The 111,146-nt window shown below is 40.2% G+C and overlaps 4 protein-coding genes across 8 annotated transcripts; 1 reads left to right on the top strand and 3 right to left on the bottom strand.

Moving 5' to 3' along the window:
- Window positions 1-1,082: 1,082 nt before the first annotated feature.
- On the bottom strand, window positions 1,083-2,950 carry ARL14EPL (ADP ribosylation factor like GTPase 14 effector protein like). The gene is made up of 3 exons (XM_052701316.1): window positions 2,843-2,950; window positions 1,649-1,788; window positions 1,083-1,305 (listed from the first exon to the last, which is right to left on the bottom strand). Exons 1-3 carry the CDS (start codon window positions 2,948-2,950, stop codon window positions 1,083-1,085), a joined length of 471 nt encoding a protein of 156 aa, XP_052557276.1.
- A 9,315-nt stretch (window positions 2,951-12,265) lies between these two features.
- LVRN (laeverin) lies at window positions 12,266-47,848 on the bottom strand. Its single transcript, XM_052701362.1, has 20 exons — window positions 47,259-47,848; window positions 43,050-43,192; window positions 42,086-42,225; window positions 40,800-40,926; window positions 38,633-38,787; window positions 36,731-36,844; window positions 34,798-34,941; window positions 34,430-34,495; window positions 34,230-34,295; window positions 33,064-33,233; window positions 31,569-31,645; window positions 28,673-28,812; window positions 27,271-27,326; window positions 25,880-26,033; window positions 24,981-25,075; window positions 24,194-24,301; window positions 19,718-19,888; window positions 17,680-17,820; window positions 15,548-15,623; window positions 12,266-14,092 (listed from the first exon to the last, which is right to left on the bottom strand). The coding sequence occupies exons 1-20, from the start codon at window positions 47,846-47,848 to the stop codon at window positions 13,946-13,948; spliced, it is 2,880 nt and encodes a 959-aa protein (XP_052557322.1). The 3' UTR covers window positions 12,266-13,945.
- A 9,039-nt stretch (window positions 47,849-56,887) lies between these two features.
- Window positions 56,888-108,116, bottom strand: AP3S1 (adaptor related protein complex 3 subunit sigma 1). 5 transcript variants are annotated; one of them, XR_008210651.1, is made up of 8 exons: window positions 107,961-108,114; window positions 105,570-105,661; window positions 103,392-103,503; window positions 94,504-94,575; window positions 86,857-86,964; window positions 78,348-78,490; window positions 67,862-67,920; window positions 65,785-66,604 (listed from the first exon to the last, which is right to left on the bottom strand). XR_008210651.1 is itself a non-coding variant. In XM_052701369.1 (7 exons), exons 1-6 carry the CDS (start codon window positions 108,027-108,029, stop codon window positions 78,362-78,364), a joined length of 582 nt encoding a protein of 193 aa, XP_052557329.1. In that variant the 5' UTR covers window positions 108,030-108,114; the 3' UTR covers window positions 56,888-59,048; window positions 78,348-78,361. The 5 variants fall into 5 exon arrangements, 4 of the variants coding, with proteins under 4 accessions (XP_052557329.1, XP_052557328.1, XP_052557327.1 ...); XM_052701369.1 differs by lacking the exons at window positions 65,785-66,604; window positions 67,862-67,920 and adding an exon at window positions 56,888-59,048; XM_052701368.1 differs by lacking the exon at window positions 67,862-67,920 and having other exon boundaries at window positions 65,785-66,608.
- A 27-nt stretch (window positions 108,117-108,143) lies between these two features.
- Window positions 108,144-110,911, top strand: ATG12 (autophagy related 12). Its single transcript, XM_052701372.1, has 4 exons — window positions 108,144-108,393; window positions 108,544-108,680; window positions 109,360-109,422; window positions 109,763-110,911. The coding sequence occupies exons 1-4, from the start codon at window positions 108,213-108,215 to the stop codon at window positions 109,820-109,822; spliced, it is 441 nt and encodes a 146-aa protein (XP_052557332.1). The 5' UTR covers window positions 108,144-108,212; the 3' UTR covers window positions 109,823-110,911.
- Window positions 110,912-111,146: the final 235 nt, after the last annotated feature.

Below are 111,146 nucleotides of genomic sequence, written 5' to 3'. Positions count from 1 at the left end.
TTTTCTCAGTACAGAAACAGGCTCACGTGGGACCAGTCGTCTAGGTGGTCACCTGCACAGCCCAAACATCCAGGTGTCCCAGCATGCTGTGGTGATTTTGACATTTGATTTCAGATAGACTTGGTCTGCCTTCTTCAAAACTCCCTTCTCCTGACTCATTTGGTAAAGCCTTAGACGTTCTTTCACGTCACTGTCATATCCTAAAAGTCTCAGCATTGAATGGCTTGGCTTTTGGGGGGCCAGTTTGAGCTGTATAGATGCAAGGAGACCTGCTGATTTTAGGGGGATTATTTATTTTGTATTTTTTAAATCCTTTTTTAGCAGTGAAAACTTCTTCACTTAAACTATAGACAAATTGTTCAGTAGTGCTTCAGCATCTGACTGACTAGCTTAAAGTCTGGTAGAGTGAAATGAAGACAAATAACAAGGTTTTGCACTTAGCTATCTAATTATCTGAGTTTTCAAGTTTGTACCTAGCAGAACATACTCAGTAGAGTCTTTGGAATCGAAAGGATATCAAATCAAAAGGACCCCCAACCATATAGGAAGTTAGTGGAGGAAAAAACATCTTTACCTTCACGAAAACTTTAGGCAAAAACACCAGGCAGGAGGAAAAAAAACAGGAAGATAAATTTAATCAGTTTTTAGGCAAGAGGCTAACAGATGATATCTTCACTAGGCTGGGCCCCAGTGAGGGAGTGGACTTCCTTGTGTGCGAGGTTTGGCCGTCAAATTGGGCCCTCAGTTGCCCACAGAGGGGAGTCACCTATGACATCAACACTTCTACAGGCACTTGGGCAGCGGAGGTAGACAGGGAGGGGATTTGCTCTTTGCTCTACCCTGCTTCAGGAAGCCTCCTGTGCAGTGACATCACCCCTCCACTGCAAAATGTGCCTGAGTCAGAGCTGAGAGCCCCGGTACAATTTTACTTAATATGAAATGTTTAAGCGTGCTGACGAGACGTCAATAAAGAAGTGCAAGCAACATTGACAGACATTTCATAATTTGTAAAGCTGAGATCCATTATGATAAAAAATGAAGAAGGGAGAGCTTCACTGAGGTACAAACCTATCGGAACAAAATCAGGGATCGGTAGGAAATGGGAAAGCATTGATCACATTCCCATCTTCAAGCTCAATTGTATCATAAACCCACTTCCTATTGCAGCGACATTCTGGCCCACACTTATTTGAGTTGCATTTGGGGCAAGGGTAGAAGCAACCCAGGCAGTTCTCGTCCAGGCAGTCACACAAATCAGCGTTACTCCCAAGCAGCCGGCCGTGACTGTCATACTTACTCAGAGTTCTACAAAAGCAAAGAAACAGTGATTCTTGGAAAGTGCTTTGACATTTTTAAAGCCTAAACCCAGCAAATGTGGAGACCATCTGTCCAAGAACAAATATTTCCTTTTCAACACTTGCAGCTCAGTCAAAATAAGTGTTAGATCCTAATTGAAACAGGCATTGTGTGTGCTGAAAAAGTTAAAATCTGAGTCGCACAGAAAAAGTTTATTTTCCCTATGTATCTTTCATATGTAATAAGAAATCTCTGAAAAATATTAATGCTCTTATTCCCTCCATTTATACTCAGTAAACAGCATGAAAACCATTTTTAAAAGCAAAATTTGTAATAAATTAATACATCTTACTTGGGTTTATTAAAACAGTCTTGTTTCGTCTGTGAGTTGTGTGCTTTTTTTCTCTGCTTTCTAGTTTCAGGATTGAAGTTAGCTACCTGAGGTCCTGGATTTTGAAAAATTAAGTGTTTTAGTTCCTTCTTAACTTTTTGCTAAAAACAAACAAACAAAAAAGAAAAAAAAAAAGAAAAACAAAAAAAGAAAGAAGAGCAAGGTTATAATTTTTGTAACTAGAGAGAGCACTTATTAGCCACCAAATGCCTTCACTGGCTTCCAAATGGCATTAAAATTAGTATCTTTGCTAACTTAACACAGGTAGGAAGATAAGGCAAAGCTCTACATAAAACTAAGATCATGGTTTTAGAACTATTTGTTTGTGTAGCTGTTAACTGACTATTGCCTTGATAGAATGTGGAACCTAATAGGATTCTGGGTATAGATTCTTATTCTCATACAGTGGCATGGTTTGAAAGTTGTCTTGGGGAGACAGAAATCTTGTACTTTTTTCTTCAGTTTATCCATAATATTAAAAAATATGTATAATTATAAACATATTGACTAGATTAGCCCTTATCTTCACTCTTCCCTGAGGTTCATATAGGCATGCTTTGTCTTAGCAGGCTGAGGGCAAGGGAAATATTTGGAGGACCAGCTAGTGCAGGAAGGGAGCACTAGGCAAGTGAGGTCTAAGAGAAAAGCATGGATAAAATTGAAGAAGCTAAACTAAACATCTTTAATAGAGACACACAGCTTCTGAGAAGCAAGAGAAAGGTGTCACTGATGCTGTGTATTTTCTGTTGAATTCTCATAAAAATGTATTGGGCTGTCTCCTATAATATTCAACCATTTCTCCTTTGGAGTTGGGGTAGACTTTTGGTGCAGAAAATATACGTCAGCATCATTGCTGTCTGTGATCATAAGTAATGCAATTTCAAGTTGGAAATATAAAACACTGTGGAGATAGCCTCTAAGACTAGATAGACTCTATGAAGATAGATCTAAGAATACTTCTTTATTTCCTCTCAATTTCATTAGAGCTTGCAAGTGCTTAGCGCTCTAAATTACTGCCTTGCAAACTCAACTATTTTACAGTTGTTTTAATGGTATTTTCCTATTGACTCTAGCTTTTAGCTTTTATAATTATTGAACAAATTGAAGGCATATGGTAAGGAATTTGGCAATGAAACAGTACTGGAGAAGTCGTACCAGTTGTTCTGCTGTCATTCTGTCTGCAGCAGGACAGACAGATTCTTCTGCAGATGTTTTCTGGGCAGTGCTGCTTTTCTCTTCATTTTCTTCCACATGGTCATTCATGTCACCTGTGTGAAATACACGTGTGTTAGATGCACAGAAGTGTGAGATTGACTGGCCTGTAAGTGAAGTTTTTGAGGGCAATGATACCCACAGTAGACTTTCGTGTGTTCTTCGCCAATATCAAATGCATAACAAAAGCCTCATACAAAAAAACAAAGGCTGAAGCACCCAAGCTGCTTTGTTTTTAATCATTCACGTAACCGTGAAGAGCATTAATCTCACGTGAAGCAAATGAGCAGTCTGTGGCGTTCAGGGAAGACAGCAGACGCATGAGTTGCCACTTCGCTTGCCAGCAGGTGACACTGTTGTGCTAGCAGCAGTTCCTCCTGTTAGGCTCCCAAAGTGAGCAGGCCGGCAGGTTACAGCGCAGGAAAACAGGTGGTTTTCAGCTTACAGCAAATTTCTAGAAGAAAACTTCTTGGCCTTTATTCTCAGCCCTTAGCTTTGTGGGAGATGTTGCTCAGAAATACAATGTGCAGTTTGTAGATGAAATAAAGTGCCTCGCTCTGCTATCAAAGCACTCATGAGGACTGTGGGTTCTGTGAATCTTTTTTCCAAGCACCAGCCAGCTCCTCTCTCTTGCAAAGAAATAGTGGTGGCAGCTGTTCAGGATAGATGATAACTACTTCTTTTTACTCCATTTGTGAAGACTCTCACTTAAAATGTAATACAACATAAGCAGCTCCAGTGCCTTTAACATTAATGCCAAACGGCATCAGCTTCGTTTTTGTGTTCTTGAAAGCCTTCCTTAGATGTTAACCAGTCACTCCCACTGTCTCTGAAAAGTACTGCAGTAATCTCTGCCTGGTTACCTTTTGCATTAAGATTGTTGCCCAAGCTCTGTCTCAGAGAAGAGCTTTATCTCACCATTGCTGAAGGGCCAGTCCATCTCTGAGAGAAGCAAGAGAAGAGTTTAGGCATTTAGTTCCTCTCTGCAACTAAAGCAAGGTTAGCACTGAGAAGGAAGTGACACTGTAGTTGCAGGAGGGAAGTTTTTTTAATTTTTTTTAATAAGCAAAGCACCAGCCCTTAGTTCCAGGGAGGGTTTCCCTTTCTCTTCTTCAGTGATGGGAAGAATGACACTTCACAAGAGGATGCTCTGGAACAAGGCTTAGCCCTGTGACTGAGACATCTTTTTAGGATTAGACAAGTGAAGCCATTAATGGGGGGTCATCATTTTCTATCTGGGGGAACCTGCTTCTCTGTTATTTTTTGCTAGAGATCCACGAATAAAACAAAAAAGAATATTCACTGGAGGTTAATACTGCTTTCCAAATGCACTCAGCTTGGACTCCCGATACAGATTTGCTTCCTACATCTCCTCTTATGTCCAGTCATCCATCAACGCCTTATCAGTATGTATGAACATCATCTTTGCCTGTTAAATTACAGTGTGCAGGGATCAGGAGAAGTATAGCCATCAGCACATACCAATGTAAGCACACAGAATTCACAGTGTCCTTTTGTGTCATAAATATTTGACCTCTTTGGAAGCAGTCCTGGCAGTTATCTGCAGCCAAACATCCAGTATCAGAAGCATATGTAAAATCTTGACAGAAAAGGAAAAAGCCAAACAACATATTTCAAATACTCTTGTATCTCCTCAGTGAAAATGTTCTGCGTAGAAAGTGTAGTACATTTCTGTCACTGTATATGTTATAAATGAGAAGTTTTAAAATTTAACCTCCAGGAAAGATATTAAAAGATGAAGTAGAGTGGGACTAGGAAACTCTGTAAGATTCATATACTTGTAGACTGATTTTTCTTCCAGATCATGTCCAGAAGGGGATGAGGAGAAGAGGGAAACCATGAGACATCCACTTTAAAGTCTGCACAGTTTAATTATCAAAAGGAAAGGATGGTTTTACCTGATACAGTGTTTATCCATCTAATATAAGTGAGCTTTTGATCTGCTGCGTCTAGCTGTAAAGATAATCCAGGGGCAATGCATTAAAAACTAGTAATTACCATTAATATTTCATATTAATATGTCTTTAGAGGACAGACATCAGCTGCACTCTTCCTCCCACAGAATCTCTACTCCTCTACACCTTTTAAATGTAGCTAAATCTTCCTGAAAGTGACCATCCATATTTCAAAGCACTGCTGTGACTGAAGCATATGGCTAAGGCACAGCAATTGTAGCATAGACCCTTGGCACAGCTAAAAGCAAAGCTTTTAAAAGCAAATTAGGGGAAGAGGAAAATCAGAGTCTGCATTATATTAAAAGAGACTTGGTCTTATCCAAGTGACAGATGTTTTTATTCAGGGAATAGTTTCAGAAGATGTTGGGATTTGGAAGGAACTGGGTCTGTTTAGGATTTTCATAAGAGAAATATTTTCCTGTATTGCTCTTTCAAGAATTCAATATTCCTATTTATGATCCTCACACTGTCCAAATATTTCAGCTAGTAAAATGTGGTGACCGTCGTTCAGACACTCCAGGCTGCTTGATCTCAACAGCTTAAGCTTGTACATACCCCTGCAGAGTTTGCCAGAGTGATTGCACATTGTTTTCAAGCTACATATGTTCACTCCTGGATTAGACCAAAACATTTCAGTTGTCACATCTTTCTCACAATGTAGTTCTGCACAGATGTTGTACATTCACACATGCATGTTGAAACCTCTGTAGAAAATCTGGTGACAGCTTAATTAAGAATGTGAATAGATTCATATTCCTCAGAATTAATTATGGACTGTTCTATCAAGATGTGGAAATGCCACTTATTAACTGGTGCCTGCCTTCTCTTATAGCCCCGTATGTGTTCAGAAGATGTTCTATGCTCAGAAGATGGCCTTTGGTTGAGCAAGAAAACACAGACAAGATAAAGAAATAGGCCTCATCTCTTCCAGATCAGCAAGCTTCCTGAAAAGCTCATAAGTGTGGTGAGAGAGTAATGGTCCATCCTGTGAGCAGAGTCCAGAGCACATCTCACCCTTTCCCAATAAAATAAGTCAAATCCTCGTGAGTTTTCCCTTTCAATCCAAGAGTCTTTCTGCCTCCCTTGAAGTGAGGAATCCTGTAGCTGAACTCTAAGAGACGATCATCTGATTGTCCTGCATAGGCAGGATAGATCTGCTGGAATCACCTTCCAAACATCTAGAGTTCTGAAGGGGATACGTTCAGATCAGAGCAGAGAGTGAAAGAGAAATGGGGATACTAAGAATTTTATGTTGTACTTACCAGAGAAAGAGGCTGGCACAGCGTGGGTTTCTTAATGTACAGTTCCTCTGATTGTGAGAGTATGACGTTAGTCCCACAGTGACTGAAACAGAAGACAAATAATCAAAATAACTCTCCCCAGAGAAGCAGGTTGAAGACCGTGCCAGGTAACTATCTTTGAAACAGTACTTGTCAAAAAAAGTGGAAATGGACAACCTATAAGCCAATCAGGACAAGAGTCCTCTTGCATTACCTTCCATTAGTAGTTATATGTGAGTAAAAGAATAAGCTTTTTTTTTTTTTTTTTTTAAAAAAAAGGATAAGTAAATGACAAAGATTGTAGCTACTATGGCATTTTACAAAAATTAAGATTTTTCTAGAGCAAAGAAGAAGTGAAGTGTTATTTTGTACCACTTACCATTTAGACAAAATATTTGGGCTTTTGATTGTCATCTCCAACAGGCAAAAGTCAGCAAATAAATATGTTGCCTAATAGCTACACTGACATCACAGCCTCCCAGTTCAGCTTGCTATCTTTCAGTATTGTTTGTTTCACCAGGGGAGACAATTGAGGCTCCACCTGTTCCCTCCAGATGCCAACTCTCAGCGTGGTACATGCTTTGCTGATTACCATTACTCTTCCTATAACACAGTGAAACCCTGAAGAGCATACAAGCTGTCAAGTCCCATAAACTCTCCTGTTCTGCTTAGGCAAATAGTTCAGAACGTCTTTTTAACTACATCAGCTATATCCATCCTTTCTCTGATCATTTCACAAACCAGTCTAAGGGCAAGTGAAGTTATTATTTATTTACTGTTTTATTTTCTTTCACTCCAAATACTGTTAAAACCAAAATTTTGTGTAACATTCTAGCAACAGATCTTAGCTAGGTGATTTAAAGTCTGCTAACATAAATTTGTTTTGTTTACACGCTGTTTTCCTTATCATGAAAAATAAAATAGAAATCCCTCAGGGAGAAAAGATAAACTCTCCAAGGTATTCCTATAACAGCAAGAAACAAACAAAGAACTCTAACTTGTTTTATTTTCCTACACATTTTCCAGTATTCAGATTTTTCTATACCTTATATAATGCAGGAAAAAGGTATTAATGACCCCCAACCAAAAAAAAAAAAACAACAACCAACAACAAAAAAACACACACAAAAAAACAAAACCATTATTAAATGACCTGATGGTTAATATCTCTTTTTCTTCAATTTGGCCTCTTTGCCTTTATTAATACTTATGTACCAATTCCTGAACTTTTGCTGAACTTTATGAATTAAATATGATTCCTGTTTTAACTATTAACTATCAGCCTGAAATCTAGTCAGAATAGTTTATACTGTGTGTCAGGCCAAGATGTTATGTACATAAATTCAAACTGTTGGTGATATTTTAAAAGATTAATGCTGGTGGAAAATCTCCCAATGGTGAGAGAAAGAGAGAAAGAAGGAAAGGAAGAAGGAGAGAAAGAGAAAGGGAGAAAAACAAAGATAGGAAGAAGATAGAAATTGGAGGAAAGGAATATTAGGAGAGAAAGTTAGAGAAGAAAAGTAGACAATGTTAGAAACATCAGGATATATGCATCTTCTGATAAGCTTCCTGGCCATTATCCAGTACCCAGTTGTTTGCTTTGCAACATATTTGTTCTTTGTATCTCAGAATCACAAGGTTGGAAACGACCTGCAAGATCATCCAGTCCAACCCCCCTCCCATTCCTATCAGTAGCACAAGCACTAACCCACATCTCGTAGCTCCTCATCCAGGCACTTCTTGAACACTGCCAGGGATGGTGACTCCACCACCTCCCTGGGCAGCCATTGCAGTGCCTGACCACCCTCTGAGAGAAAAAGTTTCTCCTAATATCCAACCTAAACCTCCTCTGGTACAACTTCTGGCCATTTCCTCGGGTCCTACTATTTGCCTGGGAGAAGTGACCAGACCCTTTTACACCACAGCCTCCCTTCATGCAGTTGTACAGTGCAGTGAAGTGTCCCCTGCGCCTCCTCTTCTCCACACTGAACATTCCCAGCTCCCTCAGCCACTCCTCATAAGACTTGTGCTCCAGACCCCTCACCATTTTGTTGCCCTCCTTTGAACACGTTCCAGGGCCTCAATGTCTTTCTTGCAGTGAGGATCCCAAAACTGGACACAGCACTCGAGGTGCGGCCTCACCAGTGCTGAGAACAGGGGATGATCACCTCCCTGCTCCTGCTCACCACACCATTCCTAATGCAGGCCAGGATGCCATTGGCTTTCTTGGCCACCTGGGCACACTGCTGGCTCATGTTCAGCCGAGCATCAACCAACACCCCCAGATCCATTTCCTCTTTACAGTCGTCCAACCACTCATCCCCAAGCCTGTAACACTGCATGGGGTTGTTGTAGCCAAAGTGCAGAACCCGACACTTGGCCTTGTTAAACCTCATCCCATTCATCTCAGCCCAGCGATCCAGCTTATCAGATCCATCTGCAGGGCCTCCCTGCCCTCAGGCAGATCCACACCACCTCCCAGCTTGGTGTCATCTGCAAACTTACTCAGGGTGCACTCAATCCCTTCATCTAAGTCGTCAATGAAGATATTAAACAGTTTGGACCCCAGTACCGACCTCTGGGGGACACCACTTGAAACAGGTCTCCAGCTAGACTTCACTCCATTGACCACCACCTGCTGAGCATGGCCCTCCAGCCGTTTCCTGCACCTAGTGGATGACACTAATCTTATGTGTTACAAGATCTTCTCTAAATGCTGTCACTTGCTCAGCTCATTTCACTGAGGACCCGTGACCAGTGCAAGATGGTCAGGGCTATATCAGCGACAGCATACACAGGCATCTACTTCAAAGCTTACTGTTTTGTTTTAGCTGTGGCTGGCAGCTCAGCACCATACAGCCACTCACTCACTCTGTTCATAGTAGGATGGGGACAGAATCTGTAAGGCAAAAGTGAGAAAAGTCATGAGTTGAGATAAAAACAGGTTACTAGGCAAACCAAAAGCCATGCGTGCAAGCAAAGTAAAACAAGGAATTTATTCACTTTTTCCCATCAGAAGGCAAATGTCCAGGTACTTCCAGGAAAACAGGGCTCATTACATGGTATCGCTCTGAACAACCGATTTCCTCCTTTGCCCCAAGGCTTTTATTGCTGAGCACAACCTATATGGTAGGGGACATATCTTTGGTTATCCAGGGCCAATTGTGTTCCTTCCCAGCCTCTGGTGCTCTACCAGCCTCCTTGCTGGTATGGAAGCATGATAAACAGAGAAGTTTGTGACTGTGAGCTAGAACTGCTTAGCAGCAAATGAAGCATCATCATATTGCCAGCACTGTTTTGGCCACAAATCTAAAAAAAAAAAAAAAAAAAAAAAAAGTCTCTATTTCTTTTAAAACCTGTGCAGCTTCTTTCTATGCTTCAGTGAGATCTGCAGTATAAACTTCATGCCTGACATAAGTCCACATTTCTGTTTCATCTCTCAAAATACAGGAGCATTATTCAAGCATCTCCAGACTGATGTTCATTCTGCAGGCATATTGAACTAATAATTTCAGTGAGCTTCCCCTAGCGCAAATTTCCTCCGCCACTGAATTCCAGTAAGTACATAAAAGAGTTGCAACCAATTGGAAACACATATCTGCTGGCAATTTTTTTGGAGAGCAGCGGCAGATTAGGCTGGATCCTTCTTGGGGCAGTACTCCTCATGCACCGGCTCACATCTGCATCCTGCAGCTAACACAAAAGGGGCAGCTGAGAAGAAGAAATCAAATTTCTCTGTCTTAAAAATGAGCCTGTGAGGACCTAATCCATTGATAAATAGTTTCCTTGGCGCTTCGTGGTTCTGTTGTTAAAATGTAAGGCAGGTGATGGTGTTCGGTGGAAAAGGGGGGGGAAGATCACCGCGGGCTCATTTTTATGACTGGAAAACGTTGTTTCTTCTCTCCAGCTGTACCACCCACACCCCTCGGCAGGGATTTCTGTCTCTTTTCTCTTTTCTGAAGGCCCGAATTAGCAACAGTCACTGAGGAGGTAGAACACATGACAGAAAGGATGCGTATAAAGGCCCAGGAGACAATTAAGTGTCATCAAGAAGAGGTTGTGAAAGGCTGGTGTGACGCACCAAGGGAGCGTGAGGAAGGTGCAGTGGAAGGAAACCTGCACAGACTGACCTCAGCCTCTGTTCCCCAAGGCCCCGTCCTGTCTGAGGAGGAGTTCAGCCTGGGAGGGGACAGGGGGTTGCTTCAGTTATAGTTTATGGTATAGGTTCTCTGCCTTTTCCTCCGGTTTTAGTTGGCAGTGAATTATACTCATCTTCCTGTTTTGCTCGTGACTGTAACTATCTGTTGTATCCCTGCCTTTGTCACAACCTGTGAGATCTGTCACTTCGTTTTCTTCCCCAGTCCCGTTGAGCAGAGGCAGTGAGACTGTATCAAGGTAGGCATATGACAGCTATACAAGTTCAGCCCACTGTATTCTCTCAGGTCTTTCCCCCAGAGAACTTCATGACGAGAGGAGAGCTGACAGAAGAAGAGCAGACGAAAAAGAGCCCATGAGGTGACCTTGCCAGGAGTTCTATCCCCTCTCTGTGGCCACAGAGTCCCCTGGGGAATGTAGTTCTTCTTTTCTGGACAGGTACCCATAACTTTAACAGCATTAACAGTTAGACTCCCAGTGCCCCACATGATGTTATGATGTGGAATACTGAAAACCAACAATGACAAAACCATGACAATACTGAATCCTGTTGTCAGTGTCATTGATGAAGATTCTGAGGAGCACTGGTCCCAGTACTGACCTCTGGAAGACACCACTTGTCAGTGATGTCCAGCCATTGACCACTCTTTGTGTATAATTATTTAAAATTATTTAATCCTTCTTTACACATCAGCTTTTTAAATTTATATTTCTGTTCAGTAGAAAGAAGAAAAAGACCCAAGAAGAATATTAAGGCAATGGAAGAATGGTTAGAAAGGATGAGTTTACTCCTGGTTGAAAAGAAAAGCTTTGAGCATAAAAGCTTTACAGGATAACATTTTTTTTTAATAGAAGCTTTAGTCCATTAATCCTGCAGCAACAACTTTCTCATGTTTTGTGTAGCCCCTTTGCTGACTAATCATGCAAAGCTGTTGATCGACTAGAGGGAAACACAGGTAAAACTCCTCTAGCTCATTGTAGCCTCGCTCTGCTGTCTGAATCAGCTTGACAAAAACCCTCAAGACTGCACTCAGCTTGTTTAAGAGGGAAAAAGGTTTCAGCACAAACCTGGCTGTACCAGTTAATTCTCCCAGGGATCCTCAAGTATCCTTACAGTACCTACAGGTTGTGGGGTTTTTTTGCACCAGTGGAGAGAACAGATGATTCACTGGAGCTAATATGGCAGTGTTTACCTTGCATGTAGTTAGCCTGTAAACAGAGGAAATCTCTTTGTGGTAGCAAGGCTGTTTTTTCATTCCTTTCTCCTCAGTATGGTATTGAAATACTGGGTCTCTTACATTCCCACACAACCCTGTTTTCTATGTTAACCAGAGCAGCTAGCAGCAGTACAGAGAGCTTTGTCATGATATTATTACCATACAAATAAATAAATTGCATGAACTGAGGACCCCATATTAAACCAAAAAAAAAAAAAACAAAAAAAAAAGCAAATATATTTTGCTGATCCTGATTCTCTGGAGGCCTAAATTTTGTCTGTCCATCCCCTCCCAAAGCACTGTGTAAGCAAGATGATTAAACGTGTCTATATTAGCTGGCAGATTTTTGCAGTAAGAATGGAAATGCTTGGTGATGTTTCTGAGTTTAGTTAGGCTAGTTGCACTTTAGTGGCATGGGCAAAATGACCACCAGATTATCGAGTCTATTAGCAGAATCCCAAGAGCTCATAATCTCCTGGTTTAATTCCTTTAAAAATAATCCAGTTCACAGATCCTCCAAGACTGTCCTGGGGATTAATGCATGGTAATAGAGACAGCCAAGAGGGTCTCTTCAAAAGCACATTCCTAATAAAACATAAATGTAAATCTAGACCTACTAAGTACAAGCCTTTACAGAAGGAAAAATAAAGTTTGAATAATGAAGCATTTTTTATTGTAATTAAAATTTGATATTTCTTTAGTTCATCCCTCTCCACAGATCTGAATTCATTCACAAGCTTATGTTTCACTGTATTTATTATCCCCTATCCACTTTACAATTGTAGAAATGGAGTTACAGATTACATGACCTGCCCAAGGCCGCAGTGTAGATCATAAGCAAAACAATATAAAACTTTTCCCACTTTATCATGGCTTTTGCCAAAAACTTGAACCACACCCTTTCTTCAGAGATTCAGGGAAAAACACAAAAAAGAATTTAGGACTGACTGCATCTGTGCATTAGGTTATTATTAGCAACATATCCCTGTGGACCACTTATTCAGTAGGAAGTAAATTTAGATGTAATATGAAAATGCATGAGGACTGCTCTGAAAATAACACCTCTTGTTTTATTATGTTGGCCCACAATGTCAGAGATGTTGGTGGCATGGCAGTAGAGGCTGACCCTTTGCTTCATTATCCCATTCCATGCTGCTCCCGGTGACAGATGGCAGCAGAGGGGCAGCCTGACAGAATGGCGTCTGACAGGAGAGTGTACATGAAGGGTGTGTCAATGAATACACAGGAAAATGTGAGGAAAAAATTGCACCCACTGACATTCACTGATGCTGAACACTTACAGAGATCAAACAGTGTATGTCAGCACAGAGAGGTGCTGCATGGCACATGCCAGCAGTGTTGACAGTGATGTGAAAGACAAGCCATGTTCCACATGGGCCATGCAGAACTGTCACACCACAAAAAATGAAGAGCATTTCAGCCAGCTCATCCACGCAATGAGCAGATTGTGACCAGGGAACTGTGAACAAGGCTTAACATTGGCTCCAATGCTTTGGAAATCATGGTGGTAATGTTGGAACGCCTCAAAATGAAGCTGAAGGTGACAGTTTTCTGAATCGCATCATTACCATTTACAAGATGTACTGTGACTGCTACAAGCTGGAGTCAAAACAGCAGTCCATGGAGTGGGGAAGTGTGAATTTGCAATCTAAGAGAAAGTTCAATATGCAGTCCTCAGTAGGCAAAGTGATGTGAACTGTCTAGTGGGGTAGGAAAACGTGATCCTTCTGAATTTCCTGGAACCCACACAAACCATCAAACTTTGACCTCTACACTGCAGTGCCAACTAAGCTGAAGGCTTGAACTTACAGAGGGAAGCCAGGGAAGAAGACAATACAATAATGCCAACCCCATACCAGTTTGAAGATCACAGAGCACATTGCCAGTCTTGGCTGGATTGTCCTACTGCACCCACTTCTGACTTCATCCATTTGGGCTGATGAAAGACAGACTGTGTGGGCAACTTTTTCCTAGCAATGACACCATAATAGCAGCTGTGAAATAGCTTGGTCTTCTCTGCCAGTACAGATTTTTATGAATGCTTGCTTTTCTTTGTCACTGGGAAGAATGCACAGCTAATGTAGTGACAAGGTTGAAAGATAATGTTTGGTAGCTGAGAATTTGCTCTATCAAATGGTGTTAAGGTTCTCTTTGTATTTACTGTAGTTTCCATTGTACTAAATATGAGGAATTACTTTTGGCACAACCTACATATATCTTATTTCTGATATGAAATCAGAATTTTTAATTTTCTTTTTGAATTGGTTTAGCCTGAATTTCCAGTTGGGAAGATAATCTCAGACACCATAAAGATTTGTTCTATCTTTAATTACGTCTTAAAATATCAGTGTGCTACTGAATCAAACTCTAAAATATACTGGAAATTATTTTCCCCAGTCAGTCGTCTATATTTTTATCTAGCCAATCAGCAACTCTACTTAGAAGTTCTTTCCTTTCCACGTTTTCAGCTTTTGCAGTCTCCAGTAGTAGAGTAGCAGTTTCTCTCTCATCCTCTTCTAGTGTATTATTATAGAAAACCTGCAACTGAATAAATAAATGCATGAGGTTAGTCAGTGCATTTTCACTTTGAGGAAACAGCTGTATATCTGACAGGTGTTTTACACAGAATTACATAAAAAGAGTGGATGGGAGCAAGCATATTGATTTATGCTGGACAGGAAAGATCCTTACACACCAGGAATGTGCCCGTTTGCCATCATCTCTGTAAAAATGCTTCAAATTGCAGCCAGCTTCATTAGTACTAGTGGTACCACACAGTGTCTAGGACTAGTTGGGTAGCAGAATCCTCTTGGGTGCTGCCTCCTCTACAGTTACAGAGCAAGAAGTTTTCTCCCATCAATCTAAAGAGCAGAAGACAAGAGAGGACAGCAAAGAAACGTACGTAGATGGTGTGGAGGAATGTACATGAGAAAAGAGACAGATGTCCAGCAACCTTTTATTAACTTTCCTGTGGGCATCATGAGGTAGGTCATCTCTACAGATGATAGATTTCAAAGAGGAAAATGAAACAGAAATGATAATATTGGGACTCTGTTACAATCTGAAAGCCAACTGGAAGGCTGACTACTGCTTTTGCCATCACAGGAAGCAAAAATTTTTTCCTGAAGAATAAAAGATGAAAAGCTTCTACTTTCTAACCAAGAGATTTATTTATTTTATTTTAGGAGCTAGATCTCTGAATAGCTTTCTTCATTAACCATCCATTCTCTGTTATTTGCTGATGCATCTGTCAATGACTGAAAAAGGGGAACAATTTCTTTCTTACAATGACAGATACTGGGCAGATACTACTTAGAGATTTATGTGATATAGGAACAGCACAAAAGCTGAGCAGCAGCTCAGAGAGAAGATAAGGAATATTTTTTGAAATAATCTAGGGAGACTTGAACTGGAAGAAACAAGAAAACAGTGGAACAAGCAGTGATAGTTATGCATTTGTCACAGGCACTAACATTTGGAAGTCTTACTGTGGTGAATAAACTAAAGAGAGGTTATATCCATCTGCCACAGACTTCCACCCTTCAGCAGGAATCCCCAGACCAATCCACTCAGTTTTTCCAGACGAGCAGGAGCCCACATAGAATCTATTGTCCATAGATTATCTGGGCTGCCATGAGGCCAAAGAGAAAGGAGAGCACCCCACATGTGCAGGCCTTCTGTTCAGCATGTAGGCAGGCAACCACCCTCCTATGCTGCAACCACACAGAGCAGGACAACATCCATCCTGCACAAAGCAGCACTTTAATGCCATGCTTAATAACTGCACCCACAGACTGAAGAGCTGTGGGTGCCCACTTGTACACTTATTTCTCAGATGAGGAGGTATCTTTTTTTTTTTGAGTTTAAGTTTAATAATACTATGCAATACATTACCTGAACTTCTTTAAGTGGAAAAAAAAAGAAAAAAAAAAAAAAGATTTTAAAAGCTGTATTTACAAACTGGTAGTAAAACTGGGACTAATCTCTTCTCTCATTTACCTCTTGGATCTGTATATCTGTACTGACAAATCTTCCCATGATTCTTAATACGGCATGTAATAATTCCTTCCCATACCTGTAAAATTGAGATAAGGGTCCTTCCATCAGCATGCTAGAAAAATACTAGATTCCATCTCATTTAATAATACTCCAGCTATTTATTAATCATGTATCACATTGGAAGTACCAATTAAGTGGAAGTTTTCAATTGTATACTCCCTGCCCCTTAAAAGGGGAGTACCATTAAAGTTCAGTTTAGACATTTGAGCAGAATTAAACAGACCAATTGCCCCTCATTTTCATTCCTGATATGATCTGCACTTTTTTCTCAGCTATAATGAATAACTGACTTAAAAAGATAACTTTTATGAAGTTAAAATCCATATAGAAATGATAAGTACCATCAATTCTAAAATCTTGGCGTTTCTGTTAGTGTCCTGAGGACAATGTATAAAGCTAACATCCAAACTGGATGGATTAGGACTTTAAATAGAGATGAATAGTATCAGTGGTCTCCAAAATCTGTATGTGTCAATCCACCATCTCTATGAAGAGAGTATGAGCTCACTTTGGAAAAGAGGTTAGGACCTTATTTTGCATTTTACACCTGTGCTTATGAAACACTACAAGACTATATGGGTTTTCCATTTTCAGGGGGTTTCCAAGCCATGTGTTTTTCTCTTGTTTGTGGAACTGTCTGGCTGAACATCAAACAAGAACTAAAAAGATTCACCAGTTGCCCACAGGAAGCGTATGCTACTTCACACTGTATTACAGGCAACCTGGACGAAAAACATGGAAGAAACTCAAGTCAGTGATGGCTTCATCTGTGAAGATCAATGATATGCTCACGGTATGGAGGTAATGGTTCTGTTCTAGCACTTTCTTTCAAGTCTGTTCACTTTTAAAACTCTTGGTCGCCCTTCTGACTTCCAGTTTTCCCACATCACTTTGCTGTTCTTACTATTCCTGAAAGTATTTGTCTACAGCGCCAGTGCACAGGGCAAGATGCTGCTGACCACAGAACAGCATGGGCCAATGGGAGCACTTGCATAATGTGTTCACATGCCTATCTTATATAAAGGAATATGTAAATGAATACACAATAGTCTAAACAATGTTCTCCTCAAGGACACTGAAAGGCTATAGTGATTACAGATCCTCAGCTAGCCCAACTATTCTACCTTTTTTCCTAGGCTCTCATGTTGAAGACTTATCTTCTATCATCCGTTTAATCACACAATTGGCATGGAGTCTCAATCCCATAAGCAGAATGCCCCAACACCATCTAGTGATAGTTGTCACTTGCTAGTCCTGACGCTCAGTGTTGAGACAGAGAAAAAGAAATTGTTGCTTATGTGCAGGTAAGAGTAATTGCTAATATTATTGTACTTTGCCTACACAGCAAGTGGCTTTTCCCTTTTCCTTTTGCTTATGCTTAGATTGCTCATGTTCTGCTCAAGCTTAATTATATTGATTGCAAGTGTATATAATTACACTAACATCTACTGAATGCAGTCTATGGACTGCTGCCATTCTATCATTCAATATCAAAAGAACACTTGTGCTGTGACAGCCACCATCACAGCCATGCACTCTTCTCCTTTTCCAGATCAGTAAAAGGACAAGTTTATTTCTATTCCAAAGTTTGTTCTGATGTTTGTTTTGTCTGATGTGAAATGCTGCCTGGACAGCAAAAAGTGGGAAACTATATATTATATGGCAGTTGTCATAGAGGTACTTCAGTAATGCCTTCTCTTATATCATGATTAGTAGTCTCCCACACCACTTGTCACAAAGCACATCTTAAAGTGTACTCCAGGAGCCAGATTTTTATCTTTCTTTCTCACAACTGGGATTTTTGGGAAAGTTCCCCATTTAAATAGGTAAATAAGGGCCAGACTTTCCAGAAAGTTTAACACAGGGACAGTCATGAGCAGACTAATTTCAAAGCATTCTGTAATTGACATGAGCTCTTCTTTGACATTAGGCTCTGATGATAACTGTGGTCTCTGTACTTAAGAAAACTGCATCAATCATCACAAACTATGTTGTGTCTGGAAGGAAAATTTGCAGTTGGAGCAAAAGAAACACAGAAGTAAAGAGAAATCATAACAGGTTGGTTACCATACCTTTCATTTAAAAGTGACCAATTTTCTGTAACAAATTCCCAGGCTATACGATGCCCATTGTCCTTAGACACTACATATTCAAGGATGTTGGCTGTACAGTTGGAAGAAAATTGTGTATCACTGAGCCAATACCGCAAGGATCTGTTGGAAAAAAAAGTTAATATTACTTTCTGTTTAAGAGTCATAATCTGGAATTACATATTAGTTCAGGAGGATTTCTGTCCACCCAAATTCTGGAATGTTGACAGTTACACCAAAGTTGGGGTCATTCAGAGTTGTATTCTGCTATTATGGTTGTATTCTGGTTGCATTTTGTTCTTATGTCGGTGAAATTCCCTGTTCTTGCACACTTGCTTTCCACTTCTCAGTAAAATAAGTGTGTAGCACAACAGGAGATATTTGATTTTTTGTATATCTTACAGAAAGACTAAGAATAACCCCTCTAATCAGATAATCTCATGGTAAGGGAAACTGCTCCCAAGATTCTGGAGAAAACTCCAAACAGATCCTGGAGAATGAGCTAGAAGTAAGACACGCTGTTACACAGAGGGATTCTGTTTCAATAATAAGGTATACAAGGTGCTCTCAAGTAGGCTAAGTCATGATTTGATAAACATTTAACTACCTGACACTAACATCAATGAGAGTGGGTGCCTGGATATCCTGAAAAAGTAAATAAATAATTCTCTTTTTGTTGTGTAACTTTACAGTCTCCTGCTTTCTACAGCACCGCTGAAAAAAATATTTGTCAGAGTATTACAAGCAGCCACTTTGTTGGTAGAGCAGATGAGCTGGGTTTCTCCCATTTGCATGCCACAAATATGCTTAACCAAATGGACAAACTATACTGAGGACAACACAGATTTAAGATTCCTCAGCCTAAAAGACTTTCAGGTTGAAGTTTAGAAAAAGAGATTGTTTATCAACAACTGCTGCATACAGAGGAAGGAGAGTCACAACTTCCTGAGCTGCTGTCTTCTTCTGATATAACTTACAGCTTTACAAGGACCAGTTCTAGCCTGTGTCTATAACAAAATCACCAAAGGACCACAGGTTAGGTGGAAAATCAGCATAGCTCTGCTCAGACATGTCTTCTCAATCCAACTGGCTGTATTTTGAGCCATATCTGTTCTTCCTGCTCAACCTCACAAGGTGGCTGGCAGGAGAAAAAACTCAACTACTTTCAGAGCATTGGACTCATCGTATTTATGCCAGTGGTTGGATCATCATTCTTTAGAACTATCACTGGCAAACTTCTGTCCTCAGAGATACTCTTCGGGTAATGTGGGCATGACAAAATATAAAACTCATCTTCAATATCTTTCTGCTGATAAAGTGAAAAGATCTTGTGAAGATGTCAGTGAAGGATAATGAATATGATATCCCAAACTGGAAATTTAAATATGATTTCTCCTTGTCTATACTTCAAAATGAACAGCTTGCTAGTTAGTCTATTTTCATTTTTGTCCTTCACCTATGGGTGATCTGACTTCTACAGAGGGCTAAATAGGCTATGAGATTTTAGCCTAGGAAGGCAATCAGAGATATGGGAAGACAGTATAAAATCGTAAGTGGTGGGGAAAACTATCAGGGAGAATTATGATAAGTGCTGTTTCTTACGATGCAGAGCGTACGGGCAGCCAGTGGATTCAAAGTTGAAAAAAAAACAGGAAACAAACCTAAAGGGAACGAGGTTCCATACAACATGCAGTTATGGGATTAGTTTCCAGTCTGCTATAACACCTGAAGGTACACTTTCACTTCAGAAAGGGAATCATATTGACAGGTCCACTGGTGGTGTTAGACATGACATGCTAGTTACCAGCTCAAGAATTCCCTTCCTCAGTCAACAAGGGCATGTAAGTTGTGATGTCAGCAAAAGGATCGCGTATGTTTCTACTGGTTATCATATTTTCCCCATAAGAAAATTCGTAAGGTTCTATCACTGGAATATCAGATGTGTGGTTCTGTGGCAGGCACACTTCTGACAGGTTTGTATGGTGCAGTACCCCCAGAGACATGCTTCAATCAAGGGCACCTGTGAAGTAACCACGATTCTTTGGCACAGCTCATGGCAGAGAGGAGGATGTCTTTATCTTCCGTTGTGGAGTCATTCTGTTTATACATTTTCCATGCAAAATCCCATTCTTTATCACTTCCCACTGCAACGCCATAGCAACAGACGGTTCTTCTAATTAAAAATGGAATTCTGTGAAGCAAAATAAAGTTAGAAGGTGCTGCATTGCTATGAAGTGATAACAAGAAAATTTTTATTTTCAGCTGAAGGATGCGTAGTAAGAAAAATACAAAATAGCAACCCAAATAAAACTGCTAATTTTGATTACAGTTTAAACTTTAACAAAACATGCAGCTTTCAGGCAAAAAAACCACTTTTTGTAAAAACAGTGAGGTCAAGCCAGTTTGTGTACAGGCAATCAATGCCACTCTTGTACATCGCAGCACGGTATAGCAATCACACCATTAAAGAGGGTGCAACTGCATACAGACATCATCCCAGACAAGATTTTCTTCAGTGAATACATCCAGTAAGAAAGACATGGGAAACAGAAACAAAAGCTGAAGTGACATTTTTCCATGCAACAAGCACCTTCTGTTACTTTCCCTAACACAGCAGTGCATTTTGTAACAGAAAATAAATGCAATCACTGTCCATGTAATACAACACTTCATGTGCAAAGGCTGAACAGAAAGCTTCTCCTGTGGCAATGACATGCCACTAACATTAAAACAGCTCAGCAATTTCTAGTATTAGCAATTTACCTACCAGTCTGTACTGCAAGCTATCTGAAAATAGTTCAAGTTAATGGTATGTTGGACAAATTCCCCCTGGCAGTGGGATGGATCTGAATGCAACAAAAAAAGCACTTTACTTCTCCACAGCATGCTGTTAATCTGCATAGAATTACTTAAGTAAGAATGAGATGGTAAGGGTGTAAAAGTTATCTCACACCAGAGGACAGAAAAGCAGTCAACTTTCTGGTCATAGAAATCTTTCTTCAAATTTAAAAATAATCTGAGAAAAATTCCTAGTTTCACTAGGCCATTCTAGAAAGAATGAGGTCAATACCTGCAGAAATGGGATCAATATCGAAGTAAATATACTAGTCAGATGAAAGACTAGAGGACAGAAACATCCAAAGGGGAAGGGACTACAATATTCTAGGAGGAATTTTGGATAAAAGATGGAAAGGGAACTCTTATGTCACAGCTTGAACTGGTGAAGCTGTGGCTAGCAAAGGAAGCACAGGTGCAGGCAATTCACTGGGCCCACATCTCCATGGGCTCATATAAGGGCAAGCCTCTGGTAGGAGAGTGCTTCTTGGATGAGGGCTGCTTCCTGGTGATGACTGTTTTGTAGCTAAAGGCTCTATTGCCAATTGGGTGAGTTAACTTTTTCCTATCTATGATTACTGCTGTTTGCAATGATGCTTTGTCTGGTATTCAAAGAATTTATCAGAAGCAATTTCACTCCTTCTGAAGACTGATGCAGACATCGCATTTAAGAACTGTAAAAGTAAGCAGCAGGTGCTTTAGCTGTCCTGGTGAGTGTTGAAGATTTCACAGACTCACAGGATGGCTTGGGTTGCAAGGAACCTCGAAGATCATGTAGTTCCAACCCCTTTGCTATGGGCAGCCTGATTGCTCCCCCCTAAATCAGGCTGCCCAGAGGCTCATCCAACCTGGCCATGAACTCTTTCAGGTATGGGGCATTCACAATTTCTCCAGGCAGCGGTGCTGTGCCTCACCACCTCTCAGTGAACATTTCCCCAACATTTAATCTGAAATTCCTTTCTTCTTGGTCAAAACCATTCCCCCTTATCCTATTAATATCTATCCATGTAAAAAGTCCATTTCCGTCCTGATTTCACTGCCATAATAGAAAGCATTAGAATGCTTGGTATAGGTATAAAATTTACAAATATCAAATTACAAAGAAATAATTTGGATTTATTTATTTGGGTATGTTCTGAAGTATAAGGAGTTTCCCACCAACAATGATGTTGGCTGAAACTGAGTGTTTACATCGAGGTGAGGGATATTTCTGCAAGGAAATCTTCTAGGACAGATCTTATTTGAGTTACAGAGGCAAGCAGATTTTTTAAGAACTATTTCATAATCTTGAAGGAAGAAGTCTCAGTAGGCACATGTGTGATATGTAGGGTATGCAGTTAGAATAACTCATCTTTTCAAGATGCCTTATGAAAACAGCCTTGCCTAAAAAATGTGGCTTTTTTATACAGTCTTAATAGTTTCAAGAAGACATTGGTTACTGAGTGTAGAAGTCTACATGTCTTTTGGCTGCAGCTCTGATGCTGAGCAGTGAAGGCAGGCTGTACAGGCAGCATACTATGGGATACTGGTCTACTGGCTGGTGACAACTATGGTGGACCTGAAGTGGTCTGTGTTGTACTGTTCAGAGAGAAAGTCCATACAGAGCTTGGGGTTTTGTTAATTGAAATACTGAGCTTATTAATTTCATGTTTTTTTTTTTTACTTGGAAGTACTCATGTGGTTTGAGCATTCTACCAGGATTCTGTTATGTGAACCTTTAGGAAGATGCAAAAAAAAAAAAAAAAAATCCTCCTGAAAAGAATGATGCATTAGCCTATACTATTTTCCTGGAGTCAGTGCAGATGTGTCATAATGATTTTGTAACCTTTGATGGCAACAGGATTTAGCTTTAGGATGTAACTGAAATGTACAGAAACACTATCCCTTCCTCCAGACTCATTTCTTTCTTTCAAAGAGAAAGATGAGCCAGTAACCCCAAACCACTTAGACAGCTCCATTTCACTTCTATAGGCAAAGAGAGAGCTAAACTGAGAGACTGGATGACTGGATGGCTCTTGAGACACAATTTTCACAAAAGTGAAAATAATGCAGCACAGCAACTCCAGTGAGTTCTGGGAAGTCAGAAACTGGCTGGAAACGCTCAGATGAAAGATGGTCACCTTATCTGAAAGGAAGAAGCACCACTGCCTTCTACATAATTGAGAGTCCTAGTGGGTATGGTAACACATTTGGTGCTCACTTGTGATGAAGCAACTATCATATGCTGTTAGGAGTTCTGATTTCAAAATGGAGAACATAAGACCAGCTGAAGCGATCTTTCTGTCTGTGTCCTTTTCCTACCTGCTGTACGTAAAAACCTCCTCCTTAACTGAAAAGGAACTGGGTTTTTTTTATTTGAAACATAATAAGTTGTCTACTTCATGCGTTTGTTTTTTCCATTAAAATGTGGTTTGTTTCTTTCACTTCATAAAACTACTGCTGTTTTTTTCCTCCATACTTACAAACATGTAGAGTTCAATACTGTGAAGCATCTTCAAATTTATCTCAGTGTCATGAGGGATGGCAAAATTAATCTTCTCCATTTAATTTAAAAGTAGATGAGCTAATATTTCACAGACTCTTCAGCTCCTGAACTCAGATAAGGTGCATAGAATTCCACAAGGAAAAAGTTTTTGAATACTCTTAATGAAGGAAGTATTTTGCATTGGTCTCATATTTCCACATAGCATTGCTTCCTTTATTGTGGGATAGGAGGAAAATCCTCTCTGAAACACACCAGGATGTGTTTAGTCTAACTAGATTTTTTGCTTTATCACCAAAGCACAGCACTTTAAATCTTCTTTAAAATGAGATGATTACTAAATCACTACTACCAGAATACAAACACAAGCACTTAGGCAATCACATAGCAGCAAACATAGGAGTAAGACAAAATATTAGCCTCTTTGCAACTATAATAAAGAAAAATAATGAATAAACTTTAAATATTCACTCACCAGGGCCAATATTATATGACTATTGCACAGGGGGGGAAAAAAAAAAAAAAAAGAACATCAGAAGAGAGAGGGAGGAAAGGAATAAGAATTTCAATACAGTGTAAGATTCCTTTAACAATGCAATACACTAACACAGAATATCTGATTCTAGTAAAGCTCAACTTCATTCTTACAGACCAGAAACCTAGCCACTGTGCTCCAGGATCAGCGTGAGAACTGACAGCCCTTCCCAGCCCCTGTTCATGCAAATGCAGAACGTGGATGACATTCACCATGGGCAGATGTTCATGTCATTGCCATACTGGCATTGCTTCACTCTATTCTCTTTAGGGAAGCCTAGAACTTGAGTCAGCATGTGTGATGCCCCCAAGGCTGAGGTATGGCAAAGGGATCAGACAACATGGTGTATCAGTCTTAACTTAGTTTCATCTGCTGTATGGTTAAGCAGATCTTGGTCTTCATGGAAAAATCCTTCAGCAGTAATTATGGAATCAACACAAAGCTGAAATTTGCAGAGGATGTGGAACTTCTCGTTTATTATTTTCCTTTTGAGATCTTGTTTTTGCTCTGCTTAAATTCTGTAGATCTGGAGAGAATGAGCAGTGTGTAGAGCCCTTTCTTATCCTGCCTGCCCCTGTAAATTCCCCTCAACCACCCACATCCCCTGCACATGCACATCTCTCAGAGCACATTAGAGTTCTTACTTGTACTCAGGGTTGTCCATCCAATTAGTATACAGTTCAGATGACAGATCCAAACAGTCTCGGAGACCCAGCCAGCATGCTGTTGCAAAAAATTTTTCCAAATACACTCTTGAAGAAAAGCCAAAATAGCAAGTGTAAAAGATGTGTATTCCACATTTGAAGTGCTCAAACTGTGCTTGACCCCAGTTTCTGCACATCATGCTGTTAACTGGGGAGAACCTTTACAAGAAGCACTTGAGTTTTAATAAAAGTTAAAAAATTAAGTTGCCAAAAAATGGGCTCCTGACATCAATATTCCTGGATGTCAGCAAGGCTACCTACACACCTTAATTTTTATTAGGTTTCTGCATTTTTTATAGTGCTGTTGCTTTGGATGCACCTAGTAACAATCATTGTAACAGGCTGTGGTTTTACAAAATGAATCATTTTAAAGCTCTAGTGATTGATGCATAAAGCTCATCTGAACCATTGCTATAGGTCTTCCCCCAAAGAGCAGCAACTTGTTAAACCTACTCTCCAAAACACAAGAGCTACCACCCCTGTTATTAAAGGATCACCTCTTACCCTCACTAAATATGCTGACAATATCCCAAACGATCCCAACGTACTGCATTTTCATTGCAGGTATCATCACAAATAAGTAACACGTTCATAGATCAGTGAGAACAACAGTTCTTTCACACCCAAATTAAGTACACCATTTTCCTGTATCTTGCATTTGAATTTGCAAAGACAAACTACTACAGTGTGTCAGTTATCAAAGTTCTGAGAAGAGCAGAATACTTACTGAGCAAAATAGTCATCTTCCAAAGCATCAACATTTCGACGAATAAAACCTGCATAATAATGGTATATTGGCAACATTCTCTTTAAAAGGTATTTCTTTTAAAAGAAGGGAAAGAAAAATTATTTTCATTCAAATGCATGCTTTTATTATGCTGTGTTTTTCTTTACTTACTCACTTATCCTAAAAATTCACCTCTATTGCTTTCTTGACAATAAAGAACATTAAAATGAAGCACATAAAATAAATAACATGGGATTTGATGCACTTGTGCTATTCAAATGGGGAAATTACTTATTTCACATTGCTAACACATCTGAGCTTGCAAAAGATAATAAATGTTCCTTCTCAGAGAAAAGACAGAAAAAAACAAGTTTCCAAAAGAAAAAATATGTTTCCCACATATTTTGAACATACTTATGCTGAGAACATAAGAGAATTACTACTTTGAGATTGCTTCTATAAAAAAAAGTAGCATGAAATAGAAGTTATATATATATATATAATCTCAAGTATCTTAAATATGGAATAAAATAATCTCATACATATATCTCATACAATAATCTCTTAGACAGTGTCTAAGACAGCTCCTTCTTTCTCTTCATACAGCTTTTTCTGAACTTCTTTTACAAAAAGAACCAAAACAAAGGTTAATACTAAGATTAATACTAAGAATGCAAACAAATTTCTGCTTTACAGTAAGAACTCACAAAGCAATGATATTTATCATTGACTAGCACATGTGAACAAGTACCTCCTATTTAAAGATGATGGCAAATCATGCAAATGCATTCATACAATATTACCCATCACATTCGTTCTTTCGTGAGAATCTAGAAAGCTTTTAGTCACTTCATTTAAATGGACTAGTATCTTTCCTAACTAATAAAAGAAGTTGATACCTTCAAAAGTGGGTATACTTCATAGTTTTTCAGAGTACTTTCCACATTGTCAGGCACTAGATTTACCAATACCACATTCCATACAAAGAGTTTATCTTCTCCGCCAAGGTACTTTGTTAGTTCAAGTGCAGCTTCAATCTCAATATATCCAGACCTATTTGAAGACAAAAACCACTCGTATTTGAACATGCTTATTCACATTAACTATCTACCATGGATTTATTTATGATGATAAAACATACAGATACATGGTGGGAAATCACCTTGAAAAGGCAATGTTATGTTGAAATAAATGTCAAACTATGGTGTGTCATTGAAAAGCTGAACTTTTTAATGCATGCATTGAAGAGCATAGTGCCTAGTAATGGGGTAATCATGGCAGTACGTATTCTGGCAGTGTCTGCAGCATGCATCAGCCTCACTCCAAGAGTGTTTTCATTTATAATACACTTGTCTTTTTATTGGCAAAGAAGAGATTTTCAATATTTATGGAATAAACATTACTATAAAATGAAACGGTTTAAACCACATGCACGCTACCCTAGAGATCAGCAATTTCAGCATGGCACTTCCATGCCTCACCATGGAGCTAGCATGGAATGCATTGCTTCCCCAGAAAAGCCAGTTCACTCCTCTCTCCTCCAGAACAGAAAACTCCAGAATAGAAACACTGCTAGCATTTTGACCCCCTGCTCTCAGAACCACCTCTGCAGGCTTTGGAGTGCGCTTCAGCCACCTACTGCCTGAGCTCCCACATCCCAGCTGCCTGATGCTTTGGACATCTCTGTTGTGACTATGACACAGATCTATTTATTTCATCTCTAGCAACCCACAGCACTGCTGAGCTCACCAGCAGCACAGTCCCACAGCTTCTACACATGAACCTCTTCTGAGAACTGCCTTGCTTTCAGAAGGAAGGGAGCGTGACAGGAAAACTAACAGAACACTGGGTTATTTTTAACCAAGTCATTTTCTACTGAACTGCAAAAGTGTCTTGCGGTCTTCTTCTGCCAAGAGGTGAATGACCAACCAATCCATCCACAGGGGAGATGAAAGAGGTGTTATGAGCCATGCAGGAGAGCATAGCTGAGGCTCTCCAGAGTAAACGTTGGAGAATTATCTTCATTTAGAAGTTCCCTTACAACAAATTTCGGTTAGTCTTCATAGCGTTCATGACAGTTCCACTACTTAAAGTATTTGCTAAGAGAAGGTACAAACTAAAAGTAATTTCAAAAGAAATCACCCAACACTGGTAGTCCTCCACCATTTTGTTGAACGCCTGTTGTTTATAAGAGGTACAAATGGTTAGGAGTGAATGAAGCAGAAGTACAAATGTTGAATTAGATCATGTAGTTTAATCATTTTCCATGACATGTGCAAAACATACTTACCTTGTAAGTGCAAAAATGTCATCTAGCAGCTGGAACCTGCTGACAGCAGGAATAGCCTGCAGAAGGCATCAATGTGGTGTTAATAGACCTACACACATCATTAAGAGCAATAAAAAGGTGTATGACAAAGTAATAAAAAGTGTAAGGCAAAGTCACTAACATCTTTTATAAGCCAAAATCTTCTGCAAAACATGCTAAAATTGATCTCGTATTTTAAGCTGAGATTGTTTATGTGCTTTTAGGAGCACTTACATATAAAAAGTGCAGAACACGAGGATCCCTCTTATTACATATTAGAATTAAAAGTAGAGTCTGGAAGTTGTACATTTCCTAATATACACTTTGTTATTTCATTCTGGTATGTTTTTTTCCTTTTGAAGTTTCAGGTTAGTCCACAGCAGAGTATCTGAATCACAGATTACATGACCAAGAAAGGACTGTGGGTGAGCCTCTGCCTGCAGCTCTTCCTGGTCACTTCTCCCTTCCTCCCTGTTTCCATTCTGGTGTGGCTCAGCTTTTGCTCTAGCCAACCTTCCCACCAGCCATTAAGCATGGCCCCGAGCTGGCACAGTGTAAGTCTGTCCTGATTAGATTTGCTGTGAAGAAAAACTCAGATGAAACAAAGCTGATGGACCTTATAGAGGTCTGGTCACCCCTTTGTGCTCTCATCAGCCTTGGGTTTAGACCTTCCAGAGAAGTCATCTGATCACGTGTGTTCTCAGAGGCACAGACCGTGCTTAAATTCGCACAGCTTTGTTGTCAGATCCAGTGAATCAGTGTGATTACCAGAACCCCTTCTCAGGCTTGGGCTAGGAAACATTAAATGCTATGCAGCACCACAGAAGGCCATTTGAGCAGGCTGCTCCATGTGTCATTTACTGCAAGCCTACACGGTGACATAAAATCTTCTCTGTGTTATAGAACTGGCTGGAACATTAGAAGAATCACAAAATGCACAGAAACCTCAAATCGATGCTTTTGTTAACATTTCATTCACAGAAATATTGTCCTTTGGTGGAAGTAAAAACTTTCTTCTGTTCTTCCTCCCCATGGTTACCTCGTAGCAGATAAATCTGGGTCGCGCATCCATCCTGACAATTCTTTGAGTGAAATTTAAGAGATTTATTAAGATGATTTGGCAGACAGAATGCCATCTTTTGTATGTTATTTTTCAACTTAATGCCTGTGTGAAACTATTTTGGCCTGTTCCTATTCCACTATGGAAGACTGCCATTAACTGTAGTTGTGCAATACTAGATCATTTATTCTTACATGACAAATACGAGTTCTTGTTGTTCCAGGTTTTCATCAGTGTGATTACTGGTAAAAAATGCAGGGAGATATACACAGAAAGAAGTCTGTTTACAAGCTTGAAAAAAAAAAATTATATACATGATCTTACCTTTGGATCATTTTCAAGCAAGTGTACTAATCTTTTCAAGTTTAACTGATCGTAGTTCACTCTGTAGTATCCACTTAAATTTACATTTAGTAGGATCCAGTCATATTCTGAGTCTGACACTTGCATTTCAGGAAACACTTCTGTAAAGTGACATGAGAAAGCATTTCATTTTCTGCACGCTGCTAAATTCTCTTGCATTTATGCTCCCCCAGGATGCAAGTTTGAGGTTGTACCCAGACTCCCACAGAATCTGTGCAGCAGAATGACTTCCACAAGCACCTGATCCCTGAGGAGCTGAGCACCCTGAAGTTGGCATAGGGGTGGCTGAAGACATGTGCAGCTCCAACCTTTTGACTAGCAGGCAGCTGGGAGAGCTCAGAAAGGCTATATAGAAACCACCAGTCTGGATGGGGAACAGAACCCCTGAGTGCCTAGGCATCCACGCTCAGCATGCCTTGCCATTTCCAATGTTGCTCCAAAACACAGCGCTCGGCTCCCAGCAGGAGAACTGACTGTCTACCAGCGTTAGTATAAGGAAAGCAAAACAGCTAAATTCATGCAACAGGCAAACAACTGAAAATAAATACTATAAATGAAAGTCCTACAGCCCTCTTGAGTTACGTTACTTACTAGAGGCTCCTTCTCACATTCCTATTTCATCTCACTACTGCCTACATTAGGTGCTTGTTTGATTATTTGCCCCTGGAAGATCACAGGACGTTGCAGGGGACCAGAGGCTCTAAGCTCCAATAAGGGCCTCCTGAAGGCTCTAAGCTGCCTGAAGAGGACTAACGTGCTGCTTTAACTGGGCACCGGCCTGGTTTAAGAAGACAGCAAACTCTCTTAAGACAGTGCATCAATACTGGTGAGTAGTCCAGACAACTCTCTGAACAGAAGGTTCAAACTCCAATATGTTTTGACCGAGCTGGATTCATATTTTGTCATTTTGACACATTCAACAAGAGGAAAACACAACAAATGTCAGAGACTAGTTAACACATTTAAAAAGACTGAGTAGCTAGGATATGGTGCCAGTAGTATTTTCCATATCACAGAATCACAGAATCACAGAATCGTAGGGGTTGGAAGGGACCTCCAGAGATCATCGAGTCCAACCCCCGACTAGTTCAATGTTCTGCTAATCATTACTATCATTTTCAGATGCATCTAAAATAGCAAAACCATGCTCTGAGAGATCCAGCTCATTCCTAGCCTCCACCACCAGGCCAAATGAAAATACGTTCTACCACAGTAGCACAGTTTTGCCATCATTTGGTATCTTTTCTACACTGACATGCATCACTTAGGGATCATGTCTTTTCCTGCCGGTGACCAACACACTAACATGAGCATAAGGTAAGCATTTAGAGATTGCCAGAGAAGTCCTAAACCAACAGAACAGGCTTTTAGCACTGCATAGCAGAGACGTGCAAGAGCATGCTTGGCTACCATTAGCAGCCCTGCTTGGGGCTTGCTGCTTAATTTCACTTGCTCAGAAGTAAGAAGTATAACTCCCACAGAGCTCTTTTCAGCAAAAATACACATACATAACAGCACTTTTTAGATGCTTCATTGTGATGTATTTCCATGCCAATGCAGAAGCTATTCCAAGATTTGAGGCAAAAAGGTAAGTGAAATGAAAAATACCCTGAACACCCCTACGCATATAAGAAACCATTTGGTTTATCTTTACATCAAAAAGTCAAGACTGAAATCAAAATTGCTGTTATTTTTTCATCTTTACTTGGAAGCAAGCTACTAGTCTAGGCTCAGGGAAGTTTCACGTGTGGCTTTCAAATACAAGTACAATGTGTTTTAATGACTGAATTTTCACTTTTTTTTAGTTCTTTCAGGCAGATGCAACATGATATTTATTTAATTAATGCAGGTGACGTGTGAGGAAATGGAATTGCTATTATTTCAATGATAGAAGCCTACCATGTAACACTAGTCCTTCCAAGCAAGCACTGCTTAATACTTCTTTCCTGCAAATTTTCTGATTTTTCACCTCACTGGAACATCCACTAATTGCTCTTTAATTTGTCCACATACTGTGAAATAGTCATTCAAGTTATCTTTTGCTGGAAAGATAAGGCAAGTAGCTCTTGACAATTGCAAACAAAGGGCAGAGAGATTAAAAAATGCACACAATGTATTGTAGTTTTTTAAGCATTTAACAAACACATCACTACGCATCTACGTCTAAATGATTCAAGATCTGATGCAGTTCAAGGCTGACTTACCAAAGAAAAATTATTAACTTATTCTAATGATTACCTCTATTTTCCATCAAAAAATACAGCTGCCTATTGGAAAGCAATATGGGGAAGAATTGTGAGAAATAACTGAATTTTTTATTTGATTGGAGACGCCTATAAGCTCACTTCTTTATTATAAGCCTTTAAAACCTTTTGGGGTTCTACTCTGTTAGTAAGACTATGTTTGCACTTGATTTGCATCAACAAGTAAAATTACACAGAAAATACTTTTTAGAGATATCCACGTTCAATAAATATGGGCCATTTCACATAACTCATTCTAATCTTTTTCAGTCCTCATATCTACCAGTTGAGCTTGATCATACTCTGAGGTATCACAGCCAAACCCAGAGATCCCACCCATACTCATGGACTCTCACTAACATCAGTGGAATCTACTGAAGCAAAAGTAATACAGAAGCATGAGCAGCTTGGAGTTTGGATTTGTGTACAAAACGAAATATCTACTCATGACAGGCATTTGTACACAGAGAAAAATAATTATTAACGTTAATTAAATTAAACGTTAATATTAACCCATTATAACGTAAAATTAACACAGTGTTTTGTTCATAGATGTATTCGGTGGCTTTTTATCATCTTGGTTTTAGCACGTTTAAAAAAAACACATTACTTACTGCTGCTGTTGTCAAGCCACATTAAGGGCTGTGATGATCCATTTCTCATCCAAGAAATAGGAACAATCCAAGTATTGCTTAAGCAAAAAACAACAACAAAAAAAGCAATATCATTAATTCTTACTCTTACAGAAACCCTCACTGCTGACACTAAATTCGATTGCAAATCAGTTTCTTACTCATCTTCCCTCTCTCCTCTCTGATTCACAAAACGTCTTCGGATGGTTGTACTTACACTGGATCAGCACATAGGTTCATTGACTGGAATGGAGTTTTAGCTTGGATTTAAATAAGCACTCAAACTTAGACAGTTCTAGATCTAGCTAGATTTTGCTAGATCTGCTGAAGTACCACTTTATCTCTGCGCTCTTGCTTTGTTTCTCTGGGAGATAATTCAATTTTCCCCAGTTATTTTTTAATTTCCTCACTTCATCTGATTTCTGGAGACTATAAAGCTCCTTTTTAAAAGTGCATTTGGTAAAAATGGCTCCAGGCAAACAAAACAACTGTAATACTAATAACTTTCATTTCATGTCGCAGGTAATCAAAATCTCCCATAGAAAGGAGATGAAAGTTTTGACAGCCTGAAGTTGTTCAAGAAAATGAAAAATTCTGAAATGTTTGTCCTGGATTTGCTTAACTTCATGTGGCATTAAGTACTGCTGTAACTAGAGTAATGGATGCAACATTTCTAACTCGGAACTCCTTATCTGTGTTATCTGGCTTTATCTAGAAACTAATTTAATCTAAGTTTTCTTCCTTCCCTGGTGCTTGGAAGCAAATGAAGCTATCGAAATCCCCATCCTTTCATTGTCTGCAAGAACAGAACCACAGGTAGGAAAAATTACCTTGAGTTACTTTTCTCTTATATCTCCCTGGGTAAGAACACACCCTGCAAGCTTTGTCCATACATCCCAGTGCTTACAGAAAGAGCTGAATTTTACTGAAGTTCAGACTCTGGCCATGAGGCTCCCAAGCGGGTGACCAGAATCAGCTCCTTCCACCATGTTTTTAGGCATCTAAATATGCAGCACGGCTGCAGGCACTCTGTGATTCTCACTGACAGTTTCATGGCAAGTACTCAAGGCTTTCTGAGAAAGGAGTAATCTAGGTCAGACCTTCATGCAACCCCGTTGTCTTTGCCATGACAATGAGACTGAAAATGTTGACAGGAAAGAAGTTGCTGCATGGTTCAGCCCGGTCCTCAGCCTGAATGATTGAAAGATGAAGAATGAAGAAATGCCAGGCAAAACTTCTGCCTTGCAATCCATTCATGGCCCATGCCTGTCCTTACAAAGCTGTTTTGTGGCTGGAAAAGTCACTACTGCACAGGAAAGCAACCCTCAGAGAAACTACAGCAAACTCCAATCTTAAACAGAATTTATTTCATGCCACAAAGCAAAAAATTTAGAAAACAGTCAAAACATTGTGAAGAGTTTCCTGCAAATAGAAAAACAAAACATGGGTATCTGATAAGAATACAAATGAAACATACTTGTAAAAGTCTGTACTGTTTTCATGGTTTTTATTATGAAATTTTTCCTGACTGATTGTGCCGGTGCTTATATTGAATGTTAAAACTGGAAATCCATTTTGACATGTCCAGGAATCCATTATTTTTTTTACAGATGCTGGCAACTGAACTTCATCTTGCGCATCTACTACCTTCAACAGAAAGGGAAATTAGAAAGATTTATAACAAGCAGTCACACTGATTCTGTTTCAGCAACACTCTAGGAATTAATCTAGTGTGTTACAGAAAGTAATTGCTCAGCGGTTTGCTGATATTTGAGTCATGCACAAAATCAATGTAAAAAAGTGTAAAGAACATTATTGACACTATTATCATGACAGCACACAGGAACTGGTGCTTGATAACTTGATAAGATAACTTGACTGCCAACATTTCTCTTTTTATCATGAATATGCTTACAAGCCTACATGACTATGACAGACTTAATTTGTTTGTTTTACTCAAATGAACATACCAGCAAACAACACAATTTTAAATAACAGTGTGATGAGCAAATTGAACATCAAAGACTCACTGAAAAAGATACCAAGCTGGAATCCCAGCCAGTGTGAATTAATAGTCTTTGTTGGCTTAGAACATGTGACAGTCTTGCATACCTAAAGTTGTTAAACTCTTGTTCTTAACCTAAGGCTTTTTTTTGGTAACACAGCGGAAGACTTCCTTAGATGAGCAGGGAAATGAGCATTTTTTTTTTGTTAGAACCTGTCTTCTTATTCAGATTTTTGACAAAACCAGCAAAGGGAGAAATGCTGATCTACCGCCCTACAGACCTTGCAGGATCTGTGATGCATCAACACTGCTGATCACCAAGTCTAGAGCATCACACATCGATCTGGCAGAACTTAAGCTCCGGAAAAACACAGGCTATGCAATTTCATTTAAACAAAGGTGATCCATGCACCCAGAAACCCACTTTGCACCTCATTTCTCTGTTCCTTGTACTCGGCTGCACTGACCGCAAGTACAGTTAAATACCCAAATAAACACTTGTGAAGACATAAGGCAAGAAAGCTGGCAAAGTAAATTTTATGCAAAGGAAACACTGTGAAAGGGATAGCCAAATTCCACTGCAGCACTCTACAAATACTTAGTGACATAGATTTAAACACTAGAAATAAATTGAGTACCAACTGTATGTGGATCCACAGATCATCCTGGTTGGCGTTTGAAAAGGCAAATTCTCTCAGATACGACTGCAGGAAACAAACAGATGCCTCAGAATTCACAAAGGTTCAATGAAAAACATCAGCAAGGCAGACAGTGATTCGTACTCTCATCATTTTCAAGCTTATAAATCAAGATGAAGACGTCCTTTTTCCAAACTTACGTTTAAAGCTCTGGTAAACAACTTCTCAGTCAGAAAACCAGAAAGCATCCATGTAATAGAAGCCCCCTAAAGTACAAAGAAAGCTATGAGAAAACATGAGTTATTGTTGCAATTATTCATGCAATATTTCTTCAAATTACATTTCAGAAAAGTCAGTTTATTCCTATGAGGTAAAAAACATTCACAGTTTCTTTCATAGAGAAATTTGCAACATCCAATAAATTTGTGTGTGCGGCAGAAATAAATTTTGCATGACAAAACAATGAAGCATTGCAGTTCAGCAGGATATTCTCTGTCTTTCTCAAATATAATGTGTATCACATTAGTTCAGAATAAGATGGAACAGGAATTATTCCATATGTTTTCACCTTGTTGTATGTGATGCTGTCAAACAGAGAAAGTAATGAAAATGATCCGTTGACCTTGTCTTCACTTTCTGACAGTGATCGAACTTCTAAGTCATTTTCTTGACTTAAGACAGGTTGTACGATGTGATCATAAAAGATTTCATGCTGCAAGAAGAAAAAACGCAGCTGAACTGAAAATCATCAGTTAGAGAAGATGCATTATGTAGATAGCACTAACAGGAATAGCCTGTCAACAAACAAGGAATTGTCCTTTTCCCCCTCCCTGCCACTCCCTTGAGGTAAAAGGGTCTCACAACAAATCCTAACATCTTCTACATGCATCACTACCTACTTCTGGCAATGAAAATTGTCAATCTGAGCTGACAGCGGGCTTGGACCTGACAAAGACAACTGCACTGTAAACTCCAGGGAAAAAGTCAATTACATTAAACACCAAATGAACAAACACTGAAAACTGAAAACATGTATGTCATGTGCACTTCTACATCATTAGCAATCCACGTTTCCCTCCTAAATTCTATATTTCTCCTGCTGCACCACTAAACAATAAACTAAAAACTGGATGAGTATAGAGAAGCTTAACTGCACAGCATTTTGGCTCTCACCCATAAGAAATATGGGCAAGAAAAATCACTCCTCTTCATAAAGCAGTGAAGCTCTCCTTTCATCAAAAGCTGATTTAGTTTCTCCCAGCTGTCCTATGACTGGATGTCATTTGACGTATGGGACAGGTGAAGAAAATCAATACATTTTTAAGATACTGCAGGTCACTTCTGGCATATCCACTCATCAAGAAGAAGGACAAAAAGCTTTTAATTAATGGGACTGAATTTGTTGACAATCCTTCCCCTCTGCTCAGCACTGTTGAGGCACACATAGAGAGCATGGGGCCCACATCTGGGTTACCCAGTACCAGAGAGAAATGGAGCTGCTGGAGGGAGTGATGAAGGGCCATGGAGATGACAAAGGGTCTGGATAACCTCTCTTAAGAGGGATGCTTAGAGTTCCTCTTCAGCCTGGAGATGAACAGGCTCAATAATGTATTTACCTGAAGGGAGGATGCAGAGAGGACAGAGCTGTCTGCTTAGCACCAGGACAAGAGGAAACGGGCAAGACCTGGAGCACAGGAGGCTCCATCTGAACACCAGGCAGTACTTCTTTACTTTGAGGGTGATGGAGAGCTTACACAGGCTGCTCAGATAGTCTCAGTGGAGTTTCCTTCTTGGACATCTTCAAAAACTGCAGTTTTGAAGTCTCAGGCCTCACCAGCCCAAGGGCTTTTCCTTCCTTCAGAATCTGAGGGCCTCATGCAGATACATCTCTGATTATGCCTCCAAGTGCACCTCAGATGATGGCTACTGTCAGCAGCATTTATCCCCCAGCTGCACAGATTAACAATGGATGGAGTTTTGCAGTAAACTGTGGGATTTGCCCGTATTTCCATTTGGTCACAATAGGAAGGAGCTTTCATCATATTGTCAACTTAGTGCACTATGTGTACCACATGGGCCTTATCCACAACCAAACATCCATGGACCCCGTGGAGTAAAATGTCCCAGCTTAGCCACTGCCCATTAGACATGTCCAGCTTCACACAAAGAGCCTGGAAACATAGGAAGGGAAACTATCCAGGAAGAAACAGATGGGTTTATTAAATGAAAGAACCTGGGGCAAAAAAATCAATCCAGTTCTTCAGCTCATTCTCAATGCAGAATCACAGCTGCTCAGCTGTAAAAGAATGGCATGATACAGCCTTCAACAGAGGAGAACCCTCAAGGCAAGAACTGAGACCTGGGCATTTCCAGGAGAATGAAGTTGCTAACACCACGATTAAATTAAATCATATCTCCTGCATCTTCCTTTTCCTCCTCCAATACTGGAACTTCGGTGCCTTATCTTACTGAGTCCTTACTGAGTAGCCACTGCTACTTACCAGTGAAAGCTTGGGTTCGACAAAAGTAGCTCCCAGGTTCTCAAGGTAAGATGCCAGGCCCTCCTTAAGCCACAGATCGTTCCACCAGGTCATGGTAACCAGATTTCCAAACCACTTAAATAGATAGAAAAAAAAGTCTCAACATGGCCTTATTCCATTCTTGTAGGTTAAACACACGTATCCCCACTGAAGGACTTTGATGTGTGTTTGTCAGCTGAATAAAACGACGGATATTCCTGCAAATATTGAGAATTTAGTGGAAAAGAAGGTGCCTCTTGGTGAAAGTCAGAAGTCAGTTATTTTTAAAATGCTTAATCTACAGTTTCATACCATGTGCGCATGGTGCCAGTTTCTTGTTCTATTTAGATACTTCCTAGTAAAAAAGTAAAGATAATATCAGGCTACAATTAGAAGTGGGATGTTTCTAAAAAAAAAAATCTAAAAAAAAAAATCACATTTTTCCAAAGAATCACTGATAAATAAGACGATAAATTTTGTTTTTCTATGTTCTTACCAAAAGGAAATTGTCAAGGGGATGATAAACAGAACCAGGGAAATGATCTTTTCCAAAATCAGCAAATCCCTATCATCGTGAGCAATAAAACTTGCACAAAAGATATGTACTCAGCTGCAATTTAATAAAAAACAAACAAACAAACAAAAAAAAACCTGATCATTTGAGGATGTGCACTTCATCTGTTCAATCTTAAAAATTTGGACTGCAGCTTTTTTAAAACATAAAGCTTCATTAGCTGCTGACATTTACGTAGGTCACTCTGAAAGTAATGCCTACCATTTATCTCCATGGAAACTGCAGCAGATACAGAGAGCACAGTAACACTACTTGACAGAGCACATTGCACTTTTGTTGCCACCATGGGTGAAACACTCCACCCGCCACCTCACTGTGCTCACATCCACTGTTTGGTCTCCAGCAACATTCAGTAAGCATCGATGAAAGGGTGCAACCTTTACTGCATAGAGGAATTCCATGGCACACATTTGCTCCATAGGCACTTGCTTGTCAATGCCATTCTGTCAGACTGCCCCCCTGTTGCCATCTGTCACACAGCAACAGGTACTGGTGAGAAGGTTCAACCTCTACTGCCATTCACCAACATGTGCCTCTGATGTCAAGGGCCAACACAGTAAAACAGGAAGCATTACTTTCAAGCAGTCCTTGTAATTTATTGGCCTGCAATAAGGACAATATACTCATCTGAAGACCTGAAAAGTTATAGACCATGCCAGAAGGACGTCCAAGTACTTTCATAACGTTAAAATCCTCTGCTAACTTTGTTGACTAGGTGTCTTCTTCTTTACAAGCAGCAGTAAATTAGATGTAGTCAAAAAAATTGTGAAGTTGCATGGTAATTCCAAACCAAACACCAAAAACTCTGTAAATCTGCATGAAAGTACAAAATGTATTAACACTGTATTTGTTCCATGATATCACAAGGTTTCTTAGAGAAAAACACCCCTTTTGCAACCTGTATGTGCACTCCCACTGTGAACACAAAGTCCAATAACTCTCCCACTGCAGTACTAAGTACACAGCATATAGACAGTACTGCCATCCCCACATCCCTACAGTATTTTCTAGTGTAGCATTCAGTTATTGCATTAAAAAAACAACAGAACAGAAGTAGTCCATTAGAAGTTTTATATCAACTCATATGCAGATGGTATGCAGTCTGTCATGTGATAGAATAAGACAAAATCTGCTTTCAGTGTTAATTATCAATTAGCATATGATCATATGAACACTCTTTCAACTCTCTAGTGCTCACATCCCATACAGTTATTCACTATTTCTCTTCAGAAATCAGTGACTGCATCATCACCAACTGGAAGGAAATAACATTACAGGCAAACAGATGTACAGAATTTTTTACCACGTGCCTGGTGTGCAAGTTCATGTGACACAATTAAGGCAATAATCATCCTTCTGCCTGTGAATTTATCACTCGGGAGGTACAGCAATGCTGCTTCTTCAAAAGTCATTAGTCCCCAGTTTTCCATAGCGCCTGCTCCAAAATCAGGCAGTGCAACCAAATCTAAATTGATTCAAACAGGAAAAAAAAAAAAAAGTATTTAAAATTTTTTGGAAGTAAAAATGCCTACATGGTATTATGCTGGATTAGCATTCAGTGTGCAATTAAAAGGCTTTACATGTGCTCCTGCCCCTCCTTATTTGTTGATTTATTTATTTCGCTAGGTTGTGGCAACACTCTTAGTGAAATCTCTTCTTGTCATCAGTTTCATCTATGATTACCAGTCTTCCAGGAAGCCATACGACAAATTCCCACAGAGCCAAATCTATACTGCATCTTGTACACATAAATGTCCTGAACAAAAATGAGGGCTGTATTCTACCCATGCTAGGACAGAACATAATCATTTCTGGCTCTCAGAGATCTTCCTCTTGCCTTTCTGTGAAAGATGATACTCACCTTTGCCTTTAGCCAAATAATTATTTTCAGGGGGAAAAAAAGCTTACTTTCAGCTCTGTTACCTCCATCCTCTCCTGTGTTATGCACGGAGCTCTCCATCTCAAATGTGGGAGTTGGAGGAAAGGAGTCACATGGATGGGCATCAAGGATCTCAGAGGAAGATACACTGCTTAAACTCAGTAGCAGAGAACAAATTCTGCAAAAGGTATGGGACCACTTTGGAAGCAGGAGCAGGCTTGTATTGCCAGCCAGTGGACCCCAGGCCAGACCCAGTCCAAGAACTGTGCAGATAGCATACACGTGGTGCTGCACCCAAGCAGAGAAGGATGCATCTTAGCCAAGCAAATAGCTGCAGGCTTACAGCCAAGCCAACTTGGGGTGAGGGATGTCTCTTACAACTGCATTAAAAGCAGCCCAAAGCAAATTCATAAACATCCCTAGATTTGAATGTGTTTGTTTTTCATTTTGTGTTCACAGCAGAAATCTTTAGCACTTACAATAGGCTATTCTTGGATGATATAATCCTAATTGTAAGTAAGACTTCAGGGAAAGTGGGAAACACAGCTGGTATTGCATTACATTATGCAGGGATTGTAACAGTATTACAGAATTCTGTGAAGCTGAAGTTCTGTTTGTCAGGAAGCCTGTGATACTATTTTTCTATGTCAGTAATATTCTATAATAATGAATCGACTTATCAACAGTGCTGGTAAACAGAAGAATGCACAAGTGAAAAACAACTGCCTACAATCTGTGCTTACCTTGCATGATTACTAAGACAACAACATCTAAAAGGAGCACCAACTGCCTATGATACTTTCCATAAGAAGCGTAAGAGTAGTTCTGAGTGCTATTCTAACTACACTGGGAGATAATACATTTAGACAGATTTTCTTTCAAATGCCAACAACACAGTCCTCCAAATGAAGAATATGCTCAAGTCAAGAAAGGAGGAAACTTATTCTCTTCAAGTTCTGCAATCTGCCAAGACTATGGGCAGGTCAATTTCAATATGCCCCACCTTCTGTGCTTTCAACATCCAACCAATCTGTATAAGAAAGCACATTCCCCATTGCATCAATGCTGATGGTATCAAACCATACATGATGGCTCCCTGCTTTCTTGACTGGAGCTTGGCTTAACTAACTTAACCTGGCATTGATTTTAGGCAGAAATTACCTTTCTCTGCAGGAATCCTTCACCAAGGAGAAATATACATGAACAGTCAGCCAATTCAACAACCAGATGAGGCCATACTGAAGAAAGCAAGGCATGTTTTCTGGAAACATGGGCTACAATGAGCAAAGATTTACAAGGCATACCTGGGGACTTCAGCATCCTCAACTGATGTGTCCCAGAAATAGCCACATTCTGAATAACTCTCTTCACTTTGTAGCCCTACCTGCCACTCTATTAAGAAACACTACTTTAAAGGATTGTTTTTGATACGACTGAGATTTCAATGAGTTCAAGTTTAGGGTTTGTTTCTTTTTTTTTTTTTTACCATAAATATAGTAAGTTATAAAAAAAAATACTGCAAGAGAACCCATTGTTTCTGTGAATGTTATACCATCAGCAGCCATTTGTGGCCCATTAAAGAAAATAAATAATCTCACCTGTCTTTGGCAGAGGGTAGCTGATGTTAAATAAGTCTTCCAGAAATGAAAATATGGGCCCTGTGATATTTAAAGCATAGTCAACATACCCGTTCTTAACTGCCTCTTTCCGAGCCCAAATACGTATCTGCAACAAAATGAGGAAGCATTATTTCCCACAAGCCTCATATTTTCTTTCTCCTTGCCTCTCGTCTGTGAATCATTGTTTGAAAATGCTGCCTGTAGACACAGATCCTGCAGTGAGTTTTGTGCAAAAAATATCCCAACAGAGATTACTGGGCCTAACAAAATATGGCCTAGAATCTAAAGCTCCAGCACATCAGGAGGGCCAAGACTTGAATGTTACAACAGATGTTGAATTATTCTTTTATTAATTAGGAGATGCTGTCAAACTAGTCAAATCCACATTGCTTAAGCCAATGTATCCTAGCCAGGGAACCCAAGTGGTGAAGTTTACTGGAAGGGAAACACACTCAGAGAGTTTTTCCCATCTGAAAATAGAAAACTTCTTCAACTTTTTCACATCCTAAACCTGATAACTGGCCTCCCTTTGCTGCTAGGAAGAGAGAAGCGCTGAGCAGAACACCTCTACACCTCTAAGCAGGACCCGCATTCCTTCTCTGTGCCATTTGCTTTGACACAGTACTAAAGAGGCAACTGCCTTCTTCCTCTGAAAAGTGCTCATCTGAATGCTTAGCTGTCTGCTGTCAGCACCCATCAGTCCAAGAGAAAGGTACAAACCAGAACCACAAGCAATCAAAGTAGAAATACCCAGTGGTGAAGAAGCTTCAAACACAAAACTATCATTTTTGAAGTCAGAAAAAATGTGCCCACTGTATTAAAAACAAGTATACAGAAAGCTTGGGGCACACTGTTTCTCATACTGAAGTCATGACAGGGCCCTGAAGAACAAGACACAGGTTCACTGGTTTGTCACAGCAGTGGAAATGGATATTTTTTTTTCCAACTAAGAAAAATAACGAGATAAGATCCTGATTTTGAACAGCATCTTCTGAAGTTTTAACAGACAAAACTCACACCTTCTTGTGGAACTGTGCCCGTGTACCTCTATGTAATAATAGGGGCAGGACAACATGCCAACTGTTGAAAAGGAGAGCTTTCTGCAGAACTATCTGCAGGATAAAGGCTAGTAGTTTTGCCACTTACGCTAACACTTCTGGAGTGGGACACACAGTGAACGTCTGTGATACCTTCTGAAGCAATGATGCATGGCAGAGCCAAGTTGTGCACCAAACTCTATGGCCTGTTGTGCACCCCATATTTACCTCCTTTCCTCGCTCTGTAGTGTTGACATAGTCAAAATCGCAGACCACAAAAGCAGTTAAGTAAGTTGGCATTTTCAGTGAGGTGTTAAAAGTGGTAACACTCCACAGGCTTCCATTTTCATCCTTCATTTCAGACACATCTAGAAAAAATATTGGAGAAAATATTGAAAGAAAGTATTAAAGAGATATTCAAGAAATTAATTTTCTGTGACAAACCAGGAATTGATATTTCCTGCAGGCTGTTTTTTTGCTTGTTGTTTTCACACCTCTCTTGATACGCTTTATTTCTGCATTAACATCATATCCCTCTGCTAGAAGGCAAGCAGCCGAACTCCTTGCTACCACCACATATCAGCCAGGACCCTTTCATGCAAGCACCCAAAAACCACTCGATCTTTTTCACTGAAGTCCTGGAAGCATAAGAAGCTGTATCAGTTTTATAATGTGGACAAACTGCGGGACAGGAAGAGCATCTCTGGAGTCTTATAGTCATGTTATCCTTGGTTTTAACATAGACAGAGGGCTGTAGTCTCTCTGCAAGGTAAAACATCTTTACATATGATGAAAATACATCTTAAAAGCTAGCTAGAATGAAATGCAATCCTTTAATGCCACGACCTCTGGATTTGGATATTGGAGCTGCTGTTTTGCTTTAAGCAGATGTCATACAGGAAGACAGACACACTGACACCACAGTAAATGCTAAGAATCAAACCCTCTGCAGCCTCCACCAACCAGAGTAAAATGCATCACAGCTGGTAAGGATGGCTATTGTCATCAAATACATCAATTATGAATAACTGAATATTCAAGTTAACAAGCATAGATCTTTTGCACATTTTCAAGGCAACAGAATGTTATTGTGCCAAATGGTAGAATTATCATCTGCACATACAAATCACACAATTTTTAAGGTAAATTAAGGAGCAAACAAACAAACATAAGACATTTACTCTTTACCTACCAATAACAGGCATATTGGAAAGAGCCACGTAGCTTGGGTCATGGACAATCCTGATATTAAATGTGGCCTTCATGTCAGGCTCATCAAAACATGGATAAACTGTCCTGGCATACGCTGGTTCCAGTTGGGATGCAACCAGCATACTATATGGAAAATACAGATAAGATTAATCCAGCATGCCACAGCTAATCAAAACCAAGACACGGCACATAAATATGCCAGAAGCAAAGCAAAAGAGTTAACTACAGAGATGAAGCAGGTTTGCAAAATGTCTGGTTATCATTTCAAGTCCCATTTAAACTCCCCACCCAGAAGACAGCTCACTTTGGAAAAAAACAGTCTTTTTCAGTCAAGTCATGGTTGTTTATTTTTTAACTCACTGAACTTTTCCAGATATCATATTTTAAATATTTAAAATATTTTTGAAGCATTTGCCTAGCTTGGTTATTCAGAGAGCATCGATTAAAGTTTTGCACACAGCTCAAAAGTGACACAGGGCTCAACTGTGGTAATTACAACCTCTCTGCACCCATGCTCACCTCTCCAATGCATGTTCTCTTATTTCAGTGGCACATTTTAACTATTGTACATTTAATGGCTGTTAAGTACCTGTGCTTACATGCACTTGCACACTTTCATCACACCGAATGGAGAACACCAATGTCAGCAGCACAGTGCTGTCCCATTGCACTGGCAAACCCAGGTAAACACGAGGAGGTTATTTTCTACCTTATACTGTTCAATTATGCCTCATCTGCACAGATTGCACACAGATTGCACTTGCATTTGGGGCAGATCTTCGTGACACAGTGGTTGTAATCAGGATGCCCAGCGAAAATGATGATGGAACGAGCATGCCCAGTGGTCCAGGTTTCAAACCAGAGCTATAGATCTGGACTGCTCCTATCAAGGCATCTTCACCAACCACTGGAAAAAAAAGTGTCTGTAACAGTTCTCAGAGCTCCACACCTGTCAGCCCAAGGGCAACAACAAAAACTCCATAGGAAACACCTCTACATATGTGAACAAACAAGCAGCAATGCACCTGCTAACCTTGGGAAGAACAGGCAAGCAACCACAGTCTTCACACCACCAAGTCTTCAAAGCGAAGCAGTGCCAGCAGCTGGACATGAAGGAATGGCAAGACCTAGTGCTCCAATGACCCCAGTGCTGTCACAGGGCTGGCATTTCCCGCTTGTAGTGATTCACACACACAAAAGCTTACGCTTACAAAGTCATCCCAAACGAGTCAGAGATCACCTGAGCAGCATCCACAAGCAAGAAGCAACACACAAATCTGTGCTCTATAACACCATGTATTTTGATAGGTGTTTGGCTACTGCCATCCCATCAGGTCTCGTCAACCCAGTTCTGAGTGTGAGCAGCCAGCATCTACACTTGTGCCTCCCTGAGAGCTGATGCGGAGGGACCAGACAGGTATCAAGAGGACGACCATGTAAAAGTGTTTATCTCTCAAAATTGGTATGCTTTGCATTAGATGGATATATCCTAGCACTGTTTTCTCACTAAAATGAAGTCATTTGTAATACTGATCATGCATTTTTGTGTGTTGATGTATTTTATATCTGATTTGTTCCACTTTAAAAAAATGTAGCAACTAAACCATTTAGCAAAATCTTAAGAGGCTCAAAGTAAGGGGGTTCTACAGTGAGCAGCATTTTATTACATGCACTGGTCATCCCCAGTAGTCCTCAGGGAAATGGTGCTCAGACTAACACTGAACCCAAGAAAACACCAAACCTGATATTTAATCTGATTTCTGTCATGTCACTTGGATACTCTCACTCACCGATTCATAAGAGGCAAGAATTTCAGGCACCCCACTGTGAGGCACGATTAACTGTGCCAGCACTGTTCCAGTTCCCCTTTCCACCACTTGGTGCGTAAGCAAGTGGTTAAAAATCAGCACAAATAGTGTGATCACATTTTGCAATGCTTATTAACATCAGCCATACGGAATCAGGTGTTCGTATAGAAGCTGCATGGGTCTTTTTTTGCAGAGATGGCCACAGCTGGCTGCCAGGCACCCCCATGCTGTGCGTGGGGACTGCTCTGCACGGTGCCCATGAGCTGCACAGGACAGCCTGCTCCTGCATGAGCCTGTCCTGGGCTGCAGGGCTGCTCCGTGCCTGCAGCACCTCCTGCCCTCCTGCTCTGCCCTTGGTGCCTGCAGGGCTTCTCCCTCTCACGTTCCTCGCTGCACTTTCCCAGCTGCTGTAGTGCAGAGGTTTTCCCTTCCCTCAGTTTGCTCTCCCAGCATCCAGCATCACTCACAGCTCAGTGCTGATGGTGGTGGGTCCCTTTTGGAGCCTCTGGACCTGGTCTGTCCTGAGACAGGGCAGTGCTGGGCTCTGCTCACAGAGTCCCCTCCTACCATACACACACTGTGCTCTGCAGTGATCTCACTAAACCTGGAACAGTCTACGTGAGCTTGTTCACTGCACTGCAAGGTCTGCATGCAGAATGATGCTCAACAAACCTGCTTCTGTCTGAGCCAGTGCCGCTCAAGAAGGGCACAGGTGGTTTCTACAGATTTCTGCCTGCTCTCATCCTGCCACGGGATCTCCTGGCTATATGCAGAGTAAAGATGCCTTCTTCAGAAGGAAAGCCTTCCACACACTCAGTGCTAGTGATGTACTCATCCTCCTTTTTTACTTCCTTTGATGCTGCATTCACCATGGGTAGCGTGGTATTCATGGAGAGCACTTCCGTCTTTCAGAGCTCTCTTTTGTGTGGCAGAAATGATCAGTTGGATGGTACAAATTGTCAGTAACAGAAAAAACACACACAGTCTTCAGTGTGTGTGAACTGCTCTGACTGTGAGCAGTTTCTAAACTGGGAAGTAGGTGAAGTTTGAGTTTGGGTTATTCTGTCCTGCTCAGAAGTGAGGTTTGCACTTATGGACAGAGCAGAGAGTTCTCATTGCAAGCTGCCTCCCCACACCTCCTTGGCTGCACACTTCTGCTCTGAGCTGGAGCAGGGGCAAGGCACTCTGCCTGGCATCAACCAGGTAGGGTTGCTCACCCAACAGGAGCAGCGTGGGTGTCTGATTGAGCAGCAAGGTACCAGAGCTGAGGTGCAGCCCTGTGCCTCAACTCTGAAACAAGAGGTTCCTTGTGGCTCCGCAAGCACAAATTACAAAACCACTAAAACTTCCAGCACATGCAAAGAAATACAAGAATCTGTTTGACTGCAGATAAACGGTACATTGTCTGCTGCAACTGATGGTTTCAGTTACAAACTGAAGTCTCCAGCCAGTGCGAGAATCAGACAGCAAAGGTTTGCCAGAGCCAGGTGCAAGTCCCTGCATAAAGTTACTGTGCTGCCTACAGGAGGTGATGATTTCCTGACAGAGCAGCCATGGGCTTTGTACTGGCAGCCTAGAGCTGAAAGATAGTGAATACTTTTAAATCATTCCTGAACTATATAATCCATTGGAATCCAACTTCTTCCATCGTTAACTTGCTATAATGCTTACAGAACGTATTCCTCACAATCACCTCCTCCAAATATAGGATGAATTGAAAAATACTACAGTCAAATTCAGCATGTTCTAGATGGAACTTGTCTGAGTTAATATGGCATCGTAAAGCACGCTGATGCAGAATTAAACAACTAAAAGATTGCTTGATTTCTATTTAGGTTACTTTAATTATGTAAATTAGGCAACACAATCAAGGCACTTAAATCAAAAATTGCACAAACATATCTGTGAATGAGAGAGAAAGCCAACTCACGGTAGGAACTGTTACAGAAAGTCACACGATTCTGTTTCAAGAGGAACTCTCCTCATTTTGGGTTTGGTGCTGCTGGTTTCACACAGTGACACACGCACGGATCCTGCAGGTACCCGGGCACAACCTGCTTGGGACGCGGCTCTGCGAACTGCTCAATTACTTTACTTTTAGTGAATTCATGAGCAGGCTGGGAGATAAGAACACCTCAACCGTAACTCTGCATCCTCCGCAGCAATTTCCGCATCTTTAACATCATAAAGAATGATTCCCTCGTTAAGAACCTTTCCTACCCCTACGCTAAGTGCCTTCTTTCAAACCCCCTGCAGCCGGGACGCCCGAAACCGCAATCTTAGGCTTCTGTTGTCTGAAACGAACTCCTCGTTTGCCTGCAACGCACGCACTCCCGGCGGACGGACCCGCGCACGATGCCTGGTCAGGTGCAGCGCCCTACCTGCTGCAGCCCAGGTCGGTGTAGCGGGTGAGGAATAGCCCCTCGCGGTCCTCCCGCAGGCGGCCGTGGAAGCTCAGCTGCAGCACGTACCGCCGCCCGGCCAGCAGCGGCTCGCGCAGCTCCAGCACCGCCAGCTCGCTCTCCTCCTCCAGCCGCAGCCCTTCCACCTCCACGGCTGCTCCCGCCTGGGGCAGCGGCCCGCGGACGGCGGCACGGTGGGACTTCAGACCGGCGCTGTGCAGCACAGCGCTCCGCGTGTCCCGGCGGCAGCGCACCGTGATGTTCACCTGCCCGCTGAAGCCGAAGGGCTCCTCCTGTCCCGGCCGCACTCGCGGCCACAGTTCCAGCTCGTAGTGCAGCGGCAGCAGGTGCCGCGGCAGCCTTCGCAACGAGACCCCCGTCGGGGCTCCGGGCACGCCGGGGTCGGGACCGGGCGCTGCCGCCGGGCGGGCGGGGGGCGGCGGGTGCCGGCAGCGCCCGTACAGAGCGGCGAGAGCCAACAGCGCGGCCAGCAGCGACAGCAGCAGCGCGGCCAGCAGAGCGGCGGTGCCGCGTCCCACGTACAGCCCCGAACCGCCGCGGGCACCCATCGCCGCCGCGCCCCGCCTGCGGCAGCGCGGGTCTTAGACGGGTCGGCGGCGCGGAGGCGGGGTGCGGGACCGAGGGCCGGGCTGCACCTGAGGCGGGGTGGGCGGGCGGTGCGATGGGGATGGGGATGGGGATGGGGATGGGGATGGGATGGATGCCCGGCAGCCCCTGGGTATGGGGAGGCGGAAAAGGAAAAGGAAAAGGAAAAGGAAAAGGAAAAGGAAAAGGAAAAGGAAAAGGAAAAGGAAAAGGAAAAGGAAAAGGAAAAGGAAAAGGAAAAGGAAAAGGAAAAGGAAAACGAAAAGGAAAAGGAAAAGAAAAGGAAAAGGAAAAGGAAAAGGAAAAGGAAAAGGAAAAGGAAAAGGAAAAGGAAAAGGAAAAGGAAAAGGAAAAGGAAAAGGAAAAGGAAAAGGAAAAGGAAAACGAAAAGGAAAAGGAAAAGAAAAGGAAAAGGAAAAGGAAAAGGAAAAGGAAAAGGAAAAGGAAAAGGAAAAGGAAAAGGAAAAGGAAAAGGAAAAGGAAAAGGAAAAGGAAAAGGAAAAGGAAAAGGAAAAGGAAAAGGAAAAGGAAAAGGAAAAGGAAAAGGAAAAGGAAAAGGAAAAGGAAAAGGAAAAGGAAAAGGAAAGAAGGGGAAGGCAAGAGGAAGGGAAAGGGAAAAGAAAGGGGAAGGGGAAAAATCACACAATCACAAAATGGCCAGGGCTGGAAAGGACCTCAAGGATCATGAAGCTCCAACCCCCTGCCACATGCAGGGCCATCAACCTCCACATTGAATACCAGACCAGGCTGCCCAGGGCCCCGTCCAACCTGGCCTTGAATACCTCCAAGGATCTGGGCAGCTGTTCCAGCACCTCACCACTCTCTCCGAAAATAACTCCCCCCCTGACATCCAGCCTAAATCTTCCCTCCCTCAACTTCAAACCATTTCCCCTTGTCCTGCTGTTATCAACCCTTTCAAAGAGGTGATAAAGGGGAAGGAGGAGGTAAAAAGTGGAAAAGAGATAAAGGGAAAAAAGGGAAGGTGCAGCCAAAGTGGGTTTCTGAGTACTTGCCTCCCAAAAGCCTCATTCCTTGCATCTTTCACACATCATCTCCTCAGTCCCACAGCAATCAGGGACCCATCGCACACCCCTTGTACCTATGGGGCCTGCCAAGCTACAGCTGGGTGCAAGTAACTGCAAAACAAAACTTGTGTCACCTCATGAAGCCCTCTCAATTGTTTTGTTCAGTGGCAGCTTCTCTCTTAATGCACAATGAGCTCTGCATCAGCTAGAGCAGAAGCCAGGAATGCTTGTCCTTGTGTGCCATAACCACTGGCACTTTGTAATCTGAATTAGAAGCAGGTTTTCCTTCTCCTCTCTCTCTCTCTCTCTCTCTCTCTCTCTTTTTTCTTTCTCTCTTTCTTTTTAGATTTCTCCCTGCTAATGTTCTGAACTCAAATCAATCTCATTGGGCTTGCAGTTTGCACGACAGCCACCACTGATACCAAACTGATCTGTGCACAAAACTGAGGCTGTTGAGTTGGGTCTTGAGGTCTGTCCTGCTACCACTGTTGGAGCTGAGATGACTGGAATGAATTCCCCTCAGAGACCCAACCAAAAGCTAATCTCCCTGTTAATGCACTTGTCCATCGAGAAGACCTTTTCCCATTGTAATGTACAGGAGGCAGAAATTGCCTTCTTTATGCTGGCCACTACAGGCCTGTGGAACAACTCTGAGCCTCCAAGAAAAGTCCCTGGTCCCAGCAGAAATATCTGACACTGATGTCCTGCCTTTCATCATTGGGCCGGGGGTCCCTCTGCCAGCTGGCTATGGGATCTGCCATCCTTCTCCTCCTCTCCACGCCCTTGCTGCTGTTACCCATTAGCTTCCCAGCAGGATGGCTTGTCACACTGGCCCATCTTCTGTTTTCTCTCACACAACTGCATTGCTTGTTTCTGTTCCTGTGCTCCCCTCCCCATATCTTTCTCATTTACCATCTGTTTACCCCAGCCATCCACACCCACACCCTTGGGCCTGTTTCTCTTTTTCCATTCCCGGCCACTGTGCTCTTTCCAATCAGTCCATCTCATACTTCTCCCCTTCACATCTTCACATCTCTCTGTTCTTCATCTGGTTCGTCAACAGTTTCTCCCTTTTCTCCCAGCACTTTTGGCAGCATCCATTATTTTGCTGTTGATGTAAGGCTTGAGGACCAGCTCCAACAGACCACTCCATCCATTGTGCTGCAGACCAGGGGACCCTGGGCCCATAGCCACAACATGGTCCTGGACTAACTCAAGTGTCACCCACTGCACATCACTGAAAGGATTTCACAGAAAATGTTCTCGAGTGCTTAGGAAGGGTCCTTCTTCCTCTTCCACCATGTAGATTTGCTAGTGAATCTTTTCTGCACTGTAGGAAGCCAAAAAAGGTCCAGACACAGCTTCAACACTGATCAGTAAAAATGTGCTCATACACCTACCCTCTAAAACAGTGTGCAGGTGAAATAAAAATCATGAGCTGTTTCATTCCATGTCTGCAATCACAAGCAGAACCACTCAGCAATAAAGCAGCACAGACCCCAGAGGATGTTGGCCCTTCTGAGTGCTGCAGGATTTGCTTTAATGTTTCCATAGAACTTTATTTTCTGTTGTTTGCAGTTGAGAATTCAAACCTACTTTATCCTAAATTAACACATAATAAAAGCAATGCAGTTGTGACCCACAGCACGTATTTTAAGATGTGTTGTTTAACACCTTCTTCCCAAATAATTTAGAAATTATGCAGTGAAGCAATTGATGGGTTAGGGCTGTTATCAACCCAGAACTGTGGGTTCCCCTCCTGGTTGTAACACATGCACTCACTTGCTTGAAATAGGAGAACAGCTGCTATGTAGTGCAGTGTGTGCGAGCGGCCTCTATCACAGTGTCACAGTTTGCTGTCCAGCTGAGCCTGCCAGCAGAGTTCAGATGTCTGAGCAGCACCTTTCTGAAGCCAACGCTGTTGTTGGCTATGATCAGGAGATGGGCACTCCATTGTCAGGACAGCCTCTTGTTTGGGCAGTAGCTCTCCAAACAGGAGACTTGTGTTTAAGTCTGTAGAAGCCTCCAGTACACACCTACAGGTTGAAACAAATCACCCACCATGAAACGACGCAGACAGCTCTGCCCCTCTGAAGGACACCAGCTTAGGAACATGGAGCAACACTTCTGCTTGGCATCTTGGATCCATGTGAACCACTTGCACTTCAGTCCATAAAATCTCCACTTGTTATTTAACTTGTGCTGCTTGTTTTCCTGATTGTATTTTTGGTTATTTTCCTTCTTCAGCTGATCCAGTAATTTGACAATGATGATATACTGTAATGCCTGGTAAAATCTAACCTATTCCTTAGGAGATGCTGAAGCTGTAGGCTTCTACTGTTTTGCTCATTGACAAAGTGCAATGATCCAAGTATGACCATAACTTCTGACACCTTGGAGAAGTCCTCAGCTTTCTCATGGGCTTGGGATAAATTCCTTATGTCCTCCTACAAGATCATGGAATCACAGAATCATAGAATGGTTTGGGTTGGAAGGGACCTTTAAGATCATCTTTTTCCAACCTCCTGCTGACTGTCTTTGATTTCAAAGGTGACATGGGTGTTACTAGTTATCAAGAAATCAGAATTAGACTTGAAAGGTGGAGGAAAAAAATGAAAACAACATCAAGATGAGATTGTCCCTGTTCTGAAAAAAAGAGTTAGTATGCTCTATAATTTGATGGTGGATTTCAAGTTACAAGGCAGCACAGCCACAACTGAGCATAAATCCTTATTTGTATTGACAAGATTGTCTTAACTGAGCAGTCTAGGTAGAGAAAGGCAATGTGGAGCAGTCTTCCATTTTCTAACGGTTAAATCTGACCAAACATTGGAATACTATCAAAAACTCTGATATCTGAAACTCAAATTAATGAATGGTTTGAAGTGAGGTGCCATTGCATGATAGTCACTGCATGTGAAAGAAAAGTATTTTCACCATAAAGATCATACACCTGTATTCAAAACTTTTGTGTAGGCAAGGATGTTTGAAAGGCTGCCATTATTAGCAATAAAGTCTGTTACTGTCATTGAAGATTTTTTTAACTCATGCTTTGATTAAGAGATGTTCCTCGGTATTCTCAGTATTATCAGAACACTGAACATCCTTTGACTGTCACACAGAATAAAAAAACATGCTAAAAACTGTATGTAAATTTGGGTCTTGTTTCCTTGGACCAGCTATGGATCTTTTGGCAGTGCCTCCCTGACTTCAGATTTGTCATGGAATGGTTTGGATCTCTGAGAGCAAAGAGGAAGCAGCAGCAGCAATCCCAGGGAAACACTGCCTGAGAAAATTCAGCAGTGGAACAAAACCAAGAAACTGGGCCACACAGATAATCAGATGGCTTGGGCACCTCTTCTATGAACTGAGGGAGTTGGGGTTATTTTAGCTTTGAGATGTGAAGTCTCTGAAGCAAGCTCATTGCAACCATTCCAACACACAAAAGGAACCTACAGGAAAGAGGAGGAAGGACTCCTTCAGAAAGTGTAGTGACCCGACAAGAGGTAACAGTTTAAAAATTAAGAAGGGGTAGGTATAGGTATAAGGAAGGAATTCTTTACTCAAAGGGTATATGAGGGAATAGAAAACTGAGGTATTGAAGGACATGTTGTTAGCTGGGCAGCCTGATCTAGTGGATGGTGTCCCTGCTCATGGTAAGGGAGAGTAGAACTGGGTGGTATTTAATGTCCTTTCCAGCCCAAATTATTCAATGATTCTATGACAACTTCATTGGAAACTTCTGCTTGTGGAGGACAATAAATAACACCTAGATGGCGTGGATAAAATGAGATAGTGATGAGCCATAAGACAGAGCGTCAACACAGCGATCATGTCCAGTGGGAAGAGCTGCACTCTGAGCTGGAGAAGCTTCCTTCCAGCAGTCAGGATGCCCAAACATGCAAGAAGCCTGTAGCCTTGTCTGAAGGAATGAAACCAGTGAGAATTGCATCCCCTGAGGAGGGTCAGAGAAACATATGCGGAGAACGCAAGCTGCTCCACAGAACAATATGGAAAGTAAGCAAGAAGTAAACAGAGCAGATGTGAAAACCACTGCCCAGAATATGAGCAGGAGATGAAAATTACAACAGGCTGTCCGAGATGGAATTAAGAAGGCTGTATTTCTATAAGTAATTTCTTTCTGTAGTTGATAACTCTACCTATTATCTGGCTTCTAAGTTGTTATGTGCAATTAGTAGGACCAACAAAACCGAGTCTTGCAAGGGAGGATAAATGAGAAACAGGTACATCATGTTCTCACCAATTGTTTAACAAGAGGGGAAAAAAATAAATTTCATAAGAAAAGCATGAATGAATACATGAATTATTTGCAGCATGTGAAGCTCCCTTCAAATGGGAGGTTTTGTTGTTGTTTTTTTTTTTAAAGTTTAACATTTTCTGATTGTCAGTGCATTTAGAAACAACCTGAGTATGTATTCAGCTTTTCTCTAGATGTGCGAGCATTGCTGAGCTTCTGTTTGGTGAGACCAAGCAAACATTTGACCAGAAATCACTTGCAAGTGGATTTTTTTCATGGCAATAAATATCAATAGATTGATACTTCTCCATAGGATGAATGGCAGCATTTTCAAATATGTTTTTTATTAAGTGCTTTACCAGCTACCACAGGCCTGGTATTTTTGTGGCAGCTTACTGAAAAGAACCAGGAATGTGGTATATGTCCCCTGAGTGCTAGATATGGTGAGATTTATCATCTCTCTAGGAGGAATGGTGTGCTAACATTTGAGGAACCGATGTACTGAGATACCGTGGGTTACTTCTTGCTCATGGAGTTAGACCAACACTATTGGACCAAGGATGCATGTGTCCTCTCATTTCTGAAATGTTTCCAGTTCGGGTTCCTCTGATTTCTGGTTGAACAGAGTCCAGCTGCTTACTAGACAGAGTCAAGATGAGGAAACCATATTTAATAAAAAATCTACAGCATCAAATTTCCAAATCTCTACGAGGGACAGAAAGACAAATCACAGAAAGGATGATCCCAAATTCTTCATGTTTCTACAGAAGTCACAAGATGAGAAGTGACCGTAGGCTGTGACAGGTTAATTTAAAAATTAAAGCAAGTTTGTACTAAGAAAGTTTGGATGCATACAGTATCTGTTATCAGTCTGTTCTGAAGGCAGAAGTCATGATGTCAGTGAAGCACAGTAATGAGCTCTTCATTCTAAAACTAGCAAATCCAGCAGAGACAAAATAGAGAGAATCCTAACAGGCAGATAAACCTAACCCATTTTCAAGGAAAAAGCAAGTACAATCTTAAAAAGCGTTCAAAGCTCCAGGCTTTGTGGAGTGCTGTGTTGCTGTGCCAGCTCTTCAGGAGAAGGTCTGCCCTGAGATGTTCCCACCCACTGCCCAATGAGCCATTGGGGTGATCTGCTATGATGACTGAGCCACATTCCATCAGCCAGCTGCTCCACTTCTTAAAATCTGCATCCTTGGGCTCCGCATGGAGAAGTTGCTCAATGACAAACTGGATAATCACAGAATCATAGAATGTCTTGGGATGGAAGACAGGATTGCCACCTACTAGATAAGGCCCGTCCTTTTCTTATCACTTGTCTTACTAGCATTCCGTTATTGCTATTTAAAGTATCAGCCAGGTACTAATGGAAATGGTGGGCAAACCATTCACTGACCTGGAGGGAACATCCGATGCATCTTATAAGAACATCACCACCTAGTGTATTTTGACACAGATGGGATTCACTCTTATACTGGTGGACATCTTTGGTTCACCATGTTATCTGCATTGCTGTGTTCATACTGACTCGGCATCGCATCAGTCTCTAAATACCAGAAGACTGCTAGATCTCCCTGTTTTTCTATCACTTACTGTTAGCATCACAGAATGTTCTTGGCCTCTTGCCAGTCACACCTGCTTCTGAGTGGACCAGTACATGGATCTTGCATTTTTTTTTTTGGTCTGGGGAAAGGAAAGAATCACATTCTATCTAAACAGCCTCGCTGCAACACCTACGTCTACATAAGTACATGGCAGAAAGAAGAGAACAGATGGAGGCCTCTTCGGGGGAAACTTCTGTGCTGTGACAGAAGAAAGGGCTCTTACATGAGAACAACAATGGATAGAATCACATATGTGCCCATAATTAGAGTCCCTGACCCTAACATTACGAGTGGGTCTTACTTTCTTCTCTGGGGTCATTCCTTATGAGAATGAAGTGACCCTACACTCATAACCACAACTTCGACCCAAACTAAAAATATGCATCCCACAGGATTCATGTTCTACACCCTGAAGCTGGCCCTGAGGAAGAGGTAATCCTCAAAGCCCAAGCAGATGTCCAACATAACTATAACAGGATTATGGTAGGCTTACTTACAAAAAGGAATTTTCAAATAACTTTTGTTCTAAGGATCTCGTGGGATGCTATTGAATTCTTCACAAGCAAGATCATCCTTTATTACCAACCCACACCCATTTTGTGGACACTCCAAATGATTTCCGTGAAGAACAGCCTATGCTTTGTAGTGTTTCTTTTTCAGAAGCATCAAATCCTCTTGCTTTGATTATTCCTTTCAAGCACCCCATGAGTCCAGCTACTCATTTAATATTCCCTCGGTCCCTTATTCCAGGACTTTTCCCCTTATCAGGTGAAATAAAAATGTGAACTGTGACGTATTTGTTTTCTGTACTATAACAAAGTGTTCTCCTTCCCTTTAAGATGGCTCCTGTTCCATACTCTCCTTGTGCTGATGGCACCTCAGAGGTTACAAGCGGATATCTCAGAGCAAAGGCTATTTCAGTGCAGTAGGTGACACAAAGACTGAGCTTGGCACAGAGAGTGTGTGTCTTTACATCTCAGCAACACCCTGAACTTCTGTGGAAATTGAGCATGCATACCTTGAGCCTCAGTAGAGCCTTTCCATAAATCAAGACATTTCAAAATGCAGACGTATGAGTAACAAGAAAAATGAAATTACAGAAACATAGAATGATTTTGGCATGAACCACAGAAGGCATGAAAGTCATTCCAGGGCTGGTGAAAAGTGATATCAATGCTGGCCAATTTATGGCAGAATATTTTCAGAGAGCACTGAATAACACCACTCATACTTTACTGACACACTCAACATTTTCTGGACATTGGTAAAAGCAGAAAGAACATATTTCAAAGAAAAGGCAGACACTTGTATCCAAATGGCAGTAGTTCAATGGTCACCCATATGGATGTTTTTAAGATTCACAAAACTCATAGGTGGAACTGACAAATCATGTTTAACATGCAGTATCATGAGCTGGAAACCTCGTTTCTTTTCCTTGGGTTTGCTTACTGGCATCACACTCATTTGATGTGGGCTTACCATTACAGACGTTTCTTCAGATCCCAGGATGGCTGCCTTTGCAAAACATTAACAACCCCAAGTGGAGCCCTCTACCAAACATAAGTCTATTCAGTCTTGTTCTTATTCTGCTTTCCATATTTTTGTTTTTTGGGCTGTTAAGTATTTCCTTTCTTCACATATCATCACCTTTCCATTTTGGTTTGGGAAGCACACAGGGCAAAACAGAGATCTCACACCAGCTTTCTGCCAGTCTCTGCATTGCAATCCCTGGCCAGCATGTAATAAGACACAGAGTGGGTGCAACCTCTTCAAGAAATGACTATTGACAGCAGTGCCATTAATGTGGCATTATTTGGGTATACAGAATTTGGCTACTGCTTCTCTGGACCAGAAATATATTGTTAAATGGGAAAAGCAATGCAGAGCACCTTTCAAAGAAACATTTGCCCCCATCTTACCCCCTTTTTTACATCTTCAGGAGCAACCTCTCCGGTCAGTTCACTCTAATTCCCCTTTGTGATTATGTTATACTTTGATAACTGTGTTTGAATGCACACCAAGTCATCACCAAGGTGTTTTACTCCATTCTCAGTTTGTTACTTGCCTTTATTTGCACTCTTTCAATTGTGGAATCAATACTCTTGATAGAGAATTTGCTTATATAATTCTAAATTGTAATTCTAAAAACAAAATACTAGGGGAATATCCCAAACAAATTTGTTGGACCAAAAGCAGCTATGCAGAATTTTATTTCTGAATAGAGCAACTATGTATGAGCGTATGCTCACTTGGATCAATTTTACTTCTCAAACTGGGCATGATTCCAAAGATTAGTTAACACAACTGTTGCATTTAAAAAAGAAAAATAAAAGTAAATGAGCTACATTTCTGTCACCATGCGACTTTTACAACTTAATCGTCTTGTCCTTTACTCACACAATAGATGCTTCAATTACATCAACATATTTTATTGCATCATAAAATGACAATCTTGGACCCAATCAAATATCTCAGTGGTTGTTTGCCATGGGTAGAATGTAGTAAAAACAATAAAGACTGGATTATATCCCAAGGATTACCTCAAATTTCCCCAAATTCATTGTCTCATCCCTAAAATAAAGTGCTGTGATCATAATAGACGAGAAAAGAAGACTTCACCATGGGGAAACGGTGATTTCATTTCAACATTGTGTCTATCCCTGTGAAATTGGGACCAAGCTGACTGTTGTCCAACAACTGTGTTTATTGTTATTGCCATCTCCGTTGCCATGCTGGCTCCCTTACTACTACCAGTGCCCAATTCACAGCACCTGAATACATGGAATGGAAAAATGAAGTACTGTCTGCTGTAGGAGAAGATCACATTCAAAACTATCATCTAAGAAATTTGTATGTGTGCAAATCTGTGGGACTTAATGACGTACAACACAGGGTCCTAAGAGAAATGGTAGGTGGAGCTGCTGCATTCAAACCATTGGGAACAGCTCAGTATCAAGGAGGAGACTAGTGGTGCTGTTTCTTAAGGGTCATTATTGAGGCTGGTTCCTTCAATATCTTTCTCAGTGACATGTACTGTGGGACTGAGTGCAGCCTCAGCAAGTTTGAGATCAATAGCACACTGAGTGGTGAAGTCAATATATTGAAGGACAATGAAGCCATCCAATGGGGCAAGGACAGGCTTGAGAGGTGAGCCCTCTCAAAATGCACCAAATGCAAGCTCAGTAAGGTCAAATACCAGGCTCTGCACCTGGATTGCAGGGCAATCCCAAACATGAATACAGGCTGGGCAGTGAGTGGTGGAGAGCAGCCTTGAGGAGGTAGGTTTGAGGGTACTGGTGGACAAAAAACTGAACATGAGACAACAACATGAACAGTTGCAGCCCAGAAAGGCAGTTGTATCCTGAGCTGCATGAAAAGAAACCTAACTAGCAGGTCAAGGGAGTTGATTCTCTATGCCACTCTTGTGAGATCATACCTGGAGTGCTGCATTCAGCTCTAGCGTCTGCAGCATAACAAAGACATGGAGCTGTTGGAGCAGCTCCAGAGGAGAGCCGCAAAGGTCAGCAGCTTAATCACCTCTCTTATGAAGAAAGGTTGAGGCAGCTGGGCTCGTTAAGCCTGGAGAAGAGAAAGCTGCAGGGATACTTCATTGCAGCCTTCCAGTACCTAATGGGTCTACAAAAAAGAAGGAGAGGCATGTAGTGTTAAGACAAAGGTAGTGGCTTTAAACTAAAAGAAGGTTTAGACTTGATATTAGGAAGAAATTCTTTACTCAGTGTGGTGAGGCGCTGGTGCAGGTTGCCCAGAGGGGCTGTGGATGTCTTGTCCCTGGAAGCATTTGATCAAAGCCGGATTGGATGGGGCTCTGGGCAGGCTGAGATAGTGACTGTCAGAGCTGTCTCTGGCAGTGTTATGGACTGTAAGGTCGCTTCCAACTCATTCTATTAAAAACATCTTGTGTGAACATGTACAGCTGAAGTCACAGGCATTTAAAGTCGCTGTTAATCTGTATTGTAAGTGTCAGCAAGGCACTTTTGTTTCCAGCTGCAAATGAATGAGGATAACAAGCAGCAAGACAGCATTACCGGAATTTTTAACTTAAAAAGATTTCCAGGAATGGGTCCAAATAATCATAGAACTAAGACAGTAGATTTTCAACAGGAAAAGAGAGGGGGGAATTCTGAACATCTGCTTGCTTATTTACATTGCACATTTTAACATGGAATCAGAGAATGGTTGAGGTTGGCAGAGACTTTCAGAGATCATCTGGTCTGATCCGCTTGCTCATGCAGAATGGTGTTAAAGACTGTTGCTGCAGAAACAACAACAAAAAATAAACTAGTGGAAACATCATGCAAACACACTTCCTAGAATACCTAGAAAATTCTTGTTTTCTTCCAAAATTCTCTTATCTTTTCTCTTTTGCATAAAAATGATTACCACAACAAACATGACTGCAGTATCAAAAATGTGCACATTTAACCATCTAGCTATCACATCACTCACAGATGACCACCCTCTCCAGTAGCTTCAACATTCTGATCTTAACCATTCAATCAGTTGAGACCATCCAGTGAAATGAAAAGAAACTGTACTGATGGAAGGTTTGGTTGGTTCCAGCAAAGCAGAAAAATAACAAAACATCTCAGCTTAGCCTTTAGGTAGCACAATAGGACAAAGGGGGTTGCATTTGGTGTCTTGCATTGCACATTTTTCTTCTTCTTTTTTTTTTTTTTTAACTTTTCTTCTGTTGTTCTGTGCAATAAATGGCAGCAGAGGGGCATTCCATCAAAATACAGTCTGACATGGAATTGCATCTGAAGCAAAGATGTGGAACTGAATTCCTCCACGCTGAAAAACTTTGCACCCAATTGATATTAAGTGATGCTTTCTGAATGTTTATGGAGATCAAACAGTAGATGTGAACACAGAGGTGCTGGGTGGCACATTTCAGCAGTGGTGACAGCGATGTGAAAGACAAGCCATGTTCCAGATAGGTGCATAGCTGTCACATCATGAAATGAAGAATGTCTCCATCAGCTCACCTGCACAAATCAGCAGGTTATGACCAGGGAACTGTGTACAGAGCTGCACCTCAGCTTCAATATGTTGGAAACAATGGTGGTAACACTGGAATAATGCAAAGTTTGTGCCAGATAGAATGGTGAGGCAGGAACAGAAAGAACACTATGCAAGTTTGCCAGGACCTATCAACTGAGGGTGACTGTTTCCTGGACTGCTTCGTTACTGGTGAGATGGTATGGTGTCACCACTATGAGACAGAGTCAAAAGAGCAGCCCATGGAGTGTCGATATGTGAATTTCCCACTGAAACAAAAGCTCAAGATACAGCCTTTAGTGGGTAAAGTGATGTGCGCTGTCTTTCAGGATGGGAAAATGGAGATCCTTCTGGATTTCCTGGAACCCGCACAAACCATCAACTCAGAACACTACATCGTGATGCTGATTAAGCTGAAGGCTCAAACCTTTCTCTTGTGAAGCAATAATGCCAGGCCCCATGTCACTTTGAAGGCTGCTGAGCATGTTGGCAGTCTGGGCTGGACTGTCCTATCATGCCCCCTGTATAGCCAGATTTGGTACCTTCTGACTTAGACCTGTTTGAGCTGATGAAAGAAAGACTGGGCAACATTTTGTTAGCAATTATATCAGGTCTGAAATAGTGACTTACGTCTGTTGGTACAGATTTTTATGGGCATAGCATGCAAGATCTTGTTCATTGCTAGTAAAATGCACAGCTAATGGTGGTAATTTTGTTGAAAAAAAGTGTTTTGCAGCTGAGAATTCTCTCTATCAAATAGTGTTCTTGTGCTTTTCATATATGCTGCAGTTTGCACAGAAATAAATTGGAGGCATAGTTGTAAGAGCAACCTACGTAGATTCAATAGATAGTGACACAGTTATAAAGAGATCTTTGGCAGCTAACAGGAAGCATTAGTGTTGGAGAAAACATGAAAATGACACTTTGAGTTAATAAAGAAAGGTCAGTGAAGCAAAACAGAATTACCAAATTACTGCATCACGGAATCACAGGGTTTGGAAGGAACCTCCGGAGATCATGGAGTCCTACCCCCTGCTTAAGCAGGTTGCCCACAGTGGATCACACAGGAAGGCATCCAGATGGGTCCTGAAAATCTCCAAAGGAGATTCCACAACCTCTCTGGGCAACCTGATCCAGTGCTGACTGTAAAGAAGTTCTTCCATATTTGCCGTTGGCCTTCTTGGCCATAAGAGCACACTGCTGGCTCATGGCCAACCTGTTGTCTACCAGGAACCCCAGGTCCTTCTCCACAGAGGTCCTCTCCAGCAGGTCATCCCCTAAACTGTACTGTTGCTTGTGATTATTCCTCCCCAGGTGCCAGACTCTACACTTGCTTTTGTTGAACTTCATCAGATTCCCTTCCACTCAAACCTCCAGCCTGCCCAGCTCTCACCGAATGGCAGCACAGCCTTTGGCATGTCAGCCAATCCTCCCAGCTTTGCGTCATCAGCAAACTTGCTGAGGGTGGACTTCATCCACACAGTTGAAGATGCTGAACAAGATCAGACCCAGTACTGACCCCTGGGGTACTCCACTAGTACAATCCAATCAGACCCTGTGCCACTGATCTCAACTCTGAGCCAGTCAGCCAGTTCTCAACCATCCACTCATCTATCCCACACCTTCTAAGTTTCATTACGAGGATACTGTGGGAGGCTGTGTCAAAAACCTAGCTGAAGTCAAGATAAACAATATCAACTTGTCTCCATCCAGCCAGTGATGACATCACAGAAGGCCACCAGATTGGTCAAGCATGATTTCCCCTTAGTGAATCCATGTAACTATTCCCAATAAACTTCTTCTCTTCCTATTCCTTGGAGATGGCATTTCAAAAGAACTGTATTATTTCACCGTTGATTTCATTACTCTTGTTTGTTTTATTTTAATTTTATTTTAATCTTAGATGATTGTTTTGCGTTATTTATTTTAATATCAGTTATATAACACTGAACAATAACATAGCTCAGTAATTTACTAACTGCAGCAATTACCATTTAATATGCCTATTAAGATGTCTGTTATAATTCTAACAAAAAAGCACTTGGGAACAAATCTAAGATCAATTGATGAGAATATATTCTATAAAAATAAGGAATAGCAACATATCTACAAAGTTCTAAGTCACTAGTGAGGAATTTAAAAGTCATTGAAAAAAAATCCCTAAACTAAGATGAAATGAAAAAATGTGTACAAACTCCTTAACTTTTCATGAACCAGATTGGCTGCTTCAGCCAACCCTGTGCTCTCTGGAGACGTGACACACACAGGCAAGAATGTCATCACATGATTTCTGGTGCATTACCAAATCTTGACTCTGTGGTCAGTGCAATTTTATTTTACAATGTCTCCAGTGGCAGCACTGGTTTAAAAGTTTCCTGTCCTCCTTCAGTCACGATTTTTTATTCCTGCCCCCATGCAGATGTTCATCACTTACTGCACTGATCCACTGTCACAGTCTATGAGTATACTGGCAAATAACACGAGCCCCAAATTCCTTGAAAATACTTTCTGGTTATAACAGCAATAAAATAAAGAATGCATTCTTGGAGGAGAAGATGAGAGAGGAACCAATTAATACTGCTATTTCTCCTGAGTCCAGAAAATGACAAGAAAAAACACAGTCCTCCACCTATAGGCTGAGGAGTATTGTCCCATGGACAAGTACTGGGCAGTGCCTAGAAGTCTGATATTTCTGCCTCTTCAGTTTCCTTTCTGCAGCAGCATCCCAACAGGTCACTTCACATCTCCATACTTATGCTTTAGGTATTCTCACTCATTTTTCACTGCCTTAGAAGAAGTTTTCAAGCTCAGTTAGGTGCTTCCTATAAAACAGGTCTTAGTCTGGGAAGCACTGTAGAAACTCAACATAAGCTATGATCAGTTTTTAAATTATTATTTGCTGTTGCTGAGCCTGCAATGAATATTTTATGCTAAAGAGTTTTACATAGTCAGTAGATTTCCAGTGCAAAGACAATGAGATTAAAGAACATTCTGGAGAGTTTTTTTCTACTGAAGAGAACTGGTATCCTGGATGTGTGTTTATTTCTCACTTCAAGTCATTAGAAGATAAAAGAGTTTATCCCAAAATAGGTTTAAAAGAGAATGGAAAATGGTTACAAAAAGCACATCAGTGGAGAGCCACAACTCTGACTTCACCATGAACTTGCAGACACCTGGTCCCAGATGCACTCTTTTCAGCATTTTCCTATTTTAGCACTGAGAGTATTGCCCTAGTCTCAGATAACTTTAAGCCAGAAGTACTTTCAAATTATCATAAAAGTTACACAGCATGTACCACCATGGGAGCACTGGAATGTGGCTCAGCAGTTGGCTCTCTATCCATAAGCTCATTCTTGCTTAAAGCACAGGCCATGGGAGAGATGTGAGGATTCAAAAAAAAATAAATCCTAAAATTGCTCCATCAAAATAGCTGACATAATCATTAGATTCACTCATCTGTAAACCCAGGAAAGAGAAAAGGTCCCTTAGGATTCAGTGAACCTACAGTTCATTGATTTGGGTTTGACAGATGAGAATAAGGCTCTGATAGGAGGCAGAAAGAGATTCTTGCAGACAGGAAATCATGGGAAGAGAGGTCTTGGTGAGAAAGCTTAGGCTAAGATTTACATTCTTGTAAATTCTTGTTATTGTCATTTGGTAACCGAAAGAACCAAAACCCACAAAATATAACTAAGCCATACAGCACATCCTATAGCTCGCTGTATTTCACAGGCCAGTGACTCTTCTCAATGGTCTGAGGTCACGGAAAAGCAGAGCTATCATACGGGGTCTTCTGGCGTGGTTGAAATCCCATATAAAAGCTGAGAATCAGCTCAAGGTACTAGAATTACCCTTTCACAATTTCTACACATCACCTCTCTCCACATCTCCTCTCCTGAGCCTCTTTTCATTCCCATGGTTTCTTGAAGCATGCCTGCCTTATTCTTGCTCTTTTTAACAGGCTGCCAGGTCTGAATCTGCTGAAAGAAGAGGGAGGCAGGAGAAACACTGAAACTGCACAAACCCTCAGCAGAGAAGCATCCGGGCAACTTCATGCCTTTGACAGAGCAACCAGCCACCTCTCCCTGGGCACATCAGTGAAGGAAGTAATGAGCAGCGATAACAACTACTAAAGGCTGCACAAATGGCACAATGTACATGGGTGATCAGACCCTTTGCCAAAAAGAAAATATCCGGTCCAAAAGGAAAATGGGCAGAAAATTGTGTTTTTTAGGCACATAGTCTCAAATCAGTATAACAGTCTCTCTTCAGTGTAATTGCTGCGGCTACACGAACAAAGCTCTCCCTGTGTGATCAACACCAGAAGATCTCTTGGGAGTAATCAAGTTGCACCATTTGCAGTGGTGTACATTATGTAATACAAAGGAGTCAAATTTTAAATGCTAACACAGAATAGTAGAAAGAAAATATTTTCAAAAGTTGGGAAAGTAGAAAGCACTTCAAAAAAACCATCCTCTCATGTAATGATTCCAGTGACAGCAAAAATGGCATAAGGAAATGAATCAGTACAAGAAGAATCTGATTTGTTTGCATGAGGGCTAAAGCACTCAGTAAGCAAGGAGCTTTTGACAAGAGCATATGCAGTGCAGTTATGGCATCATAGCTCTTATGATCTCCATTCATTAGACTTTCTTGAATGGCTGCATACATCAGTGCTTATTTAGTACACTACAGTTGGCATGGCTGATCGGTGGGAAGTAAGTAAAACCTTCAACAGCTTAAACACAGTTATCCTACCAAATCAATAACTTACTTATAAAGTTAGAGATATCCCTTGATTCTCTATTGAAGAGGACAACTCTTTCAAGGAAAAAATACGTGGACATGAACTCTGGTCTTTATAAATTAGACAAGACCAAGGAACTACGAGTAGACAATGAACCCATTTACTAATCTGGAAATGAAACCTCCAGCTCAGAGGCACAGGAGACAGCCTCTAGGCTTTCACATCAAACTTCAAACCTATTATCCAACCAGTAGTTCACTCTTTTTTATTTATTTATCTGATCTTTTATAACACAATCATTACACACATTCAAAAAGCTTATGCTATGCCTACCAATGGCACACGGCAGATATTCTTACTACCATCCAAGAATAAAGTTTTCCAGTCACTTCACTTCCAGCCTTGTTAATCCATATCAGCTTGTGTGACAAAACCAGGTATCTCAAAGATATCTGATACCTGAGTTTTTAAATTCTGACAAGAAGTATTTACAAAAACCCCACAACTGACTGACTTACTTAGAGCAAAGCTAGAGAAACAGGCGTTCTCTTCAGCATCAGGTGGCAGGCCATTCAGCCCATGGCTACCAGCTGACTCCTGGGCACGTGGCACTACTCGTCAGCTCAGTCCTAGATCTACTTTGAGATTCATCTCAGAAACACAGGGGAAAAAAGGCAGGAACATAGAGGCAAGTGCTGAACTGGAAATACGCCAGCAGAGGAAGATCTCAAGTTACTGAGATGCAGATCTCATGAGAGACTAGGAAGGAAACTGGCTTACTGTGGGGAGAGGTATTGGGTGAAAGAGCATGCAAATTTTGAGGAAATTGGGCTTTGTTAGTTCTGTTACATAAGGAATAAATTCTCTACCCTTCTGCACTACTCACCATGTTTCAGCAAGTATATGGAATAAAAGTACTTTCACAGCATCTTCTGAATTGAATAAATGTTTAGGAATTCTGTTTGAAAATATCATTTCTTTTTCTAGTTATGCATTAGATGCAGGTGTTCTGGGATAATGCTGTTTAAAAATAATGGTTGACTAACACTATCTGGATAAGAATGGGTGAATGTTCTAAAATAAGGATGCAACCCATGCATCTAGCTGTGTGGAAAGGAGCAAGCAAATGCATTTACCTATTCCAAATAAGGCTTCAACTGGAAAAATGTTCATGTTGCAACATTTCATTGCATCTCCACCCTCAAAAAAAAAAAAAAAAAGTAAAGAAAAACAAACAACAACAAACAGTTGTAGTCATTAATTTACCTGAACTTAACAGGAAATCTGAAAATAAGAAGCAGCTCTTGTCTAAAATAAACAAGCATAATTAAATAAACAGCAAAATAATGCAGTCATGCCACCTCCAAGCAATTGAAGAGAAGAAGGTTACTGGGAGTAGTCACCATGGATTCACCAAGAGGAAATTATGCTTGACCAACATGGTAGCCTTCTATGATGTCACCAGTGACCAGGTGGATGGGGAGAGAGCCGTGGATGTTAGGTACATTGACTTCAGCAAGGTAGATACCACAGCATCCTTGCAATGAAGCTAAGTACAAGCAGATGAGTGGATGGTGAGGTGGGTTGAGAACTGGCTGACTGGCAGAGCTCAGAGTTGAGATCAGTGGCACAGAGTCCGATTGAGGCCTGTATTAGTGGTGTACCCCAGGAGTCAGTGCTGGGTCTGATCTTGTTCAACATCTTCATCAGTGACCTGGATGAAGATGCCTTCATCCTATACTTAGCTCTCAAAATCTACTGGAGTAAAAGCTGGGCATTGAAATTCAGGCAGTGGGAATATACTCCAACCATTCTTTTTTCTTGATTTAAATCTTCTTCAGTATGTTTTATGTTCATAAGCTCCAGAAGCCAACCCTGGTAAGCAGGTAGAAGATCTGCAAGTCTTTGTGTTAAGGCAAAGCCTCCAGTCTCTGCACATTTATCTGCAGCAGAGTGAACGAGTGAACTTGCCTCTCTTCCAGGCAGGGACTTTTCCTTGGTGGAGGGAAAGCTTTGACTGAGGCTAGTTCTCTAAGAATTTCACTGTTTGGAGTCAGAAGCTGCTACCTAAAGCAGAAAATACGACATCAGAATGAGAAGCACAGAGCAACCTTATGAACTGAGGCTTATGGCAACAGTTGTTGTGTGTTCAAATGCCTTTTAAACACTGCCTTTTAAACATGACATTCTTGTCTTTGCACTCACAGTCACATTTTGAATCACTTAAGAACATTACAATTTGTATTTTGATATGGCTTGTGGTTTCACAATGGTGCTGAGCTTGTTATAACAAGAAGCTCTTCAGGTAACGTCGGAGAGGTGGACAGCTTTGGAGCACTCTTTGCCACAGTCTTTGCTAATCTCTGCAGTCTCTGGAGTTTATGCAAATGGTAACAGGTAAGAAACTTTCAGAACTACAGAGATCCCAGAAAAATACAAAAGAGTACAGAAATGCACGGAGCAAAATTGACACATTTGATCATGGAGCTAAATCCCTTACCCTGCTTCCAATATTTTTAATAAAAGTTGCATTTTTACAAAGCTTACAGCTTTGTTGTTCTCCTTTCCAACATACAGCTACACTCTCTAATGGCTCCTGCTGATTCTGCACAGACCTCCAAATGGTTTGCAATGTTGAAAGTCTGTATTTTTTAAAAACAAGCCTTATTTTTTGGAACCCACATTCTCCACGGTCAGTGCTTTCATCTCCAGATTTCCTGCCACCGAAGGCAAACAAAAACAAATGTGTAGATGGTCAGTAAAGTCAATAAAGAGTCTCGCTTGCAACCTCTCCCTACAAGCAACAAATACTAAATAAAGTCAGAGGGATAAAAAGAATGATGTAAAGACATAAGTTCTTCTCTAAAAAAATAATGGCATCCATAGACACAGGCACTTTTCCACCTGTGTGATATTAACTGCCTCCTGAAACTGAGAATATTCATCTTTCAGAAGTATGAGATGTTTACGTCACATCAAGTAAAAATAATTTGTCTGGATTTGTTTGAGATGCTATGTACCGAAACAATAATATGTTACAGTAGTTACAATACAGGATAGATTAATGTGTTGGACATTTCAGCTGCAGAAAAACTATGCAAATTCAACGAAGGTCAAATTTCTTGTGGTTGAAACCATCAAGTAAATACAGAACATGTTTTGTTTGCTTGGATTTGGAGGAACAAAATGTTTTTATGGTGTTGTGGTCATATTACTCTAAAGAAAACATGTAATATATTGCATTTCAAAATCACACCATTATAAAGTAGGGAACATACTGACATTCAATATAATCAATCTCAACCATAAAAACTGGAAACTAATTTTGAAAACTGTTCCTGCTCCATAGAGGGAGAAAACCAAGATCCTTCAAGTATGCCTACAAAGAAGCAGAGAACAAGAAACTCAGAGCAAACAGTAACATCAACCATATAGGACTCTACTCTGATAGGGAGGGAATTTGGCTGCTGGCTCCCTCTTATACCAGCTGAATGTCATTATCAAAGGATATGGAGACTGTAAGCTGGTCCTGTCTGGCTGACTCTTGCTAGAGCTACCAAAACATCAGCCAGAACAAATAACTAAACTTTGACTGTTCATCTGCAGCCCACAGAACCATCCACTCCCATGGTCTCACGTGTCACGCTCACATTTTGCCAGCTATTTCAACATACTGTATAGAGAAGACAACATTGCTCATGACAGCAGCACCCTACACAGCATTTCTGAGACTTGAGAAACACAACTGAAGCCCCTCCTCAGTCTGACATAGGATAGCAGTGTGACTGCAGGGCATCAGAACCCCTACAAGGGCTCCTTCTTTGGGAGATTCCTTGGTTTTAAGCAAAAGTTGCATGCAGTAAACAGTCTCAGCAAAATACATATAAATTCTGATTCACTCATTAGGAGTTGTAGTTGCAACTGATTATCATTTTCCAATCTTGGTTTGTTTGTTTGGTTTTCTTTATTTTTTCTTTTCTTTTTTTTGTTTGAGTTTGAATTGATACCTCAGCTCTCAAGATGAACAAGCTGTTCTGCATTGATTTATAAGTCACTGCATTTGGGAATTACTGTGTGGTAGGGAAATATGCCTTTTTTATATAACCAAATGATGAGTGTGAAAATGCTAGCCTCTGTTTGTGATCCACTAAAACACAGGGTGTACCACCCTGTTCCTAAAGGAGGAGGTAGTTAAGCTCATTGGTTTTAGGAGTACAAATAAACACAATGTGCTTCTAATTATATCAGTGAGTCACAGCAGGCTGTAAATTAACATCATACTTCTGTGTTCTTGAAGCCTGTCAGCTTCTTTATTTCTAAAGAGTGCAGAATGGTCTACCAGAGCCAGCACTGAGCAGGACTACCACACTGTCTGAAAGCTCCAGAAAAACAGCAGTCTGCTTGTCCCCCTGGTCAATCTCTAAGCAGCATTTGTGATCATCTCACCCAGCGCTGCTGCAGTCAGAATCCCCTGTATCCTTCATACAGGGACAATGATACTGCAGCCATGGAAGCTCTATGCAAGAAGTCAAGCTGCCCACTGAGGGGAATGGCAGCCCCTCGCTGGCTGTGCCAGTGGTGTCAGTGCTGTGTATGGTAAAGCTTAAAAAGTATGCAGATAAGCCAGCAGAGTCAAAAGTTTCTTATTCACACCTACACAGAACACTTGAACACTACGAGTGCTTTTAAAAGTCTGCTTTTCAGGACTGTCCTCATAAAAAAGGGGGATTGGAAAGTGAATGCACCGAAATAACAACTCCAAAATTGTGATTACAGCTTTACAAATCAATCCTTCACAGGCTATTACTGTTAGCACTTCTTGATTTAGGGTGTGTAAGTTTTCAGATTAGAACTGTGTTTTAAGGACTGAACTATAACTTTTGGAGCTCTTGTTAGATTCTGTTCATTAAGAAAGTACAGGAAAGAAAACAGAAATCATTGGAATTGGAAGCTGTGTGTGGATATTTGCTATTTTCTAGACTTTTGTTTTCAAGCCACAGAACACCAGTCTAAGTGAAGTTTAATTCTCAAAGTTGTCATCATTCATCATTTGCTGTGTAATGGTCAACCATCTGTAACAGCCATCTTGGCAAAACTGCCACCAAGCAGGGCTGTGTACAGCTTGCCAAAATACCTTCTCATCACTAGAAAAAAAAGCTGAGGGAAACTGTAACACAAAAATCATTGTACTTTCATGTGCCTACTGACCTCACTCCTGCACAGCACCTAAGAGTTCTCACAAGTTAACAGACTCCAAGAAGATCCCATGTACCGCCATAGGCATCAGCAACAACCCACAGTCCATTCCCTGATTCACATTCTTCTCTCTGCTAGTCTAGACAGGTCCATAATCAGAAGGGCACATCCTTTAAATACAACATGCACCACCACTTAACTGCAAGGTTGCATTAAAGCAATACACTAATAAAAACAACAATGCTTCAATGCATTCAGTTCCAGACCAAAAAGTTTTGTAACCTTCATTTGGACCTGAATATTTTGGCAAATGCACTTCTGTAAGTCATGCAAATTCTTTAGCATGAATAAAAATCATTTTACTCTGGAGCAACTACTCTACACAAAACAAACATGTTTTCTGTATTAAAATTTCATCTATGGTGGAAGTCTGTCCACCTGGAGAAGATAATCCAATGCAGTCTGAAAATTTTGCCTGCAGTTGTCCCCGGTGGCTTGATAGGATCTATAATGTTTAGTCACACAGCCCTTTAGCTGTCTCAGCCCTTTCCAATTTGTGCTTCTTGCAGCCCTGCAGTTAACTTCACCCTGTGCAGATGAGCCACAAACCAGCACCTTGATTTTTTGCCTGCCATTGAATCACAGAATCATAGAATTGCTTCCACAGCAGTTGGAAAAGAACTTCAAGATCTTCAAGTCTAACTGCAACCTAACCATACTGTCCTAAATCTAATTGCAACTGGCTCTCACGCTTTGCTCAGAACATTCTTGTTTTGTTCCATGGCAAAGCAGAGAGATGCTACAAAGCAGGAAGAAGCTAAATGAGCAAGCCAAATGTGATGATTTGAAGACTCAGCTCTGAGTAAGAATCACAGAATCATAGAATGGCTTAGGTTAGAAGGGACATTAAAGATCATCTAGATCCAACCCTCCCGACATGAGCAGAATTGCCAGTCACTAGATCAGGCTGCCCAGCACCCCATCCAACCTGGCTTCGAACGTCTCCAGAGCTGGGACATTCACAGCTTCTCTGGCCAATCTGCTCCTGTGCCTCATCACACTGAGTAAAATTTTTCCCTTTTCCCCCCAACATCTAATTTAAATCCCACTCTTCTAGTTTAAAACTATTTCCTCTCTTCCTGTCACAACTAGATGATGTAAATAGTTGTTTTACCTCCTGCTTATAAGCTCCCTTCAAGTACTGGAAGACTGCAGAACCCCTTAGTCCTTCCTAGCAGAGTTATTCTCAAGGAGTTCTTCTCCCAGCTAGTATACATATCTGGGATTACCTCAGCCCAAGTGCAAAAGCTTGTACTTAGCTTTGCTGAATCTCATCAGGTTCATGAGGACCCACCTTTCAAGTTTATCAAGGTCCCTCTGGATGGCAGCCCGTTTTTCTGCTGTATCAATCACACTGCTCAGCTTGGGGTCATCAGCAAACTCGCTGAGGGTGTGCTCAATCCCATCATCTGTGTCACTGACAAAGATGTTAAAGAGTACTGGACCCAAGGTGGACCCCTGGGGGACACAGCTCATTACAGGCCTCCACCCGGACACGAAGCCTTTGGCCACAACGCTCTGGCTGTAACCTTCCAACCAATAATTTATCCACTGAATAGACCATTCTTCAAATCCACATCTCCAATTTAGAGATAAGGAAGTGGTGGGGGACCATGTCAAAAGCCCCGTTTAATGGACTTGCCTAAAAGTCTAAAGCTGAGAAACCTTGCTGCCTATTAGAGCACCAAGAAACTTCCCTTGAACTGCCTCCCTGAAACTCTCATCCACTAAATCTTTACAGAAAAGAGTAAGATCTCTACTCAAATGCTGAAGGAATTTTATACTGGAATCCCAAAACTCTACAGAGGGTAAGGGAGAGCCACTTTGTTAATGCAAAGGAAAGAAATGGTGTAATAATTAACGTGGAGAGAAAGTAGAATCACATTGTAATACATTTGGACTGGCTTCATGCCGAAACTGTGTGTGCTGAACAAGCCTTAAGGTTTAGTCATTAGACAGTGAAACTCTTAAACCTTTGGGACAGTGTTTAAATGTAGTGAAAACACTAAGTGGAAAACTGCTGGCAGCACAACTCCCAGCGATAGACTGTCTTTCTTTCCTTTTCTGCTCCCCTGACTTGGAACAAGCCACACTCAGCCTTCACACTGCTGTTCAGGGACAGCTCTGCTTTTGTCTTCTACAGTTGCCAGCTCTGCAGTAGCACAGCCTCAGCCCTTGTGCTGGTGCTGTGGGGATGCATGCAGTCCAGCTCCAAGCTGAAAAGGAAGGGCAATTGAATGACTGATCTGTAAGGAATATACAATATAAGGAATATAAGGCTGCTTATTTTAGGCTGCAGTTACCTTAGTTCTTCTTCTATGTTTGGGTCTAATTGGTGAATCTCCAGCTAATGGAGTAACAAACCACAGAATCCGCCTGGGAGGAGATGTGTCTTTTCACTTTGAAAACTCAGTTATAGACATTCTCCTCTATTATTATTGCCTGTTGGCACTTCGAATGGTGCAATCTTCCCAACATATCCTGCTGACTGCATATTTGGTTTTACTGTGTTTTAGACACAAGCTTGCCCATCAACAGCTCAATCCTCCTAATGCTTGTAGACACCTTCTCTAACTCTTTTGGTTCATTTGACATTTAATTACTGTCTCAATATTTTAAAAACTTCTCATCTGCAATTGAACCTGGATACCAACTCCTTTCTATCTTTTATTCAATGACAGATAATTGCTACTTTTAATTTTATTTATTTATTTGCTAAAATCTCTAGTGGAAAAAACGAAGAAAGGAATTTGAAACAGTCTCAGCATCTGAGCATGTCTCTCTAAGAACAAGTCTCACAGCCACCACAGTACACATGGAGCTGTGTCTAGGCACTACATGTAACTACAGTCAAACTTGGAGAAGAAAACATAACAGCTGAATTGCTAAATGCATTTAAGTATGAAAAAAAAAATTTTTTTACTTTTGTTTTCAACCAAGAACATTGGGTTGCTTTTCTGTTTTTGATTTTCATTTCTTTCTGATCAGATTTCTATCTGATTAATATCTCGAAGCTCAAAAATCTAGATATCAAGCAAACATCAACTTTGGATAAATTTTCCTACTTTTGGTGGAGAGCAGAGAAATTTTCTAACAAAGATTGGGAAGCTCAGACTCTTGGCACTGAAATAACACGTGGAAGTAGTACGAACCTCCTCTCTTCCTGCTTGCCCATTACTTGGCAGGTTGTCCCACTAGGAGAGGACTGGGGAGGCTATGAAACAAACCTGTTACTACCCTGCACCTGAAACATTTACCCCCACCAGCTGCTTTCAGTTACTCCCCTACCACCTTTTCCATCAATCTGCATCCTGCATCCTCATTATTATCTTAGAGATGAATACTTTAATAAATTGTAACCTAACAAACAAAAAGATAATAGGGTAGCAGTAAGCTATTTACATGTGCTATAACAGATTCCTAAGAACTAAAATTCTCAGGGACAGTAGGACTCACATAATGGGGTAATACTTGCACACTTCTGGAACTTGCTGCACCAATGCCAGGAATAAAAGGTTGAGCACTAACCATCTACTGATTTTTTGGGTGAATCTAACCTGGGAAATGCTCTGGCTATTCCTGCCTGATGGGCTTGTTCCTGAAGACTATCTCAAAAATAGCATTTCATGCTGGAGAGCTGCATTTCAGATCTTTCAGGAGAACTCGAACACCACACCACATGGGGCCAGACAACTAATCCTACAATACAGAGTCACGTTAGCCTTTGTCAACAGGCTTAGTACATAGGTCACTCCGAAAGTAATGCTTCCTATCCATTCCCCTGGAAATAAGACACTCTTTTTCAACATAGTCACCACCATTAGCTATGCATTTTTGCCACTGATATTGAAAGCCTGCATGCCATGCTCGTCACAATCTGCACCAGTGGAGGTGACCCAGTATTGCTGTCGTCACCGCTGAAATGCAGCACCCAACCCCACACTGTGCTGACATCCACTGTTTGGCCACCATAAACATTCAGCAAGTGATGAATGTCAATGGGTGTCAGTTTCTATGCATGGAGGAATTTAACTCCACATGCTTGCTTCATCTGTATTTCTATGTCAGCTGCCAGTTTGTCAGACTGCCCCTCCTGCTGCCATCTGTCATACAGCAACAAAACAGAATGGAATATTTTGGGAAGTTTGAACTTCTACTGTTATACCACCAACATCCACCTCTCACGCTGTGGGCCATCATATACTAGTCTATCTAGGCAGCTCATCATTACAGGTCGGCTTTTAGTTCCAGCTCTGGTGATATATTCATAGTTCTGCTCAGACAGAACTCAGAGGGGAACTCTCTCCATCCTTTGTCCAGTCCTGCTGGCAAGCCAAGCAGCAGAGCCAGCCCAAAAAGAGACACTAGAAGCTTGCTTGTGTGCTTGCTGCCGAGCCTCTGGGCAAGAAACTGGACAGGCAAGCAATGGGATGTGGCACAAGCGTACTTGTCACCCTGCTTCCAGGGGTCATGGACCCAAATGACACCAACACTCAGCCCAGGCATGCTCAATTGGAGCAGAGCATGGCTGTCTGTACCTCAGGCTCCTCCCCAGCTGAGCCACATGGTCAAACACTCCTATACCTCAACAAGTCCAAACTTTAGGCAGACAAGAAAACTGGGAGCCAAGCTCTGATAGCGGTGTGCCTGCCATGGGTATGTCCACCCATGGAAGGGAATGGTACCTTTAACTTAGCTGTATGAGCAGGCAGGGGAAACAATAAGTGCTGAAAATTACTCATGTATACTCAGGTATTCAGGTGCAGCACAGATCATTTCATTAAATGAAAACATCAGGAGGGATTTACAACTTTGCTACGATAATCATAAAAATAAGTAAAAAAAAATGTAGTATTTTAATGAAATTATTTGCTATTTGTTGGTTTTGATAGTACTTGGGTACTTGCCTTACTCTCAAGTAAGATTATAAAAGCCCTGTACAGAAGTTAAGGAATGTATTTTTACTCAAGAATTAAACTGTTTCTTAACAACTATAAACGGACAACAGTTCTATTTCCAACATTTTTCCTTCAGTATTCTATGCCCTGCATATGCTAAAATTCAGGATCTTTTTTAATTAGCTAACTGTTAGAACAAGGTCCAGTTCAGTTGTCAAAATGAGCGTAACAAAAACTGAGGATTAATTTTAGCATATTTTGGAATGTGTTATTAGAAAGAGATGATGAAATATGTTCACAGAAAAGCAACGCCAGCCCAAGTTTCTGGCTTGAAGCCATTTCACCCTTGTAACAAGTGAACCTCTCCTCCACCCAGTCCTGGCAAGCAGAATATAGCAGAGCAGTAACATCCACTTCAGATGAAGAATTTGTTGTGCACTTTTAACGTTGTAAAATCTTCCCTCTTAACAAAATATAATCAGAACTGTGATTTCAGTGAGAAGAGTATCATCAGTACACTGATACAGAATCTGTACAGCCTATGATGTCACTAGTGCAAACAGATTTCTGAGCTAATTCCAATGGAAGATGCTTCTCTTTAAAAATAGCCAAAAGATTTTCAGCAGTATTCAGTGTGCCTACCTCATGGCTAAAATCTGTTGCACTACTGCAAGTATACTGAGAATGCTCAATCCCTTAATGGCACTTGTACCCTCTCTGTCCTTTCTCCATTTGTTTAGAAGGATCCCTCTTGCAAGAAAGAAGAAAGTAGTATCTCTGCTCTACAAGGGCCTTAACAGAAAGTTAAGGAAAGGGAAAGGCACAAAAATGCTTAAGTATTCATTTGTATATGTGACAGTCTCTTTAAAACTACTTCTGTGCTCAACATATCAAGGAGGGCTATTTAAAAGTAGTACCAACAATACAAAGCTACAAGGGTCAATGGAACATGAAGAACTTCTTTACTTTGAGGGTGACAGAGCACTGGGCCAGGTTGCACGGAGAGGTTGTGGAGTCTCCTTCTTTGGAAACATTCTAGACCCATTTGGACACCTACTTGTGCAACCTGCTGTAGGGAATGCCTTAGCAGGGGGTTGGACTCAATGATCTCCAGAGGTACCTTCCAACCCCTACAACTCTGTGATTCTGTAAATAACTATGAACACAGAATCATGGGGCACAGAAGGGATTTCTGTAGACTACCTTGTCCAATCCCACACTAACACGTGTTCCCCAGAGTAGGTTGCAAAACAAAGTATCCAGGCAGGTCTCAAATATCTCCAAAGAGACTCCATGACCTCCCTGGGCAACCCGTTCCAGTGCTCCATCACCCTCAAAGATGTTTTTTTCTCATGTTCTCAGAGATATTTTCCGTAAGAATTTTTAAAAATGCTTGATTAAAATAAAGCCTGGAAAGACTTCACTGTAAAGCATTACTTGTTTAAGAATGTGAACCAGTCTGAAAATGAACTTGGCATGGAAGAAACAGGGCAATAAATAGGACTGTGACCCTGGGTTTCAGGAAAGTCAATTTTGACCTCTTAAATCCCATGTGAATATTGGAGGGTAAGGGGAACCCAAGAGAGCTGGTTAAATATCAAGCCTTCTTCCATGCTCAAGATCAGTGTATACCTAAGAGTAAGAAATCAGGCAAAGGTGACAGGACACCACACGGGATGAGCAAATGGAAAAACTCATCTGGAAGCAGAAAGTTTATGGAATATGGAAGGAGGGTCTGTCCACTGCAGAGGAATATAGGAACACTGTCAGGGCACACATAAATGCAGCAAGAAAGGCTGAGGCCCACTTAGAACTACCTCTGGTGAGGGAAATCAAGAACAAGAAACAAGAAATATTAATAGCAAAATGAAGGCTGCTGCTGGCTGGGTAAACGACAGAAGAACAGTGGATATAGGGTACACTGACTTCAGCTTGACACTGGTTTTGGACAATGCCTCCCACTGCATCCTCATAGGCAGAGTTCAGCTGGAGTCCTAGAGCTGGCAGTGTTCCCCAAAGGAACTGGCTTTTAATATCTTCACCGGTGACCTGGATGAAGAAATAGAGTGCACCCTCAGCAAGTTTGCTAATGGCACAAAGCAGGGAGGGATGACATGCCAGGAGGCTGTGATACCATTCAGCAAAACCTGGACAGGCTGGAGGGCTGGGCGGAACGGAATCTGATGAGGTTTAACAAAAGCACGTGTAAAATCCTACATAGAATAACTCCACACATCAGTACAGATTAGGTGCTCTGCAGAGGAGGATGTAGGTATCCTGATGGACAACGGGAAGACCATGAGCCAGCAGTGCACCCTTGTGGCCAAGAAGGCCAATGGTACCCAGGAGTGCATTAAAAAGAGCACGACCAGCAGGTAAGTGAGGTGATTCTAAAGTAACACAGGGCCTATCAGACCAGTCCTGAAATACCTTGTACTTAATGCAATATTATTGCATTTTCATATAAGCTTACAATTGCATATGTGTTTTGGAGAAGAAACTTTACAGGAACTCTTAAATATCCCAATGATATTTTTATTATTCATTTGAGCATTTTTGTACATCACACAGAGCTTAAGAGCATGACTATAAAAATCAATCACTACCTTTATTTACCTTTTCAATTCACAGAAGAGTTTAAGAGCTGAGCAACTTACACAAAAGTGATAGTACTTAAGATTTTCCAAGGTCATGACAATGGTAAATAACTCTTACATTTAATTCTTGATGTTAAGAACTATGAACTTCATCAGGCACAGAGGCCCTTTAAAGTAACTTTTTTAACATTCTTCTAGAGTCTTTTTCTTTATTACATTACTTGACACATTTACATTTTCAGTTCTGAGCTGCCCAATGATCTCAACCCATTCTGTACTTCCCACAACACACACAAGCAACTGCAGGCATCCATTTGGGTCCCCTCTTCTCTGAGAATAAAGTCAGACCATGAGGTGAAATCTATCAGATTGTGTAAGTATATTCTCAACATTTCTATGTAAACAGAAGTCAGAAAACCTTCAGTAAAGGCAGTATTTCCTTCAGATTAATAACAGATTTTGTGAGAAATGTAAAGAGCCAATGCACTCAATACAGTACTCTACTGTAATTCCCTCAAAGACTGAAATACAGCATTAACGTTTGCTATAACAGCATTTATGTATAGTGAACTGGCTTAATGAATAGGAAGTAGAAGTGATTTATTGCAAAGAGTAGATTTTAGACAAACACATATTTAGAAGACCAGTTTGCTATGATTTTATTTAAATGAGGTTGATGTTTTCATGCAATATTCGCACTTAAATAATCATGACAAACAACAGAAGTGGTAATAGAATGCACTACTTATAGACTTTAGTGAATATACAAAAAACTCAGCATTATAGGTCATACTTTCCCAAAATACTGCAGCAGCCAAAACACAGTGATATGCCTTACAAGGGCATAGGAATGTAGCTCAGAAATCACAGAGGAACTACCCATCTCCTTTAATTTCACAAACAAGACAAAAGCAATGTTCAACCCCACACATTGATTTTTCCAATAATGTTTGTACAGTACCTTGAGTTTTACTCAAATACTAAAAGTCAGACACATCATTTATTTAGTAAACAAGTATGTGGTAAACGTCTATGACATTTTGCCTTGGTTTTACCTGGAGTAGCCATGTTATTTAAAAGTGGGCAGGTTTGGCACTTTTATACTGATGTCACCAATATTAATATTTCTTGGGATCTCTGGCAGATTCATATTCTTTACAGCTGAAACAGCCCGGGCTGGAGCTCCTGCTAAACCAGCCTGTGTACAAAGTGAGGAAAAACATAAGTCAGGAAAAGCTGGATACAAGAACATTCAATAGCAATACACACAGACAACTGATGTTCTCAAGTATTTCCATGGTTTTACACAATTAGAAAGACCACATGGTAATTGTGTTTGGAATGAAATGGGTTATTTGGATATATTAATCCAGAAAGAGAAAACAGTTCACACATTTCTTCTTTTATGGTAAAACATATACTGTCAACTTGATGGAAATGTATGCAGGGAGGAACAGGAGGCTTATCCACCTGTGTGTAATGCATAGGTTATTGAAGATACAATCTTGAGACACTTAAAGCCCAGTGTACTATCTTTGTTTCTCATCTATACTAAGAGTTCACACTGATCACAGTTGACTAATGCTGGCTTCAGGCTCAGTATGTGTAACCTCAAAGTAACAAGTTACCCAGTGTCAGTTAAACCAAATTACTTATCTACAAGCATATGAATATGAGGTATTTCAATGTGGCTTGGCCTGAAATGAAAAGGATAAAATCTCTGCATTTAGGTGATACAGATTTTATTTTTATTATTACTAATAAATTTAATATATTTATTATTAGTAATAATTCTTTTTTTATATTTTTATTTTGGTCTTTACAAGCAGGCTTAAAAATATTCACAACCATAGAACCATAAAAATGATCTTCAGAACCACTACAGTTGTACACTGTAGCATCTTGCAGGCCTTGTAAAAAAAGGAGCAATCTACCAGAATCAAAGCAACATGTCAAGAACTGGTTAAGAAAGACTAAACGTAAACTGAACGTCTTTCTTTAAATTTGATTTGACTTAAGAGTGTCAAGGACTGAAGAAATCAGTGCACTTGGACACAAAGTAATTCTGAGGAATAAATATGGCACTTCAAAAGGAGAAAAACTTCTGGAACAGTTTTCTATCTCTACCTTTAATTATTAAATAATGTTTGTAGGTAACTACTGCTCAGTGTATAACCTTTCCAGATTCAAATTCTTCACTGAAATTCATTGTAATTACAAGGGTGTAATGAAACTGTGGAGTAAGTTCCAGTTCTTTGGTGCCCACCTCCACAGCTACACAAAAGGTGACAGGCACCTCATACACTCCTGAGATAACAACACTGAAGACTGTGCATAAATACTTCTTCCCTTTTACTGCTCTCTTAATAAAGAAGTGAATGTGAGGTCAAATCAACATTAGGTTTCCACTATAAACCCTACCTACAGTTCAGCTGCAGATATGTACGCTATCTCCTTGTCCCTTCAAAAATAAAACCCAGGGTTAAACTAAAATCAATTTTAAAGTTTCTGACTTTGAACTAAAACACTTATACCATGTGGAAAAGCTGGAGTCTTATAAATCCCTAGGTGTCAGTCACAGGAGGATTCTCAGTACCAGGAACACAGACCAGAAAGCCACAAGTCACCTGCTGCATACACACCCTGCCAAACCCATATCAGATGTGCCTACGTTGGGAAAAAGATGAGGAGGTAGAGGAGAAAGGTCAGGAAATCTTAAATCTCTTATAACCAAATAGTTTGCTCTCACTTGGTCCCTCATATCATCCCAATGATCAGTTTTCAGCTGTATGGCTAACCAAATCTGTAAAAGTGCAAGGAAATATTTTTAAAGCCTCTTTTTCCTCAGTTTCCGTCCATATCACCAAGTGTTCAGGTCATGAAATTCAAAGCTTTCAGTTTCAATCCCTTGATGAAGGGGCAGCTACGGACCTAACACTAGCAGTATTAGGAAATGCAAGTCTCCAAAATCTGTAACCTTTAATCTGCCATGTCTTAAAGAAACAGCACTAGAACACATCTTTGAGGAGAAACAAAAATGGGGCAATGTAAACTGTTTTCCATAGAGGAGATGAAAATAATAATAAAGTAGTAACGAAAGCAATGAATTATACAATTTGTAACTGAAACAGTGAGAAACCAGAAAAATATCATTAAGTTATGGGCATGGTCCACACAAACAGGCATGGCTGGCAATTCGAGAGAGATGTCTTCTAAGTGACTAGGATGGAAAGTCTTTACCCTTACTTAATGAAAGTTAATTGCTCTTAATGAACAAATAAAAGTTTTAGTACAACTGGTCATCGCTTTTACCTACCTGCAGCTATCCTCTTTACACAGACTTACAGTCCCTGCCTCCCGCCCCAATGGCATAGGATACAATGGAGACACAATGGAGAATTATTCAGGACACCACAATTGACATGACCATTGCCCTTTCTCCCCCTCAGACTTCCAACAGTCACATTTCTTTAGGATCATTTTGGATGGGGATCAACAGAGATCCCTAATAAAAGTACTACGAATTTCAGATCACACCTTTTTTTGGAAAGCAAGATTGTCCTTCACTGCCATATACTGCAGTGGAGATTTTCTTATAGACCTTAGTTATCCACAGTGGCAGTATTTTCTCCTGTTATTGTCTATATTAAGTCGTTCAGTGTGTATAAATATGCACAGCACAGTGCTGTTCATCAAAATTCATGTCAACTCTATGAAGGATAACACACAGTATTTCTGAGAGCAAGAATTTGTAAAAAATATCTAACAAAACTGAGTATACTGATTAGTACTTGAACGTCAGAACTGGATAACTAATAAATTATCCCAAACATGATTACATCTGCATTTATGTAGTCCTTCCATTTATTTATCCTTTACTGAAAGTGAAATATTTTAGAAACACAGAGAGATTTTCAGACCATTGTGGTTTTGAGCAGCTTTATAGAGGTGCCTGATTAAAAGGGCCACCTCTGTGACATTGCATTGGACATGTTTCAACTGCCTTTATTATGAAATAATTCAGCAGGTATCTTGGTGAGGTGCAAAGAAAAACTGTTTCACTTTGAACAAGAAATCAAAACACACAAGCTTTTATCATGCAGTGAATGATGGTTTGTCTGTCACAGCAAGCAAATGACTTGAGCAAGTGAAAATGAAACTTCTGATGACACATTAATGAAATTTCAGAAATACAGTACAAATTGCATAAAGCTGGTATTACAAATAGCCACTACACCAGATTCCTGCCATAGCTGCTCTGTATTCTCAAATTCCTTTCTTATCAAAGGTTGTACTTGAATCTTGAAATACTGTATATTATTATTTTAGTTACTGCAAAAAAAAAAATGCTTGTGAACATGGTTATACACTTTTAGAGCAAAAGAACAATGTCATAAATGCAAAATAATGCTATTTTAAAGATTGGAATAGAAACATTTAATAACAAGTCTTGTTCTAACAGTCCTAGTACATAAAGTGAGAAATATTAAATGTTGCTAGTTTGCCTAGGTCATTATTTATTATTATGGGTATTAATTTTCTTTATTGTTATCATCATTTTTTCTTATAATGCCCCACTAGTAGCACTACATGAAAGTAAACCCAGAAACACTGTTTCACTAAAATAAAAAATAAAAAACAAAAAAAAAAAAAAATAAAAAAATCAAACTGGGAAAAGCACTGAATATCACAGATTTATTTCTTATGTACATTGAAAAAAAAAAAACAATTCAGACTTCACCCCAAACAGAGCTAGCTATCACTAGAATAAGCATTTAGAAATATGCAACCTACTGGAAAACAAAATAATGCAGGCTAAAGCTTTGCAAAATAAGCCATCCTTTTCTGAGGTATGCTGCAGGTACAAGGACCTCTCTGCTGCTAGTGTTTCATACTAGTGCTTCTTTCTGGAACAAGTATGACTTCAAAGCAGCAAGATTATGAAAGAATGAAAGGATGCAATGCATAATATAAAGGAATGATTATGTCCTCTGCTTATGAGGTTAAATAAATGAACATAATTAGAGAAAAAACAAAATGAAGTCTGAAGGAATATCAAAATGAGGCCAAACAGATAAGAAGACTTAAGGACGTACTCTTAGAAATTTTAAGCACTTGAATCACAAAGAATAATGGATGGGAATGATTTTCTTTTGTTTGTTTATTTTTCATTGCCAGACCCAAAAATAAAAACAGAACATGTGTGAGCAGAACACAGAACACACAAATAAATAAATAAAATAAAACCTGAAATCAAGCTCCCTACCACTACGATGAAACATGGATTATACGTTTCAGGTGTTGATATATTAGGCAGAAGAAGCTAACCTCTTTGATTTTCATGTGCTGTAACATATTCCAAATTTAGGTTAAAAGTTTCACACAACCCAAAAATGGTTTTGGCTAACGCTTTATAATTTACTGCTACTAAAAGCAATTACAGAAGTATATTTACTAAGTCTTAAAGGCTTTTCCTGGAAAGATCATGTAAAATCCAAGAGCAAAGTTATTTATAAATTAAATAAACTTTGTCTGCATAAGCTCCAGATATTTAAACTACCTGAAGTTCAAATACATAGATACTTAAAATGAATGGAAATGAATTTTGAAATAGTGCCACTAATGTTGACTGACATTCAAACCATTGAGCTGAACTAAATGTTTTCAACAGCAAATGACAAGGGGGACAACGACCAAAACTGAACTTCAAACATACGTTTTTCTCCTCCTTTCCCTGTTGTATTCAGTGACCAGGGGTACCAAGATACCTTAAAGCAAAATCTGGCCATTCAGATGATAAGGGCAGCAAATGTACATCTGAAGTTCTGCACATGGCAACCACCTTTTTCATTTTACGTTTGACACCCTTAAGGATTCACAGAAGAATCTTGGTATTTCTTCATCATCTTTACAAATCAGACTGGTGATTTCATTTCACATGTATAAAACTGGATTGGCAAGTTTTCTTTTTAAGTTTGGTTTACCTGAAATTTACTCTAAAACTTAATTTCTCTTTGAAAGCCGGTTGTTTGCTTTCATTTGGAGGAGAATTCTTCTTTCCCAGTTTAGGTTTTCCTATCAGAAAGGTATTTTGATTGTATCGTCACACTGTGTTTTGCTATCCTTGTATTCAATTTCTATTCAGATCAGTTTTGCAGCTTTTTTTAAAAATTTGTGCAAGTTCATGTTTCCTTGTTTCTTAAACAATGATACAAAGAAAAGTTAAATTCTAAAATGCAGCAAGAGAAATAAAATAAAAAATATGATGTCAATGGAAAGCTAGTAAAATACACTATAGCCAATAAAAAAAGATGAGGGAACTACAAGAAGAAACTAGCACAAAAAGTAGGCTACATAGACTAGTATGGGTATTTTTACACGTAATTTTTGAGTCTGGCCTACATGATTTATTGCCTTTGACATCATTTTGCTTTCCCTTTTTGTTAAAAGTACATTTTTTCTCAAAGTCAGCAATACCTTTGTCTACCTGTCCTGTCTGGGAGACTGAAAGATAAAGGTCTGTAAGAGAGAAGAATGAAAGAGCTAGAAAAGATCAGGATGTTCGGGAAAAAATGAGGTCCAACTTAAAAGTCTAAATCACACATAGTTGAACACTCCAAATAGAGAAAAGGTAGCACAGATTTACCTACAGTAAGTTCAGAGGCACTGGATAAAATCCCAAAGATCCCTCTCCCAAAAATTCCCCCTCTTAATCACAATGATCAGTTGGCTTTAGAAGACTTGACCAGAAATCCATTCACAGACAAACACTAACACTTTAAGGTAAGGAAATGTAGTAAAGACAACATTTCTCAGAATAAAAAAGCAATTTCCTTCATAGCTCATCCCCGCAACGTTAGGAGCTGAATCAGAAATCAAAGCTATGGATGCCATCACAGTAATTTAAACAAATAATCTCTGCTGAAAGGATCAAGAAATCCTTTGAGCTGATAATATTTACAAATATTTGTAAATTAAATAAACATGATTTAACTCCTTTGCTAAGCTCCAATTGACAGTCTCTTTTGAAACCCAACGTAAAACTAATCAAATGTCAAATAGCTTTACTATGGAAAGTTGGGTGGGTACACTATGAAATTTAGAATATTTCTGTAAATGGAGCTCACTTACAATTGTATAGCATTCATCTCTTTGGGCTACAAACATACAGGCAATCAACCTTAACACAGCTATTTTATGGATGCAAGAACCACAACTGAGGTCGAAGAAGCTGAATAGAGTAACGTGCGAGTGCTGTGGCATAGGTGGCAGTCCTATGAACTATGGACGAAATAAACAAAAAAATCTGACTTTTAAAAAATATTTTATTCTTTTTGAAGAAATAAAACTAAAAGGATCTGCTAGTTTTGATTTCTTTGTGTCAAGCATTAAAAATATTATTAATGAGTTATTACCACTTTTTATTTACGCAAGCTGAATTTGATGCTCTGTTGGAAGGACATGTTCAGGAAAGACATGTTGAAAGATTTACAATCTTGATCAAAAAGGCAAAAGGAAAAGAAATAGCAACCAGATAATTTCTGATGAGATTCATGCAACAAATGATTAATGGAACTATTTATCGGGTATTGTGAAGTATCACAGTATTACAGTAACTGCTACATTCGAGAAGAAACAGTCACTGAGTTAAAAAAATGAATTTCTGGTGAGCAGGACTGACCCTATTCCAGTCACCAAGTGTTTCTGTTTATCACTGCTGCTTCTTTGCCTTCTATAATTCACTGCTGAGCATAAAAGAGTAAGTTGCTATTTGCCCTGCACATACTATGACTTCTAGGTTTTGTGTTTTGTTTTGTACTGTTTTTTTTTTTAATCTTCTATGGCCTAATTTTCTTCATAAGTACCTTAAAAGAAAAAATGACTTACTGGTGGGTAATGGAAAACATAAAATATTGTAAATGCATTTCAGGGCCTAGTGAGAGACTACTCTCCAGACAGTTTGGTAACAGAATAAATATAATTAAGGAAAAACACTTCAATTAAACACTTTCAGTTGAAACTTGTATGTGCATTAACACATGGTAGAACACAGCTGCTTATTAAGTTCAGCTTTTGGGATACCATGTTAGTCTTCCATCAAAAAAATAAAGATAAATGTATTCAGAGATTACTCAAACATAGCAATAATTTACTAGATTTCCATGTAATCAACAAGTCATTCTAAGTTTGCAGATGTTAAAATGAATGTATTGGACATCTTCAAAATCTGTAATGCAGTCTTTCTCAACATATGTTGCCAGGCACAATGTCATATCATGCACAGCTTTTTACAAAGCGTTGTTCTGTTCTTGGAAATAGCTTGGAAGTAAAACAGACAACTTAGTGTATCAAAAGACTCAAGATGATGCAATGTGAGATTCTAGAATTAGGAGAACAGTATACATTGTACCAAAAAAAAAAAAAAAAAAAGTCTGACAAATTAACTTCTCTTCTGGTTCGTAAATCAAAACTAGAAAGTTCTGTGTCTTCCTCTCAAATGTCATTTAGTTCATATTTATGCCACCTGTGATTCTTCAATCCATTCAGCTGACCTCAGATTTAGAAAGAGTCTCCAATTTAAGCAGAAGTTTGCTTTCAAATTTGAAAAATAAGCTCTGAAAATGAGATTATATGTTCTTTTGTAGAACTACTCTGATCAGTAAGAATCATTCATAGCCTTAGCTAAGATATACTGTTGATATTTTAGCTAACATGACAAGCCTGATAATGTTTTTAAAAAGTAGCATTTAGTCACATAGCTAAAATAATTCTGAAATCCCTTCTCATTCTAGATTTCTCTCCTAAACACAAATTCAACAGTATAAAAGGCAAGCATTTTAATATCCAGATTCACAAGCTGCAAAGTTTAACATGGAATTACAAGCACATCTTGTCATCTGCTCCACAAGTGTGCATCTTTTCTACTTGACAAGAGGAAAGGGATTCCCTCAAGTTACACAGCTGTCCCTTGCTCAGACTAGTATGTACACACAGCAAATTTCATCTTCTCTCTGGAGTCCACTCAACTAACAACAAATGTTCATATTACCAACAGGACAGAATTCATATTTAATTTAAAGTGCCTACAACTGGGTTGTAATTTCTATCAAGTCCAATTTATTATTTTACGTTGCAGTATTTTTGTGCATTAAATATACTGCCATTTATTTCAGCAGATAGAAACATACTAGTAGACAGGAATATGTTATCTACACACTTCAGATCTTCATAGAAATTTATTTGTTGTAATGATTAGTGATTTCCAACACAGTAAATACTCTGGAAATAAAATGCTTTCTGCAAGAGAAACTCACAGAACTACAGGTGTATCTCAATAGCAACAACATGTTCTGCTACTAGATACACAGAGCAAAATCTAAGCAGCAACTCCTCTAAGCACTTACTGCATATGCAGAAAAGGTACAGTATACTAACTTAATGACAGATTGTGAATTTTCACTATTTATAAGCAAGCAGCTTGAAGGATAAGCAGTTTTATATAGCATGCATTTACTACAATCATGTTTTTAGTTTAGACACTACACAGCACTGCTTCATTCTTACCTCAGATTTTTCCAGTTTATTCTGAGCATCAATCTGAGTGACAATTTCATTCATGTTGGTCTCCAGAACCATTCCACCCATAACCATTTCAGCCAATATATTATGGACCTAAAAAGAAGACCATAAGAAAATTCTAAAACGTCCTATACACAGCTGGACAGATGATGTCTAAATTCATCAATCCAAGAGCACGTACATTCCATCAGTCAATTAATCTTAGCACATTCTTTGAAACAATCTGGGCACAAAGCTTATAACATGCTGTTCACAACCTCAATATGCTTTTTGCTCATAGTTCTTTCATCACAAATCTCAACAGCTATACCATTTTGCCTATCAATGCTAGCCAGATGAACTTTGTCCTTCATCTTTCTTTTAGTATGCTTTCTACCCAAGGATATTAGAACAAGAGTTGTACTTATTGTCAGTAGTAAAGCAAAGAAGCAAGCTCTAGAATATTAACAATTTCTCAGAAACAGTTCTGTAAATCTGTGAAGGATGAGAGGCATAATGACATTCACTCACATTTACCGAGGGTAGGCTTGGAAGCAGAGGTAATACATCTGAACATAGAAAATCGCAGAATCATAGAATCACCAAAGCTGGAAAAGACCTCCAAGATCATCCAGTCCAACTGTCCACCTACCACTGGTATTTCCCACTAAGCCATGTCCCTGTTCAGAGATTCTTCCTAACATCCAACCCAAACCTCCCCGGCACAACTTCAGGTCGTTCCCTCTCATCCTATCAGTAGTTACACAGGAGAAGCTGCCCCCCACCTCACCACAACCTCCTGTCAAGGAGTTGTAGAGAGTGATAAGGTCTCCCTTGAGCCTCCTCTTCTCCAGACTAAATAATCCCTGTTCCATTGACCACAGACATGAAGACTTCAGCATCTAGGACCGGGACAGATAGTCAGGATTGAAATTGAAAAATTGAGTGAGCCAAACAATGATGTTAATGAAATCGGTCAGTTTAAAATTCTTTTTCCCTGTAACTCTGGTTTTAGAATGTGAGCTTTGGTTCACAATCCTCTGAGTCAGTGTCTGTATCTGCAGACCTGACAATTTTTTCTTTTTTTTTAAATGCATGCTTCTACACACTTTTTACCAAAACTCTTCACCAAATACATAATGTAAAATTTTGCAAGCCTACTATAATTCTGAAGACACATAGGGTACACATAATTACTTTTATGAAATAAAAAAATTGTACACTATGATACTTCAAAGCATAATTCTGCTATTACTCAAAATATTCTTGCAATTTACCTGTAGATTAAGGACAGAAGTAAATCCTTCAATCAGGCACATCCAACCTGCAACCTGTGGGCCCCATACAGCCCAGCACAGCTCCAATGCAGCTGGTCCCCAGCCCTGTGACATCAGTGCACAGCTCAGCCCCACCTGGAAGCCCAGCTCCTCCACACCAGCCCAACATCAGTGTGCAGATATTACTTGTGAATTTTCAGATATAGATTTGCAATCTAAAATGTGATCATGTCTCCTTACCAAACTTTTATAAGACCTCTCTTTCCAGAGAGAAATATCCCTCACTTCCCTATCACACCTTATTCAAATCACTGCTATTGATGCTATATACATTTGCAAACAACTATTTTGAAGGACAAAGTATAGAAAGAGCAAATTATTACCAAAACTCTACTTAACATCTTGAGAACTGACTAAGAATTGCAACCACTGCCATCAAACCAACCTGACACATTCGTTTCACAAAAAAAGGTCAAATATCCTACTATTTATCTGTTTTTTTTTGCTACTCTCTTTTTTATGTTTCAATTTAAAAAAAAATTAAAGAAAACAAATTTTGTTACTTCTATCACAGAATCACAGACTCACAGAATCACCCGGGTTGGAAGGGACCTCAAGGATCATGCAGTTCCAACCCCCCTGCCTAGCAGGGCCACCAAACACACACATTCAGATCAGGTTGCCCAGGACCCCGTCCAACCTGGCCTTGAACACGGCCAAGGACGGGGCATCCACAACCTCCCTGGGCAGCCCGTTCCAGGGCCTAACCACTCTCCTTGTAAAGAACTTCCCCCTAATATCCAACCTCAATCTTCCCTCCTTCAACTTGGATCCATTTCCCCTCGTCCTGCTGTTGTCAGCCCTTCTGAAGAGTTTACTCCCCTCCTGGGTATGCATCAACTAGATTGAATATTTAATGAGGGTTTTCTGGAAGTGACACCTCTTGTTTTATTATGTTGGCCCACGATATCAGAAGTGGATGCTGATGGTATGTTAGCAGAGACTGAACATTCCCACCAATATTCCATTCCATGTTGTTGCTACGTAAGAGATGGCAGCAGAAAGGCAGTCTGACAAAACGCTGTCTGACATGGAAGTGCGCATGAAGCAAAGGTGTGGAAATGAATCTCTCCATGCAGAAAAAAATGGCACCCATCAGCATTCAGCAATGGGTGAACAACTGCATGGTGCGTTTCAGCAGTGGTGACAGTGACAGTGGGTCACCTCCACTGGTATAGATTTTCACAAGCAGGAGAGGCATACAGGCTCTCTTTTGTCAGTGGCAAAAATGCATAGCTAATGGTGGTGACTTTGCTAAAAAACCGTTCTGTAGCTGAGAACCTGCTCTATCAAACTGTTATTGTGCTCTTTGTATCTGTTGTAGTTTCCAGTGAAATAAATATGAGGCATTACTTTTGGACATACACATTTCATATGTATGTCACATGGCCCAAGCAAGCCAAAAGGTTGGACATAATATGAAAGTGATGCAAAATAATTCTTCTGTCTCGTGATGAAGTTAATTGTAAAGCTTTCTAACATCACAGTATAAACATGGTAATCTAACATTAATACACTCCATGCTGACAATCCAAATGCACTGAAAGGTGTTACCAACATTTACTTCCTTTTACTAAAAACTTACTTTCACTCATTACAGAAGAAAAAGGCTTGCAGCCCTTAACAAACAAGAGTTAGCATCTGCAATGCATGCACACAGCCTTGTGAGTTTGCATTTGGCTAGCAACTTGCAAAGAATGATTTTATAAATTACTAATGGAAGTTACAATGTATTCGAAATAATTAATTTTAAAAGAAACTGGTCTTTCAATCAATTCCCATTTCTTCTGACACAGAACACCAACAAGTTAACAACAACCATTATCACAGACCCCATTCCGACAGCACCACATCTGTGCTCTTGGTGGCGGACATACAGACAACCCACTTGAAAGCAGTCTAACTAAAGATGTTGTAGAACAGAGTTTTAAGGCAATTAAAGTTCCTTCTTACTGTCCTCTAGCCAGCAGAGAACTTCACAGAACAAGCCATAGAGTCCTAACAGAAGAGAACAGGAGCATATAAAAGAGCAGTTCTTGGTCTTTTCAGATTGTTCATTTCTATCTCAAAATAATATTTAAAAACGAGTGATACTTTCACCTTCCCCCAAAAAAAGTCTATCAGGCAATTTCTTTCTAACATACTGATGCAACATACTGGAACTCTGATACAACAGACTGAACTGCGTTTCCAATCTACTCCAAAATGACTAAATAGAATAAGCAGTGTTATCTAGTTCACCGTAAGTAGATTAAAAGGTGCACTTAAGAATAAGTGTAATTCCCTCATGTCAGTTTTGGTGGCTACTTATAAAATACAAGGGTAAGCTATTACAGCCTTGTCAACACCACTAATAAAAAAGATCATTTTTTCCCTCTACAGCACTGACACAGTAAATAAACAAATGTACTAGACTATATTTAAAACACTGTGTACAGTTCAGGAACTAACAAATGCAAGAAAGGCGTTAATGAATTGGAGCCAATTCAGCACAGGGCTACCAAGATAGAATAGTCAAAGCGTGCAAAGATGCTGGGGGACCAGAGCTGGGAGCACCCAGCAGCACACCAGTGCTCTCGCAGGGTTTGTGAGCAGCTGGACTGAGCGCTTCTCAGTGGGACACAACAGGAGGGCAAGGGGCTGACACGGGGAAACCTTTCCCCAGGAGTGGAGGAGTCTGGGGACACAGGCTGCCCAGGGCTGTGCAGGCTCCCTCCTGCCTTAGTGGTCTGGTCTTACTCCAGGGCTGACCCTGCTGGCAGCAGGTCCGGACAGCAGCCTGCTCCTGACATCCGTATTGGAATTATCCCATGATTTTATGGCACAGGCATGCTACTACATGATGTGGAAACAGTTTCATTAGTACAAACAAATGCTGGAGAGCCAGGAACAAATTCAAATTTCTGGAAGAAGTTAGATGCAGGGAATTACAGACAATTTAAATGTTAGGCAGATGCCTAACATTTGCCTAAAATTAATTGTACCACAAGTAACCTTCAGTATTAGTTATGAGGCACTGAATTCTACAATACGAAAAGCACTTTAAAAACACTTTAAAAACTCAGATTTTATTTTCAACAGCCTGCTAGAAGATGCAGAGGTAATGCTCAAGAGAAGTCACTAAGAGGCCCAGGTAACATCAGCTTAAGGTAGCAGCTGTTCAAGGTGCCCACAGTAAGTGCACATTTCAGCTCTGTATGTATCACAATAGAAATTGAAATGACATTTTTATTCAAAAATAATAGAAATTAATAAAAAAAAAAAAGAAATGAAATTTTTTCATCATTTCCTGATACTCAAACATTCACCACAACCCAATCTCAAGAGTTTGTAAAAGGTAATATAGCACAGTATTTCAGAAAACTTTTCAAAAATCAGCTATGCATTTTTTAACACAGAATAACACAAGATACAGTGGTAACCAATTAAAAAAGATAAATTATTTGAATCTCTGAATAAAGTAGTTTCACATCAGCATCAGTCTTGCAGGACAGATCACATACCAACATTATTTCTCAACACAGTAAATACTTTCCATAACACTGGCAGATATACAAGCATCCAAACAAATTTCCAGAAGTTTTAGAAAACAATTCCATTAATGTTCACATTTTCCATCACCACTTACTTAGTCTGAAAGAGACACTAGACATCACTGAGTACCCTTGCTTAGCCCAGGAACAGCAATATACTTGTATGACTGGTGTTAACACCCAGCCTTTAGTAGATATTGCCATTAGAAGAATAATGAAGACTATAGGCTCTCTCTTTCTCACATACACGAAAAAGCTCATAATCAAGTTGGTAATGTTTGTCTGAATAAACTATTATCATCACAGGCAGACAAAAGAGCAGGGATATAATTTTTTTTCCACAGCAGATCAGTACGCAGATAAAGACTTATATTTCTGTGATCAAGGCAATACCTTCCTCATTCTTCACAGCCATAAAGAAATAACTTATTTCATTTAGCTTTCATGCTTTTGCTTTATTATCATGATGTGTCCAGAAAGTACTCTATCAAAGTACCATGAATTATGGCTGAACAGATGAGTTCAGTGTTGCATATCTGGTGTTCAGCATTACAGAATATGTTCATTGTAATATTTACTATTCCAAGATATCAGTTAAAAAAAAAAAAAAAAAAAAAAGAAACAAAAAAATTTTACTTTTGCTCAAGGATGCTTAAAAAACGTTATTAATCCAAAACAAAATCTATACAGCTCATTACCCAGCTCTAAGCATCCATCAGTTGACACCTTTAAAAAATCTTAGAACTATGTATCCTGATACATTCTGCTTCTAAATATCTCCAATTTAGGAATTTCTGAAAACAGATTGCTGTTTGTTGTAGTGCTATTGTACTGCATAGCTCTTGTCATATTTATCTTTGAGTAATAACTCCAACCACCTTTGAACCTATTCATAGTACCATGGTACTATGTAATACTAAGGTAATCCTGACAAAAATGTGACAATGGAGCCCCATAATTTAATTATAAATCATGAAAAATATGTAGTTTTCTTAATTTTAAACTTACTTCATGCAAATTCTATCTGCTAATGTGAGAGAAAGACAATTGTTTGTCTCCTTCCTGCTCATCACATTCAGAATCACAGAATCACAGAATGGTTTGGGTTGGAAGGGACCTTAAAGCTCACCTAGTTCCAACCTTCCTGTTATAGGCAGGTCTCCCACTAGACCAGGCTGCTCAAAGGCCCATCCAAACCGGCCTGCGTGAGCACTTGTGAAACCTATGTGCCACTGATTCTATGATATTCTAACACTGCCAACACTGTTTCGCATGCACTGAAGCCAATTGAGCTGAAGCTCAGTGCACAGTTCTCTGGTCATAATCAGCTGATTTACATGGATGAGCTAATTGAGATGCTCTTCATTTCATGTGCATGGCTGTCTGCAGTGTGGCTTGTCTTTCCTCCAACAGTTGTCACTGTTAAAACACAATGCCCACTGCCTCACTGTGCTCACATCCACTGATTGGTCCTCATAAATGTTCAGCAAACACCAGTCAATGTCAGTTGGGTGCCATTTTTTCCACATGAAGTAATTCAGTTCCACACCTTCACTTCATACATGGTGACACTTCCATGTCAGTCACTACTCTGTCAGATTGCCCCTCTACTGTCACCTGTCACACATCAACAACATGTAACAAATACTGATGTGAAGGTTCACCTTCTGCTGCTGTACCACCAACATCCATCTCTGATGTCATAGGCCAACAAAATAACACAGGAGACATCACTTTCAGAGCAGCCCTTGTATTTTGCAACTAAAGCTAAAGATCAAACTCCTTGCCATGACTGTATTGTATGATTTGGGTCCTTTGAGCTCGGAAGCTAATATACAAACCATTCATTTTAAGAGTTTCTTTGAACTTAAATATATCATTTTGGAAGCAACCAAAGCATTCCAGCCAGGCTGAAAATCCTAATGACTTGTCACAAGCTAGTTCAAACACCTACTCAAGATGATTTGCATTTCAGTTTCTGGTCAAGGTGTAACTACTTCTTCAACAAATAATTCCATTATTTGGAAACAAATTTAGTCAGTTTCAGAGAGTAATTTCAGATAGTTGTTAATATTTTTAGACCAATTTTAGTGATATTTGTCTTATTTTCCTTTCATGTCTTCCCACTGAAGCAAAAAGGTGTTCACAGTCAAGGAAAGCAATGGTAGGCACAAAAGGTAACTGAAGTAATAAATATTTATTCAATTCTCAAATTTTAAGTATTACTTGTATCAAGAGATGACAAAGTCCTTTTAAATAAAAACTACTGTAAGTTTTCTCAAAACCAGCTTAACAAATAAGGTACATTCCTGATAGCTGGGAGTACTCAAAAAATGTTTGTTTTTAAATGCTTAACAAAGGACATAATGTCTGTTTGAGATTTAGCAGAAAAAGATCCACAGATTTTAAGTTAAAAAAACACAGCATTTGAAAGGCAACTACCAGACATAACAGAAAAACTCCTAAGACACGTTCAGTTCTGAATAATATAACATCTAAACAAAAACAAACCAGAACAAATCCTCTAAGTCCAACTTTGAGAAGTAAAAACAATATTCACAGCCGCAACATCATGTGTGTAACAATGCCACACAAAGCTCCTAAATACATTTTAACTTAGAAAAGTAGGCTCCATACAGCTTTCAAGTTTTAAAAATAACCTCTTTGTAGAATATGTCTAGACTTCACTATAAAAGCAGAATCACTGCATATTTTAATACTGAGTATCAGTTGAATCAAACATGTTACTTGGCAAGAAATATCACAAGAACTCATCAGTGTACCTTGTCTACATGGAAAATTAAATCCAGCTCACAGACATTTTCGAAACATTTGTCTAGTGTTTCCACAAATACCTGAAGAGGAAAAAAAGAAAAGGTCAGAGGTCAAGCTCTAACAGAAACTCAGTAGTTGTTATCTCTAAGGTTCTACAAAAGCAAATATGCCAAATAAACATTGCATAGACTTAAAAACATTAAAAACATCCACAGAAATTAGGTGGTTATCCCTGTTAACAGAACGTTATTTGTGCACCAGTGGAAAAATTGTATGCAAAGTCAGTGTATGTTGTAATTCTGCTAGAAGACACAAATTTGACAATAACTGCATCTTGGCGTCTTAGTTTCAGCTGGCATGGAAACACTTTCTTTAGAGTATCTGGTACAATACTACATTTTGGTTCGAGGCGAAAAGCAACACTGATGAGGTACCAATGTTTACAGTTGCCTGTTAAGCCAAGGATCTTCTCAGTAAATAGCTCAAGGAGCTGAGAAGGAACAGAATTAGGACAGCTGGCTTACACTGGCTGAAGGGATACTCCATACTACATGAAATCAACTGGAAGGCATTCTGAAGAGGGAGGGATGATTTTTTTCTCTTCTACTGTTCAGTGGGCAAGCTGGACATTGGTCAGTGGTTGGTAAGCAATTGCTTGGGCACCACTTGTTATATACATTAATATATATGTAGCCATAACTAATATTCTCTTCCTTTTCTCTTTGTAATTGTCTTTGTAAATAGTTCAATCTGAACCCACGAGTTCTACTTCTCATTTTTTTCCCCCAATTCTCTCCCCCATCCCTCTGAGAAGGTGGGGATGCGCGGTAGTCAGCCACCTGCCAAGTTAAAGTACAACAGTAACACTCTATGCTACAATTTTCTCAGCTACCATTCCAAATTTTCCTTGAGATTTCCTGGGAATCCAACTGTTACTATGTTTACCAATGACCACAGTGTGGCCATATCCCAGCCAAGCAGACTACAGTTAACCTTCCTACTCAGAGGCACACACCTAATGCAAGGTGTCAGCATTATGTAAGTTTGTCAAGCATTATGACTTCTTGGGAACAGTTCAGGGAAAATACAGCAGCTTTAGTGTTGTTCAGACTTGCTAAATTCAGGAGGGAACAAGGTGAGAGGTGGCTGTTGTGACATCATACCTGAAGATCCTTTCAGGAATACCACCACTGGAACTCAGAAAGGTTCAGCAGTTTTACCCAGGCAAATAACTCATCTCTGAAGTGAGAATGTATGTGTGCAGGGCAGAAAAATCCAAGCAGCTGCTCAAGTACAAACGCTGACAATCTTTGCTACATATTGACCATATGATACTCTGCTCTGATATCTCCTTAACAGAATCCCTGGCAGGCATGCTAGGTAAGACACTAAGATCGTTCCAGCCTCCAGCCTGGCCACACAATGAAAAACTGACTACATGTGCACTCCCATAACTCCTGCAGGTCATTCACTGTGTGACTGCGGTGTGTATGACAGAGACAGAGCCAGGTCTTGCAGAGATTTAAGCAGTTTCCTCTAGGCCAAAGATAACTCTTGTTCATTTAAATGAGACGTGGCAAGAACTCCATTTGAAGCACATGCTTGAGCTTGAAAGTTTAGGGTCTTCAAAATGGGAAAGACCACCTCTGAGAATTTACACATCATTTATTAGTGAGTAGTAAATAAACTCCCAATTCCACGAAATTATAAATGTGGTTTTATATATTTCAAGGGTTGTTTTTTTTGTTTTTTTTGTCACACAATACCTTTAGAATTATTTCTTAAGTTATCACTGCATGTAATTTTTTCTTTGCAATTCTAAGCTCAGACCCAAAAAGAACACAGCAGCCATTAAACTCCTGGTTTTGATTCTCTGTCTTTTCAACATGATATATTAATCTCACCTTGGAGAGGACCCATATTTCTAATTATTTAGCCCTAAAGAAATGAGAATTTCTGCTGACATATTCTGCTGCCAAAAGGTGGATAAAAGGTCTGCAATTACAGATACAAATTTATGCCTACAGACTCAGAAAAACGTGCTTTTTGACATGGGTCATTTCTAGCTGTATGCCTTACAAAACAATAAAAGTTACTTTTCATTTCCAATCCTTTCGTTTCATATCTTGCTTACATTTTGAGTAGCACACTCTGCCATCGTTAATTACTAGCATCATTAAAGACAAAATCTAACTGATGTTTCATACATTTTAAACAAAAATTATTCTTTAGTACCAAATAATCAGTGAATGACTTAAACTAGGAACACAGTATTTTTACAGGCAGACTCGAGACAGTAAGCATCACTGACAACAGTTAACTAACAAAGTGAATAGGTTTATGTTAAATTTTACAGAAGGTAAAAAAAGCATATCTTTTTTCTTCAAGTAGTGTTAATTGGTTGTGATGATAACTCTTATATGAATTATAAACAAGGGAGGCAAGCAAATAAAAAAATAAGTACATTAAGCAGAACAAACTATAGAGTTCTATAACTAAGTGCAGCAAAACAAATGATCAGAGATGTTCTCTTACTTTCCCTGCACATTAGGAGAATGTGGATACAAGAACAGTGCTTGATATCAGTGGCAGGAAAAAGACTGAAAACAGAGTAACATAATCTTTACCAAAAGGACTTAATTTTACGAGCCAAAAGTTTTAGACTGTTTTTGAAAAGAATATTCCCCATAAACTTCACAAAGTTTCAGCATGAATTTACATATTCTGTCTTTGACATTCATCTACTGCCTTAAAAGCAATATTACACATGAAAAAACTCTCTAAAGGCCCACAGATATGTGTATTTAACAGCAATATGTATGCCCACGTCAGCAATACTGAGGTTTTATTTTGCTTACTTGGGCTTCCCCCATGAGAAACTCTTGACCCATAGTTAAAATGATTGCTTTTACACATTCACCCACTGCACAGTGACAGTGCAGTGAAGGAACTCACAAATCTCTGCCTGCAATGCATTAACACACTAAATAATTTTTGACAAAAGGAAAATCAGCTTCCACTGGATATGACCCACAGATTGTTTCCACCAGCTAAGGACTTGTTAAAGAAACCCTGGAAAGTTCATTCGGCATAATGCCAGCACCGATTAGGTATGAATCTACTATGAATTATTAGTACTCAATAGCTTTGATCTACAAGGGAAGTTAGGTTTTTTTTACACTAACATCTCTCAATCTCTTTTCAGATACCTTTAAATAACTGATGTACATAACATAAGAGCCAGTTCACTTTCATTACAATTTTAGTTGAAAATTAAATGAATTGCACACAATACCAAGCATTGCCAGAAATAATTCGGCAATTATCTCATATACTGCAGGCCTGTAGATCAAAATAATCAGAAGAGAAAACACAACAATTGTTCCAGGGAAAGAAAAAAAAAACAGTTCAAATGCACTTTGTGACATTATTGGAAAATAAATGGAAAAGAAACAGAAATGAATGTCAAACGCAGAGCAGGTCATTGAGTGTGTACCAGTAGATTCACAATGACTGGCTAGCTCCCCCTTGAGTTTCATTTTTGAAATAACAAATAGAATTTTTATATGGAGAACCACAGAATCAATGAGGTCCCTGTGCCTATTAATGTACCAAAACAAAGATTGCTTTTACTACATCAATCTCATTTCTCAATCAGGCAAATAAGAAATAACACATAGATTAATACTTGGAAGATAAGTAAGCTGGCAGAAAAAGTATAATATCCAATTAATTACATACATTTGATGCCAGATAATATAAAACATCAACAAAAAACTGTAGGTGCAAAAATGCAAGAAAAATCAATAAGCATAACCCATATCAAGAAGATCCCACTTATTTCTAAATACTTACTATAACATACAGTTAATTCCGTGGATTTGACAGTAATTTCCTCACAAAATGCATTACCCTGCTCAAAAGCTTCCTGAAACTCCAATTGGCTTAGAATAAAACAGTCCTACAATAAAGTCAGTTCTCTGTACATCCTTTCCTTCTTTGAGGATAATCTGTAGTAAGTCATCATTCATGTGTCACTTCAAGCACCTGGAGACACTCTATTTTCCCAAATATACACTGATGTACTATCTTTCCTTTAATAAATGTAAATTACAGCTATCCATAGCCGCTAGAGAATGCTGGTTAGTGAAAAAAAGCTAGTTTTCAAGAATATCTACCAGTATACTTTCTGTATTATCAGTATGCTATTCTTGTAAAACCCTCAAGCAACATGCTCTTTTCATTCTTAGCTCCTACTCTCTCCTTTTTACTCAATCCTCAGACTACCAGTGTTAACTGAGTTTTAGTTGCATTTTTGTTTTGGCTGGTTGATGTTATGCTTTTTGGGTTTTTGTTGGATTTTGTTACCATAATAAGCTTCTCAGCTATATGTCTCTCCCTTTACTAACATAAAAGCATCTCCCATCAGGAGACAGAAGATCACACAGATTTAGCTATTTACTGAGACTGGGTGCCTTGGGAATGTAACAGGGTACAATCTGTAACAAAGTCTCATTTGGAGAATACTGAAGGAGTACACATAGTGTTCTCCTCCATCTTCCCAGCTGGAAACCAAGACCAAGGTAGGAGGAAAATGGATCATACCAATGACTGGATGCACAGATGGTATCATGCTCTGTGCTATCATCTTCGATGCTTCTCCATAAGATCAGGCATGCTGGCGTGGAATGGGATGCAAATGACTAGGAGAGACAACAATGTTTTGGGCAGCAATCTGTCTAGACTAATTAATAGAGATCTAACTATATTGGATGGGGGAATGGGAGTGACGGAGAAGAGCAAGGGAACACTATCACAGGAAAACCTCAGTTTTGTCCCAGAAAAATTTGAGAGTTGAAAATAATGCAGCCAATAGCCCAGATGAAGTGCCTCTACAGCAATACGCACATCAATGGAAAACAGCGGGAGACAGAAACCAAGACACAATTAGAAAACTACAACCTAGCTGCTATCATAGCAAAAATGGCAGGACAAATCACAGAACTGGACACCACAATCGGGGCCTAAATGCTTTTGAGATGAGACAAGCAGGAAGGGTTGTGAAGTTGGCCTCTATTAAGGGATAAACAGACTGTAAAGAGTTACCTCTAAAAAACAACTGTGATCAGGTTGAGAGCTTGTGGGTTACATTAGATAAGACTGAGACAGGATGCCTGGTGGTCTACTGGGGGTCTAGACTGGGGCCTGCTACAGGCTGCCTGATCAAGAGGAGCCAATGAATAAGGCCTTCTCGCTTCAGCTACACGACTTACTGGGCTCAGAGGCTCTCATCTTGATGGAGGATTTCAACCACTCAGATGTCTGCTTAGAAAGCAACATAAAACTTTAAACATTCCAAGTGACTCCTGGAGTCCTTTAAAAGGACTCAAAGTTATCTTTTGAGGATAAACTTCCTGACACAGGTATTACACCAAAAGGAGGTGAAGTACTTGGTGCTCACTGATGCAGAGATGCTCATTTAACAGGTAGGCAGTCTGGGCTGCAGCAACCATACCCTGGTCGAGTTCACAATCTTGAGAAACACAGTCTAGGAAAAAAGCAGTTAGTACCCTGAACTTTGGGCTCTTTATGGAAATTGGATGGGATCCTCTGGGAAGCTGGGTTTAGGGACAAAGTAGCAGATCAGAGCTGGTAAAACTCTGAGGACTTTTGTGAGACCACAAGAGCACTGCACCCTCAGCATAAGAAATCAAGCAGAGGAGGCAGGAAACTGGAATGGTTCAACAAGGTCCTGCTGGTCAAACTGAGGGAAAAGAAGGGAACATACAGGCAATGGAAGCAGAGATGTGTGGCCTGGGAAAAACACAGGGATTCTGTCTGTAGAGATGGGCTCAGGAAAACCAAGGCACAGATGGAACTGGCCTTAGCAAGGGATGTAAAATTAGTACGATGGGATTCTAGATACACTGGCCAAAATAGAAAGGCCAGGGATAATGTACCCCCTTATAAATGAGAAGCGAGAACTGGCTTCAACAGACATGTAGAAGGCCAAGGTTCTCGGCAAGTTCTCTGCCTTAGTCTTCACTGGCATTCAGGCTTCCCGTGTCTCTAATGTCCCTCAACCTTTACACAAGGGCTGGGGGAGCAAAAAACTTCCAAATGTAAACAAAGAACAAGTCTCAGGGCACCTTATGAAATGAATTACAGGGTCCTGAAGGCACTGGCTGATACTGCTGCCAAGCCACTATCATATCTGAAAAGTAATGGTGAGCAGGCAAAGTCTGCCAACCAGTGCTCCTTAACACTTTTATCAATGACACAGACAGTGGAATCGAGTGCACCTTTCTCAAGTTTGCTGATGACATCAAGCTGAGTGGTGTAGTTCACACAAGAGAATAAGGAGTGCCAACCAAAGTTTGAAAACTGGCCCCACATGAATCTAAAATGAGATTTAAGAACACCAAGTGCAAAGTGCTGCAGTTGGGTCAGGGCAATATATTTACAGACTGGGAGAAGAATTCATTGAAAGCAGCTCTGCAAGGAACTTGAAGATTCTGCTGGATGAAAAGCTGAACATGAGCCAGCTGCATGTGCTTGTGCCTTGATCCGGGCTGCATCAGAACAGGGGTGGTTGGCAGAGTAAGGGTGGTAACTGTTCTCTTCTGCTCTGCCCTTGTGATGCCCAGTCAGGAGTAATGCATCCCGGCCTGGGGCTCCAAGGAAATGAAAGACATACAGCTGTTGGGGCAGGTCCAGAGAAGAGCCACAAGGATGATTACAGGACTGGAGCACGTCTAAAGAAAGGCCAGTGTAGCTGAGGTTGTTTAAGCTGGCTTACCGTTATCTGTACTGTCTCTGAACTGTAGTAAACAAAGGCACATGAAAATGCTTCAGCGCTTCTGAACATAAAAACAGTGCTAATTTATTTGAGTAGATGCAGGTGTATGTGTATATACTGCTGCCAGTCTGCACCACACATACATTTTTTGAAGGTGCTTTTCCAGATAAAGATCCGTTCAACTCTGATTGCTATTGCTAAGAGGATTAAACAGATTGTGAGCCAGAATGGAAATTAAAAATGTTAAATCAATCTGTGTATACTTTCTACTACAATCAGATGGCTGAATTATAATGATCTAGAGAAACAGGAGCACTGAACAGCTGCAGATACTGTGGTGAGACTGTATTTAAAAAGAAAATCATAGCGTTAAAAAAAAATCAAGTACTGCTATAAACAGAAGTACTATTTATATTATTTTTGCTTTATTCAAGTAGTTACACTGGTTAGTAATTCAGCACTGGATCTTTATGGAAAAAATGTGAAATGTATATATCAAGTTATGGAATTCCATCCAAGAACTTGTGGCATAAGAAGTAACGCAGTTTAAAGGTTAGGCACTATTTAATTCAGAGAGTTTGAGGGTACTATATATATATGTAGTACAAAGCTGCAGAAACTTGCTTCAGCACCTTAAAGTAAAATTAGGTTACAGTATTAAATCGGAAATTATTGAAAGCTACTGATCCATCACTTTTATTATACTATAACTATGAAATTTTATTTATTATACAATAACTATGAAATGCTAGTTGAATCTGCACAAACACAAACAAATCTGCATAAACACATGCAAAACACAGCATGTCAGACTGACTGACTTAGCCTTTCCTGTCCTTACTGTCTGATTCAACAAAAGATACTCATAAATAAGCTCTCTATCAGAAAAAACCTTCCTAAGTCACATAAAACATTAACATGCTTCCTTCCTCAGTTCATAAATATTTTAGAAGTCACACAAAGCAATCAGCAGACAAGCAGCTATAAGTGCATAAGGCCACTTTGGACACTCAGTAACTCACGTAATTCAGAATGTTTCTGTGAGTAAAGATTATATAAGAATCTAGAAAACCAGTTTCTTTTCTTGCTCACTACAAGCCCTCTTGGAAAGGTTATATGGATTTACAGTCCAGAAGAGAACTTCACACCAAAGAGGTGTTCTGAACACTTGTAGATGACTACAAAAAAATATTCAGCTCCAACAGAGGTTTGCAGGGAACCCAGGGGCCTCTAAGGCTCAGTGTAAAATAAATGACACATACACGCCCGCATCTCAGGATATCACAGATTTTAATCAAGTAATAAAACAATTTTCTAGACACGTGAGCTTTTAAAGGTTATAATATCCTATACACATCTATATGGTGCAGCTGTAAACACAAGTATACATTGTTCAAATACATGAATAAATTTATCAGTACCAAATCAAGTTTTAAAAGACTACATTAAAACAAATCATATACCCAACACCCAATTTTATGTGATGACATATGCTACTTCGGGGTGAGAAACAATTCTGTGGTTCACACCACAGATAACAGTAAGGATAATTCGTGAAATTACTTATTAACAAGTTCTGTGTTGAAAAATCACTACAACAACTTTCAAGGCATATCTGAATGAAAACTCCTAAACCATGACAGTTCTTTTGAAAAGTTGCACTGTAACAGGTTCTGGCTGTTTTAAATTTGTTACATATCTGTAGTGAATACACAGACATGCACATAAATGTATGAGCAGCATTATGTATCAAAGTTCTCATCCTCTAAAATTGTCCTGGCAAATGTTTGAACTTACCATCTCGACTAGCAGACAAAACAAGGCCTTGCAAAGCTGCAGCAAAAAAGTAACTGAAGACTGCTCAGTAGCTTCCAAATGAACTATTCCCTTTACTGCATCACGAACCTGGGAAATCACTTATTTAAAGAAAGTCCAGAGAATTACAGATGTTCAAAAATAATACTCTGCACTGAGCATATTCAGAGTATGAAAGTCTCCTTCATTACAAATATTGTAACAGAAAGACAAGGTTAAACACTGAAGTTCCAAAGGACTTAGAAATCCAATTACTTTAAAAAAAAAAGTAAACAAACTTACTTGTATCAGGTCTAAAATGCCAAGCTCGCTTTCTGAAGAATCCACGCAAAACACAAAATACAAGGTGGCATAGTGTCGGTAAATCAGCTTGTTATCAGATCCACCTATTAATCTAAATGGGAAAGAAAACACAAAACTCAGTTAGCCTCTGAGGACATGCTGAGCAAAACCCCAGTCATTTCTGTTAAAAGGGTGCCTACTGTTAATAACTGGCTGCAGCTTTTCAAAAATCAAACACCCATTCTGTAATATAATGACAATGGAAGAAAACAAAGCAACAAACCCAAGTTACATTTTCCACATAAACATCATTATTGTTACCCATATGGATATTAATTACATTGTTACACACACCCCCATATTATAATCAATTCAAACTGACTGGGCAGGTTCACCCAAAAACAAACTTCCATTACACACTAGCAGGCACTGTACAGACATAAATGTGCTTTACAGCTTAACAGAACACATGCTGAAGAATCATTCCCTACCTTTCTCAAGAGAGCAGCAGCATTAGAAGAAATCTATACTGCAGGCTGGCATTTGGACTACAGAAAAACCCTAAACTGTGTTTATGGACCACATAATCATCAATGTAGTATATGACGTCTGATATCATGAAAAATAAGACAGAACTACAGTCAATAGTTTGTGAAGCAACGTTAAAATCCACAAAAACATTATTCCTTCTGCAACTCACTAACCATCCAGTTACTAAACACAAAGAAAAGATGTCTAAACATCTTACTTCCTTCCACTCTTCTGCTATAGCCTTCCTGAAGAAGGAATTCATCATTAACAGACATTCTTCAGCTCATCAACATCCACTCTATGCAACAGAAAGTATGCTAAAATAAAATTGAAGTACTTTGTAGCCTGGACCTACACGGCTATGCATCTCAAAATACTCCCTTAATTTTATACCAGGTCAAAACTACCTAAGCTCTTTCAATTTCAGCAAGCAAAATGAGGCCTTTGGCCAGAACACAAACTACAAAGTGATCCCTGTCATTAAAAAAAATAATCCTTTGCCTATGATTTTTGTGTTGCCCAGCTTTTTTAAAAATCTCCAAGCAGCTTCTTTATCTCACAGCTTTCAAGTCAGCACATTTCTAGCTTAGAATCATCTCCAAGAATCAAATGCATGAAAAGTTGAGCAGATGAAAAAAAGCATTTTATTAAAATCATCAGGGATCATCCAGGCTAGGACAAAGAAACCACAGCTGGCAGAGTACAACCAAGTATTTAACTGTGACTCTGCATAAAGTATCATTAACATGCTAGCTTTCAGCAATTAGAAATTTTCCATCATTAGAACACTTAGACTAATACAGTCTCTATGTTTATACTGGAAATCATGAGCTTGTCTCTCAACTATGACCCCTTTACCTAGCAGGTGGCAATTTAACTATTCAGTCTTGATGACTAGCATTTCAAAACACTTTTCCACATAAGAATTCCTCCTGCTCAGTTAAAGTAAGATGTTTTTTTTAAGAAAAAAAAAAAAAAAAAAAAAAACAACACGATCCAAGAAAGAATATTCTGTACATGTCTTCTGAAGACAGCAGATACAAGTATGGCTTTCCTCAACCCTTCTCCACAGTACAGTAATAAAAATTCCAGATTAAAGCTTCAGTAACACATTTCAAAAACATTTTCTTACTAGTTTATACAGCAAGTCTGAGCCCTAACAGGCAAGCTGGGGAATCCTACAACTAGAGCTGTGCACTCAGATTCTAGGAGCACAAGCCTAAGCATCAGCTTTGAAATATTTTCACTTTCTCAGTAGATTTGGCCAAGGTCTTCAAACAAAATCAGAAATCTTTAGGTGAATTACAGGGAAACTGGTTAGATATCATCTGCATTTTTCTTCCACATCTTGTGTTTGAACCACTTGTAAGACTAGATACAGCACTGTGTCTGTTCCTCTAGAAAAAAATATGCTCTATTTCCTAAGCAATTTTGATACATATATATACATATATGTATACACACAAATAAATACATATGTACATTCCAACTAGTAAAAAATATAGCTGGTATCAATCTAATCCTATTACTAGTGTGCCAAATATCTCAAGCCACATGGCATTTACATTATAATTGTAAGAACAAGTATGCTACTATCAACAGAAATATTTGCAAATGTAGAACATTTATTTTAAATCTGATACTTACAAGCCTCCTTCTAGAAAATTACAGACATTTTCATCACGTTTGGATACTAAGTGGAAGGTTTCTCTGATAATTTGTTGCTGTGTATCTTCACTCTATAAAAGAAAATGCATTTTGCTATCAAGCAAAATGGATTAACCAACAATCACAGAACCCACAGCACATAAGCAGAACATAAAGCATACGAGTATCCTGTACCTATCCACTCCTGATACCTTAAATGTGCCAAGTAACAAGCTGTACACTGTTTTTTTGTCATTTCAACATCTACGGTAAAAAAGGGCATTTAAGCTGCAGAAGAATATATTATTGTGAAAGAAATTGTTGTGAAAAAATGTGCCTGTTTTTAAGAAAATTCTCCAGATACCAACATTTCAAATTAGTTTATTCAATAAAAAGGATGTACTCTAAAGTATTCAGGAATCTTCCTATCTCCACTGTAAGCTGAACAGATACAAACATCTTCTGAAAAACCTTCACACATTATTTGGCAAAAAAGCACCGGTGTGGTGCTAAAAAAAACCAATCCCATTAATACAAGTCTTTCAGAAATATACTGCGAATGGGTTTGTGAACAAAATCTTAGCCTGCCACCTCTCTTTTTCTTTTTACTGATCATCACTTCTAAGTTTGAGTTCACTGGACCCTTCTTGAATCCCCACTGCAACTGTCCATCAGTCTTCCACATTAGTTTTTGCTGCACATCTGTTTGTGCAGATTCATTTCCCAGAAGTGTGCCTGCATCTTCCACTGTAGTACTCAGTTTCCCTCTCTATGCTTTCTATCTTACCTCTACGGAAAGAGAGGATGGGTCTTCTTTCCTTAAGAAAGAAAGACAGCCATCGAAATTAACTTCTGTTTACTACCCTTATTCTCAAAGTTGTTCAGAAACCTATTTCAAACTTTGAAATGGCCACAATGTACAACTACATGCAAAAGGATAATCAAGACAAAGTTGCAAACAACAGGCAACTAATTCTGGAGAGGAGTAACGACATCATTTCTTACGTTTCACTTCTGATTTTCATTTTCAAAACTACAAAGCTATCTGTTTACACAGTTGTATTATACTACTTCATGCATTGAGAACTTGTTCTAATTCCAATTATGAAAGAAGCTGAGGGGAAGTGAAATTCACACAAGAAATCTGTTACTCTCTTGTCATGCACTCTTTTCCTCCTGCTCTTCCTTCTCCAACTTAGGAATCTGCAAATTCACAGCAGTATTAAAAGACAAAAACATATTTAGATTTCAATGGAAAACAAGAATGGAATTTACTTGCTTCTCACAGTGATGGAGTTGTATAATTTGCCAGGGTATTTCATTAATACACTTTAACTATTACATCTACACTGATTGGTTAGGGTAAGGAGTGAGACTTCTTCAGTAAGTCCCTGAAGTTCTGCAAAGTTACCCAGAAATACAGATATGCACACAAGGTTAATGCTTATCAACATTTGAACTTCAAAATTAGGAATGTTAAATCAGAGATGGCAGCTTGGTAACCCAAGATAGTTGAGAGAGATGAAAATGGTTTACAGACATGCAACAGAATTTCTGATGACTGACTCTCTGAGGAGACAGATTAAATTCAGTCACCCATTGTAATGAGCTGTATCAGTTACAGGCCTTGAATTACAAGCCTAGCAGTATAAACTGAAGAGCCATAGCCATCATTTTAACCCTGAGATGTGCGAAGCAAGAACCATTCCTTCCAATAAGAGTAAATAAAGGTTTTGTAATGGCCAAAATTGCAACTAACTGGCCACAGATACAAATAGGGGCGCTGCTGAAAAAGAACTATTTGTGTACACAACTGCATGCATTGTTTTCTTCGATTTTAACGCCCAAGGTCAATCCAAGCACGGATTAGTCTGTTCACTAAGAACAGCTGTACAGGATTAAAGCATCATTTTAAAAGCTCCCGTCCCTGAATTCGGTCAAACATTGCTATGCATATTCCTCAGCTTCCCTGCGGCCGCAGCTTCCTCTCTCTCAGACCCAGCCCTTACGCTGCGTTCTCAGAGCTGCCTCGCAGCGACTTCTCCCATGTAAAAAGCCAAAAGGAGCCGCAGGCTCTGGGGCTGCGGATCCCTACAGATGTGGGAGCGCAGTATGCCTCTGAGCGAGGCGTTGTTCCACCCTCAGGACTACCACAGGGCTACTTGCAGAGCGAAGGACAACAAAACGGGACAGAACGGCCCGAAAGCCGCCGTTACTCAAGGAACGCCCGCAACGGGCAGCGACCCTCGAGCGATCAGCGCGGCTGTGAGCTCGCAGCCCGCGAACAGGGAACCGGGAACGGGCCCTCCCCGCACAGCGAACGCCTCGAGACGCGACTCCCTCCCCCTGCCCCTGCCCCTGCCCCTGCCCCCGGTGCCGCCCCGCCCATACGTAGCGCTGGTAGAACTTGGAGAGCCGCGGCTTGCCGTGGTTGTTGAAGATGAGGATGGCTTTGATCATGGTGGGGCCAGCGGCGCTCCGGCGAGCCGCAGCCCTGAGCGACGGAACGGCCCCGGCGGCACGTGACGCGCCCCGCCCCCGGCACGTGACCGGGAAGGCGGCGTCCCGCGAGGGACAAAACGCCTCGTGGCGGCGGGGCTGCTCCGCGCCTCACGTCGCTTCCGCCTATGGGAGGGAGGAGGTATGGCGGAAGCGGAGGAGCGAGCGCTGGCCTCGCCGCAGAGCGAGGGGCGAAGCGGGGCCGGGGAAGAGGCCCCGGAAAGAACCTCGGAGAGCGGAGCGGCTTTGGGCGTCGGAGAGCCGGCCGCCTCCCCTGCCGGTTCGCCGAGCAACGAGGAGCCCGCCAGTGACTCCAAGAAGAAAAGTAATGGGGCGGCGGGCCGGGAGAGGAGGGCGGGCGAGGGGCGGGACTGCTTGGTGACGGGCGGGAGCGAGAGCCAATCAGCGGCGAGAGCGAGAGGCGGCGGCCCCTGACTGCCTGGCTCAGCCGCCATTAACGCTGTTGCGTTCCCAGTTGACGTCCTGCTGAAGGCCGTGGGTGACACCCCCATTATGAAGACCAAGAAGTGGGCTGTGGAGCGCACCCGGACCATCCAGGGCCTGTGTGACTTCATCAAGAAATTCCTGAAGCTGATGGCATCTGAGCAGCTGGTACGGAGCCTTTGCCCTGCAGGGCTGAGCCTGTAGCACCAGGCCTGGTGTGAGGCGGCAGTAATGGCCCTCACTGTGCTCCCCACTGCGTGCTCTGGGCAGGAGCAGCGCCCGGGAGCGGTGCCTGCTTGGCTGGACCAGGTGCCATCTGCACCATCTCCACTTCTAGCCTTGTGCTGTCAGATTGCAGCTGTGTGTGTTCCAGGGAGAGGTTTGTGTGCTCGTGTAGCTTAGAAGCATGGGGTACAGGAGAAACACTTGGGAAAAACTGGAGTTTTGGGGTTGATTTTGTGAATATTGATGGCTGCTCCCTTCAGAGTTTCTTTTGCAAGCAGTTTAATGCTACTGATTACTTTTTCCAGATGGCTTGTGCAGGGATGTCTGCAGCTGGGCAGCATTGCACTGCTGTACATTGCCGTTCCTTCCTCCCTTTGGAATCCAAGTGTCCTGAGAAAGGTTGCAGCAGACTCAGGAACAGGATTGTACTGACATGACAATTAGCAGTACTTCCAATATCTTTATGCTTTTCCATTTAAGCTTTTATTTGAAATACAAAATTAAAATTACACTTGTTACACAGCTCGGGAGTGATGGAAGGGGGAACTAATCTAATCAAAAAGGGGAGATTTAGGTTAGAAATTAGGAGGAACGTTTCTTCAATTGTTTTCTTTTCTTGCAGTTTATATATGTAAACCAATCCTTTGCTCCATCTCCAGACCAGGAAGTTGGGACCCTCTACGAGGTGATTTTTGTTTTAAAATATCTTTTCCAAACATGCTGAACAGAGTTAATATACTTCTGCCACTTGAAATATGTTATTGCTCCTAGTGATACTGGTAATATCTCGACTTTAGTGTAACAGTTGACATTCTTTTGTCTGTGTTAGAATTAAAGAGACATTACTTCATACAATCCTTGGAAAAGCAGTCTTCCTGTACAGTACATCATGCCTCCAGTTATGATGGAGAGCTTTGTTATGAATGTCTCTACTCCACGACACATTTACCTAGATGGTTTCTTCTTGCTTTGTGCATATGCTGGTCCATGAATAATCTTATAGCTTTTGTTTTCTTTTCTTGCAGTGTTTTGGAAGTGATGGCAAGCTTGTACTACATTATTGCAAAACCCAGGCATGGGGATGAATCACAAGAATAGAGTTGCTTAGGTGTGATCTTCAAAATGGATGGACTGACTTTCTGGAACCCTACACACAGAAGAAAGAATTTGGGGATTTCTGCTTGACTTTACACTTAGAAAAAGTGATGCAGTTGAATAGGGTGAAGGAAGAGCTACTGAGGCTGTCCAATTGCATAGCTTTTCACTAATGTTCATTTTGGGTCCAGGGGAAAAACAAAACAAAACAAAAAAACAACACCGCATGTGCTATCTGTAGAATAGAGCCAGCTCTTCTGCTGCTGAGCTCCCAGTTACTGCAAATGAAGGGAAGCTTCTTCATGATTGTCTTGAGGACTGGGCAGTACTGTCTCTGTATATGCTGTGTGGAACAAAAGAGTTCCTTTTTATTAAAAGCAATGTGAGTTGCACATCTCCTGGGATTCAGCTTGCTCTGGACGTGTACATCTGTTATATGTATTCTCTACTTTTTGAAGTCTTCATCTCAAGCATGTGTTATCACAAATTTAATTTCAAGAAGTTTTTTTTTTTTTGAAAATTGATATGCAGATATTCAACCTGTGCTGTCTTCACATTGGCAGTGTATGTATCTTATTTAAACAACACTGCATATTGAAATGCCACAGAAATACTTCCTCCTGTGAAGCTGTGTATTACTACGTAGGAGGCTGAACAGTTGAGTGATTGCTGGTCTCTTATGCCACTATATAACTGCTAGCAAAAGCAGTTTGCATGATATGAGGTGCTTAGTCTACTCAGTCTGTGCCCCTTCTGGCATCCTTGTTTTTTTGCTTCACTGGTAGCATGTTCAGGCAGCAAAACATAATTTGGTTTATATCCTAGTACTATGTATTGTAATGAGGATTTTTTTTTTTTTATCCTTGTGTGGACTTGGTACTTTGACTAAAGTGCTAAGCTTTTATTTATTGGAGGGTTAGGGGTGGTGTGGTGGTTTGTGTGGGCTTTACTATTTTTGTTGTTTGTTTTTTGACAGTGGAGATGAGAGGATAATTTTGTTTCTACTTGTTCATTTTAGATTTGTCTGTAGTACCATCACTTATGCTTGTTTAAGCTGTATTAAAGTAAGTGTTAGTTGACTGCTTGCATGGTGTTACAACAGATGACAGTCTTGGTTCCTGATACAATCCACTTCTTCAGTACATTCAATCACAACAGTCTCTTCCAGTTAAAAACATGCTTGTGGAATAGCCCCAATCGTTTGTTGCTGTCTCATGCGATTTCTGTGTCTCCTGTAAGTGATGTAATCAACATATCAAATTGTATCTGTCTTTCTAGAACTTCTGAAGAACCAATGCTCAGTTCATCTACTGA

The sequence above is a fragment of the Tympanuchus pallidicinctus genome, unplaced genomic scaffold (genome assembly GCF_026119805.1).
Source record: "Tympanuchus pallidicinctus isolate F22 unplaced genomic scaffold, pur_lepc_1.0 scaffold4, whole genome shotgun sequence".
Lineage (NCBI taxonomy): Eukaryota > Metazoa > Chordata > Aves > Galliformes > Phasianidae > Tympanuchus > Tympanuchus pallidicinctus.
This window is presented reverse-complemented; position numbering and strand designations above follow the sequence as displayed.

Coding starts and splice junctions, on each gene's coding strand:
- ARL14EPL (XM_052701316.1), bottom strand. CDS start 2,950: ATGAATGACCATGTGGAAGAAAATGAAGAGAAAAGCAGCACTGCCCAG. Junction 1,789..2,842: donor GAATGACAGCAGAACAACTG/GTACGACTTCTC, acceptor GTTTGTTTTTAG/CAAAAAGTTAAGAAGGAACT. Junction 1,306..1,648: donor GACTGTTTTAATAAACCCAA/GTAAGATGTATT, acceptor TTGCTTTTGTAG/AACTCTGAGTAAGTATGACA.
- LVRN (XM_052701362.1), bottom strand. CDS start 47,848: ATGGGTGCCCGCGGCGGTTCGGGGCTGTACGTGGGACGCGGCACCGCC. Junction 31,646..33,063: donor AACAGTACAGACTTTTACAA/GTATGTTTCATT, acceptor TTTTTGCTTAAG/CAATACTTGGATTGTTCCTA. Junction 25,076..25,879: donor AAGTATACCCACTTTTGAAG/GTATCAACTTCT, acceptor TTCTTTTAAAAG/AAATACCTTTTAAAGAGAAT.
- AP3S1 (XM_052701369.1), bottom strand. CDS start 108,029: ATGATCAAAGCCATCCTCATCTTCAACAACCACGGCAAGCCGCGGCTC. Junction 105,662..107,960: donor CCAAGTTCTACCAGCGCTAC/GTATGGGCGGGG, acceptor TTTCTTTTATAG/AGTGAAGATACACAGCAACA. Junction 78,491..86,856: donor ATAAACTGGAAAAATCTGAG/GTAAGAATGAAG, acceptor CTTTGTACACAG/GCTGGTTTAGCAGGAGCTCC.
- ATG12 (XM_052701372.1), top strand. CDS start 108,213: ATGGCGGAAGCGGAGGAGCGAGCGCTGGCCTCGCCGCAGAGCGAGGGG. Junction 108,681..109,359: donor TGATGGCATCTGAGCAGCTG/GTACGGAGCCTT, acceptor CTTTTCTTGCAG/TTTATATATGTAAACCAATC. Junction 109,423..109,762: donor AAGTTGGGACCCTCTACGAG/GTGATTTTTGTT, acceptor CTTTTCTTGCAG/TGTTTTGGAAGTGATGGCAA.